Source organism: Aquarana catesbeiana, linkage group LG03, assembly GCF_042186555.1.
Source record: "Aquarana catesbeiana isolate 2022-GZ linkage group LG03, ASM4218655v1, whole genome shotgun sequence".
Taxonomy (NCBI): Eukaryota; Metazoa; Chordata; class Amphibia; order Anura; family Ranidae; genus Aquarana; species Aquarana catesbeiana.
Genome location: NC_133326.1, coordinates 539728478 through 539872656, shown reverse-complemented (window position 1 = coordinate 539872656; position 144179 = coordinate 539728478). Strand labels below are relative to the sequence as shown.

Here is a 144179-nt window from a genome sequence, read left to right as displayed (position 1 = left end):
CCCAAATTACCCCATTTTGGAAAGTAGACACCCCAAGCTATTTGCTGAGAGGCATGGTGAGTCCATGGAATATTTTATTTTTTGACACAAGTTGCGGGAAAGTGACTTTTTTTTTTTTTGGCACAAAATTGTCACTAAATGATATATTGCTCACACATGCCATGGGCATATGTGGAATTACACCCCAAAATACATTTTGCTGCTTCTCCTGAGTACGGGGATACCACATGTTTAGGACTTTTTGGGAGCCTAGCCGCGTACAGGGCCCCGAAAACCAAGCACCGCCTCAGGATTTCTAAGGGCGTAAATTTTTGATTTCACTCCTCACTACCTATCACAGTTTTGAAGTGCATAAAATGCCAAGATGGCACAACCCCCCCCAAATGACCCCATTTTGGAAAGTAGACACCCCAAGCTATTTGCTGAGAAGCATGTTGAGTCCATGGAATATTTTATTTTTTGACACAAGTTGCGGGAAAGTGACAATTTTTTTTTTGCACAAAGTTGTCACTAAATGATATATTGCTCACACAGGCCATGGGCATATGTGGAATTGCACCCCAAAATACATTTAGCTGCTTCTCCTGAGTATGGGGATACCACATGTGTGGGACTTTTTGGGAGCCTAGCCGCGTACGGGGCCCCGAAAACCAAGCACCGCCTGCAGGATTTCTAAGGGCGTAAAGTTGTGATTTCACTCCTCACTACCTATCACAGTTTTGAAGGCCATAAAATGCCCAGATGACCCCATTTTGGAAAGTAGACACCCCAAGCTATTTGCTGAGAGGCATGTTGAGTCCATGGAATATTTTATATTGTGACACAAGTTGCGGGAAAGTGACAATTTTTTTTTTTTTTTTTTGCACAAAGTTGTCACTAAATGATATATTGCTCAAACATGCCATGGGCATATGTGGAATTGGACCCCAAAATACATTTAGCTGCTTCTGAGTATGGGGATACCACATGTGTGGGACTTTTTGGGAGCCTAGCTTCATACGGGGCCCCGAAATCCAATCACCGCCTTCAGGATTTCTAAGGGCGTAAATTTTTGATTTCACTCCTCACTACCTATCACAGTTTCAAAGGCCATAAAATGCCAAGATAGCACAAAACCCCCCAAAATGACCCCATTTTGGAAAGAAGACACCCCAAGCTATTTGCTGAGAGGCATGGTGAGTATTTTGCAGCTCTCATTTGTTTTTGAAAATGAAGAAAGACAAGAAAAATGTTTTTTTTTTTTCTTTTTTCAATTTTCAAAAGTTTGTGACAAAAAGTGGGGTCTGCAAAATACTCACTATACCTCTCAGCAAATAGCTTGGGGTGTCTATTTTCCAAAATGGGGTCATTTGGGGGGGGGGTGTGCCATCTTGGCATTCCATGGCCTCCAAAACTGTGAAAGGCAGTGAAGAGTGAAATCAAAAATTTACGCCCTTAGAAATCCTGAAGGCGGTGATTGGATTTCGGGGCCCCGTATGAAGCTAGGCTCCCAAAAAGTCCCACACATGTGGTATCCCCGTACTCAGGAGAAGCAACATAATTTATTTTGGGGTGTAATTCCACATATTCCCATGGCATGTTTGCGCAATATATCATTTAGTGACAACTTTGTGCAAAAAAAAAAAAAAAATTGTCTTTTTCCCGCAACTTGTGTCACAATATAAAATATTCTATGGACTCGACATGCCTCTCAGCAAATAGCTCGGGGTGTCTACTTTCCAAAATGGGGTCATTTTGGGGGGTTTTGAACTGTCCTGGCATTTTATGCACAACATTTAGAAGCTTATGTCACACATCACCCACTCTTCTAACCACTTGAAAACAAAGCCCTTTCTGACACTTTTTGTTTACATGAAAAAATTATTATTTTTTTGCAAGAAAATTACTTTGAACCCCCAAACGTTATATATTTTTTTAAAGCAAATGCCCTACAGATTAAAATGGTGGGTGTTTTTTAAATTTTAATGCACTAAAACACACTATATTGCCCAAATGTTTGATGAAATAAAAAAGATGATCTTAGGCCGAGTACATGGATACCAAACATGACATGCTTTAAAAATTGCGCACAAACGTGCAGTGGCGACAACCTAAATACATTTTTAAAAGCCTTTAAAGCCTTTACAGGTTACCACTTTAGATTTACAGAGGAGGTCTACTGCAAAAATTACTGCCCTCGATCTGACCTTCGTGGTGATACCTCACATACATGGCGCAATTGCTGTTTACATTTGACGCCAGACCGACGCTTGCGTTCGCCTTTGTGCGAGAGCAGGGGGGGACAGGGGTGCTTTTTTTTTTTTTTTTTTTCTTTATTATTTTTTTGCATTTTATTTTATTTTTAAACTGTTCCTTTCATTTTTATTTTTTTTAATCATTTTTATTGTTATCTCAGGGAATGTAAATATCCCCTATGATAGCAATAGGTCTATTAGACCCTAGATCTCTCCTCTGCCCTCAAAGCATCTGACCACACCAAGATCAGTGTGATAAAATGCTTTCCCAATTTCCCAATGGCGCTGTTTACATCCAGCGAAATCTAAGTCATGAAATGCTCGTAGCTTCCGGTTTCTTAGGCCATAGAGGTGTTTGGAGCCATTCTGGTCTCTGATCAGCTCTATGGTCAGCTGGCTGAATCACCGGCTGCATTTTCAGGTTCCCTGTTGGGACAGGAGAGCCAGAGAAAAACATGGAAGATGGTGGGGGGGGCAATCCCTCCCACTGCTTATAAAAGCAGTCTAGAGGCTATTTAGCCGCTAGGATTGCTTTTACATGAAAGCAGACCGCTGGCTGAAAAGAATGATACCAAGATGATACCTAAACCTGCAGGCATCATTCTGGTATAATCACTCAAAGTCCAGCAACATACCAGTACGTTGCTGGTCCTTGTTGGGCATATAATGTAAACTTTTTTTTCATGCAGCCTGTGGGCTGAACGAAAAAAAAATATTGATTGGTGGGTATGCCCACCATTAGAATACCTCCCTTCATCCACCCACTTCTAATGATGGGCATACATGCACCGTTTATATATGCCGAAGCATGGGGGCATCCTCCCGCAAAAGGCAGGAGCAAATCGCTCCTCCACCCACTGCTGCCCCCACACTTCGGCATATATGCTGAAGTATGTAACTGTGGTGGTGAAATCACCTCCGACAGCACTGGAGTCATGGCTTTATGTATCGTGGGAGCAAACGCTGTTGCTGTCAAGATAAATAAATCCGCGCTGCAACTGAATGGCGTACCTGCTAAGCAAATGATGGTTAACAAAAAAACAAAGTAACATTACAGTATAATGCCCCGTACACACGGTCGGATTTTCCGATGGAAAATGTCCGATCGGAGCGTGTTGTCGGAAATTCCGACCGTGTGTGGGCTCCATCGGACATTTTCCATCGGATTTTCCGACACACAAAGTTGGAGAGCAGGAGATAAAATTTTCCGACAACAAAATCCGTTGTCGGAAATTCCGATCGTGTGTACACAAATCCGACGGAAAAAGTGCCACGCATGCTCAGAATAAATAAAGAGATGAAAGCTATTGGCCACTGCCCCGTTTATAGTCCCGACGTACGTGTTTTACGTCACCGCGTTTAGAACGATCGGATTTTCCGACAACTTTGTGTGACCGTGTGTATGCAAGACAAGTTTGAGCCAACATCCGTCGGAAAAAATCCTAGGATTTTGTTGTCGGAATGTCCGAACAAAGTCCGACCGTGTGTACGCCCTATTACAGTAATACTTACCATACCTGCAAAGCAAATACAAAAAAAAACATAGTAAAAAATAAAACATTTAACGCAACCTGTACCTACCTAAAATATATATATGCTGAAGCATGGGGGCATCTTCCCACAAAAGGCAGGAGCAAATCACTCCTCCACCCACTGCTGCCCCCACGCTTCGGCATATATGCTGAAGTATGTAACTGTGGTGGTGAAATCACCTCCGACAGCGCTGGAGTCACGGCTTTATGTATCGCGGGAGCAAATGCTGTTGCTGTCAAGATAAATAAATCCGCTCTGCAGCTGAATGGCGTACCTGAAAACAAGAAAGTGGTTAACAATAAAAAAACAAAGTATAAAAAAATTGCATACCTATAAAGCAAACATGATAAAAACATAACAATAAAACATTGCAGTATAGAATACAATAAAAAAGAGCAGAACAATAGAGAGAGAATAGAGAGAGAACAATAAAACAACAACTATTTTTGTTTTTTTTATTTTATATTTTTTTTGTGTTTTTATTTTATTTTATTTTTTTTTTTACACTTTTTTTAGTAACTTTAACTTTTTTAACTGGTACCAGGTTTGGGTCTCTCAAAATGCGATGGCATCTTGGGAGACCCTGTGAAAGTGTGTCCTAGTCTGTGCAGTGCTGTACCCTACGCTAATACTCAACTAGTGTATGGTAGCGTTCAAAACATTCACCAATGCATAGACCAGGATTGTCAGGAGAGGACGGACAATAATACCGGGTGTCACGCCTAAATCCGCGCTTGCTGCAGACACAACATCTTTTTTGGGGGGCTCATTGGGTAGGGGTACTCGGGAGGACATAAGAAAAATGGCTCTCATGCAGCCGGCTTACTGCATTTGGTTGGGGAAGGTGAGGTGGAGCACCGTCTGGATACAGAAGGGCTCTGACGATCTCTTCCTGGAATTTAAGGAAGGATCCAGTCCGTCCTGAAGCTCTGTAAAGCACATGAGCATTCAGCAAAGCCAATTGAAATAAATAAACAGACACTTTTTTGTACCAGCGTCTAGCCTTACGAGCAAATAGGTACGGCGCCAACAACTGGTCGTTGAGGTCCACCCCTCCCATATTTTGGTTATATTCGTGGACACAGAGTGGTTTCTCCACAACACCAGTCGCCGTAGTAATTTGGACCGTCGTGTCTGCATGAAGGGAGGTAAGAACGAAAACATTCTTATTGTCCCTCCACTTCATAGCGAGCAAGTTATTACACTTCAAGCAGGCTCTCTCCCCCAGCCTAAGACGGGAATCTACAAGCCGCTGGGGAAAGCCCCGGTGATTAGATCGCACGGTGCCACATGCTCCAATCTATTGATCAAAAAGGTGACTAAAAAGTGGCACGCTCGTGTAATAATTGTCCACGTACAAGTGGTACCCCTTTCCGAATAAGGGTGACACCAAGTCCCACACTATCTTGCCAGCGCTTCCTATGTAGTCAGGGCAGTTTGTCGGCTCTACGTGACTATCTTTGCCCTCGTAAACCATAAAACTACATGTAGGGGAATTGGCGCTGTTCAAAAAATCTGTATATACTAAAAATAAAAGGTGTATGTGCATGAAGGTGCGTCAACAGAATAGATTAAAATCCTATAAAGGTGCTGGAACCTTATGAAATGTGTGTGCCACATAAGCTATAATCATACAAAACACCACAAAAAATTGTGAAGATTAAACATCAATTGCATCCACTGTAAAAGTCCAAATAATAAATGTTCAAAACAGTGTGACACCGTATATCAAATTGGCATCTATTGATCCTCTAGTAATGGCAAAAAATCCCAAAAGTGAAAAAAAGAGTGTAAAATGAAAAACAAAAAAAATGTGTTTAAATATGAAAAATATTTCCTATGAAAAAGAAGATCTGTAATAAAATAATGATGTGCGCATCCAAATAATCCAATAAAAAATTGTCCTATGAATGTGAAAAAAGTCTATGATAAAATAACGGTGTGTGCATCCAAATAATCCCATAAAGGTCTTGATTACTGCTGTGACTGGTGCTCCCCGTCATCTGTTGTACCCCCACTTGTGCCCTCACTCATCGGAGCGCCCAACCCCTGCAAGGGTAATAGGCATGTGAATGTGAATCCAGTAGTGATGTTCCTTAACGATCGGTGTTCCTCTCTGCGATTTCCTGGTCTCCTTTCCCCGTATGTTACCGTTGTCCTCTTAGTGGACTCCACCGGAATATATTCATCTTCTTTTCATGATACTGATGTGCAGATCTTCTTCCAGCTTTAACGTCTGGATCTCTCCATTTCCCTTAGGGCTCTCTTCACCCGTGGAAAAGATAGAACAGGGTTCCTTTTTAGGTATTCAGCTAGGGGGAAGCGGGATGGTTCTTTTCTCTGCCAGATGACCCCGATTTTGAATCCTGATATGCTTTGGGTAGGACTCCAGATCTGTGCAGTAATCCAGTGTGAAGCTTTTCCTGTGCAGAAGAGGTGAACCCCTCACGATTGCCGCTATATGATGTTTGAGCTGTTTCTGATCTTCTAATATGTGAGTTTGTTTTTAATTATTTTAATAAATCAGTGTTTTAAACATTATCACGCTATGTGAGTTTTCTTACTCCTCGCATGGCATACGAATTACTCGTTTGGCCTATGTCGGATTGCCTATGGATGTGGAAGCCATGCTGTTATCCCTCTTCCTACTGTATGCTGACGACATTTGACAAGATACATTGCTCAGACCGGTTGGTCAATAAGCCTTTTTGACTTGTATGACGTATGTCATTTCAAGTCATTAAGTTCCGGTAAGCCTCTTGATGTTCCTGGTGATGGCCCCGGCACCGATCTAGACCCTCTGTTCACTCGTGGTTCACTCACTGTCTACTTACCTGCCAGATTTGGTGAAATTTATCCATTTGCGAACCTGGGAGTTATATTTCCATCATTTTTAACGTGCAACCTCCATAGACTTTTGGTAGACTTTTCTTTCACAATTTTTCTACAAACTTATATTATGGACTGTTATGTTTCAAGATTTTCTCTGCAATATTTTAGGTGTTAGATTTATGGAACCGTCACTGTTTTCTAAATATTAGTTATTGTTTATATTTGCCAATAAGGTTTATTATTCATTGTTTCACCTAATTGTTTTGCTGAATAACACAGTATAACTTTATTGTGCAATCCATATTTATGGTCATACATGATGATGTGTGATAAGGTTTTTACTTACTGTGTGTATGCACTTTTAGGGCCGATCCTAAGATCACAGACGCCTGGGTGCAGAAATATTTCTGGCGCCCCCACATGGGCGTGGTCATCTTACCAACTCCTCCCCTTTACAAATGATTCTATGGCAACGACTCTAACACAGAGCTGCTCCCCTAAGAAGTCTTTGTTACCCTAGGATCCTCCCACGATATCTTAACAATAAAGAAAATACAGGAAGAGAGTACACTAATGAGACCTGGAGGGGAGTCTCTCTGATGCACACAGAGAGGGCTGTCTGTTAGAAAGCGTCCCCAGACATAATACAGGATGCGGTCAAAGACTGCAGACATGATACAAGAGACAGTCAGAGACTGCAGACATAATACAGGAGATGGTCAGAGACTGCAGACATACTACAGGAGACGGTCAGAGACTACAGACATGATACAGGAGATGGTCAGAGACTGCAGACATGATACAAGAGATGGTCAGAGACTGCAGACATACTACAGGAGACGGTCAGAGACTACAGACATGATACAGGAGATGGTCAGAGACTGCAGACATAGTGCAGGAGATGGTCAGAGACTGCAGACATAATACAGGAGATGGTCAGAGACTGCAGACATGATACAAGAGATGGTCAGAGACTCCAGACATGGTAGAGGAGATGATCAGGGACTGCAGACATGGTACAAGAGGTGAACAGAGACTTCAGACATGGTAAAGGAGATGGTCAGAGACTGCAGACATGTTACAGGAGATGGTCAGAGTCTGTAGACATAGTACAGGAGATGGTCAGAGACTGCAGACATAGTACAGGAGATGGTCAGAGACTGCAGACATGATACAAGAGATGGTCAGAGACTGCAGACATGATACAGGAGATGGTCAGAGACTGCAGACATAGTACAGGAGACTGCAGACATAATACAGGAGATGGTCAGAGACTGCAGACATAGTGCACGAGATGGTCAGAGACTGCAGACATGATACAGGAGATGGTCAGAGACTGCAGACATAGTGCAGGAGATGGTCAGAGACTGCAGACATGATACAGGAGATGATCAGAGACTGCAGACATAGTACAGGAGATGGTCAGAGACTGCAGACATGATACAGGAGATGGTCAGAGACTGCAGACATAGTACAGGAGATGGTCAGAGACTGCAGACATGACACAGGGGATGGTCAGAGACTGCAGACATGATACAGGAGATGGTCAGAGACTGCAGACATGATACAAGAGATGGTCAGAGACTCCAGACATGGTACAGGAGATGATCAGAGACTGCAGACATGGTACAGGAGATGATCATAGACTGCAGACATGGTACAGGAGATGGTCAGAGTCTGTAGACATAGTACAAGAGATGGTCAGAGACTACAGACATAGTACAGGAGATGGTCAGAGACTGCAGACATAGTACAGGAGATGGTCAGAGACTGCAGACATGATACAAGAGATGGTCAGAGACTGCAGACATAGTACAGGAGATGGTCAGAGACTGAAGACATGATACAGGAAATGGTCAGAGACTGCAGACATAGTGCAGGAGATGGTCAGAGACTGCAGACATGATACAGGAGATGGTCAGAGACTGCAGACATGATACAGGAGATGGTCAGAGACTGCAGACATGATACAGGAGATGGTCAGAGACTGCAGACATGATACAGGAGATGATCAGAGACTGCAGACATAGTGCAGGAGATGGTCAGAGACTGCAGACATGATACAGGAGATGATCAGAGACTGCAGACATAGTACAGGAGATGGTCAGAGACTGCAGACATGATACAGGAGATGGTCAGAGACTGCAGACATAATACAGGAGATGGTCAGAGACTGCAGACATGATACAGGAGCAGGTCAGAGACTGCAGACATAGTGCAGGAGATGGTCAGAGACTGCAGACATAATACAGGAGATGGTCAGAGACTGCAGACATAATACAGGAGATGGTCAGAGACTGCAGACATAATACAGGAGATGGTCAGAGACTGCAGACAAGATAGAATAGATGGTCAGAGACTGTAGACATGATACAAGAGACAGTCAGACACTGCAGACATGGTACAGAAGCTGGTCAGAGATTGCAGACATGATACAAGAGATGGTCAGAGACTGCAGATATACTACAAGAGATGGTCAGAGACTGCAGACATGATACAGGAGATGGTCAGAGACTGCAGACATAATACAAGAGATGGTCAGAGACTGCAGACATGATACAAGAGATGGTCAGAGACTGAAGACATGATACAAGAGATGGTCAGAGACTGCAGACATGATACAAGAGATGGTCAGAGACTGCAGACATGATACAGGAGATGGTCAGAGACTGCAGACATAGTGCAGGAGATGGTCAGAGACTGTGGACATAATACAGGAAATGGTCAGAGACTGCAGACATTATACAAGAGATGGTCAGAACAAGAAGATGGTCAGAGACTGCAGTTCCTATGGACGTTAGTAGATAATGGCCGATCGGCCCTCTCACCTGACCCAGTGATACAGCAACGGTTCCTCTGATCAGGAGTCAGCTCACTCTGAATTGCCCGTGGCGACTCCGCTGGGTAGCACCCAGATCTGTATACCGGCAATGACTCCATTCCTTTCTCCACCAGGGATGGCGCTAGGCTGTGTGTCTTTCCCTCTGGTGGTGCAGGGCAGTGGGGTTCCCTCTCTGATGGTGTTCCCTCAGCACTGCCCTCTCCCTCTGGAGTCCAGGGTGTACTTCCCTGAAAGCTTTTCCAGACTCCTGTCTCTCTCTCTCCCATTCAGCTGAGCATGCTGTGTGGGCTGCAGTTTCCATGTTACAGTGGGGCTGTCAGTCCTCGGGACTACATGTCCCACAATCCTCTTCTATGCTCCTTTTTCTATTCTATTTTTTCCCTGGCTGATATGAAGGCAGGGGAAGAAACATAGTGGGAGGCTGTGCCGGCCAGCACCGCTCACTAGTATAGCAGTGCACGTGCGGAGGAGAGGGAGGGGAAGGGGCAAAAGAAGAGCCCGCAGCTGCAGTGACGTCACTAAACCCCCTCCATTAGTACAGACCCCCCTGGAGAACCCCCCCTCCACTAGTACAGACCCCCACAGGACAAACCCCCCTCCATTAGTACAGACCCCCCACCAGGACAAACCCCCCTCCATTAGTACAGACCCCCCAGGACAAACCCCCCTCCATTAGTACAGACCCCCCGGACAAACACCCCCCTTCCATTAGTACAGACCCCCAGGACAAACCCCCTCCATTAGTACAGACCCCCCCCAGGACAAATCCCCCCTCCATTAGTACAGACCACCCCCCAGAAGAAACCCCCCTGCATTAGTACAGACCCCCCAGGACAAATCCCCCATTCATTAGTACAGACCCCCCCAGGACAACCGACTTCATTAGTACAGACCCCCCCCAGAAGAAACCCCCCTCCATTAGCACAGACCCCCCTAGGACAAATCCCCGCCATTAGTACAGACCCCCACCAGGACAAAGCCCCCTCCATTAGTACAGACCCCCCCAGGAGAACCCCCTCCATTAGTACAGACCCCCCACCAGGACAATCCCCCCTCCATTAGTACAGACCCCCCCCCAGGACAACCCCCCCATTAGTGCAGACCCCCCCAGGACAAGATCCCTCCATTAGTACAGCCACCCCCAGGACAAATCCCCCCTTCATTAGTACAGACCCCCCCAGGACAACCCCCCTCTATTAGTACAGACCCCAACAGGACAAGCCCCCCCCATTAGTACAGACCCCCTCAGGACAACCCCCCCATTAGTACAGACTCCCCCAGGACAAACCCCCTCCATTAGTACAGACCCCCCACCAGGACAACCCCCCCTCCTTTAGTACAGACCCCCCAGGACAACCCCCCCATTAGTACAGACCCCCCCAGGACAAATCCCCCCTTCATTAGTACAGACCCCCCCAGGACAACCCCCCTCCATTAGTACAGACCCCAACAGGACAAGCCCCCCCTATTAGTACAGACCCCCCCTGGACAACCCCCCCATTAGTACAGACTCCCCCAGGACAAACCCCCCTCCTTTAGTACAGACCCCCCCCAGGACAACCCCCCATTAGTAAAGACCCCCCCTAGGACAAATCCCCCCCTCCATTAGTACAGACCCCCCACCAGGACAAACCCCCTCCATTAGTACAGACCCCCCCAGGACAATGCCCCCCTCTATTGGTACAGACCCCCCACCAGGACAACCCCCCCATTAGTACAGACCCTGCCAGGACAACCCCCCCATTAGTACAGACCCCTCCAGAGACAAACCCCCCTCGATTAGTACAGACCGCCCCAGAGACAAACCTCCCTCTATTAGTACTCTAGAGACCCATTAAAACTCGGGCGGCAGCTAGAGAGGACAGTGTGCAGCCACGCCGCCCGGGTGAAGAGCAGTTGTCTAGACAGGCTTGGGCGGGCCGCGGGAGTGAGAGACAGAAGAGGAGAACCTGTGTCAGCCTGTCAGGCTGCAGGCACGGACCGCTCTCCCCCTCAGCGAAGTCACTGAGCGGCTGGTCTCTCTCCACACAGAGACCAGCCGCTCCGATCTCCGGCGGCTGCTCTCCTTCTCTGACAGGAGAAGGAGGGAGGGGGGACGGGCTCTAGCAGCAGCGAAAAACACAACGCCGCTCCGCAGCCGTGACCTGTGGAGAGAGCCTGCTCTGGACACTGAGAGGAGGAGGAGGAGGGAGGGGAGCACTCTGGCGCTTCAGTTGCCTCACAACGGCATGTGGGAGACTCCCAAAATGTATGGGGGAAGATGCTCTGGTCTGATGAGACTAAAATTGAACTTTTTGGCCAACAAAGAAAACGCTATGTCTGGCGCAAACCCAACACATCACATTACTTAAAGAACACCATCTCCACAGTGAAACATGGTGGTGGCAGCATCACTCTGGGGGAATGTTTTTCAGCAGTCGGGACTGGGAAACTGGTCGAAGTCGAGGGAAAGATAGATGGTGCTAAATACAGGGATATTCTTGAGCAAAACTTGTACCACTCTGTGTGTGATTTGAGGCTGGGACGGAGGTTCACCTTCCAGCAGGACAATGACCCCAAACACACTGCTAAAGCAACACTTGAGTGGTTTAAGGGGAAACATGTAAATGTGTTGGAATGGCCAGTTAAAGCCCAGGCCTCAATTCAATAGAAAACCTGTGGTCAGACTTAAAGATTGCTGTTCACAAGCACAAACCATCCAACTTAAAGGTTCTGGAGCAGTTTTGCAAGGAGGAATGGGCAAAAATCCCAGTGGTAAGATGTGGCAAGCTCATAGAGACTTATTCAAAGCAACTTGTTGCTGTGATACTTGTAGCCGCAAAAGGTGGCTCTACAAAGTATTGACTTTAGGGGGGTAAATAGTTATGCACATTGACTTTTTCTGTTATTTTGTCCTATTTGTTGTTTGCTTCACAATAAAAAAAAAAAACATCTTCAAAGTTGTGGGCATGTTCTGTAAATTAAATGATGCAAATCCTCAAACAATCCATGGTAATTCCAGGTTGTGAGGCAAGTAAACACGAAAAATGCCAAGGGGGCGAGAATACTTTTGCAAGGCACTGTATTTCCTCCTTCCCGGTCCACCCCCATGACTTTACCATTAAGATCAACAGCACAGCCATTGGCCCCTCCACACATGCCAGGGTGCTGGGTGTAATCCTTGACTCTGATCTCTCCTTTAGCCCCCACATCCAATCACTGGCTAAATCCTGCTGCCTTAACCTTTGCAACATCTCCAGAATTCGACCCTTCCTGACTAATGACACCACAAAGCAACTTATTCACTCCTTAATTATTTCCCGCCTTCACTACCGCAACTCTCTCCTTAATGGCCTACCCTTAAGCAGGCTATCTCCCCTTCAGTCTATTATGAATGCTGCTGCTAGACTAATACACCTCACTAACTGATCTGTGACTGCTGCCCCTCTCTGCCAATCCCTTCACTGGCTTCCCCTACCCCACCATATAAAAATTCTAAAAGCTAACCACAACATACAAGGCCATCCACAACATTGCCCCCAGCTACATTACCAACCTCATCTGCAGATATCGCCCTAATCGTCCCCTTCGCTCCTTCCAGGACCTCCTGTTCTATAGCTCCCTTGTTACCTCCTCTCATGCTCGCGTTCAGGACTTCTCCTGAGCCTCTCCCATCCTCTGGAACTCCCTGCCCGGTATATCCGATCAGCCCCTAACTTGTCCACCTTTAGGAGATCCCTGAAAACTCACTTATTCAGGGAAGCCTATCCCACACCCACCTAACAACTGTCCCCGAGCCACCCTCATCATATCATTCCCCGCATTACCTTTTGTACCACCACCCCCTCCTTTTAGAATATAAGCTCTACGAGCAGGACCCTTCTGTATTGAACTGTACTGTAATTGTGCTGTCCCCCTCTACATTGTAAAGCACTGCGTAAACTTTTGGCTCTATATAAATCATGTATAATAATAAAATAATATTTGGGGGCTGTGTGCAGAGGATGGGGGTACTTTGAGGAGGAGGCTCTGTATATTGGAGGGCTCTATGCAGAGGATGGGTGTCCTTTGAGGAGGTGGCTCTGTATATTGGGGGGCTGTGTGCAGAGGATGGGGGTACTTTTAGGAGGAAGCTCTGTATATTGGGGCTCTATGCAGAGGATTGGGGTCATTTGAGGAGTGGGCTCTGTATATTGGGGGCTCTATGCAGAGGATGGGGGTCCTTTGAGGAGTGGGCTCTGTATATTGGGGGGCTCTATGCAGAGGATGGGGGTCATTTGAAGAGGAGGCTCTGTATATTGGGGGCTCTATGCAGAGGATGGGGGTCCTTTGAGGAATGGGTCCTGTATAACGGGGGGCTCTATGCAGAGGATAGGGGTCCTTTGAGGAGTGGGCTCTGTATATTGGGGAGCTCTATACAGAAGATGAGGGTCCATTGAGGAGGAGGCTCTGTATATTAGGGGCTCTATGCAGAGGATGGGGATCCTTTGAGTGGGCTCTGTATAATGGGGGGCTCTATGCAGAGGGTGGGGGTCTATTGAGGAGGAGGCTCTGTATATTGGGGGGCTCTATGCAGAGGATGGGGGTCCTTTGAGGAGGAGGCTTTGTATATTGGGGGCTCTATGCAGAGGATGGGGGTCCTTGAGGGGGAGGCTCTGTATATCGGGGGGCTCTATGCAGAGGATGGGGGTCCTTTGAGGAATGGGCTCTGTGTAGTGAGTGCTCTATGCAGAGGATGGGGGTCTTTTGAGGCGTGGACTCTGTATATTGGGGGACACTAGCAGAGGATGGGGGTCCATTGAGGAGGAGGTTCTGTATATTGGGGGGGCTCTATGCAGAGGATGGGGGTCCTTTGTGGAGGAGGCTCTGTATATGGGGGGCTCTATGCAGAGGATGGGGGTGCATTGAGGAGGAGGCTCTGTATATTGGGCGGCTCTATGCAGAGGATGGGGGTCCATTGAGGAGGAGGCTCTGTATATTGGGGGGCTCTATGCAGAGGATGGGGGTCCTTTGAGGAGGAGACTCTGTATTAAGATCCATCTCCCTGCTCCCATTTGCCTCCAAGCTCATCGAACGCCTTGTCCATGACCGAATGAGTCGCTACCTCACGGACAACGACCTTCTCAACCCCCTGCAATCCAGCTTCCGTCCACAACATTCCACTGAAACTGCCCTACTAAAACTCACCAATGACCTACTAACTGCTAAAACCAATGCCCATTACTCCATACTCATACTCTTATGGGGCGTAGACACGGTCGGACTTTTCGGCTACAAAAGTCCGACAGCCCGTCCGACAAATTTTCGACGGACTTTTGGCGGACTTGCGGCGGACTTTCTAACGAACGAACTTGCCTACATACGATCACACAAAAGTCAGACGGATTCATACGTGATGACGTACACCAGACTAAAATAAGGAAGTTGATAGCCAGTAGCCAATAGCTGCCCTAGCGTGGGTTTTTGTCAGTCGGACTAGCATACAGACGAGCAGATTTCTGGGTCCGGCGGAGTTACGACGTAAAGATTTGAAGCATGTTCCAAATCTAAAGTCGGTCAGATTTGCGACTGGAAAAGTCCGCTGAAAGTCCGGGGAAGCCCACACACGATCGGATTGTCCGCCGGATTTGGTCCGTCGCATCTGTCGGACTTTTGTAGCCGAAAAGTCCGACCGTGTGTACGCCCCATTAGACCTCTCTGCTGCCTTCAACACAGTTGACCCATCTGCTGCTCCTCAGCAAACTATACACTCCCTTGGCCTCTGTGATTCTGCTTTATCGTGGTTCTCCTCCTGCCTATCTCACTCACTTTCAGTGTCACAACTCCATCTCCTCTGCTCCTCTTCTTCTCTCTGTTGGGGTACCCCAAGGCTCCGTCCTTGGGCCCCTCCTATTCCTGTCTATACCTCTTCCCTGGGCCAGTTGATAACCTCCCATGGCTTCCAATACCACCTCTATGCCGATGACACCCAGATCTATCTCTCCACTCCTCAACTCACCCTCTCGATCTCCTCACGGATCTCAAACTTACTGAATGACACATCGGTATGGATGTCAGACCACTCTCTCAAACTCAATCTTTCTAAAACTGAACTTGTTATACAGTATTTCCTCCTTCCTGCCCCCCCCCCCCCCATGACTTTACCATTAAGATCAACAGCACAATCATTGGTCCCTCCACACATGCCTGTGCTGGATTTATTTCTTGATTCTGACCTCTCCTTCAGCCCCCACATCCAATCACTGGCTAAATCCTGCTGCCTTAACCTCCACAATATCTCCAGAATTCGACCCTTCCTGACTAATGACACCACAAAGCAACTTATTCACTCCTTGATTATTTCCCGCCTTGACTACTGCAATTCTATCCTTAATGGCCTACGCTTACGCAGGCTATCCCCCCTTCAGTCTATTATAAATGCTGCTGCTAGACTAATACACGTCACTAACCGATCCATGACTGCTACCCCTCTCTGCCAATCCCTTCAATGGCTTCCCCTACCCCACTGTATAAAATTCTAAATGCTAACCACAACATACAAGGCCATTCACAACATCGCCCCCAGCTACATCACCAACCTCATCTGCAGATATCGCCCTAATTGTCCCCTCTGCTCCTCCGAGGATCTCCTGCTCTCTAGCTCCCTTGTTGCCTCCTCTCATGCTTGCCTTCAGGACTTCTCCAGAGCCTCTCCCATCCTCTGGAACTCCCTGCCCTGGTATATCCGATCAGCCTCTAACCTGTCCACTTTTAGGAGATCCCTGAAAACTCACTTATTCAGGGAAGCCTATCCCACACCCACCTAACAACTGTCCCCCATCAAATCATTCCCCGCATTTATTACCTTTTGTAAAACCACCCCCTCCCTATGGAATGGGGGCTCTACGAGCAGGGCCCCCCTGGCCCTTCTGTATTGAACTGTACTGTAATTGTGCTGTCCCCACTCTACATTGTAAAGCGCTGCTTAAACTGTTGGTGCTATATAAATTTTGTATAGTAATAATAATATTTGGGGGCTGTGTGCAGCGGATGGGGGTACTTTGAGGAGGAGGCTCTGTATATTGGGGGGCTCTATGCAGAGGATGGGGGTCCTTTGAGGAGGTGGCTCTGTATTTTGGGGGGGCTATGTGCAGAGGATGGGGGTCCATTGAGGAGGAGGCTCTGTATATTGGGGGGGCTCTATGCAGAGGATGGGGGTCCTTTGAGGAGGAGGCTCTGTATATTATTATTATTTAGGATTTATATAGCCCCGACAGTTTACGCAGAGCTACAAAAGGGTAATAGCTGTGGGGGATGAGCTAATGGAGAAAATAGTGCAGTTGTTAGATGGAGGCAGGATAGGCTTCTCTGAAGAGGAAAGTTTTCAGGGATCGCCTAAAAGTGGATAAATTGGAGACAGTGTGACAGATTGGGGTAGCAAATTCCAGAGGATGGGCGAGGCTTGGGAGAAGTCCTGGAGGTGGATATGGGAGGAGGTGATGAGGGAGCTAGAGAGCAGTAGGTCTTGGGAGGACTGAAGAGGGTGATTAGGTTGGTGTTTTGAGACTAGGCTAGTGATGTAGCTGGGGGCAGAGTTGTGGATGGCTTTGTAACTTAATGTTAGTATTTTGAATTTAATTTGTTGGGCAAGTGGCAGCCAATGGAGGGATTGGCAGAGAGGGGCAGGGCTGGACTGGGACAAAAATTTGGCCCTGGACTTCATCCAGACCGGCCCATTTCACTCTAAACACCTGGTGTTGGCGCTTCAATCTTCTCGGCACCATGGTTGCTATGGTGTCAGGATGATTGAAGCGCATTATTTCTATTATTACATTGTAATATAACATGAAATAATTCAACTCACCATAATGCAGAATCAGTGGGAGCCCTGAGTGTGTCACCTGACACGTCACTTGCCGCATCGCCTGCCACCAGATGCAGTGTGTCACTTGCCACGGCACTTGTCAGCAGAGGCAGCTTGTCACTTGCCACATCGCCTCCCACCAGATGCTGCATGTCACTTGCTACGTTGCCTGCCACCAGGTGCCGCATGTCACTTGCCACCATCACCTGCCACCAGATGCAGCGTGTCACTTGCCACGTCGCCTGCCACCAGATGCCACATGTCACTTGCCACGTTACCTGCCACCAGATGCAAAACGTCACTTGCCACGTTGCTTGTCAGCAGAGGCAGCTTGTCACTTGCCACGTCACCTGCCACCAGGTGCCGCATGTCAATTGTCACCATCGCCTGCCACCAGATGCCGCATATCACTTGCCCCATCGCCTGTCACCCGCCAAGTCATTTGTCACCAGATGCAGTGCTACTACAGGACTCGATGGGCACCTCCAACCCAGCTCTGTACCCCCCCCAACACACAACATGACAGGGGAGGAGAGAGAGATACACAGCGCCAAATGTAGCATTAAAACAACTTGTATTCCACTTAAAGAACGTTACTGACAAAGTTAGTAGGGTGAAAGGCATTGAGACACTGTGCAAGAGTCCAGGCTTGTCATCAGTCTAAATTAGGAGCTTGCACCGGGAACCGATTGGGCCAGTAGATGCAGAGCATCGGTGTGTACTACTACTTCCTGGTAGCGGTGGAACGCATGATGGGGCGGACATGATGTCATCATCCGGAAATGATGCAAGATGTTGGAGGTGACACATCCTTCAGGCCATCATTCATACACCAGGAAGTAGTAGTACACACCGATGCTCTGCATCTACTGGCCCGATCGGTTCCCGGTGGCGGCTCCTAATTCAGAACGATGACAAGCCTGGACTCTTGCACAGCGTTTCAATGCCCTTCACCCTAATAACTTTGTCAGTAACGTTCTTTAAGTGGAATAAAAGTTGTTTTAATGCTACATTTGGCACTGTGTATCTCTCTCTCCTCCCCTGTCTCTGAAACTGGCCCACTGAGCCATCGGCCCACCGGGAATCTCCCGGTAGTCTCGATGGCCAGTCCATCCCTGGAGAGGGGTAGCAGACACTGTGCAGTTTGTAAGGTGGATGAGTCTGGCAGCAGCATTCATGATGGACTGAAGGGGGGGTAGTCTTTTTAAAGGTAAGCTAATGAGGAGGGAGTTGCAATAATCAAGGCGAGAGATAACCAGGGAGTGAATCAGGAGCTTTGTGGTTTCATTGGTTAGAAAGGGACATAGTTTGGAGATGTTGCGGAGGTTGAGGCGGCAAGCTTTGGAAAGTGATTGGATGTGGGGCCGAAAGGAGATTTAAGAGTCCAGGATAACACCTAGCACGCTGACATGTGGGGACGGGTGGATGGTTGGGCCATTGCTCTTGACAGATAAGTCAGGGGAAGAGGCACGTGGGGGAGGAAATATTATAAGCTCTGTTTTGGACAAGTTGAGTTTGAGGAAGTAATGTGACATCCATACAGATATGTCTGTTAGTAAGTTAGTGATGCGTGAGGAGACTGATGGAGTGAGTTGAGGGGTGGAGAGATAGATTTTTGTGTCATCAGCGTAGAAATTATATTGAAAGCCGTGAGAGGCTATTAGCTGACCCAGGGAAGAGGTGTATATTGAAAATAAAAGAGGTGCAAGAACAGAACCTTGGGGGACCCCGATGGAGAAGGGAAGAGGAGTGGAGGAAGTAGAATTGTAAGTGACACTGAAGGTGCGTTGGGATAGGTAGGATGAGAGCCACTGAAGAGCACAGTCACGGAGACCAAGGGAGTAAAGTTTTTTGAGGAGGAGAGGGTGGTCAACCGTATCAAAGGCAGCTGAAAGGTCCAGAAGTAGGAGTACAGAATAGTGTCCGTTGGTTTTTGCAGTTAGTAGGTCATTTGTGAGTTTTAAAAGAGCAGTTTCTGTGGAGTGTTGAGAGCAAAATCCAGATTGAAGGGGATCAAGAAGGTTATTCTTAATGAGGTGGTCACTCAGTTGGTAAACCAGGCGTTCAAGGAGTTTAGAGGAAAAGGGGAGCAAGGAGGTAGGGCGTAGGTTGTTAAGATTGGTAGGGTCCAAGGACGGCTTTTTAAGTATGGGGGTGACCAGTGCATATTTTAGAGCACTGGGGAAAATGCCAGAGGTGAGGGAGAGAATGAAGATGTGGGTTAGAGAGTGTAGGATAGAGTCAAAGGGCGACCGTAGTGTTTGAGAGGGAATAGAGTCCAGGGGGCGGGTGGGCGTTAGGAAGGAGTTTAGCAACTTCGTCTGTAGCAGCAGATTTGAATAAGGGGAGTGTCAATTGTACCTGCTGATATGGGGTCTTAACTGGGGGAGATACCTGTAGAATGGAGATTTCATCACGGATTGTATCAAACTTGTTTTTGAAGTGATTAGCAATCTCCTGGGCAGTGAGTGAGTCAGTGGGTGAAGGCTGTGGAGGATGAAGTAGAGAGTTGAAGGTAGAGAAAAGTTTACTTAGACTGGATGAGAAGGTGTTAATAAGAGTTGTAAAATAGGTCTGCTTGGCAGTGTGGAGGAAAGAATAGTATTTTTGGAGGAAAGATTTGTATTGGTTGAAGTCTTTGAGAGACTTAAGCAGGCCATATATAGTCGAATTTCGAACAAATTTTCTTTTCAAAATCAGAAAGTTCTTTTTTTTGTGATCCGATGATGCCACCATTGATTTTCGAAATTCGGCCGACCAAGCCTTCAGTTTCACCTCCTGTTGCTACAGAAAAGAATTTTCGTGGCCGGGAATCTTCTTTTCTCTCCGTAAATTTTCTTTTCTTATTACATTTCTCGCACGATTCTCCCATCATTGATTAGAAGATCATTCGTTTTTCAAAACATTTCCAACATGTCCGATTCCTCAAATTTGATTGCCGCACGAAAATCGGCCATTGTTGCAGCCCACTAATGGTGCGAAATTTGTACGAAAATTCTTTGATATGATTTTTTAAAGAAAATTCTTTTGAAATTCAAACCGTGTATGGCTGGCATTTGTCTTGTACCACAGATGCTCAAGAGTGCGACTACGTTTTTTGAGAACTTTGGTGTCATCTATTTGCCAGGGTTGTAGGGGTCAAGACCTGATTCTGCGTGTAGTGAGGGGAGTGAGCTTGTCCAGGGTGAAGGACAGGGATTTATTGTAGATGGAAGTGGCTTGGTTGGGGCAGGACAGGGGAGAGATTTTGTCATAGAGGTGGTCAGTAGCAGAATAGAGGAGAGAAGAGTTGAAGTTGTGAAAGTTTCTACGGTGATGGTTAGGCGATTGGAGGGAAAGGTGGTGGAAGACAGGGAGAGAGAGAAACTAATAAGGTGATGGTCGGAGAGAGGAAAAGGATTGTTTGAAAAGTTGCATGGAGCGCATAGGTAAGAGAATACAAGGTCAAGGGTGTTGCCATCAGAGTGAGTAGAAGCCTGCACCCTTTGCTTCAGGTCAAATGAAGAGGTTAGACTAATGCCGCGTACACACAAACGGACTTTCCGTCAGAATAGACTCCGACGGTCTTTCCGACGGAGTTCCGCTGAAATGGACTTGCCTAAGCACGATCACACCAAAGTCCGATCGTTTAGAACACAATAACGTACGACAGGACTAGAAAAAAGAAGTTCAATAGCCAGTAGCCAATAGCTGCCCTTGCGTTGCTTTTGGTCCGTCGGAATAGCATACAGACGAACAGTTTTCCCGATAGGAACTGATTCCGTCGGAAAGATTTGAAACATGTTCTATTTCTAGGTTAGAACTTCCATCAGAATTTTAGAAAGAAAAAGTCAGATGAAGCCCACACACGATCGGAATGTCCGACGAAATAATTCCGTCTGACCTTTTCTGCCAGAAAGTTTGGTTATGTGTATGCGGCATAAGAAGTTTAGAAGTAGCAGGAGTGTTTGTATTAGCAGGGATGTTGAAATCACCGAGAAGGATTGTGGGAATTTCAGAAGAGAGAAAGTAGGGTAGCCAGGCAGAAAACTCATCAAGGAAAGTCAATAATGGTCTAGGGGGCCGGTAGATCACAGCAATTCTTAGGGAAGTTGGAGAGAATAGACATATACAGTGAGCTTCAAATGATGACAGGGAAAGAGAGGGAGGAGAGTTAATAACCTGCAAGGTGCATTGGGGGATAGGAGGAATCCCACTCCACCTCCCTTGCGTCCATTAGGCCTAGGGGAGTGAGTCCAGTGAAGGCCACCCTGGGAGAGGGAACCAGGAGAAGGAGTGTCAGAATCGTGGAGCCAGGTTTCGGTGAGAGCAAGTAGATTAAAGGAATTAGTGACAAAGAGGTCATGAACAGCGGTGAGTTTGTTGCAGACAGAGCGAGCGTTCCAGAGGGCGCAGGAGAGAGGGAGGCTGGCGTTGGGAAGAAGAGGAACAGAGACTAAATTTCGTAGATTGCGACTACTGCCAGAGGGTGTAGGGTGATGGGTGTGTTGTGTACAGTTAAATAAGGGTTTGGGGAAATATCTCCAGTGGTTAGGAGAAGCAGAAAAGTAAGGGAGGTAATATGAGAATACGATTTATATATGCTTCAGTATCCTGGGGGGTTTGTTAGCAAGTGGGTTTATGCCGCGTACACACGGTCGGACTTTTCGTCTACAAAAGTCCGACGGACGCCGACGGACTAAAGCTGGCTAACAATCCGATCGTGTGTGGGCTTCCCCGGACTTTCAGCGGACTTTCAGCGGACTTTTCCATCCTCAAATCTGACGGACTTTAGATTTGAAACATGCTTCAAATCTTTACGTCGTAACTACGCCGGACCCAGAAATCCGCTCGTCTGTGTGCTAGTCCGACGGACAAAAACCCACGCTAGGGCAGCTATTGGCTACTGGCTATCAACTTCCTTATTTTAGTCCGGTGTACGTCATCACGTACGAATCCGTCGGACTTTTGTGTGATCATATGTAGGCAAGTCCGTTCGTAAGAAAGTCTGCCGCAAGTTCACCGTAAGTCCGCCAAAAGTCCGTCGAAAGTCTGTCGGACAGGCTGTCGGACTTTTGTAGACGAAAAGTCCGACCGTGTGTACGCGGCATTAGAGTTAGAAAGAGGTGATGAGTGCAGTAATAGGGAGAGGGGAGAAGTGAGGGTGATATGTACAGATTGTGGGGTGGAGAAGAGGGGTGAAGAAAAGGGAGTTTGAGGAGAGAGCCTGCAATTGTGAAAAGGAGAGGTAAAGAGTGCATGTTTCAGAGAGGAAGGTGAGATAATTTGGAAATGAGGTCACCTGCAGTGGTTTGCTTTGTGTAAATCGCTGAAGTGCAGGAGCGGAAGTGCCATTTATTTAACGAACCCCACTACTTTGGAAGAACCCCCTGTATGTGCAGCCCCCTGTATATTGAGGGGCTCTATGCAGAGGATGGGGGTCCTTTGAGGAGGAGGCTCTGTATATTGGGGGGCTCTATGCAGAGTATAGGGGTCCTTTGAGGAGTGGGCTCTGTATATTCGTGGGCTCTATGTAGAGGATGGGGGTCCTTTGAGGCGGAGGCTCTCTATATTGTGGGTCTCTATGCAGAGGATGGGGGTCCATTGAGGAGGAGGCTCTGTGTATTGTAGGGCTCTATGCAGAGGATGGGGGTCCTTTGAGACAGAGGCTCTGCATATTGGGGGTCCCTATGCAGAGGATGTGGGGTCCATTGAGGAGAAGGCTGTGTATATTGAGGAGCTCTATGCAGAGGATGGGGGGTCCATTGAGCAATGGGCTCTGTATATTGGGGGCTGTATGCAGAGAATGGGAGTACTTTGAGGAGTGGGCTCTGTGTATTTCGGGGCTCTAGGCAGATGATGGGGGTCCTTTGAGGAGTGGGCTCTGTATATTGGGGGGGGGCTCTATGCAGAGGATGGGTGTCCTTTGAGGAGTGGGCTCTGTATATTGGGGAGGCCTCTATGCAGAGGATGGGGGTCCTTTGAGGAGTGGGCTCTGTATATTGGGGAGGCCTCTATGCAGAGGATGGGGGGTCCATTGCGGAGGAGGCTCTGTATATTGGGGGCTCTATGCAGAGGATGGTGGTCCTTTGAGGAGTGGGCTCTGTATATTGCGGGGCTCTATGCAGTTGATGGGGGTCCTTTGAGGAGTCGGCTCTGTATATTGGGGGGCTCTATGCAGAGGATGGGGGTCCTTTGAGGAGGAGGCTCTGTATATTGGGGAGCTCTATGCAGAGGATAGGGGTCCTTTGAGGAGTGGGCTCTGTATATTCGGGGGCTCTATGCAGAGGGTGGGGGTCCTTTGAAACGGAGGCTCTGTGTATTGGGGGTCCCTATGCAGAGGATGGGGGGTCCATTGAGGAGGAGGCTCTGTATATTGGGGAGCTCTATGCAGAGGATGGGGGGGTCCATTGAGCAGTGGGCTCTGTATATTGGGGGCTGTGTGCAGAGAATGGGAGTACTTTGAGGAGTGGGCTCTGTGTATTGCGGGGCTCTAGGCAGATGATGGGGGTCCTTTGAGGAGTGGGCTCTGTATATTGGGGGGGGGGGCTCTATGCAGAGGATGGGGGTCCTTTGAGGAGTGGGCTCTGTATATTGGAGAGGCCTCTATGCAGATGATGGGGGTCCTTTGAGGAGCGGGCTCTGTATATTGGGGGGGGCTCTATGCAGAGGATGGGGGTCCTTTCAGGAGGAGGCTCTGTATATTAGGGAGGCCTCTATGCAGAGGATGGGGGGTCCATTGCGGAGGAGGCTCTGTATATTGGGGGCTCTATGCAGAGGATGGGGGTCCATTGCGGAGGAGGCTCTGTATATTGGGGGCTCTATGCAGAGGATGGGGGTCCATTGCGGAGGAGGCTCTGTATTTTGGGGGCTCTATGCAGAGGATGAGGGTCCTTTTAGGAGTGGGCTCTGTATATTTCGGGGCTCTATGCAGAGGATGGGGGTCCTTGGAGAAGTGGGCTCTGTATATTGGGGGGGGGCTCTATGCAGAGGATGGGGGTCCATTGTGGAGGAGGCTCTGTATTTTGGGGGCTCTATGCAGAGGATGGGGTTCCTTTTAGGAGTGGGCTTTGTATATTTCGGGCTCTATGCAGAGGATGGGGGTCCTTGGAGAAGTGGGCTCTGTATATTGGGGGGGGCTCTATGCAGAGGATGGGGGTCCATTGCGGAGGAGGCTCTGTATATTGGGGGCTCTATGCAGATGATGGGGGTCCTTTGAGGAGTGGGCTCTGTATATTGGGGGGAGGGGGACTGTGTATATACAGAGGGAGTTGGTGGTTAGCGGAGGAGGGGTCTGTAATCAGTGGCGGTAATAATGAAGGCATCCCGGGGGTGATCGGTCGGGGATCCTCCTCTCTCCCCCTCTCATTCAGCACAATAGGAAGCTGCTGACAGACAGCAGGACGGACGGACAGACGAGGTGGGAGGCGGCGCTGCAGCGGGAGGAGGGGGACTCTCGGAGGAGGATGGAGAGGATGGAGAAGCTGCAGAGCCGGCAGCACACAGCACATTGTTAGGGCCCTAGGGGCCCCCGGCTCCGGCCATGTGAAGGACGATGCTGTACTGGAAATGCCCTCGGAGCCGCTGCCCGCTGGGCGCCTCTGCCCTCACCGTGTCCGTCCTGTGCTGGATCTTCATCTACCCGACCGAGCGCAGCCCCGACCACAAGACCGTCCTACGGGAGGTTCTGCGGGAACCCCGGGGATGGCGGAGGAACGGTACCGAGACCGCAAGCTTCAGGTAACCCCCTCCCCCATATCATGTATACCCCCCATTACTGCTACCTAATATATATATACCCTCATCATTATATCTACTATACCCCCCCCCCATATCATGTATACCCCCCATTACTGTCACCTCCACTATATATACCCTCATCCTTATACCTACTATTTCCCCCCCCCCCCATATCATATATACCGCCCATTACTGCCACCGACACTATATATACCCTCATCCTGATATCTCCTATAACCCCATCTCCTTATATCATATATACCCATCCTTGCCACCTCCAGTATATATCTCCATCATATATACCCTATCACCTCTAATATATTTACCCCTGAAGTTCATCTATACCCCATTGTCTCCATACCTGCTACCTCCATCCTATTTACCCTCCATGGCCTCTGTACCAAAAATATATACCCATCTTTGGCCCACACTCCACTACCCCTCACTGTCCCTTACACCACATATACTGAAAGCCCATCATATGTCATATATATTCTTGTCACTATATATCCCTTTATATCACATATACTCTCGCACATTGAGGTAAAAAAAACCTCAACGTCCCCCCAATAAATGTGTACTTTAAATCAATCACAAAACATACTCATTTGCAAATCTAGAGAAAAAAAAATCATAAAACCTGGTTTTGACTCTATACTCCACTGTGCAACTCATATGTCAACCTATCAAACAAGGGAGCACAAAAACAAAAGAAGAGAATAAAGTAAAGAAAAATACCACCGCCAATTCGAAATGGATTTTTGTTTACTTAATTCTCTTCTATGTTTTATTCTCCCTTGTTTCTTATGTTTACATTAGGAGATGAACAGCGGAGTATAGAGTCAAAACTGGATTTTTATGAGTTTTTTTTTCCTAGATCCCCCACATTGAGGTAATTCCAAGGATGGTAGAGCAACAGGACCAATAGTGCCAGTGTCAGGTACCCCCCATAGTAAATACTGCCCTCTTTTTATATACTTCCCAACAATATGTACCCCATCATTGCACCCACTACCATATAAACCCCAAAAAATACTCCAAACACTGAACCAACCCATGTCAAAGGAGAACCAGAGGAGGCCTGATATGCATTATTTCTTATCTCTATACTGCCCTCTACATACTGTACTTCCACTGTAAATACTCCCATCATACCCCCCCAACATTATAAATACCCCCAATTATACCGAGCCAGCTATGGGTATGGAGGAGGTGCTGAATCAAGACTGTCTATTTCAGGTACTCCTGTATATAATATATACACATTTTACCCTATATAACAGTGAAGTATAGAGTAGAAGCCAGGTTTTTATGAGTTTTTTCTACATCCACCACACTGAGCCAATCCCAAGGATGGTAGAACAACAGGGCCAAGAGTGCCTGCCTCAGTTATTGCCATGTAGTGAATATCCCCCTCTTTTTATATACTTTCCCACAATATGTATCCCTTCATTGCACCCACTACCATAAACACCCCAATATATACCCCCAACACTGAATCAACCCATGTCAAAGGAGATGAACCAGGGGAGTCCTGATATGCATTATATACCCCCTCTAACCTATATACTTCTGCTACTATATACTGCCCTTTACATACTCTACTTCCACTGTATATACTCCCGTCATACCCCCACCATTATATACTGTATACCTGCAATTATACTGAGCCAGCTGTGGGTATGGAGGAGGAGCTGAATCAAAGCTGCCTATTTCAGGCACTCCTGTATATAATATATACCCATTTTACCCTATTTAACAGTGCAGTATAAAGTGGAAACCAGGTTTTTATGAGCTTTTGCTAGGTTCCCCACATTGAGCCATTTCAAAGGATGGTAGAACAACAGGGCCAAGAGTGCCTGCCTTAGTTACCCCATAGTAGTAAATACGCACCTCTTTTATATACTTCTCCACATCATGTACCCCATCATTGAACCTACTGCCATATACTATCCAATATATACCCCCAACACTGAACCCATGTCAAAGATGAGGAACCTGGGGAGGCCTGATATGCATTATATACCTCCTCTAACCTATATATCTCTGCTACTCTATATACTCTACTTCCACTGTATAGTCCCATCATAACCACCATCCATTATAAATACCTCCAATTATACTGAGCCAGCTGTGGTAATGGAGAAAGAGCTGAATCAAGACTGCCTACTTCAGGTACTCCTGAATATAATATATACCCATTTTACCCTGTGTATAACCCAAATATACCATTTATAAGCCCTAATATACTTTAATTTTGTATATGAATGATATACCCCCTCTTCCGTATATACCCCTCTATTCTACATATCCCCACGCCAGACGTACAGTGGAGAGAAATACTTTAAGCAACAGACATTCATGGGTTAATTCAGACAAAAGTTGTCAGACAAACCTGTTTTCTTTTTAAGGCCCCTTTCACACATGCGGACCGTATGTCCGTATTTCATCCATCTGTTTTTGGATGAAATACGGACATACATGCATCCCTATGGGATAGCGGGTGTCAGCGGATGTACATCCGCTGACACCCGATGTTGTCCGCCTCCGCTCTCGTCCGATTCTGCGGACGGAAGAAAATCCTATTTTTCTATCCGTCTGCAGAGCGGATGGGAGGAACACGGACAGACGGTCCGTGTTCCTCCGATCCCCCATAGGGGAGAGCGGAGATCTGACAGGGCGGTCCCTGCACAGTGTGCGGGTCCCGCCCTGTCATCTGCCTGCTCAGCTGGGGAAAGCCGAGCGATCCCCGCTGAGCAGCGGATAAACACGGGGCGGATCAACACGGATCCGTCCCGTGTGAAAGGGGCCTAAGAAGAAGTAATTAAAACCTTAAACAAATGAGTGGCTGTGGATGTGGTATACTTGGATTTTGCCAAAGCATTTGGCACAGTTCCCCACACATGGATAATGTGTAAGGTAAAGTCTACAGGCTTGGAAAAATCAGCTTGTAAATGGATATACGACCGAATTCAGAGAGTAGTGGTTAATGATTCCTACTCTGAATGGTCTAAGGTTATCAGTGGTGTACCCCAAGGTTCAGTGTTGGGACCATTACTTTTTAGTATATTTATAAATGATATAAGGTCAGGGATTAAAAGTACCATTTCAGTGTTTGCAGATGACACCAAGCTATGGAGTGGAATAACGTCTTTACAGGATGTCTACAATTTACAAGCCAGCCTCAATGCACAGTTTAATCGGGCAACTTTGTTGCAAATGAGGTTTAATGTTGATAAATGTAATTTTTTGCACTTGGGGGCTAAGAATATGCAGGCATCATACATACTAGGCAGAGTACAACTGGGAGAATCAATTGTGGAGAAAGATCTGGGTGTTCTGGTAGACCATAAGCTTAATAATAGCATGCAATTATCAGGAACCATGAATCAGACAGAGACAGAAGTATAGTTAAATCACACTTGTTTAATAATAATAAGGTAAACAGAGTAAGCATAGTCAAAACAAGCCAGAGTTCAGTAACCAGATCAAGTAGTCAGCCAAGCAAATGTCAGAGAGCCAGAGATAAACATAGTAGTACAGCAAGCAGGATCAGGAGCCAGAAGGAACGTCAGCCGAGCAAGTCCTCAACAGGAACGCCAGAGAAAGTCTCTGTGATGTTGACAAAGGCGAAGGCAGAGATGAAGTGAGCTGGACGACTTTAAGTAGGCAGGACTGACGAGCAGAATCAACAACAGCTACTGTGGAGACAGATGGGAGCTGGCAATTAGCCGACAGCTGAGCGGCCAGCTCAGAGAAGGAAGGGCTGAGCCCAGCCCTGCTAGCGATGCCAGGCTGTGGTTTCCAAAGTGAGCAAGGTCCTTTCTTGTATTAAGATAGGCATGGACTTCAGATAGAGAGACATAATTTTACCCCTGTACAAATCATTAGTGAGACCTCATCTGGAATATGCAGTTCAGTTTTGGGCACCAGTTCACAAAAAAGGATATCAGGGAACTGGAGAAAGTGCAGAGAAGGTCAACCAAACTGATTACAGATATGGAGGAGCTCAGCTATGAGCAAGGATTAGAGGAACTGAATTTATTCTCTCTTGAGAAGAGGAGATCAAGGGGGGATATGATCAACCTATATAAATACATAAGTGGTCCATATACTGAACTTGGTGTTTAACTATTCATGTTAAGGTCATCACAGAGGACAAGTGGCCACTCTACGTCTGGAGGAAAGGAGATTTAATTTCCAAATACGAAAACGCTTCTTCACAGTTTGAGCTGTGAAAATGTGGCATATACTTCCTCAAGAGCTGGTTCTGACCAGCTCAGTAAACTGCTTTTAAAAAAGTCCTGGATTCTTTCCTAAATGTGCATAATATAACTGGATACTAACATTTATAGGTAGTGTTGATCCAGGGAATATCCGATTGCCTCTTGGGGGATCAGGAAGGAATTTTTCCCCATGATGGAGTAAATTGAATCATGCTTTGTTGTTTGTTTTTTGCCTTCCTCAGTCTAGATCAACTGTGGACATAGGACCATGAATATAGGATTGCATGATTTTTTTTTTTATTTCCTTTTATTGGCTGAACTGGATGGACTTGAGTCTTTTTTCAACCAGACTAACTATGTAACGTTTTACACTATAAGTGCCCCCTTGCACCCCATCACACGACGCCACCCCAGCAATGGAAGAAAAACTGTTAGATTACCAGACTCAAGTACCCCCATATGTATTATATATCCTCCTCTCTGCTGTATACCCAGCCCTTTACTGAATATAAACCCATCACTACGCACTCTTTGTGTAATATTTTCTTCCTCTGTATGGATCCCTTTCACTGTTATATATACCCCTGCTACTGTCACCATCTACCACTATTCCCCATCATACCTCCAACTACATCCTCCACACCGGTCAACTTTGGGACCACCCATAGTCAGGGGACAAGAGCAATAAGTCAACTTCAGGTACCTACTTATATATAGTTACCCCCTATTTCCTCATGCCTTCTGTAATGTTCTCAGTTATATCCTTCCTGGAGAAGCTGCCACCACTGCTGGCCAAGGTACACATAAAATGCTACCTACAATGCAACCATTGTCAAGGTCCTGGCAGACTAGCGTAAGCACATCATCTGGTGGCGTCTTTTGTGTTCCACAGCGGCAGTTCACCTCCTGTCTATAGTGCCTGGCTGCAGTGGCTCTGGCAAAGCAGTCATGGAGGGAGCTGTGCTCTGATCTTCCATCCACACAGATGTCCGAACTGCACATTGAGTTAAGAGACACGCTTTTACCTACTTTTGTTTGTGAGTGTAACTTTTATATATTTTTTGATCTCTACAATAAACTTGCTTACTACACTATGGTCGGCTTGGCGCCTCTCTCTCTTTTTTTTTTTTCCTGTTCATTGCCAATGCCATATATAGTGTAACACCCCTTTACTAATATCAATTCTCCACCATTCATTCCTCCTGACCATGGTCCTGAATCAGGAGTTACAGTGCCACTGCATATGCCCCCAGCTCCCCTCCCCCTGCATGCTCACATCTGATGGACAAGCTGGACACTTTGTCAACATAAGAAAAAAGTTCTCCAAACATAATTCATAGTTAACTTATAAGACCAGGGAGAAATAGTATGCATGAAACCCTCGCAAATGTAGTTCTTTTATATGAAAATATACAAAAGCTTACTCACTGTAAAGTTTGCATTAAGGTGAACTTTTTTTCCTGGTGGAAAGATCCACAGCTCTGCTTGTTTTGCTGACCACACACAGGAAGACAAATTCAAACTCCTGCACATAAGCCCACAGATGGAAACAGCATGGGAAAAGCAATTGTGTTCAAGAAAGGCTTGTATGTTTTCTATAATGCCAATGACATTGTACGATTTACATCCAGATACTGTCTGGGTGGTCTATAGGGTTTTTATATCTAGATACCTCCTGGGTGGTCTACAGATCTAGGGTACACATACTACAGACAGGTTTAAAGGGTCATTCTGCCTTTCAAGTTAAAATGGAAACAATGTTATTTGTTTTTACAAGTCTTTCCAAATTGTTTCTCAATATTTGGATTTGTTTACTTTTTAATATTAATCATCAGAGGTTTATTAGGCCTACATCTCAAACGTTCATTTGTAGGGGTACGGCGCCTACCAATGGGGTCCTTGTGACACTCTGATCATCTGGAACAGGAGTCTTCAAACTTTCTAAACAAAGGACCGATTAACTGTCTTTCAGGCTTTAGGGGGGCAGACAGTGGGATTAAAAGTCATGGAAATAAACCATGTCCCATCATTAGTCTTAGTGGGAGGAAAAGTGCCCAATTGTTGGGATTTCGGGGGAGGAATAATGCTCCATTGTTGGTGTAAGTTGGAGGAATAGCGCCCCATCATTGGTATTAGTGGGAAGAATAGTGCCCCATTGTTGGTGTCAGTGGGAGAAATAGTGCCCCATCATTGGTTCAGTGGAGGAATAGTGCCCCATCATTGGTATCAGTGAGAGCAATAGTGTTCCATCATTGGTGTCAGTGGGAAGACAAGTGCCCTATCTATGGTATCAATGGAAGGAATAGTGCCTCATCATCGGTGTCAGTGGGAGGACTAGTGCCCCATCATTGGTATCAGTGGGAGGAATAGTGCCCCATCATTGGTATCAGTGGGAGGAATAGTGCCAATCATTTATGTCAGTGGGAGGAATAGTGCCCATCATTGGTGTCAGTGGGAGGAATAGTGCCCATCATTGGTATCAGTGGGAGAAATAGTGCCCATCATTGGTGTCAGTGGGAGGAATAGTGCCTCAAGGGCCAGATAAAGGCAAGCAAAGTTCACATCTGGCCCACAGGCCGCAGTTTGGCGACCACTGATCTGGAATTATCAGCTCCTGGTACTGTATATACTGTTCTATCCATTCCAGGGACCCAGATCACTCTGGTGCCCCTGAACGTGAAAGCTTTATTACCCAGAGTGCCCCAGCTATTCCTGTTCTGATGGGTCTGGTTAATGCAATGTTTTCAGCACACTATACTGACTATGGACCAGCCCATATGAACCCTTTTAATACTGAATCTCTCTACCTCAGACCTAGCATTCCCTGTCCATTACATCTTTCTCTTTCATAAAAAGCACAACTACAGATTGTCCACTAAGGGTCGGTTCACACTAGGACGACTTGGGATCCGACTTGTAAGCCCTCAAGTCGCCCCAAGTCGCCCCAAGAAGAGATTTGCATTACAGTGAATGAGAGCGTCTTAATTGACACTACTGAAGTTGCTCCGACTTCAGAGCGTACTACTTGTACTACTTGGATCCGACTTCTAGGCGACCTGTACCCATAGAATTCAATGGAAGTCGCCTCCAAGTCGGATCTCCATCTATATTGAAGCGACTTTACAGGAAAAAAAATTAGTTTGCCCAGGCAAACCCCTCCCTCCCATAGAGCTGATTATTCTGTGATTGGCCACAGCCAAAGTCGGCTGTCCTGGAGGCGACTTGAAGTCGCGTTGTAAATTGCTTAAAGTCGCGCTGAAGTCGCGTTGAAGCCGCGTTGAAGTCGCCTTGCAAAGTCGCGCTGAAGTCGTGTTGCCCCTGTGTGAATCGAGCCTTAGGGAGACTGCCATACTGTATATCGTTACATAGTTTAGAAAAGATACATATCCATTGAGTGTAACCAAAAGATTAAAATATATAAATGAAATGCCTTGCCCAATCTTCAGAGCCCTAAACCTGCAGTTGGTCCTGAGGAAGGTTGGAAATTATAAATGATAATCCAAGTTGTTCTAACAGGAAAATTCCTTCCTGATCCACTAAGGGTGGCCATATACAGAACCATAGTGTATGTGATCGTATTGTTGATAGATTTACTGTCTTATTGGAAATACAATTGGAGTATCAAAAAGATTGGTTGATGCCCAATACACATACTGATCATATTGAAATATTTGCTTTCCTAGGATCAGATTTTCAACCTAGATCCATCTGAATAACTTCAATTTGATAGGTTTTACTCAAATCAATCAATGACACAGTGGGGCCAATTTAACTGGAGTGTGCAAAATCTGGTGCAGCTCTGGTTGAACCCAATCAGTTTTCTGTTTCTGTTTTTGTCAAAGCTTAAAGTGATTGTAAAGGTTTTTTTTATTTTATTTTTAAAAAACATGTCATACTTACCTGCTCTGTGCGCTCCTCCTCATCGGGTGCCCCCACGGAGAGCCGCTTTCCATGGGGGCACTTGTGACACAGACAGCAGGACTTGGCTCCGCCCCCTGGCTCCGTGTCACTGGGTTTGATTGACAGCAGTGGGGGCCAATGGCTCCCGCTGCTATCAATCTGTCCAAAGAGGACCTGAGACAGCGGCTGGAGCTGCTGGGCTCCTTCTCGTCGCTGGAACTATCGGGGTCAGGTAAGAAAAAGGGGGGCTCTGGAGGGCAACTGCAGGACAGAAGGTTTTTCACCTTAATGCCTAGAATGCATTAAGGTGAAAAACGCTGAGACTTTACAACTCCTTTAATTGAACAAGTTGAAGTTAGAAGCTGATTGGCTACCATGCACAGCTGCACTAGACTTTGCATTTTCTAGTTTTAGTAAATCTACCCCAGTATGTGTCTTTTTAATAATTTATAGATCTGATCATAATATTTTATTTGTTCGATCACAAGCGTGTTAGTTAGTTACTCCCTGCTTCAATAACCTGCAATGTTATTTGTTACACATTTTAGCCGGTTATATTTTGTACATTTCAAAACAAATCCTGCATTTTGTTAAAGAATATTACTAGTTAGCTAAAACTAGCCTTTGAAACAGTATATTCTCCATTATTACAGCTCTTACTGTAAAAAAGGCTTTCTGTATATGGAGGTTAAACTTCTAACAGGAACAAAGAGTGCCCCCTTGACTTTTATGATGACCTGAAAGCGAACAGTGTTGAACGACTATGTGGACCATTTATACATTTGTATGAATCAACTCCTATAGCAATTGTACTTACCTACTGTTACCTAGACCTCCGTCATTGTTGCTTTCAGGCTGTGAATCTCCCCCAACTGCACATAGACAAGTCCACACTGTCTGAATAGTATTTTTGTAGCTCTTCTGTATTCTGGCCAGGTTCACACATATGGGAATTGGATGCGGTTTTACCTGCATCCGATTCGCATGACAGGAGAGTGTGACCGGCTCTCAATGGAGCCGGTCGACACAGCTCCGCGGCAGCTGCGGCCCGCACTTAAAAAGGGTCCCGTGGGTCTTTGGTTCCGATTCAGGTCTGAATTCTGGCAAAAATTCAGACCTGATTCGCACCTGAATCGGTGAACAGGGACGCACTGGACCCCATGCTGTGAGCCGCGGCCGCAGCATATGTGAAAGGAGCCTCTCAGGTAAGTTCACTGGCTGCGTACAGTACAAAGCTTCAGGCTTCATTCACACTATAGTGTTTCATAAACGTGTACTAAAATCATGGCAGACATATGCACGTCTTTGCGCTTTGTCGAGCATACGCATAGGGCAGCCCATTAAATTCATTGGGTTGTCCTATGTGTGGCATCCACCTTTATGAGCTTTGAGCGTCGCACGTTTTTTTTTTTTTAACTTGCAGTTGTTTTCATATGAAAAAAGTGCATCTGTTTTACCACATTAGGGGTTCCATTACAATGAGTTGCATTGCAAGCGGAGACAAATGCTTTTGTGTGCGTTTATGTAAGTCGACCATTTCAGGTAACAAGCAATTTTTTGCCATTTTTTTCACCAATGTTATTATAATAATTGGTGAAAACATTTTTTTTTAATTATCCTGGGAAATTTCTGCACTGTATCTTAACAGAGGTGAAAATATTTTAGTTAAATCTGATTTGCGTAGAGATATATGGCCAATTTGTAAGGAAGCTCAGCCTGCTGTTTAATGAATAATGTAGCTAATAATTTCATTCATCATATTCTGCCGTGGGGCTCTTTCAGAATGGCCGCCATGAAAACAGGTGACTAAGTCATAGTTTTACCACCCCCCTGGCCACCCGCCTGAATTGTTACAATACAGCCGGGCAGGGCTGTACGCATGCCATGTCTGCAATACTTTGGTTCGTAACCACGGCATTTGTAACTTGAGGTACAATGTTTGACAGACAGTACTGCCCTCATTGAGGTCAACAGGAGCAGGCCGCGGCCTGGAGTCAAATGCTCAATTTGAAATTGCAGTGTGGTCCTGTAGGGTAAAATTATAAAGTAAAAAAAAAAAGGTGTCAGTTGGTGGCAGTAGTGCCTCTTGAACACCTGCCAGCTAATAGTATTCCGCCCACTGAAAAATGATCTACAGAAGTTTGCGTTTCAAAGGGCAGTAAGCAATACCGCAAGTATGAAATAAACCTATCCTGAAATTGGAAAACTCGAGTTTTGTGCGTTTTACCACGTTCAAAACACATTGGGTCTGCGATCTGCTGCGTGTGTCACTCTAAACCTAATGACATTCCAAAAGCATTTGCGTTTGCCTGCACCAGATTGCATGGTACCGCAGGACCAAGCGATCCAGTGCAGTGCGTATTTGAAAAGTAGTGCATGCTCTACTTTTGGTGCGATCCAGTGAGATTTCAGCCTGTTCAAATTAATGGGCTGAAAATTGGAAAAAAGTCGCACAGGAATTACACAGGAATTCAGACCTTGTTCTTGCGCGATTCGGGTGTGAATCGGCTCATGCACACTGCAGCTAAAAAAAAGCTGCTTTTACGGGCATTTAAGCTTTTATTTCTCTGCCTAAAACCTTGAAGAGGCTTGTGCTTTTTGGCGCTCTTTTGCGTGTTTTTATTGAGTGTCTTCATGCTTTTTTGAGCATAAGCGTTTTTTTGGGCACTTATGCGTCATTTCTGTTCGAAATTGTCTCTCAAAAACGCGAGTTTGGTGGGGGGTTTTTTCAGCCATAGTGTGCATGGACACAGAGGGGTTTATTTACTAAAGCTGGAAAGTGCAAAATCTGGCTCACCTCTACATAGAACCCAATCAGCTTCTAATCTCAGCTTGTTCATTTAAGTTTTGGCAATAAAACCTGGAAGCTGTTTGGTTTCTATGCATAAGTGAGCCTGAATATGCACGCCCCAGCTTTAGTAAATAAACTCCATTGACAAACATGGAGGGGAGTTTCCAGGCAGAAAAAAATGAGAGCTCAAAAGCCTGTAGGAGCTGCTTCTTTGAGCTTCTTTGAGCTGCAGTGTACATGAGCCCTTACAAGTATTTTACAGTGGGGCAAAAAAGTATTTAGTCAGCCACCAATTGTGCAAGTTCTCCCACTTAAAAAGATGAGAGAGGCCAACTATGAGAGACAAAATGTGGAAACAAATCCAGACAATCACATTGTCTGATTTTTGAAAGAATTTATTTGCAAATTATGGTGGAAAATAAGTATTTGGTCACCTACAAACAAGCAAGATTTCTGGCTCTCACAGACCTGTATCTTCTTCTTTAAGGCTCGATACACATCTATGCAGTTTTAGTGCTTTTTGAATTTTGCAGATTTGCACTACAGAACGTGTTCCATAGGAAACCATGTTAGATGGACTGTAGTGCAAATCTGCAAAAAGCACTAAAACTGCATAGGTGTGAACCCAGCCTAAGAGGCTCCTCTGTCCTCCACTCATTACCTGTATTAATGGCTTCTGTTTGAACTTGTTATCAGTATAAAAGACACCTGTCCACAACCTCAGTCACACTCCAAACTCCACTATGGTGAAGACCAAAGAGCTGTCGAAGGACGCCAGAAACAAAATTGTAGACCTGCACCAGGCTGGGAAGACTGAATCTGCAATAGGCAAGCAGCTTGGTGTGCAGAAATCAACTGTGGGAACAATAATTAGAAAATGGAAGACATACAAGACCACTGATAATCTCCCTCGATCTGGGGCTCCACGCAAGATCTTACCCTGTGGGGTCACAATGATCACAAGAACGGTGAGCAAAAATCCGAGAACCACACGTGGGGAACTAGTGAATGACCTGCAGAGAGCTGGGACCAACATAACAAAGGCTACCAGCAGTAACACACTACGCCGCCAGGGACTCAGATCCTGCAGTGCCAGACGTGTCCTCCTGCTTAAGTCAGTACATGTCTGGGCCCGTCTGAGGTTTGCTAGAGAGCATTTGGATGATCCAGAAGAGGATTGGGAGAATGTCATATGGTCAGATGAAACCAAAGTAGAACTGTTTGGTAGAAACACAACTCGTCGTGTTTGGAGGAGAGAAAATGCTGAGTTGCAACCAAAGAACACCATACCTACTGTGAAGCATGGGGGTGGCAACATCATGCTTTGGGGCACAGAACGACTGATCCGTGTACATAAAAGAATGAATGGGATGTATCGTGAGATTTTGAGTGCAAACGTCCTCCCATCAGCAAGGGAATTGAAGATGAAACGTGGCTGGGTCTTTCAGCATGACAATGATCCCAAACACACTGCCCGGGCAACGAAGGAGTGGCTTCGTAAGTAGCATTTCAAGGTCCTGGAGTGGCCTAGCCAGTCTCCAGAACTCAACCCCATAGAAAACCTTTGGAAGGAGTTGAAAGTCCGTGTTGCCCAATGACAGCCCCAAAACGTCACTGCTTTAGAGGAGATCTGCATGGAGGAATGGGCCAACATACCAGCAACAGTGTGTGACAACCTTGTGAAGACTTATGCCGCGTACACACGGTCGGACTTTACGGCAGACTTTGCCCGGCGGACTTTTCGGCGGACCTTACGATGGACTTTCTGAATGAACGGACTTGCCTACACACAATCCATCAAAGTCTGTCGAATTCGTACGTGATGACGTACGACCAGACTAAAACAAGGAAGTTCATAGCCAGTAGCCAATAGCTGCCCTAGTGTGGCTTTTTGTCCGTCGAACTAGCATACAGACGAGTGAACTTTTCGACCCGACTCGAGTCCGTCAGATAGATTTGAAACATGTTTCAAATCTAAGTCCGTCCAACTTTTGAGAAAACAAAGTCCGCTGGAGCCCACACACGATCGAATTGTCCGACGAAATCCCGTCCGCCGGGCAAAGTCTGCCGTAAAGTCCGACTGTGTGTACGCAGCATTACAGAAAACGTTTGACCTCTGTCATTGCCAACAAAGGATATATAACAAAGTATTGAGATGAACTTTTGATATTGAAAAAATATTTATTTTCCACCATAATTTGCAAATAAATTCTTTCAAAAATCACACAATGTGATTGTCTGGATTTGTTTCCAGATTTTGTCTCTCATAGTTGAGATGTACCTATGATGACAATTACAGGCCTCTCATCTTTTTAAATGGGAGAACTTGCACAATTGGTGGCTGACTAAATACTTATTTGCCCCACTTTATTTGTTGTTCTTTGTGTTGCATCTTGCCACTTTGTTCTTTGACATCTCTCTTTTTTACTATTAGGGCACTTTCACACTGGCAGCACCCAGCCGTCGGCGGTAAATCGCTGCTATTGTTAGCAGCGCTTTACCGTAGTTTTTGTGGAGCTTTTCAGGGTTTTGCCGGCCCTTCGGCAGCGCTGCCCATTGATTTCAATGGGTAGGGGAGCTATATCACCTCACTGTGAAAGCAGCCTTAGGCTGCATTCACACTTCAGCATTTTGAATCGCGGGCAGATTTGCAGCGATTCTGCCCCCGATTTGAAAGCGTCGATGTGTGAATGACAAATTGTGGGACTCACATTTGTGATGCCATTAATTTGAATGACACCTCAAATCGTAGTGTGGGTCTGCCGCGATTGTTGCGTGATAAATCGCGCTGCAATCGTGGCAACCCGCATCGTGGGAAGCATGTCGCCCAAAAAAAAAGTTCAGGAGTTACTTTTGGGCGACATGCTTCCCGCGACGTGGGTGTCCGAGATTGCAGCGCTATTCATCGCGCGACAATCGATGCAGACCCACACCGTGATTTGAGGTGTAATTCAAATGAATGGCATCTCAGATGCGAGTCCCACGATTTGTCAATTACACATCGACGCTTTCAAATCGCGGGCAGATTCGCGGCAAATCTGCACGCGATTCAAAGCGCTGAAGTGTGAATTCAGCCTTAGTTACATTGTCTTCCATTGATGCAACAAAACTTTTCTAAACAGGAGTTGGATGTGCCTACTAGAAAAAAAATATTATTATTATATTATTTCCTTTTTATTATGTTCCCTGTGAGTGATCACATCTATCATCGTTGTAGGTTGCACAGCATCATGTAGTAAGCTTGTATGTATGTGTTTGGTACCCAGCCTGCATCCTTTCTGCATCCTCCTCCATTTTCCACCCCAAACACAAAGCATCATCCTTATCTCAGGCTGACCCTCCCCATAAACCTCATTCCTCTCCCATTGTCTTATCTTCCCTGTCACTGTAATTCATAGGCCAACCCAATATCCATACAAGGATAAGGGAGATGGCAGTGACATAAACACACACACACAGACACCCACCCAGGTTGAATTGGATGGATTGGTGTCTTTATTCATCCTACCAACTATGTAACCCCCTCCCCCCTCCAGGCCTCCTGCATACTATAAGACAGGACAATTTACAAAGTGATATATGGTGGGATGCAGATGGAGCACACTGTATCTACCAGGGTGGACAGAAGGGAACGGGGAGGTGACAGAAGGGGGTGGGGGGGGGGGGGGGTCGCCCGTCCAGGACCCTGACTCAATTTCCTCTGGCTGCAGTGTACATCTCCCTCCCATGTTATCTGACACTCATCATCTCTATATGTCATCCAGTTCTCATGCACGATGCCAGCCTGTCACTTTGTATGATTGTCGCCGCTGACACACTCACGCGTCTCATGTAGGGACAATGACAGCAAAAATTGTGATTTATTACAATTAATTGGCTTTCCCCTCTCAGGAAGTCCTGGTGATATTTGAAGAGGCTTCCAGCTTTTTATATAATAAGATTAGTGGGGAGGATTCAGCGATCTCGTCTGCAGATGCTTTGTCTCATTCATTGTTTAGGGATTTATAAACAGATTCATGGCTCGGGACAGCATACATGAGCAGTCTATAGGCTCCGTTCACAAAGCTAACACAGTGGGGTGAAGATGCATAGGGGTTGATTTACTAAACCTGGAGAGTGCAAAATTTGGTGCAGCTCCACATAGAAACCAGCTTCCAGGGATTTTGCAAAAGCTTAATTGAACAAGCTGAAGTTAGAAGCTGATTGGCTACCATGCACAGTTGCACCTGATTTTGCACTCTCTAGTTTTAGTAAATCTCCCCATAGTTTCAAAAAGTGACAGTTATTTTTTTGGTGAGTTCGGTGAGATTTGAAAATATCAGCAACACGGACGAAATTAAGATATTTATCTTTTATGATTTGTGTTTTTTGTGTGTGATAATATTTTTCATGTCTCGTTTTCATTAGAGTTGCAGGAAATGATGGTAAGCTCTTGATGTCAGGGCTTTCTTGTCCATAATAATAAAGATGATTTTAGATAAAAAGTGGACTTGGAAATCTGATGCAGATTTTATGAACTGAGCTGGAAATTTCCAATTGACTGATGTGATTAAATGCTGATTTTATAGGTTTGTCTGCCAGTCTCATTCCGTCCATTAGGCTCGATTCACAAAGCGAATACCCCAGGATAAGAATCCTAATTTATAAAAAAAAATGACTTATTTTCAGCAGAGTCCAATGAGATTTGAAAATTATGGGTGAGATGTTTAGTCTCGTGTAAAGCTTTGTGCATTGAGCCTATTGATGCCATATGTATCACAGTGTCTGCTCCAAACGGGGGCTATAAAGAGTCAGCCCAGGTTCACACTGATGCGGTGCGGGACATTGCATGTGATTTGCACAGGAATCGCAGCACATTCCTGTACGAATGACATGTGGTGTCTCTGGTGTGCGATTTGAGCCATGGACTCTATTTTATCCTCACCAGAATCATATTGCATGGGTGTCCACGCCCATGCGATCTGAGTCTGCAAATCGCACTGTGTTTTGAAAACCGGTTTTGGGGTGTCATTAACTTAACATACACTCCACAATCGGTTTGCATGAAAGGGTTGTGATTTTGATACGGTGCGGAATCCGTAGCGGATTCGCTGTGAATTTGCACCACATCTAGTGTGAACCAAGGCTAAACGTCTGGGTAGTCCAGTTCTTCTATTCTTAAAGTGTGTCTAAAGCTTAAACTTTTTCTTTCATTTTGGATATAGTGGGATAATTTTAGAGCTGCTGTTAAAGAGGAAGTAAACTTAACTTGATTGTATGTGCCTATAAGTAAGCCTATAATAAGGCTTACCTATAGGTATTGTAAATATCTCCTAAACTTGAACCGTTTAGGACAGGGGTGTCCAAACTTTTTTGAAAGAGGACCAGATTTGATGAAGTGAACATGCGTGAGGGCCGACCGTTTTGCCTGACATTCTTTGAACCATTAAAATTCGGTCCAAGTGTGTTCGCCCGAGCACTAATACACTGCCCAACAAGAATTCTCTTGCCTTTGTGGCTGTGTGTGGTGAAGAGATGAGCTTGGGCGTGATATTTGGCTATACTTTATTTATCGGTGTTTAACACGCACCTTCACTTTAAGAGGGAAGTTTCAGGAAAAAAATTACATTTTAAATAAAGAACTGTGAAGCAAAATAAGGGTCAGTGCCCATCTGCAGCCCCACCGTTGCCATGAATTTAGCCCCACCGTTGCCATGAATGCAGCCCCACCATTGCCATGAATGCAGTCCCACCATTGTCATGAATGCAGCCCCACCGTTGCCATGAATGTAGCCCCACCGTTGCCATGAATGCAGCCCCACCGTTGCCAGGAATGCAGCCCCACCATTGTCATGAATGCAGCCCCACCGTTGCCATGAATGCAGCCTTACCATTGCCATGTCTTTCCATTGCCAGGAATGCAGCACCCCCATTGCCAGGAAAGCAGACTCACCATTGCCATCAGTGCAGCCTGCTTGATGCCCATCTACAACCTCGGATGGGACAGGAAGGGGGCGGGACGAGCGCCAACAGATTACATACAGGAGAATCTGTTTTCTTGGTGGCCTCTTTAATAGAAAGTCCTGCCTCCTCTGATGGACAGAACAGTCGTCCAATGGCAGCGCAGGAGATGGGACTTCCTATTAGAGAGGCTGCCGTGCAAACAGGAAATTCACCTGTATGTACAGCACTCATCCCACCTCCTCCCCATTACCTCCAAAGCAGCCAGCATGTATATCTTTTGTGGCCACCGGCACTCGGGGATTCATTGGGGGCCACAAAGGATATATATGTCCAAATCACCAGGTGGGCCATTCAAAACCAGAACACGGACCGCAATTGGCCCGCGGGCCGGACATTGGACATGCCTGGTTTAGGACATATTTACTGTATACGCCGCCGATGACATCATCTGCACATGCTCTCTGAAGGAACGACCGCCCGTGCTGTTTCTTTAGATCCCTGTGCCGTGACAAGTGGCTCTTGCCCACATGCGTGGGAGTGACGTCACGCGGCTCTGGCCAGTCACAAAGCCAGAGTCCGCGGACCCAGAAGGAAGACGAGCGAAGATTGATGCCGCCTCCAGAGGGGATGACCAGGGCTTCGTAAGTTTCACATAATGTGCTAGTATGTGATGAGGGAGGGAGGAGCAGGTACCCACTCCCACTTCCGGGTCACTCAGAAGTTCAACCACCCCCCCTCCTTCTTCCCCCGCTACCGGGCCATTCACAAACTGCAGCGCACTTCGCGCATGCACATTAGGGAACCCGAGAACTAATTAAAAAATTGGCTGGGGTGCCGGCATCGTGGGATCCCTGGACAGGTAAGTGTCCTAATATTAAAAGTCAGTAGTTACAGTATTTGTAGCTGTTGACTTTACATTTTTTGGTGTGGGGGGCTGGAGCTTCTCTTTAACCGCTTCAGCCCCGGAAGATATTACCACATTCCTGACCAGAGCACTTTTTGCGATTCGGCACTGTGTCGATTTAACTGACAATTGCGCGGTCGCGCGATGTTGCACCCAAACAAAAATTACGTCCTTTTTTTCCTACACATAGAGCTTTCTTTTGGTGGTATTTGATCACCTCTGCGGTTTTTATTTTTTGTGCTATAAACAAAAAAAGAGCGACAATTTTGGATAAAAAGCAATATTTTTTACTTTTTGCTATAATAAATATCCCCCAAAAATATATAAAAAAACTATTTTTTTTGCTCAGTTTAGGCCGATATGTATTCTTCTACATATTTTTGGTAAAAAAAAGCCTCAATAAGCGTATATTGATTGGTTTGCGCAAAAGTTATAGCGTCTACAAAATAGGGGATAGTTTTATGGCATTTTTATTATTATTTTTTTTTTACTAGTAATGGCAGCGGCGATCTGCGATTTTTATTGACTGCGACATTATGGGGGACACATCAGACACTTTTGACACTATTTTGGGACCATTGTCATTTATACAGTGATCAGGGCTATAAAAATGCATTGATTATTGTGTAAATGACACTGGCAGGGAAGGGGTTAACCACTAGGGGGCGATGAAGGGGTTAAGTGTGTCCTAGGGAGTGATTCTAACTGTGGGGGGGATGGGCTACCACTGACATGACAGCGATCACTGCTCCCGATGACAGGGAACAGTGATCTCTGTCATAGGCACTTCCCCGTTATGTGGCTCAGTGACACGATCACCGGAAGACCGGCGGACATCGAGTCCGCCGGTCCTGCGGGCACGGTCACCCTGTACGCGGCGGGCGCGCCCGCTAGCTCCGCCAATTAAAGGGGACGTACAGGTATGCCCATTTTCCCACCGCTGCCATTGTGCTGACGTATATCGGCATGCAGCGGTCGGCAAGTGGTTAAAGCGTTTTGTTTCCCCAACGTATCATATTCCTGATATGTGCCTGCTATACCACATACAAGTTTCCTGTTCTCCTTGTATTGCTTCCTTTGTGTGAAATCCTTGGTATTCCTGCCAGTCCCTTTGCTTTCCTGTTAAAAACTGACCACACTAAGCAGGAGAGCACACTGTGGTCAGTTCTCTAGCTATGCTGGGAACTCAACCTGCTCTCCTTCAATGATCAGACTTGTCCTGACACGCCCCCGCTGTACAGCCATTCACTGGCAAGCTCAGTGTGCTGCTGCGTCTCTTCCCCCAGCTGAGAACAGAGGGAATATGAGCATTTATAAAAAAGGGAAAAAAGGTATTTATCATTTTTTTTATATCTGTATAAAAATGTTTTGCCTTTCATTTCTGTTTTAAACTGAATGGGTTGTTTTACAATGTGATCATTTACAACCACTTTAAGTGTGCTATGGTATGTACTATTCATTAGATGTAGAATTGTGAATGGGGATTTTCTAAAAAAATCTTTCTGAAAGGTACACTTAAAGTGATACTAAAGCTTTCCTTTTAGTTGTTTTTTTAAATAACAAACATGTTATACTTACCTGCTTTGCGCAGTGGTTTTGCACAGAGCAGCCCCAATCAGTGTTAATTTCGTCGACTAAAGCAACTAAAACATTTTGGTTGACTAAATGAATATTATTTTAGTCGACTAAAATACGACTAAAACATAAACAACTGAGATGACTAAAATATGACTAAAACTAAAATGGCATTTTAGTCAAAAGACTCATGCCCCATACACACGGTCGGACTTTGTTCGGACATTCCGACAACAAAATCCTAGGATTTTTTCCAACGGATGTTGGCTCAAACTTGTCTTGCATACACACGGTCACACAAAGTTGTCGGAAAATCCGATCGTTCTAAATGCGGTGACGTAAAACACGTACGTCGGGACTATAAACGGGGCAGTAGCCAATAGCTTTCATCTCTTTATTTATTCTGAGCATGCGTGGTACTTTGTCCGTCGGATTTGTGTACACACAATCGGAATTTCCGACAACGGATTTTGTTGTCGGAAAATTTTATATCCTGCTCTCAAACTTTGTGTGTCGGAAAATCCGATGGAAAATGTGTGATGGAGCCTACACACGGTCGGAATTTCCGACAACAAGGTCCTATCACACATTTTCCATCGGAAAATCCGACCGTGTGTACGGGGCATAAGACTAAAACTAAATTGAAATTTGACTTAAAAATGAACACTGGTCTGTAGTGCATGTTCATACCTCAATACCATAATAAATAACATATTGGATTTTTCACTCCAGCAGTATATAATGAGTTTGGAAATTGTAGAGAAATGTTAACTAATGCATTACAATTTAATTACACCCATTAGATTTTAGACGACTAAAATGAGTTTTAGTCAACTAAAATCTCCAGTACATTTTAGTCGACTAAAATGTACTGGAGATTTAGTCGACTAAATACGACTAAAACTAAAACAATTGCAGAAGACTAAAATGGAACTAAAACTAAAATGCCATTTTTGTCCTAAGACAAAAACTAAATCGAAATTTGCTGCCAAAATTAACACTGGCTCCAATCCTCTTCTTTTTGAGTCCCCCCCCTCCCCCCTTCCGGTGATTCTGACTCCTCCTCCTCGAGCAGTGTCCCCAGAGAAAGCCACTTGCCCTGGGGGCACCGCTGCGTACTCACCTCTGAGCCGCGGCTCTGTGTATCCATAAGACACATAGAGCCGCAGCTTGCCCCTCCCCCCGCTCTCTCCTTATTGGCTCACTGGCTGTGATTGACAGCAGTGGGAGCCGATGGACTTCCGCTGTCTAAGCCAGTGAGGAGGGAGAGTCCCCATACAACTGAGGCTATCGTGAAGATCGCTGGATTTGAGGGGGCTCAGGTAATTATTAGGGGGGGGGGGGCACTGCACACAGAAGGTTCTTTACCTTAATGCATAGAATGCACAAAAGTAAATAACCTTCAGCCTTTAGAACCACTTTAAGGGCCAGTTCACACAGTGTAAGTATTGATGAGCACTGAGATGCATTAACGTATGTTATTGTAATGAGTTGATGCACATTTCTGATGCAGTTTCAATGCATTTACTTGCGGTTTGAGTGTGTTTTTGTTGCACTAAATCATCTTGCGATGTATCATATGCTTATTTCCTATGACATTACTTCCTGGCATATAAATATCACTGCACACTGTATGCCACTCAGGTGTGAAATAATTGAAAGAGAGGCTTCAGCTCAAATCCCTGTCGATTGGTCACACCCCTCTGACATGTTTTGCCCACATGGGGCTTAATCATATGATATTTGTATGCTATATTGTATCTTAGAGTGAGATGTGCTCTGTCTCTGCCAGCACCGAAAAGTGTAAAAGAGGAGGTCCAGCACCCCCACAAAAAAATTAGGTCAGCAGCTACAAATACTGCAGCTGCTGACTTTTAATATATGAAGGTTGTTTACTTTTGTGCATTCTATGCATTAAGGTAAAGAACCTTCTGTGTGCAGCGCCCTCTCCCCAGCCCCCCAATAATTACCTGTCCAGGGAGCCTGCAACGTCGGCACCCCAGCTGATCTTTAAATTGGCTGTCAGGTGCAGCCGCCACCATTCCTGGTAAGGGAACCCGGCAGTGAAGCCTATCAGCTTCACAGCTGGCTCCCTACTGCGCATACGCCAAGCGCGCTGTGTTTTCTAATTGGCCCGGCGGCGGAGGAGGGGGGCCAAACTTCCGAGAGACAGCGCCGCGGCACCGTCTTCGTAAGTGGGGAACGGTACCTGTCTACACTGAATGGTGCCAAATGTGTCACCGGAGGGGGGGAGGAGATGGATAAGCGGAAGTTCCACTTTTGAGTGGAATTCTACTTTAAGTGTAAACCCAGGAGACTAATACTGTGGGCTTGGAGTGGCTCCGATCTATTATGGTATCACTTCCTTCATGGTTGCTGATTGAGTGTAGTATTGAAAGGCAAGATGGTGGCAGTAAGGGGAAACACTTTTTTAAAAAATGTTATTGCACTGCTACAGCAATGCATGACACAAAAATGATGCATGCATCATTTTATCACAACACTAGGCATTACAGTGCACCAATGTGAACAGCACCAGGTGCCGCCAATGCTATGTCCCTTGATGTTACGTTATGGTTGCGTTGGGCGATGTGGCCCAATGCACCACTACGGCTTTGGTGTGAACCGACCCTAAGTCACTCACTGAAGCCATGTGCAAGTCTTCCATTACTAGTGGAAGAAAGTTAGAAGGATTAAAAGTCGCTTTTTATTTGCTGCATGTGAGAACGAGCCCTTTAGTTCGTCTAATGTTGCTTGCTGGAATGTTAGTGCAGATTGAGAGGATGCGATGTCTGAAAAAAGATTGTGGAACTGATCTTATAGTAACTGTTGAGTAATAATATTTATCTTGTGTCGGTTTACATTTCATTATTTGTAGCCCACATATGATAAGTGGGTCTGGGGCTTCCTGTGGAGTGTATAATAAATGTGTTCAGATCAGAGCATTGTTTTTCATTCCATACCAGATTTCCTACCAGTCTTTGAGTTTCAGATATGCTGACTTTATACTTTCTCTCCAGCTTAGGTAATGCCACATCAGGTGGAATTGTAATTTAGCCGTATATAATAATAGGGGTTGTGGGAGTGGCTTCAAGTCACATGAACTGCCAATCATGCTCATTTGACCTATTTTAGAATTTATCTGAGGATGATGAAGATGAGCTAGAATGAGCAGTGCTCCTTCTTTATTCATGTTCTTATCTGTGAACACAGCTCATATCGCTGACCCTTGCTTCACATTCACTGGTATAAAACATTTAGTGCAGCTCTGCAATCCAAACCACTGATAGGACTTAAAGTGGAACTTTACCCAAAGCAATCTGATAACAATTAATATTTTTTAACAAAAAAACATAGATTCCACATGAATAAATATGCTACCAAAATTAGTGTGTGCTGTAAATTGTCTCCAGCATTGCTCCTGTTTTTTCTTGCTGGAGGCTGCCATTTTGTTGAAGCCCAGAGCAGTCACTTCCTTATTGGTAACTCCCCCCTCTCCTTTGTCTCAAAAACTATATGTCACTTTCTGTAATTAATATATGTATATTTCCAGCCTTGATTGTATGTCTTGACTCAGTTGGAGAGGAAGTCTGACAGAAGTTTTAGGTTTCATGCAAACTGGGCCTTTTGTAAACACTGGAAGGGGGAAAAGCAGCTTCAAAAACGTGCCTAAGCCACTTTTTGGAAAATGCGTTCAGGTGCGTCAAGTATTTGGGTGTTTATATATTTCATTGGCCAGAATATTAATTTATTCTGGCCATTGAAATGAAAACATGCTTAAGTGGTAAACGTACCTAGCTCTTAGGCGTGTTTAGCTATGTTTTGGCATTTTGGCAGCTCAAAATTGACCGTATTACAGGAGTTAGACTTTTTTTTCTGCTTCTAAATGCCCTTGCCACTAAACTCCTGTGTGCATGGACACATAGGCTAACATGGAGGGGCATTTAAAAGCAGAAAAAACTCCTGTAAAACGGTCATTTTTTAGCTCAAGTGTGCACGAGGCCTAGCATAGCTGACGTTCTGCCAATGAAGGAGGATCAGGGAGACAGGATAACACACTATGCTTGTAAGTTTAACTCTTTGTGTCTCCCTGGCAGCAGAGTTTATCCTTTCACCTTTCCTGCTGCCCACCCATATGTCTTTCCTCCACACAGTCTGTGTCATTCCTGTTGCTTTCTCCCCCTTCAGCAACAGTAAATCTTAAAGGAGAAGTATGGCCAAAGCTACTTGGCTGTTCTTCTAGGGATCACAAAAGTGCAGTTCACTCAGCCGGTCCAAGCTCAGGAAAGATCTAGATTTTACAGTCGAGATCCACCCCAAAATCTGGACTGGCAGCTGGCTCAGCCTCTCAGTAAACCACTGGGAGACTGAGCCAGCCGCACCCACCCCCTGCACAGCCTGATGCTCCAGTGAGTGCTGAGGGGCAGAACAGAGAGCCAGTAACTGGCAGTCACTGGCTGCCAGCTCAGTGTAGACTGACAATCGAATGAATGGTGGTTTTTGATCACTCAGTCTTAGAAGTGGCAGGGGACAGATCGATGCTGCATCCACCTAGGTATGTATAAATGTTTATTTAAAAAAAAAAAAAACATACTTCTCTTTTAAATCTGTGAGCTGATCTGCCTCTAGTGGCTCTGATTTTAGGCACAGTGGCAAGAATAGAGAGCAAGTGAGCATGTGCGGAGCAGGGTGAGACAGTGCATTACTGTATTTTTAAACAGTATAGGCATTTATTTTTAAAGGATAGGTCCAGCTTCAGGAACATGTTACATGTTCCACCTGTTTTTAGTGTGGAACATGTAACATGTTCCCACTCCTGCAGTGGCTTAGAGATCTGAGCCCTCTGTGTGACAGCAGTACAGGGAGAATGCCCCATACCAGCTGTCACTTTTTGAAAAGAGCGTGGCCGTATGGGGTTTCCGCCCCATGGCCGCATCATTAATTCACAGAGTTCTGTAAATTAATGAACTACAACTACCGGCATCCTTTGCGGCTCTTGCTTGTAGTTCTCAATGAACTTCCACGGCACTGTTGAGCACTGTGGTAGTTCATTGATTCTTCCTGTCAGTGTGAAACTGCTTACCCATACGATGTACAATGTACGGGCATACTGCACACACTGGCAGTCTGCAGAAGACATGCATGCCACTAGCGATCTGATCATCGCTGGTGCAATGCTTTCCAGGCTCCTAAAAAAAAAAAAGTAAATGCACATTTTTTTTAACTGCAAAAAAATTTGCATTTATTATGGTGAACTTATCCTTTAATGTTTTACATAGCTATACCTGCAAAAGGTGAAGTGATCTATCAAAACTTTATTTTCTGACTTTCTACTTTAATGTTCTTTTTTATTTATTTTACATTTTATTTGACATTAAGTGCCTACCTGTGCACTGCGGTAAAATTTTACATGCCTGCATTTTATTACAGCGCACTGCACCGCACCTTCGGGATGCCATGCAGTGCGAATTGGGCACATAAGAAACAATTGTTTTCCATGTGCCCTAACGGTGACTGATATTTTATCCAGTGCATGCAAAAAAATTCCAGTCACTGCACTATGTGTGAAAAAGCCCTAACTAAACAAGCTGAAGATAGAAGCTGATTGGTTGCCATGCACAGCTACATTCTCACAAATCCTGCATGACTGGAGGTCAGTCAGGAAACAATGTATCTGAATTGTAACAGAAAGTGGAAGAATCTGTACTGTTAATCTGTACTGCAATGTGCTTGTTGCTAAATGCATTGCCATGTAGCAGGTTTTTGCCATTATCATTGGCTGATCTTGGCTGGATGTGTTGCAAATGCAGTAAAATGCTTGATAGTTGGAGATTACGCAGCAGTCAGTGTTGTTCTTTAGGAAAGCCTTAAGCCGGGTACACACTAATGCCCCGTACATATGATAGGATTTTCCGACAACAAAATCCATGTTTTTTTTTCCTACGGATGTTGGCTCAAACTTGTCTTGCATACACACGGTCACACAAATGTTGTCGGAAATTCCGAACGTCGAGAACGCGGTGACGTACAACGCGTACGACGAGCCGAGAAAAATTAAGTTCAATGGCCAGTGCGGCTCTTCTGCTTGATTCTGAGAATGCGTGGAACTTTGTGCATCGGAATTGTGTACACACGATCGGAATTTACGACAACGGAATTTATTGTCGGAAAATTTGAGATCCAGATCTCAAATTTTGTGTGTCAGAAATTACGATGGAAAATGTCCGATGGAGCCTACACACGGTCCGAATTTCCAACAACAAGCTCCCATAGAACATTTTCCATCAGGAAAATCCTATTGTGTGTGTGGGGCATAACGGTTGTTTTTTGTGCAACCCAGCAGGTGCATTTGGAGTCGCTGTACTAACAATGGGAGTTTAGCACAGTGATTTCCCCCACCAAGCTGTTGTGTTTTAACAGGGGGACGCCCCCCCGCCAGAGCACTCTGATCTCTGCTATTGGGCGCTGATCGAGAGTAGGTTGGATGCTGGTTTTCCAGCATGCACATCCAACATACACACGGGCCGAACGTCAGACGTTTTTTTTTTAAATATAATTGGTCGTTGTCTCCTAACATTTGGCCCGTGTGTATCTGACTTTATAAAGCCTGATCCTTGCCTTATGTTCAGGGCAGTGCCCAAAGATCAGTGTAGCGTTAGAATTTGGGTGGGATCAGGGCAGTGCTGGATTTAGGCGTGTTATGTCAGCGCTGGAATCTGGTCGGGGTCATAGAAGTGCTGTAATATGGTCAGGTTCATGTCAGTGCTGGAATCTGCTCATTGTCACAGAAGTTCTGTAATATGGTCCGGATCAGGGCAGTGCTGGAATCAGGTCGGGATCATTTCATTGCTGGAATCAGATCGGGATCAAGTCATTGCTGGAATCAGGTCAGGATCATGTCAGTGCTGGAATCTGGTTGGGATCATGTCATTGCTGGAATCAGGTCGGGATCATGTCGGGATCATGTCAGTGCTGGAATCTGGTTGGGATCATGTCATTACTGGAATCAGGTCGGGATCATTTCAGTGCTGGAATCTGGTCAAAGTCATGGTAGGGCTGAAAACTGGTTGGAGTAACGGTAGTGCTGGAATCAGGTCAGACTCAACAGCAGTGCCGAAATTGGGTCATGACATGGCAATGTTGGAATCTGTTTGGGGTCAGGATAGTGCTGGAATCTTTTTGGGGTCATGATAGTGCTGGAATCTATTTGGGGTCATGATAGTGCTGGAATCTATTTGGGGTCATGGCAATGCTGGATTATAGTCGAGGTCAGGGAAGTGCTGAAGTCTGGTCGAGGTCAGAGCAGTTCTGGAATATGGTCGGGTTCAGAGCACTGAGAGCAGTGCTGGAATCTGGTGGCGGCAGTACAGTGTTTGAATCGTCTCAGGGTCAGGACCGTGATGGCCTGAGGTCTTGACAGTACTGTGATCTGGTTGGTGTCACAACAGTGCAGGAATCTGGTTGGGGTCACTGTAGTGTTGGAAACATGGTCGGTGTCAGGATCAGGGTCAGGGCAGTGCTTAAATATGGTGAATGCAGTGCAATATTGGAATCAGCTCAGTGTCAGAGCTGTGCTGGAATAGGATTGAGGCCTAGGGCATGCTGAAATTGCAGCAGGGTAATGCCTGTCATACATTGATTGAAAATAATTCAATTTCTCAACATTTGTTAAATTTTCTAATAATTAATGGGGTCCAATTGATTGTTTTCAACAGGGCAATGCGTGTGCTCAACTCTACTGAAAATATGGAAACTGCATGTTAGATTAAGGGAATGCAGATAGGCCCGCTAAGGTTTACCATTGGTACATATTTGAGGGGGAAGATGGTCATAAAATGTTTTACGCCATACTTAAAAACATCCTTCATGATCACCCTTTGCATAGCTTTGCCACAAATCACTGTAATCACTCGCAAAATTCTACAAGTCTGGTCATTCAGAAACCATCTAATCTAGCCATTATTATTGGCCTGTTTATGGGCATTTTGTCATGTAAAGAGCCCCATAAATAATTTTTTCTCAATAACATCGAAGGGGCCAATCCATCCACAAGTAATATTTTGGTTCTAAGTAGAGGCTGGTTGGCTACATCTTCTGCCGGCTTCTTGTATGTCTTGGGCACTCTATTGCCAAGATTTCCTGGCCATAATTACAATGCCCACCTAGGAGTTTTGTGGTGTTCCAGTACTCCCTGTTGGATTCTTCCTAAAATGGGCCCGTCAGTAATCTTACTCCATGAATAAATCCCTGGCAGGTCACTCTATAAAATAACAGTATCGCTTCTTCAGAAGAGCTCAACCTTTTATCATGAAAAGCCATACTTGAGATCCAGTCAGTGACTTTGCCTAGGCTGAGATGATGTCATCAGTCTGCCGCAGGCAGGAGGAAGAATTCCCTCAGTTTCTTCTCCCCAGTGATCAGACTGCAACACTGTAACTTTGTAGCAAGTCATTATAGCAGGGACTGATTTGTGTAAGACATTTTTGAGCAAAGATAAGAACTGCACAGGCACCCGCATTTATATGATTGTGTTTTCACTGAGCCAGCATCTTAGCACAAGAAGTAGATGGTGCCCCTGGAAGATGCCTGAACAAAGATGGCACTGCTCTTCTGGGCAGAAAAGCAGATGAAGGCATTGTCAGGGGGGTACTGTGATCACTGTGAGAGGTAATAAATACCTTGAAGTTACACTGATGCATCACTGAGCATGCTGCAACTGTCATGATAGATATTTCTTATGACAGGTTTACTTTGATTTAAAATAGATGAATAGTCTAGTGGGAAGAGCAGCAAGTTTGTGTGTTGACTGCAGCAGGTAACGGAAATATTTGTTTTGGGTGGATGGACTCTTTAGTAAAGTAGTAGTGAGATTCCAGGAGAGTCTGGAGGTCCTCAGAATGAATAAATTCCTGGCTGATTTACGTTACTTCCTGTCCGCATCTGAAACACAATCTGCACCTCCATCCAGAATCTCCATCCTGACCTCAGAATCTTCCTGTCAACAGCCGCCAACAAAGAGCTCTTGTTCTGCCGCACATTCTGTCTCAGATGAGCCGAGAAATTTAAATCTGATGGCGTCTGACCAGTCGGAACTCCCAGTGTCATTTATCAGCAGAGAAGAGGCAGGATGTATTTATAAGGATGGTGTGTTTTATTTCTATATATCCTCATTCCCTTATGTGCAGCACTTACTGGGGCCTGGCCTGCAATGGCTGTGTGCCGTTGACAGATCATGCCTTCCAGAATTCCAGATACCATACTTGCACACGATTCATCACACTTTTAAAGCCAAATTCTAGCTGTGAATTTTGTATAGCCAAAATGTTTTTTCTAGTTTGTGATGGAGTGGGGAAGGGGTCCTTCTCTTTCACTTCCTGTTCTAATTCTCTTTCACCTCTATTTCCAATAGGAAGTGAAAGAAAATCTCTACAAAGTAAGGGACATCCCCTCTTGGACAGTTGTCACTAGAACAGGTGTCTCTATTAGGAGATTCCCCCTCTACTCTTGTTCTGGTGACAATTGTAACATTTTGGATTTCCCAACACTTTCAGGTCTGGAGACATTAGGACAGATAGTGCAAAGGGATTAGAATGCTTGTCAGTTTTTATTGCTGCAAACTGAGGATCTTGCTAGCTACCTGTTTTGAAAGTGACAAAATATATATATATAAAAAACACAATATAATTAACGAGTGTTAATGATCGACAGCTGCTAGCACTGATCATGTCTCATAAAGCTGTGTGTAAACAATATACTGTATTTATCGGCGTATAACACGCGCCCCAAGTTTAGGAGGGAAGTTTAAGGAAAAAACTTACATTTGAACTGTGTATCTGCAGCCTTGCCCAGTGTCCAGCCTTGCCCAGTTTCTAGCCTTGCCCAGTGTCCAGCCTTGCCCAGTGTTCATCTGCAGCCTTGCCCAGTGTCCAGTCTTGCCCAGTGTTCATCTGCAGCCTTGCCCAGTGTTCATCTGCAGCCTTGCCCACTGTCCAGCCTTGCCCAGTGTCCATCCTTGCCCAAAATTGCAGCATTATCGTTTTTTAAATGATTACGCCGCCGAGATTCTTAAAATTATTGCGCCGCTCATCTCGCAGTCCCGCCCCTTGGCCCGGCTCCTATGATGGGCACATCACTGGTCCAATGGCGGGACGTAAAGGCTAGGAGGCGGGACTGTGAGCCGAGCCGAGTACGCAGTACACTCGGCTCAGTCTTTTTCGGCGACGCTCGCTCTCCACTGGTCGGGACGGCATGACTGCGAGCGCAGCGAGAGGAGCCGAGCCGAGTACACAGTACACTCAGCTCAGTTCGGTCTTTTTTGGCGGCGCACGCTCCTCTTCTCCTCACAAACAGCAGGGATCGGCGTATAAGCACCCACGATTTTCACCTGATTTTAAGGGGAAAAAAGTGCATGTTATACGCTGATAAATACAGTAACTAAAACACTACTATGCTGCGCTATCTCCTAATATTAGTTCCAACAATAATTTTAAAGTGCCAACTTTACAATGATGAGAAAAATAATAAAAAAACGTGATAAACTGACAAAAATATATATATATTCCAAAACTGTATATAAAGTCCTTTGATTGCTGTGATGATACATTCTGTGTTAAGTGTCACATTCACAGACTTTTTTTTATTAATAAGCAAACTTATAAAAGTTATATACATGGTGCCACAAACGTGAATCATAAAGTGCTATAGTGCATATAACAGTGACATTCTAATCGAACGCAGGTCAGTTCAACATAAACGGTATATAGTCCTTATTAAAGGTATAATGGTGACTTCATAAAAACACAGGACGGTGCAGGAAGCAGCTGGTCTGCTTCACAGAGAACAGACATACGACCTCAATCGAAACCCAGCGTTTTAAGGCACATTACAGTTTGGTGCACTTAATGCACCTAACCCATGTGAGTACCCTGTACTGGGGCTTTTTGTTTGTACAATAAAATTGTGTTAAAACGGTATCACGCTATGGAGTCTCTTTCTACTGTTTGTTTATGAGGACATAGCACCAATGAGCAGTTTGGATCCATACAGCTAACTTAGAATCCCCAAGGTGATTCACATGCGTGTTTGACCAAATTTAATTGCAAGGTCACACACTCTAAGGTGGGCGGCCATTGCCTGAGGGTGGGGAGCACCTGAGTGTGGACACTGTTTTCATGTTTTTTTGAAGTCACCATTATACTTTAATAAAGACTATATACCGTTTATGTTGGATTGATCTGTGTTCGATTAGAATGTCGCTGTTCTATAGCACTTTATGATTCACGTTTGTGGCACCATATATATAACTTTTATAGGTTTGCCTATTAATTAACCCCCCTAGCGGTATTCCCGAGTCTGGCTCGGGGTGGATTTTCAGTACCAAAAGCGGCAACCCCGAGCCAAACTCAGGATCGTATCGCAGGATCCATGTAGAGGTTACTTACCTTGTCCCCTGGATCCTGCGATGTCTCCCCGCTGTGATCCGTGAGCCGCCGTGTCTTGCTCGATTCACAGTGCCGAGCTCCGTTCCCTGTGAGCGTTGCGACGCACGGGGACAGAGTTCGGCGCCAAATTCAAAAAGTAAAATACACAGTATGATACAGTATACTGTAATCTTACAGATTACAGTACTGTATCAAATAATTACACATCCCCTTTGTCCCTAGTGGTTTGTCCAATGCCCTGCATTCAGTTTTATATTATAAAAACTGTTCTTTCTGCCTGGAAACTGGAGATTGTCCATAGCAACCTTTACATCAAAAGTGGTTTTAGACCAGCTAGAAAACAGCGATAATAAATTAGAATCACTCGCAGAATTGAGCGATATTGATTTGTGGGGAGATCCGTCATCAAACACTGAAAGTAATGACAGTGACAATTCTGCAACTGAGCAAATTTCAGTGTTTTTGATTTGATTACATTATTGAATCATTTTTATTATTATTGTATTATTATTTGGTATAATAATTTATAGTTATTTATTATATTATGATTTAGTTTTTCAAACTTTATCATACCTGGGATGTCTACTAGACTCTGGTTTGGACAGATTTAAGTGAATTATTCCTAAGAATTACAGGCCTACAATATAAAACGCCAAATTTCCAAGCAAAATAATTGTACCGCTTTCAGCACCTAAAATCTGAAATAATCATACCACCAGGGAGGTTAAAAAAAAAATTTGTCAGTGAAATGTGACACTTAACACACAATTTATCATCACAGCAATCAAAGGACTTTATATACAGTTTTGGAATATATATATTTTTGTCAGTTTATCACAGTTTTTTATTATTTTTCTCATCATTGTAAAGTTGCCACTTTAAAATTATTGTTGGAACTAATATTAGGAGATAGCGCAACATAGTAGTTATTTAGTTATATAGTTTTCATTGCTGGCTGTACCCTCGTTGGGGAGATTCATCCTCTCTATTTGATCTGTTTACCATCATCAATGAAAGTGACAGTAAAAGAAAATCCCACATTTAGGTTGTCCCCAGAAAAGTAATAGAGGGGAATTTCCTCTCACTTCCTGTTTGGCTATGGGACAGGAAGTGAAGGGAAATCTCTGCAATGGGACACAGATGGTGAAAACAAATCTGACGGGGGTTATTGCCCTCCCCTACTCTATTCAAAATGAAAAAAATGGAAAATTGTATCAAATACTTACCATAATTTTCCTTTCCTGACGCCAATCCATGGCAGCATACTAGTGATAGGCTCCACCTTTCTTCCACTCCCTCAGGACCAATGAATAGCATAAATAAAAGCTTAGTTAGGCCCCGCCCCATTCTTCGTAATTAGCTAGATACCAAAACGCACAAGGGTGGGTCTGTATGCTGCCATGGATTGCGCCAGGAATGGAAAATTACGGTAAGTATTTGATACAATTTTCTTGACGCCACCATTGCAGCATATTAGTGATACATAACTAGCTGACAGGGTGGGTTCTACTTGACAAACCACATTTTTTAAAATTAAAATGGGACAGAAGACTGAACAGTCATTCCCCTGGAGCCCACTGATGACAAGGCACCCAGATCTCCTCTGTAAAGGTTGAAAAGGTATGCTGGGAAGACCATGACACCTTCCTGTAGATTGATTCCATAGATGCTTTCAACTGGGCTGCCTATGAGGCCACAACCATTCTGGAAGAGTATGCATCCTGCCACTGATGGAGGCTCAGGATCCATTGCCCATCTGCACAACCAAGCCTGCTAGAGTGCAGGAGGTAACCTCTCTTGCCTGATGAATTCCAGCTGGAACAATGAAAGACTTATCATATGATCTGAAAAGAGCAGTTGTGGATAGAAAACTCTTTCAAGTTCTGGGAACGACCAATTTGTGTGATTTTCTTGCATGATTGTCTGGAAAGGTAGGCAATGGACAAATGATAGTTAGATGGAGGGCTGTCACTACCTCTGATATAAGATGATCTACAAGATCGCAACTCTTTTCCTTCTGTAACGAAAGTAATATGCTTTCCTGAAGCTCTAAGAGCTTGAAACTCAAACAGCCTTCTATCTGCTTTCGGTCGGACTGATATAAACACCAGCAACATCGATAGACTTTACTGTGAAAAATTCTCTTTCGCAGTTGACGAATCCTCATGACTGTCTCCAAAATTTCTGCAAACTAAAGGACTTTCGGCCAAAAGTTAGTAGAGTGCCTTTTCGCACTCCACAAAGTAGAGATCAATCTGGAGCAACTCTGGAGCAAGCTAGGTTCTCCGGCTTCCCCTTCCAGACGCCATACTTGCATCTCTGGTCTGCACATGTGCGAAGGGGAATTGGCTTCTGTATCCTGAAGTGAATGGCTAGGAAGAACCAAAACTCCCATGGTCAGAATGGAGAAGTGGTTGTGACTACCATGTTCATTCTTGACAGCTTTAAGAGGAATTTCATTACTAGAGAAGTTGGGGGAATGTATATACTGTAGGCTTGATTGCAGTTTCATGAAAAAAATCAGCCCCTGTCCTTAATGCCTTGAAGTGCGGATACCGAGTCAGACATCTTCTTAAGTTGGTAATTGCTGTGAGAAACAAAGAAGTCTGTCTGTGGCAGGTCACCTGTGGACCAGCTTCCCACTCGTGCTCTGGAAAATTTGCACGATGGACAGTCTGTCCCTGTATTCAAGTCCCCTAGGAGGTAAACTGTTTCCGGAATTTGCTGGTGATCTTCCGACCCAGACGTTATGGGTTTTACATCTCTCAATAGCATATTGTCTCGAGTTCCTCCCTGGAGCCTGTGACGAAACGTCCCACACTCAACTTGAGTGCTTTCATCATATACCGCTTCCCCCCAGTCTGAATATAGATATCAGATATTCCAACCGTTGATAACAACAAACAAGACAATACTCGTTTGGTTGCTGAACATGGACTGTTAGAACAAGAATACAGTCTTATATACAGTTGAAGAGGAGGTTCCCCCCTCCTGCTCATATTAATCTAACCGTACACCTGTACCCAGAAACCTAATTAACATGAGCTAGTTTATTAATCATTTACCCAGATTTAGTGACTCAGAGATATGACCTTTCAGGGTAGACTTACCATCTCCTCACTTACAACTTACAATACACATAAGTATAAACACATCCCCCAATAGTTTGGTAGGAGACAAAGGTGTGTTAACGAGCACAATAAACTATTGGGTGAAAGACCCGGGCTTTCCAGATCTCATTAATCAGCATGCCTTTCACATACTTCTGTCCACTGAGTCCCAAGCTGGCAGAGACCAGCATGGCCTCCTTAATAATGTCCTTTTGCATTACATAACAGAATATCTTCCTAAATGCTTGTAGCTTCCTCAAATGCCAGGGCCCATAGTTGGTAGGCAAGAGGCTAGCATTTAGTCCCCTCCAAAATCCTCTGTCCCGGGTGAGTCTGTCACAGAGCCGAATATACGCAATTGCTTTCCTGTTGCTCAACACCAAGATGACTGGTCTTCCCTTGATTCTGTGTAGCAAGGCCAAAGTGATAAAAAAGGCTATTCAAACTTCCAGCGCTTTTGAGACTACCCTCCTTGGCTGGGAATCTCTGCTTGCCTTGACCGACAGTCCCTCGCAGTGCGCCTTCTAGGCTGTCTTGCCGATATGATTCATAACAATGATCCAGTCCAACGGTTCTAATGGTTCGTGACATCCTCAAGGTCTTTCCATCACCGCGGACTGCTATACATACTGCGTGACACTGTTAATAACTGTGCCAGATCCTGTTTTCTCTGTTGTAGTTGAAACTGGCACAGGTGCCCATGCACCCAAGGAATCATCAATATGTATGACAACATTGCGCCCAGAAGACTGAGACACAGAGAAGTCGTCCAAGAAGTAGAGGTATCTGTCCTCAGAATTCTCTTCCTGACTGTCACCGCCCTTCTCTGATGGAAGCAAAATAGAGGAACTAATAGAGCCCCCAAAGGCACTTTAACTTTTGGATTGCAAAAAGCTTTTCTTCCTCTTTCTCTTTTTCTTTTTTTTGAAAGCTGATAACTCAGTCATATCTCTGGGGGGTATATATGAGGACCTGTTGGTGTGGCAGCAATTGTTCCAGTCCCCTAGATAGAAGAGGAATGACGCCCAGGTAGTGGTGAACCTGGAGACCCTGTTCTGGAACTGACATGGCACTGGGACCTTTGTGAACATTCTTTGAGTTACTTATAGGTAGACTGATAAAATGGAGATGGGTCTAACCGATCACCAAACTTACTCATTTTGGAAAGAAAAGGAAAAGAAAAAACTTTTGGATGTAAGGATAGGAATCCTGACGATCTAGCGATAGCCTCCAGCCGTCTGCTGCAAGTGGATGCTAACCCCTGACCCCTGCGAACTATCAACAGGGCTGGGTAGGAAAGCTGCAGCCTGCCCGTTGTAGCGGTGGATTTGGCAGCTCCATGGGGGGAGAAAATGGTCCGGAGAAGGAATAGTGAGGAATCCACCGAAGTGACCATGAGTGCCTATCCTCCAAGGATCTGTACAATACGCTGTCCAACAACCCGTGAAGTGCAGTCACTAGCTCTTACCTCAAAAGTCTGGGCATGCGCTTGGCAAAAGGGTTTTGTGGTTATCTGTGTTATACGCAAGGATTTTCATTTATGGACCTTATGAAAGGTTGCCCATCGAGAAGCGGAACCTAGCGGGAGAAACACATTTCTTTTTTTTTCTTTTACTTTTCTGCTTTCGGTGTTATGGGAGAAGATCTGACCTACCTCCTGTCACTTCCGAAATGGCTGTCTCTGGTTTCTTATCAAACAGAGATCTTGTGCTATAAAGTGATTATCCCAATTTTGTTTCCAGGAAGCAGAGGAATGACGCCCAGGTAGTGGTGAACCTGGAGACCGATCCGGAGGGCCCCTCTCCCGTCGCCGATGAAAGTGATCTTGCTGCGAATCCGCCGCAGAGACCACTTTTATCTTAAACTGGACCGCTCACTGAAGAAGAGGATACCGGGGTTATGGCAGCTAGCTGCTGCAATAACAACGATAACCTCCTTCAAAGTACCGACGTATAATGACGGTGGGTGGTCCGGAAGTGGTTAAGAGGAAACATCGCAGAACTGCTTACTCTTCACTGGTGTGTGGCAGTATGAGGAAAAAAAGAAGAATGGGGCAGGGCCTAACTAAGCTTTTTTAGTTATGCTATTCATTGGTCCTGAGGGAGTGGAAGAAAGGCGGAGCCTATCACTAGTATGCTGCCATGGTGGCGTCAGGAAAACGTTTTACCTATAGTTTTACTTTAAGGGCTCTTTCACATGGGGCGGATCAGTGATGATCCGCCCCGTGAACATCCGCTTGCTCAGCGGGGATCACTCCGCAGGAAAATGACAGGTCCGTCGCTGCACACTGCGACGGACCTGTCAGAGCGCCGCTCTCCCCTATGGGGGATCGGGTGATGATGGACTGTAGAGTCCGTCGTCACCCGATCCGATCCAAAAACGGATGGAAAAGTAGGTTTTTCCTCCGTTACACTTTTTCAGATCGGAGCAGGTCGGATGTCAGCGGACATGTCACCGTTGACATCCGACGCTCCATAGAGGACTATGGAGGGTCCGTTCAGGTCCGCCTAAAAAACTGACAGGCGGACCTGAACGGACAGTCCATGTGAAAGAGGCCTTAGTGTAAACCAGGCAAATTACTTGTTATGGGTATTGTCAGTGTTTCCATATTGTTTAAATATCGGTTGTCTTCGTTTTTTAATAGGAATTCTGTCATTTGTCACTAAAAAAAAAATGCAGTAAATTTCCAATGTTTTATCAGTAAAAAATGCTGCAGGAGGTTGGCAACACTCTGTCAGGTGGTTATTGCCGCTGTAGGTCAGAGGTACTGGATTGCAGAAGTAAGGGTTAGGATTTATGTTTTGAAGTGAAATAACTCTGGCACAGTTCAGTAGCATATCCACTCTGGAGGCTGGTTCACACCAGATTCAGTGTTTAACATGGATTCCAATGGCCCTAGTTCACACCAGTACAGTGCATTCCAGTGCAGTCAAAAAAAGTAGAACGTGTTATATTTTTTCTGTGTAGAATGCATCTGGAACACACCAAAATGTACGTATCCTCAATTGAGATGAACAAAAAAAAAAAAGAGGAAAAAACAAAATAGAACGCAACAAAAACACATGCAAAAATTGTGGTGTGAACTGGCCCTCTTTGGTCATAGACTATCCTCCAGCTGGAACTCACTGAATCAAATCACAGATGGTACAGAGTCAAGGGCTGGGGAACTACAAGTTTCAGTTGCTCACATTGGGATCCGAAAGGGATATATAGATTAATTCCCCAAACTTGAAAAAAAGAGGCTTCAGATATACTTTAAATACTACAATTTTATCATATGTATTTACTGAGCAGGTCTTTGTGGCCCTGGTGAAGATCATCTGAAATGTGTTGGCTTGTTTCCTATGGAAATTTTGTTATGATGAAGATAAAGCTGAATTTAGGTGTGGGAATTTTTGCACGGTTGGAAGCTGGAAATCACTATAGTAGATACAGGTAATACAGTGAACACTGCTAGCTTCCAGGTCAGGCTGCCAAGCAGCTGCCCTACTGCTCAGTGAACACAGGAGGTTGCTCGCTCAGCATGAGCTTGGGGTCCAGAGAATACTTCACATTTTATTTAATCAATGCAAAATGATGTCACCGCTCCACCTCTTCCAATCAAAGAATGCTTTGCATTCATTGAGAAAATGGAAAGTGTTCCCTGAATGACAACCATACTGAGTGAGTAACCTCCTGTGTTTACTAAGCAGCAGTGTAGCTGCTTGGCATAGGACCTGGAAGACAGTGTGATCACATTGATTTCTTCTACAGTGATTTCCAGCTTCCATGGGATGCCACAGGGCTGGCACATACAGTAGCTATAGAAAAGAATCACCCGCCTTTAAAATAATAACATTTTGTTGTTTTGCATCCTGAAATGAAGACAGACATCATTTTTGTTTTATCCAGCTGTAGTTAGTAGTGCAACTTATAACGCCCAAGTGAAAGATATAACACCAACATGGCAGGAAAAAAAAAACAGAATCACTGAGTTGGATAAAGGATCACCCCCTTGTGTCAGTATTTTATTGGACCACCTTTTGCTTTAATTACAGCCTTTAGTCTGTTGGGCTATGTCTCTACTAACTTTGCACATCTAGACTTTGCAATTAGGGTTGCACCGATACCACTTTTTCAAGACCGATACCGATTACGATACTTTTTTTTTAATGTCAAGTGATAGTTTTTAAAATACAATACAGACTAACGATATCTTCTTTATAATTATGAAGAACTGTAACTCAAGAGATTATAAAAGAATAAAACATATGTGGCACTTACTGATGGGCACTGAATTGCAGCACTGATAGGTTGCACTGACTGATGGGGCACTGATATGCGGCACTGATGAGTGGCACTGATAGGTGGCACTGTTATGTGGCACTGACTGACGGCACTGATTTGCAGCACTGATAGGTGGCACTGACTGATGGCCACTGCTTTGCGGCACTGATAGGTGGCACCGATATGTGGCACTTATTGATGGGCCCTGATTTGCAGCACAGATAGGTGGCACTGACTGATGGGGCATTGATGGCTGGCACTGATGGGCACTGATAGGTGGCACTGATAGGTGGCACTTATGGGCACTAATAGGTGGAACTTATGGGCAGTGATAGGTGGAACTGATTGGTGGGCACTGCAGTGGCACTGAAATGCAGCACTGATAATTGCTGGCAGCCTGGCATTATAAAATTAAATCGACAAAGATAGAGTAGAGTATACAAGAGCCCATCTTGATACACCCTGCACTCAGCTTCAGTAAGCCTAGTCAGAATGCAGCAGCGGACATCTTGTTACACCCAGCCCATAAAGTTAGTGAACAGGGTGTAACAAGATGTCCGCTGCTGCCTTGTGACTGCATGCTTACTGAAGCCGAGTGTAGGGTGTACCAAGATGAACGTCTCTGACGGAGACACGGGTCGTCACTTCCGTTAACGATTCTGACAGCCCGGGTTACCGATTCTGACTGGCGAGTGCGACCCACACCCCTGCCCCAGCAATCTTACCTTCCGCTGCAAAGACTCGCTCTCCACTGTGCTGGGACTCGCGCTCCGCCCTCTCCGCCCACTGACTTCTGAGAGCCTCTTCATCTAAAGGTATCAGGTGAAGCATCGGGAGCATTCGCCCGAGTACAAGTGCTCGGGCAAATACTCGGTATAGGCACCGATACTAGTATCGGTATTGGTGCAATCCTATTTGCAATATTTGAATTCTCTTCTTTGCAGAACTGCTCAAGTTCAGTTAAATTTGATGGTGACCTTTTGTAAACTGCAGTCTTCAAGTCATTCCACAGATTTTCATTGGGGTTAAGTCTGGGCTCTGACTAGTCCATGCAAGGGCATTCACCTTTTTCTCCTTCAACCACTGCATGGTCATTTTTGCTGTGTGCTTTGGGTCATTGTCTTGTTGGAAGGAAGGTAAACCTTCTTCCCATTGACAACTTTTTGGCAGCAGATTTTCCTCAAGTATTTGATGGTATTTTCCCTCATCCATTTTTCTTCTATCCTGACAAATGCTCCAGTCCCTGCTGCAGAGAAACACCCCCATAAAGGATATTACCACTTCCATGCCATTGGATTTCTGCCAGACATCATTTGGTGTTGAGGCCAAATAATTAAATTTTAGTCTCATCTGACCATAACACTTTTTTCCATGTGTCCTCAGAATCTTCAAGATGTGGTTTGGCAAAGCTCAGTCGTGACTGCATGTGGCCTTTTTGAGGAGTGCCTTTTTTTCTTACAACCATCCCATACAAGCCACATTTGTGGAGAATTTGTGATATTATTGTCACATGCACACAATAACCACTCTTTTGCCGCGTACACACGAGCGGACTTTCTATCCTACTTGGTCCGGCACACTTTCCGACGGACTTTGTCCGCCAGGTGCGCCGGACTTTAAAACGAACGGACTTGCCCACACACGCCGGGATTTTCCGGCGGGCTAAGTCCGCCCGTCTTTCCGACGGACTTTCGCCGGAGTTCCGGCGGACTTTCAGAATGAACGGACTTGCCCACACACGGACAAGTCCGTTCATTTTGAACGTGACTCAGGTGCGACGGGACTAGAAAAGGATGTCAATCTTGCCGCTTTTATCGGCGAGATTGACACCTTGCTAGCCCCGTCGCGGGGCATACCAGGCCCTTAGGTCTGGTATGGATTATAAAGGGGAACCCCGCTACGCCGAAAAAACGGCGTGGGGTCCCCCTAAAATCCATACCAGACCCCGATCCGAGCACGCAGCCTGGCCGGTCAGGAAAGGGGGTGGGGACGAGCGAGCGCCCCCCCCCCTCCTGAACCGTACCAGGCCGCATGCCCTCAACATGGGGGGTGGGTGCTTTGGGGGAGGGGGGCGCCCTGTGCCCCCCCCCCCAAAGCACCTTGTCCCCATGTTGATGAGGACAAGGGCCTCTTCCCGACAACCCTGGCCGTTGGTTGTCGGGGTCTGCGGGCGGGGGCTTATCGGAATCTGGGAGCCCCCTTTAATAAGGGGGCCCCCAGATCCCGGCCCCCCACCCTATGTAAATGAGTATGGGGTACATGGTACCCCTACCCATTTACCTAGGAAAAAAGTGTAAGTAATAAAACACACTACACAGGTTTTTAAAATATTTTATTAAACAGCTCCGGGGGGGGATCTTCCTCCGGCTTCGGGGGTCTTCTTCCGGCTTCGGGGGTCCCTCCGCTTCATCTTCTCCCGGCGTCCGGTTGGTTCTTCTCCGCTCTCCGGCCTCTTCTCCCGGTGTCGCAGGTCTTCGGCCGGCCCCTCCGCTCTCTTCATGTAGCTCTATTGCGAGCGGAGGTCCGGACTTCTGGGCTTCTTGGCTTCTCTTCTCTTCTCTTCCCCCAGATGTTGACACGACGCTCTCTCCGGCTGGACTGGTCTCTGAGGGCTGCGTTGTGACTTATATAGGCGGAGACCCCGCCCCCATATGATGTCACAGTCCCTGGGCATGCTGGGACTGTGACGTTTTAGGGGGCGTGGTCGACCACGCCCCCTAAAACGTCACAGTCCCAGCATGCCCAAGGACTGTGACATCATATGGGGGCGGGGTCTCCGCCTATATAAGTCACAACGCAGCCCTCAGAGACCAGTCCAGCCGGAGAGAGCGTCGTGTCAACATCTGGGGGAAGAGAAGAGAAGAGAAGCCAAGAAGCCCAGAAGTCCGGACCTCCGCTCGCAATAGAGCTACATGAAGAGAGCGGAGGGGCCGGCCGAAGACCTGCGACACCGGGAGAAGAGGCCGGAGAGCGGAGAAGAACCAACCGGACGCCGGGAGAAGATGAAGCGGAGGGACCCCCGAAGCCGGAAGAAGACCCCCGAAGCCGGAGGAAGATCCCCCCCGGAGCTGTTTAATAAAATATTTTAAAAACCTGTGTAGTGTGTTTTATTACTTACACTTTTTTCCTAGGTAAATGGGTAGGGGTACCATGTACCCCATACTCATTTACATAGGGTGGGGGGCCGGGATCTGGGGGCCCCCTTATTAAAGGGGGCTCCCAGATTCCGATAAGCCCCCGCCCGCAGACCCCGACAACCAACGGCCAGGGTTGTCGGGAAGAGGCCCTTGTCCTCATCAACATGGGGACAAGGTGCTTTGGGGGGGGGGCGCAGGGCGCCCCCCTCCCCCAAAGCACCCACCCCCCATGTTGAGGGCATGCGGCCTGGTACGGTTCAGGAGGGGGGGGGGCGCTCGCTCGTCCCCACCCCCTTTCCTGACCGGCCAGGCTGCGTGCTCGGATCGGGGTCTGGTATGGATTTTAGGGGGACCCCACGCCGTTTTTTCGGCGTAGCGGGGTTCCCCTTTATAATCCATACCAGACCTAAGGGCCTGGTATGCCCCGCGCTCGCCGCAATAGGAAGATTTGTTTTTCCTATTGCAGCGAGCGCGAGATGCAATACCATCCCCTCGTGTCGTATTTGGTCTGTCGGACCAGCCTACACACGAGCGGGCTTTCCGTCGGACCAGCACACACACGAGCGGACTTTCCGCCCGAAACTGAGTCCGACGGAAAGATTTCAAACATGTTTAAAATCTAGGTCCGGCGGGCTTTTGGGAAGAAGTCCGCCGGAAAAGTCCGCCGCCGCCCACACACGGGCGGATTGTCCGGCACACTCTGGTCCGCCGGACCAAGTATGCCGGAAAGTCCGCTCGTGTGTACGCGGCATTTGTCATAAATTTCTGCAACTGCTTCAGAGTTGCTGTAAGCCTCTTGGTAGCCTGTCTGACCAGTTTCCTCCTGGCTCTTGTATCCAGTTTGGAGCGACATCCTGATTTAGGGAGGGTCTGTGTTGTATCAAATACCAAATACATTTCATAATAATAGACTTCACCATGCTTCTAGGCATTGATAAAGCCTTTGAATTTTTTTTGTATCCATCTCCTGACTTGTACCTGTCCACAAATTTATCCCAGAGATCATATGACAGTGCCTTGCCAACCATAGTTGATTGTTTGCTTCAGTTTCACTACCAGGGACTAAAAGACTCCAGGAAAGCTCTTTTCATGCTGAGCTATTCTAAATGACCACAGTTGAAAGTCAAATGGCTTTGTGTGCCATTGAGAAGGTGATTAGCTACACCTGATTGAGGTTACAAGTGATTGTAGAAGGGGGGTGCTCCTTTTTCCAACTCAGTGATTCTGTTTTTGAATTTGTTTTATTTTTTTTTTTTTTTTACATGTCAATGTTATATCTTTCACTTGGATGTTATAAGTTGCACTGAGTAAATACAACTTGATAAAACAAAAACTATGTTTGTCTTAATTTCAGACTGCAAAGCAACAAAATTTAGTTTAAAGGGGGGTGATTCTTTTCTATACCCACTACATACTTGCATTGGTCCCAGCTGTACCAATTCAGAATAATGCAGAAAGTTTTGCATATACATTGGGGTTGGGATCCTTTCAGAATGCAGGGCAGAACATTTGAAAAAATCTAGTGACCAGTGGTGGCTCATCTATATGGGGCACAGGGGCGCTGTCCCTATAATCCATGCACCCGGCCCCTAATCAACATGCAGGGCGCCAGACGCATGGATTCCAATGGGGTTTTTTTTTTTTTTTTTTTTTAAGAAGCACATGATTAGAGCCCGAGGCTCTAATTGGCTTCAAAAAAGGTTGTGTAACAATAACAAATTAATATTCGCTATTGTCTTCCTGATTCTCCTCACGGGCCAATCAGGAAGTGGGTCCTGAGACTCCTCACCCGATTGGCCGGGAGGAGAAGCAATCCTATTGGCCGCCTAGGAGGAGGAGAGAGGAGACACACGGCAGAAGCCGCCGTGATGCTGAGGATGAGGAGACGCAGGGGAAGCCCACCGCCAGATGTGCATGTGACCCGACCGGCCACCACTGCTAGTGACACATATTTTATGTTATGAATGAGCCCTCTGGGTCCTGGAACATGGTGATCACAGAGGCAGCCTCGGCCGGCTGTTCCACCACCCTGATGGATTTATATTTTATGTTATGAAGAATATGGCAGGAACAGTGAGAACCCCCCAGGGTTAGCGAGAACCTAGGATTATGGCAGGGGGGAATCTCACCACTGAAACCCTCAAGATGGGCAGTTTAGCCCATCAGACTACACCTACAACTGAGTTATTATTATTATTGAAATAATTATGACTATTACTATTATTTAGGTTTAGTGAACTGTCCCTTTATCATTCTTCCTTTGTGATCATTGAGGGATAACCAGCCGTTGGGCAGAATAAATAAGCTCTGAGCAGTTGAATTAGTAATAATTTCTATTGCACAAAGTTCGGTGAAGTTGGGATTTATGTGCGTATTGTAAGTGTGACTTTTAAGTTATTGCTTAGTGTGGAGTATTGCGCATCGCTGACCTGTTGCCTAGTTTTTAGTTTGTTGTTTCCAGTTGTTGCCATGCCGGCTTCTTCCCTTGTTTTGTAGGTGGACTCAAGCAAACGCATTTAACCCCTTAAAGTTCATGTAAACCCAGTCACTAAAATCTCATGCAATCTTTTAGTTATCAATGTATTTCCAAAATTAATTTTAATTTTTTTTTATTTAATCTGAAGCTTTCATTAAAATAATCCCTGGTGATTCTGCCATGCAGGTCATAGCACAAGCACTTCCTGTTGAAGAGTGACAACTCTCTGTCCCTTTCTCCCAACTGTGCTGCTCTGCTATCACCTTATTACTCCTTATTCCGATGGAGACTACAAGTGGCATGGTCCACTGCAGCATCAGAAAACCCGTCCTGAGACATTGCATGCAGCCAACCATCATGGCATGCAGCCAATCATCATTGGAGTAAATGTAGACAGGCAATGCATGCAAAGAGGCTGCAGGAAATTATCAACACTGATATGGAACCAGAGAGTTCGAAAGGAGAAAACAAGAAAATTAATAACAAAAATATGGCAGTTGGTTTTAATGCACAGTGCACAGAGGAAGTAAAATGTAATTGAGCTAGGGCCCATTCAGGCACTGCAATAGCAATGCGAGGTGAAGCACGTTAATTGCACTGGTGTGCTGTGATGTCTTTGGCACCATAAGGCAGTTTTACATTACATTTGAACTGCAGAGAACTGCATCATGTGGTAATGCACTACCTTGCATCAAATTGTTGGTCCATTGCGGTCAAATGAATAGGCTGCCTTAAAGCATGGCACGTTAACAAAGCCTTAAAACGCAATGGACCTGACTGGTGTGAATAGGCCTGTAAAACAAAGCTCTAGACCTTTTTTTCTACAGTCATTAAACTCTTCATCATGTTATCCTATGTGTCCATGCAAACATAGGCTGTTATCAGCAGTTTTGGGCAGTGGCGTTTTTGAGCAGTAAAAAAAAAACCAAAACTAGTGGGTTCTGAGAGAGGTTTTCAGCTGTAAAACGCTCTAACGCTGATAAAAATCGACATGTGCTCAAAAACGTTGCTCACCGTCGTTTTTTAACGTTTTTGATCCATTGAAAAACGCTATTGCAAAAAAGTTGAAAAAAGTTGAAAAACTCACTGCAAAGCTACTGACGTTTTTATAATTTTATTTTAACATCCAGTGTGGCATGAGGCCTAAATATTAGGACACGTACCTGTCCAGGGATCCCACAATGTCAGCACTTCAGCCGATTTTCAATTGGCTCTCAGGTGCTGCCGCTGACGTTCTTTCGAAGGGAAACCGGCCGTGAAGCCTTGCAGCTTCACAGTTGGTTCCCTATTGCGAATGCGTGAAGCGAGCTGCACTTTGTGAATGGAAGGGGTCGGAAGTTCCGGACAGCCTCACCGTGGTGAGGTCTCCCAGAGGTTGGGACAGGTAACTGTCAAAAACAGGCACCCCCCCGAAAGGGGCCAAATGGGGCAGTGGAGCAGTGTTGCCAACCGTCAGTATTTTTACTGGCAGCCAGTAAAAAACGGGCACTTTTCTCCTGCCAGTAAATGCCAGTAAGAGGAAAAGGTTGCCAGTAAAAAATAGGGCTGTGACGCTTGGCTCGGAACTGGGCAGAGATGGTGTCTGCGCGTGTTGTGTGATGTCATGGTGCAAGGGAGCCGAGCTGAGTGACCAGAGCCTCATGTGCGGGTCTGCGGGACGGGAGGAAGGCAAGCCAGGAGCGGGACTGTCAGTGCTGTTTGGAATGGAGGGGACTGAGAGGACCACCTGGCATGGAGAGAGACTGTCACTGTGACTCAGGATGGGACATGTCAGTGATCTATGCTGCTGCACACTGCTGTGAGTGACACTGTGAGAGTTCATTTCATGTGTGTGTGTCGCCCATTTGAATTTCCTGCCCTTGAGTCCTGTCCCTGAGCCATTTACTTACTATATTGAGAATAAAATTAGGAATATGCTTTTTGCCTTAATATCTACCTTAATTCACATTGCTAATTGCATATTGTACTTATTTGTAGCCTAAATACTGAAATTTGCACTTACAACTGTAATTTTGTAACTTTTGAAAATGCCAGTAAAAATGTGGCTTTGCCAGTAAATTTTGGGTGTCGTGTCAGTAAATTTCAATCTGGTAGGTTGGCAACACTGCAGTGGAGGGGGGGAGGAAGCAAACAAGCGGAGCTTCCCCTTTTGGGTGGAGCTCCACTTTAACGTTTACATCTACTCTAATTTATTCATCATAGGTGTCCTAGTCTGTTTGCTAGATTTTTACAATGCACCCTTTTATAAAGGTCCATTCACAGCAATTCATTATGGTAATGCATGCGTGTTGCATTAAGCAGCCCATTCATTTTAAATCTACTCTAAGCAGTCTATTCGTTTTACATTCATTTACATCTACTCTAATCTATTTACCATAGGTGTTCTAGTCCGCTTGCTAAATTCTTTACAATGCACCCTTTTATAAAGGCCCATTCATTTGAAGCTGTACAACGCAGTGAAACATGACATGCAGATTTTTTATTTTAATGCAATGCATTTCTATGTAGTGATCATTCTTATTTGTGCATTTGTTGTTTTTTTAAAATAACAACAGCACATGAAACACCTTTTGGTGCAGTAATGCGCATTTTACTGTGTGTTACTCTAATGCATTCAGTGTGAATGGCCCAGTTTATGCACTAATGTGCGTTAATGTGCGCTAGAATGAGAAGAGGGCATGTAAATGGGCCCTCGGGGGGGCCCCTTAATTAACTATTACAGTAGCAGGCAGTACACCCACACTGCAGCATATCACAATGCACATGCTGTGTCCCATGGTGCACTGCACCAAAACAAAAACAGGTTGTGTCTGTTTTATTGAGCATTAATATGCTCTGTCAGCCTGAACAAAATTAATGGGCTGCCTTAATCTGCATGCCTTAATGTACATTAAAACATAAGGGTAAAGCAATCTATAGTGTGTGAAGGGGGTCACAAGTCAAAGCAGCCCTGAGCATAGGCCCAGTATTTGCAGAAATGTGACGTTGGTAAACAGATTGGTATAATTCCTGAACTTCGGGTCCCAAAGTATGGCGTGGATTGTAGATGATGAACAGATTGAGAGCGAAGCATCAGAGTGACATGATTAAACTGAAGACCTCAGAACATTTAATTAGACAAACAGAATTTTCAGCCGCTTCCTAATCTGAAGATCGCCCACACATTGATCTGTAATTAATGTCCGCTGTCCCTCTAGGCTGCCAAGACTTTTTTTTTTCTTGGCCACGTCCTTGCCTCTCTTGCGAATTCCGATAACTGGAACCTCGTACCAATGCTGGATGCCTGTAGGGATTGCATGGCCAACAAGCTCAGTAATCCTGAACCAGATAAAATGGACAAATTGGGTCAGGAGCAGTTTGTAGCTGCTGGGCCTCTTCATTCAGGAAACGTTAGCTAAGGTTTTGAACAAGTGATGAGCAAAAATACGAGATGGCTCCCTGAAATGTTTTTGGCAAAAAAACATTGGAGTCAATAGGGATGGCAGAATTAAAGTTAATTTGGTAGTTGTGAAGGGAAAATAGGCTTCAAATATCTCCTGAGGGTTATGGAAGCTCTTTTCACCTATACTGGACCTGTTCTTGCTCAGAGAAATTACCCTCCCCCTCCTGTTAGCTGGGAACATGGCATTGGATACTGAGGAACACAGAAGCCCCCATGCTAACCCTGATACAGACCCTTTGTTTATAAAGAAAGTTTCCTTAGGGTTATAGAAGCTCTTTTCACCTATACTGGACCTGTTCTTGCTCAAAGAAATTACCCCAACTAGCTACAGACATGGCATTGAATGTGCTGAGGAACACAAATGCCCCAATGCTAATCCTGATACAAACCATTTGTTTATAAACAAAGTTTCCTTAGGGTTATGGAAGTGCTTTTCACCTATACTGAACCTTTTCATGTTGAAAGAAATGCCCAACCCCCCACCCCCCTTTATCTGGGGGCATGACATTGGATGCTGAGGAACACAGAAGCCCCCGTGCTACCCCTGATACAAACCCTTTGTTTAAAAACAAAGGCTCTGTAGGCTTATGGAAGCCCTTGTCACCTATACTGGACCTTTTCTCAAAGAAATGCCCAACAGCACCCCCCCCCCCGCCCCCATTATTTGGGGACATGACATTGGATGCTGAGTAAAAGAGGAGCGCCCATACTAACCTTGATTCAAATGATTTGTTTATAAAAAAAAGCAATGCGATTACAATATCTTTGATAGAAAACAAAGCCATGTAATTTTTACAGCCTGTGTGGCAAAATTTCAGGCTAATATTGATGACATTTCCAATCGCCTTTATTTTGTGTCCTCACTGATAGTAACATGTGAGAGATGGAGACTGTTAAAGCGGGGGTCCACCCACACCGCCAAAAAAAAAAATATTAAAAACCAGCAGCTACAAATACTGCAGCTGCTGACTTTTAATACATGGCCACTTACCTGTCCCTGGGTCCAGCGATGTCGGCAGGCGACGCCGAGAACCCGCTCGGTTCTCGGCAGCTGCCGCCGCCATCCTAGGTGAGGGAATCAGGAAGTGAAGCGTTGCGGCTTCACTTCCCGGTTCTCTACTGCGCATGCGCGAGTCGCGCTGCGCGTCCCAAGTGGTCCCCACTCTCTCCTGGGAGCTGTGTGTTTCCCAGGAGACAGCGCAGTGGGGACGGGAAGAGGCGTAGACTCCCATGGGAGTCTATGCCGGAAGTGGGTGCAAATACCTGTCTTAGACAGGTATCTGCACCCCCCTCCCCCCTGAAAGGTGCCAAATGTGACACCGGAAAGGGGGGGGGGGGGGTTCCGAAAAGCGGAAGTTCCATTTTTGTGTGGAACTCTGCTTTAATACTGAGCTGAGGGCCGATGTAACACACTTATGCCCTGTACACACGATCGCACATTCCGACAACAAAATCCATGTTTTTTTTCCGAAGGATGTTGGCTCGAACTTGTCTTGCATACACACGGTCACACGAAGTTGGTCGGAAATTGCAAACGTCAAGAACGCGGTGATGTACAACACGTACGACGAGCCGAGAAAAATGAAGTTCAATAGCCAGTGCGGTTCTTCTGCTTGATTCCCAGCATGCGTGGAACTTGCGCTGGAATTGTGTACACACGATCGGAATTTCCGACAACGGATTTTTGTGTGACCGAAATTCCAATAGAAAATGTCCGATGGAGCCTACACATGGTCGGAATTTCCGACAAGAAGCTCCCATCGAACACTTTCCATCAGAAAATCCAACCATGTGTGTGGAGCATTAGAAATCCGCCTTTTCATAAGAGCATTTTTAGGCATGCAATACATTTTCTGTGTACTGTTTGGGGCTTTTATTAGGCCTCCTTTTACCAACAGGTTAATATTGGTACTGTCTCCAGGCATCTCCCACAATTTTATTACTAATAGAAAATTGCTACACAGGCAGGGTTTTATTATCTAATTATCATGTAAAGGAATAATCTGCCAGGCTAGGAATGGTTATATTTATTGCTTTATTATTTTATTTCAGTGAGATTTTGATAAAGACATCATGTATGTGACGGCCAGATTGCCCTGTGTGTTATGGTTAGTTGGTGTTGCATCCTGAAACAGCCGACAATGTAATTGTGAATCTCATTCTGGGGTGTCTGGGTTGAGGCAGAGATCCAGCAGCCACCACCAGAAGCTGCGCCATCCGCTGAAACCCACGGGGGGGGGGGGGGGTTCTGGGTCAGATCGGTGAGTGCAGCATCTGCTTCCCTCCTCTCCATCTGCTCTTCGTATATGAGACCCGTCCCTATACACAGTGGGCTGACTGCACTGCCGCTTTCTCTCTGCCAGGCAGGATGGCAAGCCCATAGATGTGAGAGCTGGGATTTCACATGATTGCTAATCACAGAAAATCCATTTACAGTGTAATATTTACCAAGTGGCAGAAAATTCAGATTCTTAATCTCCATGTTCGTTTTTTTGCTTTTTACTGTACACAAAACAAATGCTTTAGTGGCTTTGTGAATATGAACACTCTGTTATATAGCATGTAATGAGAGTTTTTCATAGTCTGGGTTTAATGACACTTTTAAAATAATTAATGTTATAACTTGTAAATAAATATTAAAGACAAAAAACTTACCTTGTAATGTCCACGCCCCCTTTTAGGCTCCGTTCACATCTAGGCGTATGGGGACCACACTCGCGCAAATAGAATCATGGGATGCCTGTCACCCAAAAGAAGCTCATGTACTTCTTTTGGGCGACAGGCATTCCACGGTTCTGTTCGCACGTTTTTACCGCGATTTTCAACCGACGAATCGTGGGAAAATCGCACTGCGTTTGGGGAGCTATTGAAATTGACGGGCAATGCCACGGGAATGCACAGCGTCCCGCGATTTGCCTCTATTGTGATTGCCGCTATTGCGAATCGCAACGATTCTCCCCGCGATTTGGAATGCGGAAATGTGAACGGAGCCTCAGGGTTTAAGGCTCCACATTAGCACTCCTTTGATGTGACTTTGATCCGACTTTACATTCTCTGGACCAAAGCCGCATCAAAAGTCACACCAAAGTAGTGTAGGAACCTTTTCAATATTGCTGCGAGTGGCCCAGATAACACATGATCACTGTGCAATCACATGACACCTAGTAAGCAATAGCCGTGAATGGAAGCCATTCATGGCATCATTGTTTACTAATGTGTGTGATCTCTGATTGGTCACCAGTTATCACACGGTACATGGGCCAATCACAGCACCCTGTACCATGTGATGGCTGTGGGCCAATCACAGCATCACAATGGTAAACAATGAGTCATGAATGAAAGCCCTTCATGACAGATCAAATGATTGCTGTTACTGTGATCATCACTGTAACAAGCAATCACAGTGTAAAAAAGAAAATCATGGATCACCCCCTAGAGTAGTGCAATGAACTACTGATGAGAGAGTTTTAAAAATTGCAAAAAGAGAAACAAAAAATGTAAATGAAAAAATGTTAAAAAAAATGAATAAAAATTATTTAATTTTATTTTTTTAGAATACTGTCACCAGTCAGTATCCCTGATCACCACCACACCAGTCATATGACCCTGTACTGCACTGATGACAGTATGTAAAAAAAAAAAAAAATGTAATTACATTTCTTTATTTTCCAAAAATAGTGACAAAAATTACAACTTAAAAAAACTTGCCATGTTCTTACTAAATACCTCAGACTGCCTACTTTTCAAAAGGGGGGATATTTGAACTGCCCTGGCATTTCTGGGCCTCAAGAAATTAGGCCGTCAGTACATCAGAACTGATCAATTTTCAAATATACAGAATATTACCAAAAGTACCTGCCTTTACATGCACATGAACTTTAATGGCATCCCAGTCTTAGTCCGTAGGTTCAAAATTGAGTTAACCCACACTTTGCAGCTTTATAACAGCTTAAACTCCTCTGGGAAGGCTGTCCACAAGGTTTAGGAGTGTGTCTATTGGAATGTTTGACCATTTCTCCAGAAGCGCATTTGTGAGGTCAGGCACTGATGTTGGACGAGAAGGCCTGGCCTGCAGTCTCCGCTCTAATTCATCCCAAAGGTGTTCTATTGGGTTGAGGTCAAGCCAGTCAAGTTCCTCCCCCCAAACTCGCTCATCCCTGTCTTTATGGACCTTGTTAGTGCACTGGTGCTCAGTCATGCTGAAACAGGAAAAGGGAAACTGTTCCCACAAAGTTGGGAGAATTAAATTGCCCAAAATGTCTTGGTATGCTGACGCCTTAAGAGTTCCTTTCACTGGAACTAAGGAGCCAAGCCCAACCCCTGAAAAACAGACCCACACCATAATCCTTCCTCCACCAAATGATTTGGACAAGTACACAAAGGCCCATAAAGAGAAGACTGCATATAAACAGGTACAACTTCAACAGGTTTCAGCTCTGTGTATCACCTGAGGCTAGTCACTTCAGTGAGCTTACCTTACCTTATGAATCAGACTTCCCTGTGGTGCCCTGAACTTTGCATGCCAACTCACAAGTCCCAGGATCTTTGCAGTGCAAAATGCTGACAGAGGTTCCCCATACCAGAACAGAACCGATCTATTGGATCATTTATCATTTACAAGCACTGTTTTAGCTCACGGTCAGGAAACAAAACATAACACAAAGTTATCCTGTGTTTACTATCCAAAATGCAGTTCACCTTTAAATCCTTTGGACGTTTTTCCTCATGATTTTTTTTTTGTGAATCATAATAATTAGTAAAATTCAGTGCCAGTGAAAATGTGCAGCAAGTTAACAGTCAATACAACACTGCCACAAATTTGTGGCAAGTTATCCTTGCTTTCTGGGCCTCTGCTTCCCCCTGATGATCATCAGAGGCTTTCGGAGAGAGAGACCAAGGGGTCCCCCCTTTTACAGTGAGAGGTCACTGAAGCATCCTGGGGACTGGTGAGAGGGCTATTCACCCATGAGTGACAATGCTTGCAGGGACTGAGCCACTGAGAGCAGGTCACCAAGTATACCCAACCCATACTGCACCCATACTGCACTCTATACCGCTCTTATTCCAAACCTTGACAGCACCTATACCAACCCTATACCACTTTATATCAAACCTTTAACGCATCTGAACCACCTTGCACCTGAGCCGAGACTATAATGTGCCTATACTGCATGCAGGTTACTGGGACTGTCATTAAGTGCGCCAGCACTCTTAAAGGGCCCCAGCGATAGCCGGCAGAAGAGCATCTCAAAGGACAGCCTCTCCAGCAGTGTTGCCAACCGTCAGTATTTTTACTGGCAGCCAGTAAAAAATAGGCACTTTTCTCCTGCCAGTAAATGGCAGTGACAGGAAAAGGTTGCCAGCAAAAAATATGGCTGTCACGCTCAGCTCAGAACTGCGCATGCATGCAACTGCGTGTTGTGTAATGTCATGGTGCAAGGGAGCCGAGTGGAGCGGCCGGAGCTTTGTGTGTGGGTCTGCGGGATGGGAGCAAGGCAAGCCGGGAGCAGAACTGTCAGTGCTGCTTGGACTGGAGTGGACTGAAGGGACCACCTGGCTTGGGGAGAGACTGTCACTGTGACTCAGGAGGGGACATGTTGTGTCATGAGATCATCATCTGTGCTGCTGTATACTACTATCAGTATCCCTGAGAGAGTCCATTTCATGTGTGTGTGCCACCCATTCTAATTTCTTGCCTTCCTGAGCCCTGTCCCTGAGCTGCTTACTTACTATTACGAAAACAAAATAAGAAATAAAGTATTTTTTTTGCCTTAGCCAGTGCTAATTACAGGCAGTGAAACTTTCCTCGATCTCTGCAGCCTCGCATCGGGAAAATCGGTCTGGTGCCCCCATAAAGCGGCCGCACTGCTGTCAGTATGATAATACTGGCCAGCGGCCGGTGACTGGGCTGAAGTTCCGACAGACCGGCAGCCACACTTAATAAAACCGGCGGCTGCCAATACTAGTAAGTGCAGCACTGGCAGCAGCCTAATGCTCGGTCTGCCCTCCTCCTCCGCATCCTTGGAAGTAAGTTACGATAGGTAATGTAACTTCCTCCCAGGGCTCTCTGTGTCAATAGCGTGGAGAAGCGAGGAGGGAAACCCCCAGGTATAAGAGAGTTTTTTTTCTTTGCATTCCCACTGACAACTCGTAAGAGGGCATTTAGGTGGTTTCCTTCCTGCTTGATAACGTTGAAGAGATTTACAGTATCTCACAAAAGTGAGTACACCCCTCAGATTTTTGTAAATATTTTATCATATCTTTTCATGTGACAACACTGAAGAAATGACACTTTGCTAGAATGTAAAGTAGTGAGTGTACAGCTTGTAAAACAGTGTAAATTGGCTGTCCCCTCAAAATAACTCAACACAGAGCCATTAATGGCTAAACCGCTAGCAACAAAAGTGAGTACACCCCTAAGTTAAAATGTCTAAATTGGGCCCAATGAGCAATTCTCCCTCCCCGGTGTCGTGTGACTTGTTAGTGTTACAAGGTCTGAGGTACGAATGGGGAGCAGGTGTGTTAAATTTGGTGTTATCGCTCTCACTCTCTCATACTGGTCACTGAAAGTTCAATATGGCAGCTCATGGTAAAGAACTCTGAGGATCTGTGAAAAAGAATTGTTGCTCTTCATAAAGATGGTCTAGGCTATAAGAAGATTGCCAAGACCCTGAAACTGAGCTGCAGCGCGGTGGCCAAGACCATAAAGCGGTTTAACAGGACAGGTTCCACTCAGAACAGGCCTCGCCATGGTCGAACAAAGAAGTTGAGTGCACGTGCTCAGCATCATATCCAGAGGTTGTCTTAGAAATAGACGTATAAGCGCTGCCAACATTGCTACAGAGGTTGAAGTGGTGGGGGGTCAGCCTGTCAGTGCTCAGACCATACACCTCACACTTCATCAAATTGGTCTGCATGGCTGTTGTCCCAGAAGGAAGCCTCTTCTAAAGATGATGCACAAAAAAGCCTACAAACAGTTTGCTGAAGACAAGCAGACTAAGGACATGGATTACTGGAACTATGTCCTGTAGTCTGATGAAACTAAGATAAACTTATTTGGTTTAGGTGGTGTCAAGCGTCAGTGGCGGCAACCAGGTGAGGAATACAACGACAACAAGTGTGTCTTGCCTACAGTCAAGCATGGTGGTGGGAGTTTCATGTTCTGGGGCTGCATGAGTGCTGCTGGAACTGGAGAGCTACAGTTCATTGAAGGAACCATGAATGCCAATCTCCTCCCTTTGGAGATTGGGCCTCATTCCAACAGGATAACGACCCCCAAACACACCTCCAAGACGACCACTGCCTCGCTAAAGAAGCTGAGGGTAAAGGCGATGGACTGGCCAAGCATGTCTCCAGACCTAAACCCTATTAAGCATCTGTGGGGCATCCTCAAAATGGAAGGTGGAGAAGCTCAAGGTCTCTAACATCCACTAGCTCTTTGATGTTGTCATGGAGGAATGGAAGAGGATTCCAGTGGCAACCTGTAAAGCTCTGGTGAACGCCATGCCCAAGAGGGTGAAGGCAGTGCTGGAAAATAATAGTGGCCACACAAAATATTGACACTTTGGGCCCAATTTGGACATTTTCACTTGTGGGCGTACTCACTTTTGTTGCCAGCGGTTTAGACATTAATGGCTGTGTGTTGAGTTATTTTGAGGACAGCAAATTTACACTGTTATACAAGATGTACACTCACTACTTTACATTGTAGCAAAGTGTAATTTCTTCAGTATGTCCAGTAATCCACAAATATGTATGTAGCCCAACCCTATCTGCTAAATGTGATGTCATTTAGGGATATTTTAGCAGGTGAATATAAGCACTTCCACCACTGGAAGTGCCTTTTTTATCACTTAGCACTGGTATTTGTTCTGACATCAGTTTGAGGTGTTTCAGTGATCATTAAGAATTCATCGACAGGTGCACTTGACCTCCTTCTGAGCTGCATTTACCTGTGCTTCATGCAGATTTTGCATTCCAATAGACTTGCACATTTATGGAAAACCTATTTGAAGCACGTAAAAGCCTCTCAACACAGGAGCTTCACACCAGCCGCTGCATTGGTGGAGCTTAAAGAGCAAAAGGTGTGGTTTACAGATGAAAGGGCCAGTCTTAAACAGGAAGGGGTGTGACCTTGACAGGAAGGGGTGGGTCGTATTTAAATTAGAGGTTGCACGAGTTTAGTCAGGCCTAGGGCAGCACAAAACCTAAATACACCACTGGCCCCAGCCCAATACCAGTGCAGCTTCGGCATCGCCACAGTTGATGAATGAGGTCTTCACGATCTCCTCTACACTTGCAGCACAAAGGGTCAGGGAGCACCCCCATTTTGGGAAGTTTATGTGGGGTTTAGTGAGCTCTTAGAAAGATATACAATTGAGACAATCTCTGAGAAACATTACGGGAACTAGTAACTACAGATTGAAGTGCCTCATCCCACTGATCCCCAGAAAACTGGCCTATATCTTCTTCCCAACATGTGATCGCCTGGCATGATCTTTCAGGAAGGCATTCAATAACATTATACCATTGAGAAATAAAACCCTTCGCAGACTCTGCTGATTGAATCAGATTAAACACTGGAGTTGGCTATTGAACCCAGCTTGGGCTCCAACAGTGTGCCTCAGTTGTAGTAGTAATGCACGTTGGAGGGTAGGGAAAATTTTTCCCGTAAGATAGAAAAAGGGATATGTGATAGGTGCATCACCCCAAAGGCTTTCCACCTGGCACTGTGTTGTAGTTTCACCAGCTCTGCATAAGAATTGTAATGCCATATGGGATTATAGTTGGTGAACCCCATCACCTGCTGCAACTGTTTCGACTTGTTCCAAATTTTTTGAACAAGGTTATATGGCGGAAATTGTGAGGATTACTGAATGCCTAGGATTCAAAGCCCTCCAGAACAGAGTCCACTTGCATATGCTAACATAAGGAAGGTGTTGGAATCAGGAGTGGCTGGTTGTATATTTAAACGCACAGAAAATAGATTTTTTTTTCTGTTAGAGCAGATTAGAGCACACTTTATAATGGTATTTTGCCTTCTGCGGTTCAGCTGCACACCACATATAGCTTCTCACACAAAACAGTAATCCACTCTGAAGAGCTGTAGATTTGATTGTACACACCATATGTCTACATGTAACAACAAAAGTGGCAGCGGTCTGCAGTAACCTGTAGCAATGAAATATCACCTCAGGGAAGTAGTCGGTGTCCATTAAACATTTCTGTGACATCAGACCCAGTGCTGCAGATTTGGCCACACACCAACCCTGACCCTGATGTCCAGATTTGTGGACCGTCATTCCCATGAACAGGGAGCCTTTTATTTCATTAAGGATCAGCAGAGCATAATCATCTCAGAGACTGAGCACAATGAGCCCCATTCATCCCCTATTATCACTTCCTAGCCAGATTTACTAACTTCTCTGAAACAACAGAAATAGACTTCTAAAAAGACATACAGACATACAATGATGGACAGATAAATAGAAAAGCAGATAATGATAAGCATATACAGTGCCTTGAAAAAGTATTCATACCCCTTGAAATTTTCCACATTTTGTAATGTTACAACCAAAAACATAAATTTATTTTATTGGGAGTGTATGTGATGGACCAGCACAAAGTGGCACATAATTGTGAGGTGGAAAGAAAATGATAAATGGTTTGCAACGTTTGTATTCAACCCCCTGAATCAATACTTTGTAAAACCATTTTTTTCGCTGCAATTACTGTTGCAAGTCTTTTTGGGTGGGTCTCTACCAGCTTTTCACTACTGATGGCAAAAACCATCAGTAGATCAGCTAGTTGAAGTATATATGGAACAAAAGACTCCACGTGGTGTGATACTGTATCAGCTTCAAATTTAATAAAAAGTAATGCACTTACATCAGATTAGTAGAATGCAAGCAGATAGATACATAAATCAAAACAAATCCCTTGTAAATGGACAGATAGTAATCGCACATCATAATTAGCCATCAGCCTTTCAGTGCTCATCAGTGTTGGTTATCAGTGCCCACCAGTGCCACCTATGAGTGCCCATCAGTGCTGCATATCAGTGCCACCTATCAAGGCCATTGCCAGTGCCACCTCATTGGTGCAACCTCATCGATGTTGCCTTATCAGTTCCCATCAGTGAAGCCTCATCAGTGCCCATCAGTGAAGGAGAAAACTTACTTATTTACAAAATTTTATAACAGAAACTAAGGATGAGCTCAGGCATGTTCGCAACTAGCACGTGCAGAGCCCGCCAGGAAGTTGGCACTGCACAGCTCTAACAACAGGCAGTGAGACATTTTCCCGATGCTCGGCTGCAGAGATTGAGGAATGTTTCACTGACTGTGATTAGCGCTGGCTAAGGCAAAAAACATATTTCTTATTTTGTTTTCGTAATAGTAAGTAAGCAGCTCAGGGACAGGGCTCAGAAAGGCAAGAAATTAGAATGGGTGGCACACACACATGAAATTGACTCTCACAGGGATACTGATAGTAGTATACAGCAGCACAGATGATGATCTCACGACACAACACGTCCCCTCCTGAGTCACAGTGACAGTCTCTCCCCACGCCAGGTGGTCCCTTCAGTCCACTCCAGTCCAAGCAGCACAGACAGTTCCACTCCCGGCTTGCCTTGCTCCCATCCCGCAGACCCACACACAAAGCTCCAGCCACTCCACTCGGCTCCCTTGCACCATGACATCACACAACACGCTCAGGCACCACCTCTGCCAGACCTTGGATGGTCTCGGCTGGCTCCAGAACAGAACTGCGCATGCGCAGTTCTGAACCGAGCGTGACAGCCATATTTTCTACTGGCAACCTTTTCCTATCACTGCTATTTACTGGCAGGAGAAAAGTGCCTATTTTTTACTGGCTGCCAGTAAAAATACTGACGGTTGGCAACACTGCTGGAGAGGCTGTCCTTTGAGATGTTCTTCTGCCGGCTATTGTTGGGGCCCTTTAAGAGTGTTGGCGCACTTAATGACAGTCCCAGTAACCTGCATGCAGTATAGGCACATTATAGTCTCGGCTCAGGTGCAAGTGTTTCAGATGTGTTAAAGGTCTGATATAATGTGGTATAGGGTTGGTATAGGTGCCGTCAAGGTTTGGAATAAGAGTGGTATAGAGTGCAGTATGGGTGCAGTATGGGTTGGGTATACTTGGTGACCTGCTCTCAGTGGCTCAGTCCCTGCAAGCATTGTCACTCATGGGTGAATAGCTCTCTCACCAGTTCCCAGGATGCTGCAGTGACCTCTCACTGTAAAAGGGGGGACCCCTTGGTCTCTCCAAAAGCCTCTGATGATCATCAAGGAGAAGAAGCAGAGGCCCAGAAAGCAAGGATAACTTGCCACAAATTTGTGGCAGTGTTGAATTGTCTGTTAACTTGCTGCACGTTTTCACTGGTAAGTTGTACACTTGCAGAGCACTTGAAGCACATGTTCTAGTTGACACTTTTTCAATTTGTAGCAGATTTGCCAGGCAAGTCTCTAGCAAGAGCAAAGTTACAGTGGTGTGTCTACAGCAAGAGCTCTGCAAGTCCACAGCATGAAAATTCAGCCACAGTGACCCATGTGGTGGGAAGACTATTGCACAACATAACTGAACCAGAACTTGCAGCAGACTTGCTAAATGTTTGCAAAGAAAGTTGATCTGGAGTTATGCAGTGCGGACTTGCTGCAATTGTGCAACAAACTTGTGAAGCCTGACAAGTCTATCAATATCTTAACAAGTAATTTTCAACCTGCAGCACAATTACTTGCTATCTGGGGGTGAGTGGAAGCTCCAGTCTTCCTGCGGCAATGGTGCAGGTGCTGTGGGGGTGTCCTAACTCCCAGTCTCAGGCTCAGATTTCTGCCAATATAGTCTCCCACTGGTTCACACATGCCTGACTCTGGTTTTCAGTCTGGAGTCCAGTGCGGTTTTGTTCACCGGTTCAGGTGCAAATTTTACTTGAATTCACACCTAAACTGGACCCAAAATCACACAGGACCCTTTTTAGAAATGGACCGTGGCCATCGCGGACATGTGTGAACCAGCTCCAAAAACGCTTAACTCTTAAAAACACATCCGATTTGCATATATGTGAACCGAGCCGAAGAGCTTTTCCTGGGCAGTTTAATAAAAAATCATCTCTCCACTCTCCTCCTACAGCACATTGCCTTTTGAGATCTGTAGTGTAAGGAGTCCATTTGCCCCCATTATATGGCTGCCATCTCAAACTACAACTCGTAGGAATCTCAACGGCCTGCATAGAAGTATATGTGTTTCCTTGGCTTTAGTTCTCCTCCTGCTGGCCGAAGGAGAATGGTGTGTATAGCATCTGTATCTCAGTAGAGGGAGAGAAGAATACAAAGCAATGGGGTGATTTACTAAAGCTGAAGAGTGAAAAATCGTGTGCACCTGTGCATGGTAGCTTCTATCTTCAGCTTGTTCAATTAAGCTTTGAGAATGTCAGGAGATTCGCATGTCAGGATATTGTAACCGACTCTATGGAGCCGGTTCACACATCTCCAAAGCGGCTCCCGTGCGAATTGCACAGGAGTTCTGTGCATCTTTTGGTCCGTTTCAGGTCTGAATTTAACCAAAAATTCAGGTTGAAATCGAACTTGAAATGGTGAACGGGGACTCCCTGGGCCCCTGCTGTGAGCCACTTTGTGCTGCAGTGTGAATCCAACCTAAGGGAGGATATGCTCAACATTTACAAATACATATGGGGTCCATATAGTGAACTTGGTGTTGAGTTACTCACTTTAAGGTCATCACAGAAGACAAGGGGACAGCCTTTACGTTTAGATGAAAAGAGCTTTCATCTCCAAATACGGAAAGGTTACTTAACAGTAAGAGCTGTGAAAATGTGGTCTAGACTCTCTCCAGGCCAGCTCAGTAGATTGTTTTTAAAAAGACCTGGATTCTTTTCATAGGTGTACATAATATAACTGGATACTAACATTTATAGGTAAAGTTGATCCAGGGAATATCCTCTTGCCTCTCGGGGGATCAGGAAGGAATTTTTTCCCCTGCTGTAGCAAATTGGATCGTGCTTTGTTGAGGTTTTTCGCCTTCCTCTGGATCAACTCTGGGTATAGGATTGTGTATATGGGATTGTATGGGGTTTTTTTGTTTTGTTTTTTTGGTTGAACTAGATGGACTTGTGTCTTTTTTCAACCTGACTATGTAGTAAATAAAACCCAATGTCTCCTTCATATTACTGTAGCCCAGCACCTGGCTAAAGATAGATAGATAGATAGATAGATAGATAGATAGATAGATAGATAGATAGATAGATAGATAGATAGATAGATAGATAGATAAGATAGATAAATAGACCCCTAGACCAGGGTTTCTCAACTCCAGTCCTCAAGACGCCCCAAAAGGTCGTGTTTTTAGGCTTTCCATTATCTTGCACAGGTGATTTGATCCGTTTCACTGACTTAGTAATCCCACAGCCACTTCATCTGAGGGAAATCCTGAAAACATGAACTATTGGCGCGCCTTGAGGATTGGAGTTGAGAAACACTGCCCTAGACCATAGGGTCTTATTTATGCACCCAGAGAAAGACAGGAGTTCAGTGCATCCTTGTGCAGCCAGCCTATAAGAATCAAAGGCAGCATGAGAGACACAACAGCTATACAGATCTTTCTGCATATGTCAGTGTTCACTTATGTACATGGACAGATGCACAGCTCAGGACACACAGCTCTGGAAGCAGATATTGTACATGTGGGATGATTTGTACAGCCACTGCATCTCTCAGCCTATAATAGATTTTGACAGGCTGGCTGCACAGAACACCTATTATTCTTCAGGTGTAGAAACACAACTCTCTACACAGGGTCTGTGTGCCTATGTCGATAAAGCCTAAATCTCAGTTCTGTATGTGGCCAGGGTTTGGGGTTGATTTATTAAAACTGAGTGTGCAAAATCTGGTGCAGCTGTGCATGGTAGCCAATCAGCTTCTAACTTCAACTAGTTCAATTAAGCTTTGACAAAAAAAACTGAAAGCTGAGTGGTTTCTATGCAGAGTTGCACTGGATTTTGCACTCTTCAGTAAATTAACCCCTTTGTCTCTTTGTGTTCTTTCATAGAATTCTACTCTACCATCAACTGCTATTCTTCAGGAGTTGGATAGTCTCTGTTCCTAGGACATTTTGTATTACTTCTTTGGATAGAACTGTCTCTATAATGGCCTTGTTGTCTCTTCCAGGAAGCTGTTAAATGACTGCTGTGACCCCAGCCATCTCTTCTCCATGACAAAGGTGAACACCCCACTGGGCGAGAATCTCTGGTTTGATGGAGAGCTCCTGTATTCACTGACCATAGATAACTCCACCTACAATCTCTTCCCACAGGTCAGTCTACCTTTTCTCTTCCTCATTCGTTGTCCAAGAGCAGAATCTGAATTGTTACATGCTATCACAGTGGATATCTCAGTGGATATCTAGTGAAATTCTTGGTTCTCCCCAACATCTCAGACACTTTTGTTTTTGTGTTATTTTAAAGGTATGCTCTAATCAGAACCGAAAATGGTACCTTTGTGAGTGTTTCTTCCACAAAGCAACAATGAAGGTGTCCCTCTCTCGTTGCTTGACTCAACCGTTATTTTGCCTTTCAGAATTCCACTGGGGGCGGTTAAACTATTATTATGTTGGCAGAACTAGAAATGTTGGTGGGGTCAGGGATATCTTCCCATTGGAATTCATAAGAGATGAGATTCTGTTGGTTGATTTGGCTCACAAACAACTGAGTGAAATTAGATTTTTGGATGTCTTCTAATACATTAAAAAATAAACAAGGATTCGATTTCTCTACATTAGTATTAAGACTTTTTAAGAATAAATAAAATGCAACATAAAACAGAAGTGTTGTCACTCCACTGTCACACTCATACTTTTTTCATTATCAGCTGGCCGCTCATGCAGTAGCTTTTGCTACTGCATGAGCAGTGTTGCCTCCAGTCATAATTCAGTGCTCTGCAATCTTTCGTTTGGCCACCTAGTACATCCTTTGTCAGTGCTATCTTTCCAATGCTTTGCTCTACCTGCCCCTGCATTGCCTGTAGGGGGTGCCATGACACACTACCTGTAATGTTAGGGGGTTTGCTTGGGATTGGCTGTGCTTGGAGAAAATGATATTTAGTTCTTAGACCACGTAACATTAGGAGAGAATGATTCATATTCTACATTGTAATTTGTAATGTGCAATGACAATTATCAGCCAATCAGTGTTTGTCCCACTAAAATAATAATACTATAGTAGGGAAATCTTATTGGTCCCTGTGAGTTATTGCACACTCCTATTGCTCCTTGGTTTAATTAAAAAAAAAAAAAAGTATAGATAAAAGAAAACCACCTATGGGTATAATGCTGGAAACCTTTGCCACATCCCAGTACAAAAGAGAAAATTGAAAAAGGGGGTGCCCCGGGGGATTTTATGGGCAAAGGATGTTAACCAGGAAAAGAAGTAACAAGCGTATAAAAATATACAAAATGTATTAAATACAAAAGAGTAGTAAAGTAGGTATATCGGGTATATAAACCTAAAACAAATTTAGTCAGACTGGATAGTTATATAACAGCTATATGCCAAAACACACAGTTGATCTCATGGTAGGAGGTCAAATGGAGTGCGCGTGCATAGCTTCTGTGCATAGCTTCTATACACACGCACTCCATTTGACCTCCTACCATGAGATCAACTGTGTGTTTTGGCATATAGCTGTTATGTAACTATCCAGTCTGACTAAATTTGTTTTTAGATTTATATACCCTATGTACCTAATTTGCTACTGTTTTGTATTTAATACATTTTATATATTTTTTTACGCTTGTTACTCCTTTTTCTAGTTAACATCCTTTGCCCATAAAATCCCCAGGGGCACCCCCTTTTGCAATTTTCTCTTGGTTTATTTAAAGGGAATCTGCCAGGATGGCTTTTATCCATGACAGCCAGAGCTGCCATCCAGCACTGGAGATTAGCACTGGCTGACTCCTGGAGGTGGTGTTAGTTCCAGGGCAGGGCTTATCTCTGCAGCAGGAGCTTACTCCTAAAGCCTTGTACATAGCTGTTTGGCCAACCTACAACTAGCACTGCTTGTGTGAATCAGGTATTTACCTGCTTCATCGATGGATGAGAGCCCCAGGAATGCCGAGTAATAGCCATCATCACAAATTTCCTTTAAATAAGGATATTTCACTAAATCTTCTGGTTTATATGTGCAGTCTTGCCTATTATGCAGATCATTTCATTGTAACAAAATCCCAGAGACAGAGGAAGATGATACAGTTCAATTCATTATGCTGTTTCAATGGTTTTATATATGAATACCCTAGTTTGATTTGCATACTATGCAAATAAGCTTGTTAACATGCATATGTAAATAGAAATAATTTGCATGTGCTCCATATGCCTTATAATGACTTACAACAATAGGCATTATTGCAAGCTCCAAACAAATGCTGAAATTCTGTTATTTATAGTATCGCTTTATATTTATCAGTAAAGTATGTGGAGGACATAAAATTGGGAAGAAGAAAAGGGTTTCGGGGGTGGGTTCAACATTTAAATCAGAACGGCAGGTAGACTGATACATTCAAACAGTTTTGAGATCAAGGCACCCCTAGGTCAAAGCACCGCAAATGTAGGCAAACTCCCCTTTTTTAAGCAGTACAACCTGGTCCAGGACCTGTCCCCAGGTTATGATTGGACAATGGAACCTCTTTACACTGATGAGGCCATCACACTGGTGGCAGTTACCATGCTTGCAGGAGAGTCCTGCCCCCCTACTCTTCTTATAGTGCTGTTCAAGGGATTACAGAACGCTAATATAAAGATTGTTATCAGTATTTATGCTGCTATAACCTCCAATTATCCAAAAAAACATATTGAGCATCTGTGGGGCAACCTCAAATGGATGGAGGAGCGCAAGGTCTCTAACATCCACCAGCTCCGTGATGTCATCATAGAGGAGTGGAAGAGGACTCCAGTGGCAACCTGTGAAGCTCTGGTGAACTCCATGCCCAAGAGGGTTAAGGCAGTGCTGGAAAATAACGGTGGCCACACAAAATATTGACACTTTTGGCCCAATTTGGACATTTTCACTTAGGGGTGTACTCACTTTTGTTGCCAGCGGTTTAGACATTAATGGCTGTGTGTTGAGTTATTTTGAGGGGACAGCAAATTTACACTGTTATACAATTAAATTAGTTATGTCACCATGGCATGGCTACCATGGACATAAATATAATACACTGTGCCTCGTCCCTATGAAATATAGAAGAGAAATAGAAATCAGAAAATGTGGGACTTTATGGGCACCGTATGATACGGTGCCCATAAAGTCCCACATTTTGTGGTTTTCTGTTTCTCTTCTACTGTTATACAAGGTTTACACTCACTACTTTATATTGTAGCAAAGTGTCATTTCTTCAGTGTTGTCACTGGAAAGGATATAATAAAATATTTACAAAAATGTAAGGTGTGTACTCACTTTTGTGAGATATTGTAGCAACTTACTATACGTGCTCTTTTATGAAGTCCTGAATCAGGAGCTAAAATGCAACTGGAGTCCTTGCTTTGCTACTGCATTAGCAGTGCTGACATTATATAGTGGACCATACCAGATAGGTGTTTGTGGCCTCATATACTTAGGTTGCAATCTCATTCTCCAAGCCTTGTATTAAAGCTGGACTCCAGTCAGATATAAAAGAGACATGCATTGTGTCTTTTTTTTTTTTTTTAATGCAGTGTAATTAATGAAATTGACCTAATATCTGCCTCTTGCAGTCCCTGTACAGCAAAGCTCTCACTGGGGAGGGAGAAGCAGCACAAAGAGCCAATCAGTTGTGCTGCAGTGCTCATGTACTAACAAGTGACATTCCAATAGGAGAAGAGAGTAACAGAGAAATCAGCTCATCAGTCTGCTGCTTCTCCCTTCACTGTCCAGGCACAGGCTGGAGGAGGGACAAGATCTGAAAGTGATGCTGAACTGTGTATATTTTACTTCACCTCCTGACCTGATAACAGAGTTGTCACTGTCGCAGGAAGTGAGAGGATATCTGCAATGGAGACACCATCCTACTAAGCACTGGTTTGCAGCAAAACGCACTGCGCTGCAATACATACCTTTTATGTGTTGAGGCATGTTGCATTGGGCAGCCCCTTTCAAAATAAATGATACAAAAGCAACAGTGCACCAAAATAATGCAATTAATCACTTTATCAAAAATAGAAATCACTAATTAGATGCACTCACAAGAATAAGAGTTAAAGATCACTTATCTGTAACCAAGATACAATCCTCAAGCCTGACTATTTCTGGCTCTATGAGGTTCCTGGACATTGAACTTAGGATTTTTCTTCTTTTTTTTTTCTTTTTTTTAATTGTAAGTACATCTATTTAGTGATTTTTGTATTTATTAAAGTTATTTACTATGCTCACTGAGAATTTTTACCTTTCCAGGGCATCTCTAGAGTAACCCTTTTCAACCAGGGTGCCTTGAGGTTTCTTCAGGGGTGCCATGGAAAAATGCCTATAAATTGCCCAAAAATTGTATACAAAGCCACAGGTTTTCATTGTGCAACATTACAACCGTCTAGTTGCCGGTGTCCTAACAACCAATGGCATTATCAGTTGATAGATAGGATGTCAGTTGCCTGCATAGCATCCTTGTTTGACCCTCCCCTGCCCCTCTCCATCAGCATTGGGGTCACCTTAGCTGAGTGATGGAGAACGGGAGAAGAGAAACATTGGAATACTAGTCAGTACCAGTTTCCAAAATGGATTTGCTTTGGAAGAATAAATCGCCTCTAATGTTGGGTGTCCGACTTGTGTGGATGTTGCTGCATTATGTAAAACTATTAGAATCATGTTTACATTTTATAATGGGGTGCCTCGAGGCAGCCCATCATTTTTAAATGGTGCCTTGAGACTGTGCATAATTTTTAAAGGGTGCCTTGACTGAAAAAAGGTTGAAAAACTCTGCTCTAGAGAGCTACAAGATTTTCCTTGGACCCATATCTGCCACTTTGACTGTTTCTTTTCAACTAAGAATGGCATTCTCTTTGCACACTTGACACTCTATTTTGGATCATTCAGAATCAATGGACTGTAACGCAGTTTAGTGCATGAAAATGTACTGCATGCTACATTTTTTTTAGTGTGGTGCACCACAATGCATATTGTTTTTGCGTTGCAGTGCAGGTGAGTTTGGATGTCATTCAGAATGAATGGCACTGCAATGCATAGATGACTATATAGTGCACTACCATGCATTGCATTAACGTGCATGTTACTGCAACACATTTGTGTAAATGAGACCTAATAAAAGATGTAAATATTGCCATCTTGTCCTTGTTGTCACAGGGATAGGAAGGAAAAATACAGATAGCTGTAGAGTTTTCAATTTTCAATTCTCTATTCAAAACAAGAAAAAAAGTTTTGCTAAACATGCATTTTAAGGTGGACATAAATGGCTCAGTTATACCATGCAACAGATTTCAGCAGCGCCATTGCAAATTTCCTTCTGGGTATTTTAATTACGGCAGATCTACATTTTCATGATACAATCCTTGAAGAGGTCGTTTTGTTTGCAGCACTTTTTGTATAAGTGTATGTCTGCCCTCGATGAAATGCCCACATCTAATACACTCCTTAATAAGGGCAATCTAAGCTATAACAGGCCCCACCACAGCGGAGGTCCTCCAGCTCTCCTCCAGCCCTCCCCCTCTCCCCTGTGGTGATATTGTATCAGCGACAATGGTGGTGCCCGCTGGTAATCTCTCTCTTGTCTCTGTTGCCAGGAGATCCCCTTTAAGCTTCCATTGAAGAAATGCTCGGTGGTGGGAAATGGCGGCATTCTGAAAGGTAGCAGATGTGGCAAGCAAATCGATGAAGCTGACTTTGTTATACGGTAAGGTGGCTCCCCCAGGGCGTAATTTGTGACTGTTGGTTCTTCTGGATGAACTTTTTTCAGACCCCCCTTCGCCATGTCCTTCAGACTGACACAGAGTGATTGTGTAACTATCTGCACCACACTGTGACACCTGCAGACCACAGGAAACTGGGGACAGAGTTGATACAGTGTATTGGCTAACTGAATGTTTGTCAGCACAGATTTTATATATAATCTCCAGTTCTCCTCTTCAGACATAGTTCTTACAAACAACTATAAAGAAGGAAACATTTGTGTGTGTGTGTATGTATGTATGCATATGTATGCATATGTGTGTGTGTATATGTGTGTATGTATATGTGTGTATATATATATATATATATATATATATATATATATATATATATATACATAATACATATATATATATATATATATATATATATATATATATATATATATATACATCAGTGCATAAAGCAGAATTGTATATATAGCTTTGACCTGGCCATTTTATAGATAGGCAACTCCTATCCTCATATTGATTAGTGGTTCCAAATTAATAATAACTACTGCAGTAGGGAACAGACACAAAAGATACACTCCGCATCTTTCCAAATAACTGTTCTGCTTTATTATGACGCAATTGCAGGTGTTTATACACATGATTACGTAGGTATTACATTAATATTACAATTGTATGTTTATGGTAACAAGGGGCGTAACATAGGCAGACTCATTCTAATCAGGACTCGAAAGAATGTAATCATGTACTGAAAACATTATTAGTGCCGTGTGCACAGTGAGGGCAGTGTGCAATACATACAAAATAGAATACAATTATATACAGAACTTACAAATTTCCTTTACTGCATATAAATGCTTACAGCTAAACTAAACTCACATGCAAAGTCTCTTCTGACAGAAATAACTTCTTTCTCTTTCACCTAGCGATTTTTTAATTTCTTTTTATACTGTATGGTACATGCACTGTGTACTATCTCAGCTCATTTGGAAACTGGGGACTGTGTACATGCACAAGAGTTATGCTGTCAGTTGATGCCCAATGGCTGAAAAGGATAGCAGCAGGAAACACAGCATGCATATTATAGTAAGTGCACCATAATGTGCATGTGTACTGTGCATACTTGCACATTATAGCAAAAGCCGACCCAGCACACAGTGGTTTAATCACTATTTAATTTTTAAAATTTACGGGTGGCAAACTCAAGGCAAACAGTAGCTTTTTTTAATAGAGTCCAACATGCTTTAAAAACAAGTTGGTTGATTTACTAAAGGCAAATATACTGTGCGCTTTGCAAAGTACAGTACTCTGCAATCACAGTTACCCCATAGCTTAGTAAAGGAGGTAAAGCGTCACTTTGCAAAGAATAGCCAATCACATGCCAGGGAAAAAAAAAAGAAAAAAACACAGGCATTTTTGCTTGCACATGATTGGGTGATAGAAGTCAGCAGAGCTCTCCCTCATTTACTAATCTCTGGAGCAACTGCACTTGTAGAGTGCACAGTCTATTTTTCTTTAGTAAATCAACCCCATTGTGCTCCTCAGCCTGCATGTATTCTGTGAGCAGAGGCGGCTCTAGGCTTTGTGAGGCCTTAGGCAAAACCTAGACATGAGGCCCAAACACGCCCATAATGGGAAAAATAATTCAAGCGATAAAAAAATTAACTATAAATTGCATTAATCCAGGTAGATAGGCAGAGGGAAGGAGATGCCGCTCACAGCGCTTCCAGACCTGTGGCTGTACCGCCCTAGTGTGAACTCGTTCCAGGTGCTGGCTTTGCGTAGACTGAGATGAAGTAAGGAAATTCCTGGATAGCCGCACACTGAACTGGTGTCAGTGCTCTCTATCTCGGTGCTGGTGTCAGTGCTCTCTATCTCAGTGCTGGTGTTAGTGTTCTCTATCTCGGTGCTGGTGTCAGTGTTCTCTATATCTGTACTGGTGTCAGTGTTCTCTATATCTGTGCTGGTGTTAATGTTCTCTATATCTGTGCTGGTGTCGGGTGTTCTCTATCTCAGTGCTGGTGTCAGTGTTCTCTATGTCAGTGCTGGTGTCAGTGCTCTCTATCTCGGTGCTGGTGTTAGTGTTCTCCATGTCAGTGCTGGTGTCAGTGCTCTCTATCTCAGTGCTGGTGTCAGTGTTCTCTATGTCAGTGCTGGTGTCAGTGCTCTCTATCTCGGTGCTGGTGTCAGTGTTCTCTGTCAGTGCTGGTGTCAGTGCTGGTGTCAGTGCTCTCTGTCAGTGCTGGTGTCAGTGCTCTCTATTTCGGTGCTGGTGTCAGTGTTCTCTGTCAGTGCTGGTGTCAGTGCTCTCTATCTCGGTGCTGGTGTCAGTGTTCTCTATGTAAGTGCTGGTGTCAGTGCTCTCTATGTCAGTGCTGGTGTCAGTGTTCTCTATGTCAGTGCTGATGTCAGTGTTCTCTATGTCAGTGCTGGTGTCAGTGTTCTCTATGTCAGTGCTTGTGTCAGTGCTCTCTATCTCAGTGCTGGTGTTACTGTTCTCTATGTCAGTGCTGGTGTCAGTGCTCTCTATCTCGGTGCTGGTGTCAGTGTTCTCTATGTAAGTGCTGGTGTCAGTGCTCTCTATGTCCGTGCTGGTGTCAGTGCTCTCTGTCTCGGTTCTGGTGTCAGTGCTCTCTATCTCAGTGCTGGTGTTAGTGTTCTCTATCTCGGTGCTGGTGTGAGTGTTCTCTATATCTGTGCTGGTGTCAGTGTTCTCTATATCTGTGCTGGTGATAATGTTCTCTATATCTGTGCTGTTGTCAGTGTTCTCTATCTCAGTGCTGGTGTCAGTGTTCTCTATGTCAGTGCTGGTGTCAGTGCTCTCTATCTCGGTGCTGGTGTCAGTGAAGGAGGTAGCAGTGGTGAAGCCAATCAGCAGGCAGTGCCAGCGCAGGATGAAGAGCACCCGGCCCACCATGGCTGAGGATCAGCACTGGACTGGGCTGGGATGTCCCGACCCCACAGTGGAGCCCTGCATAGGTGGGGGTAATGTCAGGGAGGGGTCAGGGGCTGTCAATCATAGGTTGGCACACTGGCACAGGACTAAGCTGCCTTGACTGTGGCACTGATTATCAGGAGTAAGGGAGTGGAGGGGATGGGACAGGGGGTAGAAATAAAGGCAAGTGGCTGTGGCTGAGGGATACTAGAGGAGCAGGGGTGAGGGGCTGGCTCTCTCTGATGATAGTGGTGGTGGCTGGCTGCAGAAGGGGTTGTGGCATGGTAGATGTGCGATGTGCCTCTCCCTGCAGCTGGAGCACCGAACCCCCCCCCCCCCCGCACTGATTGACAGCCGCAGAGAGGGGCAGCACGGACACCTCGTCTCTCCTCCATCCCCTTTCTATCAGCTCCAATACAGCCCTGGCGAGGCTTCCTCCCCGGCGGGACCCTCCTCTTCCCCTCTGCTTACCAGTCAGGCGCCGGATGACTCCTCCGGTTGTGTTGGGAATCTTGGGATCACTCAGTGGAGCACTTCAGTGGGGGGTGAAGAAGGGCGATCTGCGGCTCCGGAGCAGTAGGAATATTTGTATTGTCCGGCTGCTGTAATGAGTCGCCTCCCTTTCTTCTCCCCCGGACAACACAGTGCTGGCCCCGCCTTCTCCCCAAGACACAGCCGCGGCTACGTCTTCTCTCTCCACGGAGCTCACAGGCAGCTGTGCTGGCAGAGTGGCCGGAGCGCAGCGCCACCGCAGCGGCATTGTCAGCAGAGGTGGCTCTGCAATTAGGCAAGTTAGGCGATTGCGAGGCCCCTGTGAGTGCGGGGCCTTAGGCCACTGCCTAATTTGCCTAATTAGAGAGCCGCCTCTGTCTGTGAGCTATGTGCGCTCTGACAGTGTGTGTTCTGTGTATGCTCCATCTGTGCTTGTGTGCTTTACTTGGATGTACTCTGACATTGTATTCTGTATGCTCTGATTGTATATGTGCACTCTTGTGCTGTCTGTTTTGACTTTGTGTGCTCTGTGTGTGCACTGAATGTGTACATGTGTACACAGTAAATGTGTATGTGTGGCTAGGTGTGTGTTCTGTAAGTGCAGGGCCGTCTTTAAGGCAGGGCAAAAGGGGCAGCTGCCCTGGGACCAATAATTGTTGTGGGGCCCAAAGTATCTGCCTCATGCAGGCGAACCCCGGGTTACGAACAAGATAGGGAGTGTAGGTTTATTCTTACATCAAATTTGTTTGTAAGTCGGAACAGTACATTTCTAAGTCTAACTCCAGCCTGTGCTGTGATGTGGGATGTTCCGAGTGCTTCTGCGCATGCAGTCATGCTATTTGGGGCTCATGTGGCCATGTAGTACTGCAGTGTGGGATGTGTCCAGGGCTGCAAAATGATTGCTTAGTGGTATCCGAGACCAGTGTGGAGCAGCCGACAGTGATGTCACATCACCTCCGTTCGTAAGTAGGAGTCATTTGTAACTCGGATGTTCGTAACTCGGGGACTGCCTGTATTTGGCAACTATCCCAGTTTAAATTCCCTTGTCCCTTGAAGTTTTAGTCCCATGCTGTGTCCCAATATCGCAGTGTGAAGTTCTGTTACTAATGCTGTCCAGCTCTGCCCTATTGCTGTGTAAAGATGACTTACCTGCAGACCCTGTTTTTACATATAAATAACCTGCATTGTTATGTAAATAGCAGCAGCATTAATATTTAAATACTGTAGCCGTGGATCAGCGACATTAATATGTAAATAGAGACGGCATTCGTATGTATATCGTGCCCCCCCTGAGGTCATATCCACCATAACTTATGCTGAATGCTCGCCACTGGGGTGGTAAAGGGGCATGCTTGAAAGTCCTGCCTACAGCTATAGTCATTAAGCCTAACATCAGCCTATTCTGCAAAGGTAAGCAAATTGGAGGTGGAACCCTTTTTCAAAAAAACATGGTGCCACAGCAGTGTAAATCCCCCCTAATAATGATGGTCGGTGTAGAAGTGTCACCTTAAATTGGTGGTCAGTACAAATCTCCTCAAAAATGGTTGTCAGTGTAAATTCCCCCTTACATGGAGGTCATTGTATATTCCCCCTTACACTAGTGGTTGGTGTAAATGCTCCTATTACATTGGTGTCAGTGTAGAAATCCTTCTTTATATTGGTGGGTGGCGTAAAATCCCCCATTACATGGTGATCAGTGCAAATGCCCCCTCACAATGGCAGTCATTATAAATGCCCCCTCACATTGGTGGTCATTGTAAATTCCCCATTACATTGGTGGTCAGTGTATAATATACTTGCCAAAGATTCCCTGCTTTGCTGTACATGATTCAGAATTTGCCACAGTGTACTGCCTCCTAACTAATCCCATCCCCCTTACCACTACCCCCCAGCATTGCCACTGGTCACACCCCCCTCCCTGGCATTGTCCAGTACTGCTGACAGGAAACAAAAAATGCCCTCCTCTCTTTATACAGTGTCTTCAAAAAGTATTCATACCCCTTGATATTTTCCACATTTTGTCAAGTTATAACCAAAAACTTAAATGTATTTTATTGGAATTTTATGTGATAAACCAACACAAAGTGGTACATAATTGTGAAGTGGAAGGAAAATTATAAATGGTTTTCAATTTTTTTTTTTCCATATAAATATGTGAAAAGTGTGGGGTGCATTTGTACTCAGCCGCCCTAAGTCAATATTTTGTAGAACCACCTTTCGATTTGCACATCTAGAGAGTGACATTTTTGCCCATTCTTCTTTGCAAAATAGCTCAAGCTCTGTCTGATTGGATGGAGAGCATCTGTGAACAGCAGTTTTCAAGTCTTGCCACAGATTCTCATTTGGATTTAGGTCTGGACTTTGACGGGCCATTCTAACACATGAATATGCTTTGATCTAAACCATTTTATTGTAGCTCTGGCTGTATGTTTAGGGTCGTTGTCCTGCTGGAAGGTGAACCTCCGCCCCAGCCCCAGATTTCCCTGTATTTGGTTTCATCCAACTTCCCGTCAACTCTAACCAGCTTCCCTGTCCCAGCTAAAAAAAAAGCATCCCTATAACATGATGCTGCCACCACCATGTTTCACGGTAGAGAGGGTGTGTTCAGGGTGATGTGCAGTGTTAGTTTTCCGCCACCCAGAGCATTTTGCTTTTAGGCCAAAAAGTTCAATTTTGGTCTCATTTTGGTCTCATCTGTCCAAAGAACCTTCTTTCACATGTTTGCTGTGTCCCCCACCTGGCTTCTCGCAAACTGCAAACAGGACTTCTTATGGCTTTCTTTCATCAATGGCTTTCTTCTTGCCAGTCTTCCATAAAGACCAGATTTGTTGGGTGCATGACTAATAGTTGTCCTGTGGACAGATTCTCCCACCTGAGCTGTGGATCTCTGCAGCTCCTTCAGAGTTACCATGGGCCTCTTGGCTGCTTCTCTGATTAATGCTCTCCTTGCCTGGCCTGTCAGTTTAGGTGGACGGCCATGTCTTGGTAGGTTTGCAGTTGTGCCATACTCTTTCCATTTTCAGATGATGGATTGAACAGTGCTTTGTGAGATGTTCAAAGCTTGGGATATTTTATAATAACCTAACCCTGCTTTAAACTTCTTTACAACTTTATTCCTGACCTGTCTGGTGTGTTCTTTGGCCTTCATGATGCTGTTTGTTCACTAGGGTTCTCTGACACACCTCCGAGGGATTCACAGGACAGCTGTATTTATACCGAGATTAAATTACACACAGGTGGACTCTATTTACTAATTAGGTGACTTTCTGAAGGCAATTGGTTCCACTAGATATTAGTTAGGAATATCAGCAAGCGCCCGCTGGCCAGACTGGGGTGACCACTGGATCGAATGTCCAGCCTGTCGCCCAGCCCGGTAGTTGATTGTAGATCTCACCTGGAAAAATCCAGGAAAAAATCAAGCTAAAAAATAAAAATTGCCAGGACAAGAGATCCCAGCAGGGAACTAGGTCCTCACTCCTGACTAGGCAGAAAAAAACTGAAGGCCTATAGCAGAGAGGGGGATGTATATCACCTAGGACTGCCCATGGGCGTAGCCAAGTCTTTTTTCTGCCTAGTGTCCTACTCCTGTAGGGGGCGATATAACCCTATTGTTCTGAATAAAGAAGGCTGTGCCTGTCAATGAACGAATGAGAAAAAGGGATGGATCAATAAAAAATCAATAAATATACCCCCTAAAAACAAAATTATGCTAAACCTGGACTAATTATTACATTTTCCATCAAAAAGATCAATAAATATACCCCCTGAAAAACTAAATTATGCTAAACCTTGACTAAGTACTACATTTTTCCATTAAAGCCAATTGTGGAAACATTGGCACTGATTAACAGAGGATCCAGTACTGTTAAACATAGTTTCTCAAGCCCAGAAATTACTTTCAAAAGAACAAAGCCTTTAAGAGATCATTTAATAAAAAGGCATTTTACTAGACTAAACGGAAAATACTTCAAAAATAGAGGCACATGATTCTTGATCTATGTGTCAATATATAATAAGAGGTAATAATATACATAAAATTACCTAATGGAGGACTTTTGTAGGCGACACCCTTGTTAAAGAGGAAGTAAATCCTGGTGGGCTTTACTTCCTCTTTATTTCCCTGCAAAGGTAAAGCATAATGGGCTACTATGCATCGCATAGTAGCCCATTATATGTCACTTACCTGACACCGAAGCCCGCAATGTCTCCGTTGTCCCCACTAGCAGGGAGCGTCCATCTTCGCCCCTCTTCCTTCTGGGGCAGCGAACTCTGGCTCTGTGACTGGCTGGAAGTGCGTGACGTCACTCCCGCGCATGCGCGTGGGAGCAGCCAGTCACGGCATGACCCCTATTAGAAACAGCACGATGTACCCTTTGTAATCGGCGCATGCGCCGTAGTCATCTGCGCTCGGGTCTTTCGGAAATATCCCGTAAACCGTGGAGGTTTAGGAGATATTTCAAGCACCTACAGGTAAGTCTTAACCTGTAGGTAAAAGTGGTTGTACAGGTTGTACAACCACTTTAACTGCAATACAGTAGGAGACATTTACCTTTTGTTTTGAATGCAACTGTTTTTATGTTGGAAAGACAAAAGGTAAAGTATGTTTAACCACCTGCCGACCATCCACCGCAGTTGTATTGCGGCAGAATAGCACAGCTTGGCGAAACAACGTTATGTAACGTTGCCTCACCCTGTGGCCACTAGGGGGCGTGCGCGCGCCGCGGGGGGGTGGCGATCACCGCCGGGCTCCCGCGATCGCTTGGGGCACACAGAGAACCGGGAGCTGTGTGTGTAAACACAGTTTCCGGTTCTCTGAGGGGAGAACAGACAGATCGTCTGTTCATACAGAGTATGAACAGCAATCTGTCATCTCCCCTGCACAGTCCTCTCTCCACTTCAGTTAGAACACTAACTAGGGAACACATTAACCCCTTGATTGCCCCCTAGTGTTAACCCCTTCATTGCCAGTGACATTTTTACAGTAATCAATGCATTGTCTAAAGCATTGATCGCTGTATTAATACCAATGGTACCAAAAATGTGACAAAATTGTCCGATGTGTCTGCCATAATGTCACAGTCCCGTTAAATTCACAGATCGCCGCCATTACTAGTAGGAAAAAAAAAAAATAATAAAAATGCCATAAAACTATCCCCTATTTTGTAAACGATATAACTTTTGCGCAAACCAATCAATATACACTTATTGCGATTTTTTTTTTACCAAAAATATGTAGAAGAATACATATCGGGCCAAACTAAGAAAAAAAATAGTTTTTTTTATATATTTTTGGGGGATATTTATTATAGCAAAAAGTAAAAAATAATGCGTTTTTTTTTTAAAAATTGTTGCTCTTTTTTGTTTATAGCACAAAAAATAAAAACCACAGAGATGATCAAATACCACCAAAAGAAAGCTCTATTTGTGGGAAAAAAAGGACATCAATTTTGTTTGGGTGCACCGTCGCAAGGCCGCGCAATTGTCAGTTAATGCGACGCAGTGCCGAATCGCAAAAAGTGCTCTGGTCAGGAAGGGGGTAAAATCTTCCGGAGCTGAAGTGGTTAAAGTACACATTTCAGATGACATTTCCAATATAATATATAAGGTAATTTGAGATTCCCCATCACTAGACGTGTATTGAAACATCCTCATGGTAAAAAAACGGATGTGAGACTTTAGTCTTTAGATAAAGTACATGTAAAATGATAAAGGGGTGACTTTGATAAAAACTTCCTACAAAGAAACAAATGCTAGATACTGTAAATCATATGTAAATCATTAAAGAGGATCTTTACCCTAGAAAGAAAAAATGAAAAGGCAGCAGCTACAAATACTGTGACATGTTCCAGAAGGCTGCGGACAAGGGGGGGGGGGGGTGGTGGGGGTTCCAGTGCAAGTGGAAGCGGGTACCTATCAAAGCTATGTGTTAGAGGAGTACATAAAACTTCCCCTTTAGGGTGAATGTGATGCATACTAGCACATTGTGCCATTAACTTGCGGGGGGGGGGGGGGGGCGGATTTTTTTTTTTTGGATAGTGTGGAGAGGGATTAGAACACCTGTGAGTTTTTATTGTTTCTATTGCTGCCTGTGCCCCCATTAGGGAGATTTACCCTCTTTTTTTTGTCCTGTTTACCATTATCATTGAAAATAAAAGAAAATCCAAAATTTTGGGTTGTCCACAGAAAAGTGTACTATGTTGAAAAATCTAAATCTTCCCATGGGGACACTAGTTCTGGTGACCAGGGGGTCCTAGAGGAATTCCCTTAATTTGCATTTCCTCTCACTTCCTGTTTGGTTATGGGACAGGAAGTGAAGGCAAATCTCCGCAATGGGACACACATGGTGAGAAAAAAATCTGACAGGGATATAATCCTCACTTGCTCTATCCAAAATAAAAAAATTGCCTTTAGTTCTACTTTAACTACTGCTTTAACTAGACAGGGGTTTTTAACTATTCCATACTCTATCCAGAATGAGAAATCATACATTTTTAGCTATAGAGATATTTTAATTTGAAGATAATCAAAGGGTACCTAGGGATCAATTATGAACCAGAACAGAAAATTTATTTTAAAGGCTGAAAGAAAACTTTTTTTTTTTTTAAATGCAGTTGAAATTATAATCAGAGTACAAAACAAGCCTATGATCTTCATTGACAGGCTGCAATATTGTAACGCACGATCACCGAAATACTGAAGGAGGGGACATTCATTTTAGAGGTTTTTTATTTTATTTATTTGATAGACTTATGCTTTAACTATAGTAGTCTTGGTACAGTAAGGCAATAAATATGCACAAAGTTTAGTAACCTAGCCAATCAGGATTCAACTCTTGAGTGACTACAGTAAACTAAAATATATCTGCCCGTGATTGAGTTATCGGATAATCACATTTTGTATTGTATCTCTAATATGACACCTTGTCTTTCTGCAGGTGTAATCTTCCCCCGCTGACCAGTGATTTTATCCCGGATGTGGGAACAAAGACCCAACTGGTGACGGTGAATCCCTCAATAATAGATAAAAGGTAACAATAAATATTAAATTCCTATACTGTTTGTAAACCACATTAAAGTGGACTTGACAGCAGAAGGCATATATACTTATCCCCATTACCACATGTTATAAGGAGCCATGGTTGGAACAATAGCAGGAAAGGTAGGGTACTTAAAGTGTTTCTAAATCCAGGACCCTGCAGTCACCATATCTGATATACCACAGTACACAGAGCATGGAAATACAATTATTTTAGTAAATATAAACTTTTAAATACCTTTTTTCATCAACGGTATAGGCTTGTGACTTCTTTCAGTGTCTGGCCGAGCATTGGTTAAAGCTTGTAGGAGGAGTTTTCATTCACCTCTGAATGTCCTATAAGGCTGCATGACCCCTGACTTTCTGTCTAGACAGTGCTGATTGGCCCTGTGCTGATCGCATGCATCTTCCCAAAAAAAAAAAAAAAACTCTCTAGAAATACACACCAAACTGAGCATGTGCAGAGCGCACCCACGGCTCTATTCTATCAGCAGATGGATTGGGGACAGTAAAAGAAGGGGAGGGTCAGAAAAGACAGGGTCAAACAGTTACACAATGCAGAGGATTAACCCCTTAGGTTTCACAGGGAGTATAAAAAGCATGCTTCACTGTATATACAGACTGATTTTACTGTTGTAGGTTTAGTAACACTTTAGCAATAGCAAGTTCTGACTAAATATACCTGAAGAATATACCTATATACAGGTGTCTCAGTGTGATTTTACATGCCTGCCATCCACCCATTGGGTATGGCTTAGTTTACCAAGTCAACGTGTCATTTATAAGGTGGCTTGTTGACAATGTATGCAGATCCAGCCTTTTAACACTCTATGGTTATAAGCTATCCGGTGTTATTGATTGTTATCTTTTTTACTCTGTATTTTGTACTATGTTGAAAAATCTAATGAAAAACTTTATGAAACTAAAGTGGACTGGTTATTAAAATTCACTCTATATATATATCTCAATAAATGGAAGAGTTTCCCCAAGGGTTTTTTTAGCAGCAGGATATTTATAAAGCGATAATTAGTTAAAATCTTTTATTAAGTCAAAAAATAAATTTAAATGTACAATGAGTTTAAAATATAGGCTCTGGTTAGCGACACATAAACAACAGCATGAACCATCACTCATGGCAAACAATGCGCCAAGGAGACCATGGTTTGCAAAATACATTACAACACTGCTAACCACATGAATACCCCAATGCATTTCGACTCTTTCATTCGTGGTCTTCTTCAGGGGGATTTATTATTCTAGGGAAATATATCAAGAAAAAAATCTTATTTAGACAACATTATTGACATTTTGCAGTATACAAAGCATTATTGGACATTTAATATTGTGCAAAAATACATCTCCATATGTGTGGTGATATATTTACCATTCAGATGATGGAAAGGTGAGAATGTATCACACAACCAGAATTTCTAAAAACGGTTGCGTTCAGTGAGATCTCCGCATGTCCCCTCTGCACCCTCCAGAGGAGTCCATAGTCCACAGGGCTTACAAGGAGCCACGCTCTTGGACCTTAGGAGGAAAAGGGGAGACAAGGCACCTGCAATTTGGTATTCAAAAATCTCAATGAGTAAACAGCAGTTATTCTGTGACGGTTCAGTACTGCTTTGCGACACCAGACTAGTAGATACTCAGTCAAGTACTAAAATTATATAGATGGATATTATTAATTTATTTAATTTTATCATTTGTTCATTTATTTGTTGCTGGTTTATTAATGAAATAAATTGTATTGCCATTAGTGTGATGAGGTGAAAAATAAGTGTGCTGTGTGTTGTGACCTAATTAGTGAAATTATTATGGTGAATATGCTATGAAATGAGGTGGCGTGTGTGAGAATGAAAAAAGTAATAAAATTGGGAAAATATAGGACTGTAATCTGATGTGATAAGTGACACTGAGGAGCTGGTGTGTGAAAATCGATAATACTGAAGGTGCAAAAACGTGTACAAAAACATAATAGTGAACACTTGTTACCTTTGCTGATGAAAAGAACCCCATATTGGGTGACCAAAGGTGAGATATGAAGTGCCAGACAAACAAGGATGTATGACACTAAAACGGATGTTCAAAGTGTTGTAGATGAAGCCATATCTATATTAAATTGTAATATCAATATATTAATTGATTTATAAAAAGCCTAAATGATAAAAAATGTAAGTGAATAACATATTCAGTATAGTACAAATATCGGCCAGTCTGGTATGTCCAACAGCAGCGCTTACTTGGTACTCCAACCTTCCTGTATATGTTAGCAGCATTCCAGCGATCACCTCAAGATCCACTGGAAGCTGCAAGTTTGAATCGTATCCAAATTTTGTGCCGATTAGTTGCAGGTGTTCACTTCCTGCACATCCCTTCCCCTGCAGTCCCCGCTGTCATGATTGCAACATTCGCGCGGCCCCCTTGGCATTCCGGAAGGCCTTGAGCCCCGACATTCGCCGTCACCTCCGATGTAGCTCGCTCACGCCTGCGCATGACGTCACTGACCATCCAGTGGTGATCAAGGGACGCCGCTTACACGAAAAATGCTCCCTCCAGTGGCCAAAAGGGGAGGCTCAACTGTGGGAACATAAACTGAGGAGAATCATGAAAGTGTTTATGTTTCCCCACCATTCCGGGAAGCCGAATGGAAAAGAGGCACCCACCCAGTGCTACAAGGAGACACACAGCGGTGCATTCAGGATAATCACTGAAAAGCAAAACATTTATGTTGCAGAGCATATAAAATTAAATACAAAATCATTTTTCGTGGGGGCGTGACCGGGATATGAGAGCGACGAGACGTGCCCTGCTGTAGCTCCCGCCATCCGTCCGGATAATCCGTCCGAATCCTGGGCTTTCCATAGCCATCCTGCTCAGCAAACATCTTCATACCGCTTGGGGGGCTGCTCCGGTTCTTCCCATGACAGTAAGCGTAAATCCAGCAAGAAATCAGCCTCCCACAGCTCCCGGCCCGCGCCTCCGATAACTCGTGTGGTGGCCATCTTGTCTGTCCCTTCCTCCTCTCCAGCTTCAGTGGCAGTGCAGGCGGACGCCTGGATGGCGGCGGCCCTGACTTCCGATCCAGATGGCGATTCACCCTCCACAACCCTGGAGCCCAAAACAGACCAGTCCACTGCTGCAATCCTGATGGCCATCGCAGAAAGTAAGTCCTCCATGGAGGGGAAGATAGAGAAGGTGGCATTAAAATGTGGGCTTATACGGCAGGATATGGACAGGTTTAGAGGCTGCCTTACAGATGCAAAGCATCGCATCTTGGCAGTGGAGGATACCCCAGCCTCCACTGTCCAAACACTGGCTGATATGCCACAAAAGGTTAAAGTCCTCATGGCTCCCTCAGAGGATGCTGAGAATCGCCTCAGACACAACAATGTACGGGTGGTCGGGCTCCCGGAGGATGCAGAAGGCTCTAACCCTGCAGTGTTTGCTGAGGCCTTCTTCAAGCAACTTTTGGGCTTGCAACAACTGTTTCCTATGTATACAGTCGAACGGGCGCATAGTGTGCCTACTGGCCCGAGACCTGCTGGTTTGATGCCGCGTGCCTTCTTGGTCCATCTGCTTAACTTCAGAGACATAAATCAGATACTAGGGGAGGCCCATAAACACCCTGAATTGCGACATGAAAATGCAGTAATCCATCTGTGCCCTGATTTCTCCCCTGATCTACAAAAGAAAAGGTGCTCTTTCAGGGATGTTCGCAGATGTCTAGAGAAAAGCCTGATATATAACACGCTGTATCCTAGTCGCCTGAAAGTCATACACCATGGTTCTGCTACGTTCTTAGAATCACCTGCGGAGGCTGCTGACTGGCTGGATTCTATTGCCTAACAGCCGTGGGGTGCCTGGCCCCCCTGGTTATGTGCCCACAACCGTGAGCACTTCTACTCACCCTGTTCCAAGATGGTGCTGAGAGTTGCTCCACATGTTCCTTGCTTCTGAAGTTGTTCTCCTCTTCAAATTGTCTGCAAGAGATTCTTATTGGAAAGCTCGGGATTGCATGTCCGTTTATTATCTCCTCCGTCCCTCTACAAGTAGATGATCCCCTGGCAGCAGTCTGCTGCTGTTTTTTCTAGTTTTGGGACTGAAGTTTCTCCGGAACTTTAACTGTTTTTTTTTGGTTTGTTCCGCTGGAGTAAACAGGGCGTTGAGATTATAGCCTATTTATTTTTATTTTTTTCTACTCTGTTTGTTTTTTCTTTTTTATGTTTGCCCCAAAAGTTCAGACCAATGGGTTTAACCATCCCTGGTCTGTCTATGGGCCTTCCATTTGCTTTGCACAATCTGTACTGATGTTACATTGCTGTCTGGTGGGATGTGGTTCCCTGTATCCAGGCTCCTACCCCCTAGCTTCCCCTCTAGTCACACACATCCTGTCTCACTAACATAGGTTATTGCTGTATGAGTAATATCAAAATTCTCTCATGAAATGTTCATGGGCTAAACTCAAAGTTTAAGAGATCTCTAGTTCTTCAACATCTCAAATCCCAGAATCCACATATAGTTCTCCTACAAGAGACTACAATTTGATGGGTAGTAAAACACTCTCCCTTACCAGGAACTGGATGCAGAGAACTGTACCCATTCTTCATATGCTAGGGGTGTTGCCATTTTAATACATAAAAAACTGTCCTGTACAATTGAACATGTGTTCACGGATCCCCAAGGTCGCTTTGCAATTGTGGTTCTGCAAATAGAGTCCCAGATGCTGGCAATAGTAAATATCTATGTCCCACCCCCCTTCCGAAATGAGGTTTTGTTCACTGTTTTGGAGAAAGTCGCCACCTTTGGTCCATTGAAGCTGTTTGTGGCTGGTGACCTCAATAACATTTTAGACTATGTTCTAGACACCTCTAACCCAACCCGGGTACAAAACCTTGACCTCCAGCACTGGGCTGACTTAGCGGCGTTGGTGGAATTATGGCATTGGAAACACCCCATGGAGCGGGGTTATTCCTATCTATCCCATGTAACAGCTTCCTCTTCCTGCATTGATTTAACCTTTGCCAACTCTGTTCTGTTGCCCCTGGTTACGGATGTCTGTTATTTAGTGGGTGGAATCTCTGACCACACCCCTCTACAGGTCATGCTGGATCTGGTGCCTGGGAGATACAGGGGTGTTTGGCGGTGCATGCGGGTTGGGCGGCGGAGCCCTCGGTGGAGTCCACAGTGTCTCCTCATTTTAAGGCGTTCTGGGAGCTCAACGAGGGCACTGCAGCTCTACCAGTCGTATGGGATGCCTTCAAGGCATCGGCACAGGGGGGTCTATGTGTCGGCTATTAAAGCAGCCAGGGTGGAACAAAATTCTAAATCTGAGGAGCTTCAGGCTCATGAACTGAGCTGTGCCCAAACCCATGCTGCCTCACCTTCTCCCACTTCCTTAACTGAGCTGCAGATGGCAAGGAGGGCACTGTTGGTGCATTTCCAGAACCTCACACAGAGTTTTTTTTAAGGGTCGGGCAGAAGAATGGTTTGAGAAAGGTGACTAAACTGGGAAACTGATGGCCTTCCTGACAGCTGACAATCGTGCTAACATGGTGGTCCCTTGCATTTACTCCCCAGAAGGTACTCTAGTGAAGGATAGTGAGGGTATTCTGCAGGCGTTTGTGACCTATTATTTTAGGTTATACTCACCAAATCCTACGTATGAGACACAGCTCTTAACGGACCTGCAGGATTCCCTTCAAATCCCGGTATTACCTGATGAGGCTGTAGCAAGCCTGGATGACCTTTTTACCGAAAAAGAGCTGGCGACTGAAGCGGGCTTGCCTCCTTTCACAGTAACAAATCACTGGGCCCGGATGGGATCCCTGCCGAATGGTATAACAATACCTAGACCATTTATCCCCTAGGCTCCTGCAGCTATATGGGAAATGTTTTGACTCAGGGACTCTACCAGCATCCTTTTATGAAGCTCAGGTTGTGTTGCTGCCCAAGCCAGATAAAGACCCTCTATACTGTTCCTCCTACCGACCCATAGCATTACTCAACATGGACCTGAAAATACTCACCAAAATCATTGCCAATAGGTTGACCAACGCATTACTCCACCTGATAGCTCCAACTCCACCTGATAGCTCCAGATCAGACTGGGTTCATGCCAAAAAAGGCCACAGACATTAACCTCCGAAGGGTGTATACACATACTCAGTTAGCTCCTGAGGTATCAGGGGGGCTCTGGTGTTTTTCAACCTGGAAAAGGCCTTTGACTCCATTGATTGGACGTATATGATGCAGGTATTGCAAAGCATGGGGTTCAGCCCTACGTTCCTTAAGTAGATTTCACTACTATACGAGCATCCGGTGGCTGCTCTCCATGTAAATCGCAGAGTATCAGACATCTTTCCAGTGTCCAGAGGCACCAGGCAGGGGTGCCCCCTTTCACCAGGGCTATTCATGCTGGTTATGGAGCCTCTGGCTTTAGCGTTATGCTCACCCCCCCCAAATACAGGGGACTGGTGTGGGTAATCTGGTTGAGACAACGGCCCTCTAGGCGGATGACCTGGTACTTTTTATTAGGGACACAGGACTCTCCCTATAGGCGGCACTCTCGTTTTTGGACAGGTTTTCAGTGGTCTCTGGTCCCAAGGTTAATTGGTCCAAATTTAAAATCCTTCCTTTCGATCACATCCCATGCCTGGACCAGCTACCCCTACTATTCCCCTTCAGTGGATTACACAAATTAAATATTTGGGATTAGTAATAACAAACTCAGTGGCAGACTACATTGGCCTTAACATTTCCCCGCTACTTGCTATTTAAAACCGGAAGTGAAATACCTGGAAAAATCTTCCACTGTCGCTCATTAGTAAGATAAATTTGACTAAGATGAACATTTTGCCCCTATTTTTGTATGTCCTTAAAAACTCCCCGGTATGGATCCCTAAATCAATTTTTAAATCAATAGACAGTGTACTCCTGTCCTTTTTATGGCACGGAGGGACTCCTTATCTTAAATTATCCATACTACAGCAGCCATGGGGAGAAGGGGGCCTAGCGGTCCCTAATTTCTTTAAATATTTCCTGGCTGGCCAGTTGACAGTTGCTCACCGCTGGCTGACAGCTCCCTGGGATAATGCCTCTATATCCTAGGAGGCTGCCTGTGTGGGATCATATGAGGCCCTCTCTCACTTAGTGTACAGAGGTTTGAAAACCCCTTACCCTCTTACTTCTTCTATGCGGTCGGTTATAAAGGCATTGTCTATGGTGCAAGGGTTTAGGCCAACTAGTCCTGGGCAGCTATCTCCCAGCTTACCACTGTGGAGAAATCCAAACTTAACCCATTTTTTTGACTATCCCGATCCGGTATTTTGGACCAAATATGATATAAAGACTCTACAACATATAGGGGGTTATTTACTAAAGGAAAATACACTTTGCACTGCAAGTGCACTTGGAAGTAAATGCGCTGTAGATCCGAGGGGGACATGCAAGGAAAATAAAAAAACAGCATTTTAGCTTGCTCATGACTGGATGATAAAATCAGCAGAGCTTCCACTCATTTCAGATCTACCCCTTAGATTCAGAGATACTGCACTTTCAAGTGCACTTGCAGTGCAAAGTGGATTTGCCTTTCGTAAATAACCCCCATAGTGTCTAATGGTGTCCTAATGACCTTTAATGATGTTAGAGAGCGTTACGGATTGCCAAACTCACAATTTTTTAGGTATATCCAACTGAGACACGCTTTTTGCTCTCAATTTGGAAAGGACCCTCTTGATCTTGAAGCCCAGTGACCTAGAACTACTGACACGCAGTGACTCATTATCCAAACCAGTATCCATTCTATACAAGGACCTCTTTCAGAGACAGTTCAATTGATGGAACCTTGCAGACTAGCCTGGGAGGCCGCAGCTCCTGGACTAGACCAGGACCATTGGGATGACATTTGGGAGGCTCCCTTTAAGTGCATAGTATCAGCTAGAGACCGTTTGATCGATCACACATTTTTACACAGAATCTACCTTACTCCTGCTAGGCTAGCCAGGATGTTTAGCGGCCATCCTTCCCTGTGCTGGGTATGCTCCGCACTTCTTGCACATTTTATGCACATCTTTTGGGAATGTCCTAACAAGCCCCTTTGGCAAGAAATTGCGACATGCATTAGGTCAGTCACCTCCATCTCAATACCCTTTTCGGTTGAGGTATGCTTGTTACACATAGTTGAACCTTTGGCTACCACTAGGGCTATACGCACTCTTCTCACTATCTTATTGTTCTACGCCAAGAAACTGATTATTCTGTCATGGAAGAGGTCACATGCTCCAACTTTGGTATCCTGGAAATCACTGGTTAACAAAGTGGTTCCGCTTTACAAAGTCACGTATTTGAATAGAGGGGCCCTTGCCAAATTTGATAAGGTATGGGGAGGGGGCTGGATGGCTTCTGCAGGCACAGTTTCTGATTGAATTCATATGTATGCTTTATATGGTTCGTGATGTCGGCTGAATAGCTGAGGGGAGTGTACCTCGGGGAGGGGAGGTTGATTGACCTAGATATTATGATGTTATATTGTGCTGAGTGTTTTTAGGGGGAGAGAGGAGAGGGAGATGAGGGACTGCTCACTCACCTGGCTGGTATCTGTAGGATCACACAGGAGAATCAGTGTAGCAGCCCCCATGGATCTGCCAGCTGCTGTACATAAACTCTGCCGCCCACATATCTCCTTTCTCAGACACAGGCTGCACACAAGGATTGCAGTGTGGGCGGGGCAGACACAGGGGATGGGGGCTGGAGGAGCCAGAGAGGATCGAGCCCTCTCTCCTCTCCTGTTCGTGCAGTGTGGAGGGGGGAGGAAGGGAGATTTCTGCTGGCAAGAGCATTGTAAATTAAGTGAAATCTACCCTCTTAGATTCAGCCATGCTCCCCACTAGATGTTACTTACCTCCGATCCTATGACAGCAGAAGAGGTACTGGAGGGCAGGCGGAGTGCAGCTGTATCACTCCATCGCCTCCAGTAAGAGATCTGCTGCCGGAACTATAGAGGGAGCATCGGGAAATGTGGCCAGCTGTCGGCTTACTCTGTGGCTGCAGTTCTCATAGGGTGAGTCTAGGAGTATACATACCAAAATATCAAAATTGTCTCACTGGCAGATCTGTCACTGCCAGTGAGTGTCTATTAGCAAACCAAGCAGTTTCACCAGAACAAAAGCCCTGGCTGGCACAGGGGGGATTAGGGTGTGCCCAGGCACACCCGGCACACCCCGTGCACATGGCTATGTCTGTGACCTATAGCCTAAGCAGCCTAGATCGCATGGTCTCTAGCTAGCAGGCACATTGTGGGTGTTTCATATTATTAGAGACTGCAAAGAGACTATTGTTTAAAGCCAGACAGGTTGTGTTTGGTAGAGGGGGGATTAAAGGATTTCTGCTGTTGGATGTGCTCATTATAGTGCAATAAAGCCAAACCTTCCCACATCTAAAATTTGAAATAAAGGAAGCCTATAAAGCTATTATCCACATACTGACTTCATGCGGTCATTGTATGAATTAACGGAGGATCACAAAGTGTCAGGGAGGCAGGTGTGTTCGTGCTCATAGCTCATGATTGGAAGGTTCTTCTATTTTATCTTCTGATGGCCAGATACAGACAAGGAATGTACATGTTATTCTTTAGCCTCCTCTTTCTCCCATCAATACAATTGTCATTGGCCAAGGCACATTCTGTAATGCTCAGGTATCCACTCTCTGTCCAATTATTCTTCCAAAACTCTGGAGCTGTTCCTCCTGCTGTTATTTATGAACCTGGGATTCGGATTAGGGATCCCTGCCAGCTAGACAAGAGCTACTAAGTGCAATAGTATTACCAGCTAGTGACAGCAATGTGCAAAATACAAAGTGATCTGAAAGAACATGATACAACATGATAGCGAAACGCGCACCTACACTAGGTGACGCACTTGTTCATAGCGAGTACACTCGCAAGACAAAAACAATAATAACAAATCAATCTCTTTTGCCCTTTGCTCCACAAGTGGAGGGGATGTACCCCTGTGGACATTGCTCTGTAAGTAGATTTGTTATGAGGATAAATACATTTAGGGATTCCACTGGTAGAATAACATATAGGCTAAAATCATTTGCAAATTGTTCAACCACCTATGTCATATACCAGATTACTTGTCCGTGTGGAAAAATTTACATAGGAAAAACCATCAGAGAATTTCACAGAAGGGTGAGTGAACAACATCTCCAGTATAATTACTGAGGATGACACATCACCTGTGGAAATCCCCTTTAGAGACAGCCATGGAGCTAAACCTGATGGTCTGAAATGCATGGTTCTTTACAAATTGATTGAATGTGGATTGACGTGGATGGACAATGAAGGTTCCTGACCCATCGCATACAATCAGTGGGAATTGTCTGGTGCATGGGGGCTTAGTTTGCAAATACACCCCGCACATCAGAATACTGTATTTTCCCTAGGTATGATGCATATCAATAAATGGACGAGGAGTACTTGTAGATAGACACGAGTATACTAAGGTGTTCCAAATGTGAGTTCGTACAGTGATGGTAAAATGACAGGATGATTGAACTCAATGTATCTAATAGATGACAATATTGTTCCTTTTTCCAATACTGGACACCCGTTGGTCTCTAGTATTGAAGCCCGCTCTATATACGGTAGAACATTGATATGCAAATATATTGATTCATTTACACACACACATATATATATATATATATATATATATATATATATATATATATATATATATATGATATTAACCCATAGGAATATCTATTTGATGTAGGAATGATCTGTTTCCAGTGTGCTTATCGCAACATAGAAAATGTAGCAACAAGCAGTGATGACTGTGATACAATGAGCATTGCTATATGACAATGTATCAATATGAGCACAGGCGAAGCAATGTTTTGTTAGTGATAACAGGGCGGATAGTCTTGTAGCCCAAAACAATCAATCAATGTGTTTGTCTGAGGTGAATATCACTTTGGAATAGTTTATTGTAACTGCATATTTCTGTGTATGGGAATCAATATATGAAAAGATTAATGTAGACGTGCGGGGTAACACATCACACACACTTTTTAAAGTTTTGAGCACTTGTGGATTTAATATATTGATTATTAGAAATAATGGGTGGGTGGCACCTGTGTTTGATTTTTAAGTAATTAAAGGTGGGGTAAGGCCCTAGATTTAAGCAAGGGACAGCTGACCATCCCTTAGTTCTGACGAAGTTCCGGTATCAGAGGAACGAAACATGTAAACTACGCTGGGATAGCACCCCTGTCTTATACCAACCCCCGCCTACACCCTGCTTTCATGCGAAAGCTGTTTTTTTTTTTTAAAGCAAATGATGCACTATCTGAAGCAACTATTCTGAATAACTTGCCGGGGGTGTATCCTATGTACCAGAATCCTGGACTTTGATTTCATTGTCCATTGGGCTTTTATCAACCTGCTCTTGATGGTATTGAAATACTGCACAAATTGAAGATCCACAGAAAAATTTCCTGCTGAGGAATTGTATGCATTGCATACACTGACAGATTGATCTCCACATAGGACTAGTGGAGAACTCTGTGCCACCAGCTGGATCTGTGAGTAACCATCATTGAATTATCACATCATTGTATCAACCGCCTATGGGAGTTTACCTGCATGTTGCGGGAAACATAGCATGTGGTCATATTGAACTCACCTGTGAATATATCTGTGGCTTTGGAAAAAGGTAAAATATCGGTTGTAATTTCAGCATCTAGGGACTCATACCATCTCCCCGGTACGTGGATACATATCTCTGTGTTTATTATTGCACTTTATACATCAGGATGAGAACTATGGGGACTTATTGCTTTTTGGAGGATTAATACATCTACCCATGAAAGAGTTTTTTACCATATATATCTCTTGGACTTTTTTTCTCTTTTTTCTCTTTCATAGCAACTATAGCAACTATTTTTTCTCTTTCATAGCAACTATATAATTCATGCCTTTGATGTAGCCCCATGTGATGGACCGACTAACAATATATATGAAATACATGAGTATATCTGAATAGTGTTGATTGTGCATCATTCCATTGTGGAACAGTGTGTTTTATACCTGTATTTTTGGAGACACACTGCACCCTTTATGAATTTTATGCTATTCATTTGTTTACAGCTTGGAGGATTTTCCCCTTATTTGGGAGATAGTTTTGCAGTGGGGTATCTGTTTCTATTAATGTAGGGTAATATAGAACATTGGGGAAGTTTTTGTACTTCCTCCCTGTTCTATATATAGGGAAGAAGCAGGAAGTACTTGCTTGCTGTGATTTTTTGTACCTTGCTCTTTTTAAGCAATAAATTATACTGTAGTTAACTCTTTAGGGTGTGTATACATCTCTTTATTTTTTCTCTTGGTTCAGTATTAATATTTATTACACCCTCCAATACTAATCGGTGAGTACTACTAGTTAATGAACTTAGGTGGGAATCCCATATCTCTCCATTTGTGCATGATCTGAAAGAAGATTAAATTATTAGTGAGAGGAGACGAGGTTGAGAAGGGGAAGGATGAGAAGAAACCCATGCAGATATTGGGGATGATTTACCAAAACTGGAGAGTGCAAAATCTGGTGCAGCTCTGCATAGCGCCAAGGTTTTATTGTCAGCTTAATTGAACAAGCTGAAGTTAGAAGCTGAGTGACTATCAGGGACAGCTGCACCAGATTTTGCACTCTGCAGTTTTGTAAATCAACCCTGTTGCATAATGCTTCTTTGTTCTTCACCGTTACTTTAAGACAGGCATGTCCAAAGTCCAGCCCGCAGGCCAATCGCGGCCTGCGTTCCGGTTTTGCCTGGTTATTTGGACATATATATTTTTTGTGGCCCCCAACAATCTCCCAGCGCCCGGGCCACAAAATATATATTACCTGTCTACATGGCAGCCTTTGTAATAGGAAGTCTGTCTCCTGAGCTACCAATGGACGACTGTTCTGTCTTTCAAACGAGGCAGGACTTTGTATTAAAGAGTCCACCGAGAAAACAGAGTTCTTCCTGTATGTAATCTTTTGGCGCTCATTCCGCCCCCACCCTGTCCCATCCAAGGCTGCAGATGGGTGGGCATCAATCAGGCTGCACTGATGGCAATGGTGAGTCTGCATTCCTGGCAATGGGGGTGTTGTATTCCTGGCAATGGGCGTGCTGTATTCATGGCAATGTTGGGTGCTGCATTCCTGGCAATGTTGGGTGCTGCATTCCTGGCAATGGTGGGTGCTGCATTCCTGGCAATGGTGGGTGCTGCATTCCTGGCAATGGTGGGTGCTACATTCATGGCAATGGGGGTGCTGTATTCATGGCAATGGGAGTGCTGCACTGATGGCAATGGGGGTGCTGCATTCAGGGCAATGGTGGGACTGCATTCATGGCACTTGTGAGGCTGCAGATGGGCACTGACCCTTATTTTGTTTCACAGTCCTTTATTTAAAATTTAAGTTTTTTTCCTGAAACTTCCCTCTTAAAGTGAAGGTGCATGTTATGTGCCAATAAATATCACGCCCAAGCTCATCTCTTTACTCACACACAGCCACAAAGGCAAGAGAATTCTTGTTGGGAAGTGTATTAATGCTTGAATGAACACACTTAGACCGAATTTTAATGGTTCAAAGAATATCAGGAAAAATGGTCGGCCCTCACGCATGTTCACTTCATCAAATCTGGCCCTCTTTGAAAAAAGTTTGGACACCCCTGCTTTAATATCAACCACAAGCAAACTCTCACATCAGGATGACTGATGGAGGGAGAGCACAGTGCTGAAGCATCTTCTCACAATTCTCTCCAGATCTCTGGGAGTGAATAGAGGGGTCATAGCAAGGACAGAACAGATAAACATTGTATACATTTATCATGAGCAACTGACACCAAGCGGTGCTGAAAAATAACATAGCGTAACATGGGTTTAAGGATTAATGTACACGGGACATTTTACAACCTCTCCTGAATGATATAACTTGACAGATAGTAACCGACGTTTAAAAATGTCTGTTTTTCCAGGTTGACATGCCGCATTTGCGTTTAGAAGCATTTTTTTTTTCATATAGTAAAAAATGTAAAACGCCTGTAAACAAAATGCGGCTTAGCGCGAGTTACCCTGTTTACAAGCTGTTACAGGCGTTTGGCATTTTAAATGCATCTGAACATTCGTCCTGAACGCATTTTTATGCTTTCCAAAAAAATGCTTCTAAACTCAACTGCCTAGAAACAACTATAAACAACCCTGTGTACATGTACTGATAAGATAACATAGAGGAGAGTTCAGGGGCAGCTGAAAAAAATGCCCAACTGCTCCTAAATGTTCGTTTACCAGCAGCAGTGTACATTAAGCCAGTGTGAGAATACAGAAAAATAATATCTATCTATCTATCTATCTATCTATCTATCTATCTATCTATCTATCTATCTATCTATCTATCTATCTATCTATCTATCTATCTATCTATCTATCTATCTATTCTATCTATCTATCTATCTATTCTATCTATCTATCTATTCTATCTATCTATCTATTCTATCTATCTAATCTATCTTTCTATCCAGGGCAACTGTTAGGCTCTGTACAGCCTATTTGACAGGGCTGCCCCCCACCCCGAAAATATCAACATTACATTTTCGCTAAAGATTCACAGGCTCAGATTTTATCTGAAAATAAGCAAAACAAAAATTCCCACCTCACTTTCCAGCCAGCCTGCAAAAAATTGAATTACCCTGTCTAACAGTTCATTTTAAAAACTAAGGGTTTACTTTGCACAAATTTGTGCACGGATACCTTTGCTGCCATTGTGGTATTGCTGGGTGTCCAATGCATCCCTGTAACTTTAAGGAGGAGTGGGCTACCTGCCCGTAATCTATCCATTACTATAAGTTCTCCAACTTTGGGGACTTTGAATTTTTAGAGTTAGGACTGCAGTGCACTGGGGTGCCATGATGTGGCCTCTGCAGTTCATGCATGTATTTGCAAATGTGTGCAAACTAAACCCCTTGTTTTTAACATCAACTGTTAGACAGGGTCAATTCAGGTTGTTGCAGGCTGGCTGGTAAGTGAGCTGGAAATCTTTGGGGTTTTTTTTTACATGCATCACCCTTCCATGTGATCCTTGCTGTAAAGGCCAGTTAGGTTGGGGGGGGTTCTATTTGTTTGTATAGTTGGTGAATTGGTGTGTGTGTGTGTGTGGGGGGGGGGTGGGCACTGGATACCTTTGCTGCCATTGTGATATTGCTGGGTGTCCAGTTTGTTACTGTACATTTAAAGACGGATGGGCTCCCTCCAGGCATACCTGCCCTTAATCTATTCATTATCATATATGTGCTCCAGCTATGGACACTCTAGCTGGTAAAAGAGCTGGGAATATTTGTTTGTTTTTTTACATGCATCACCCTTCCATGTGCTCCTTGCTGTAAAGACCCGTTATAGATTGGATTGGTTGCCATTTGTTTGTATACTCAGATTTTATCTGCACTGCCATGGTGGTGAAAAATAGTATTGCAGCTTGACTTTTTACAGGTCATGATGCATTAGCCTTACCAGCCAGACAAACAAATGTCTATCTCTATCCATCTGCATCTACTTCTAGAAAGTCCATGATCAGTATAATGAGGGTGTATTAATAATTTGTCTTTTTTCAGATTCCAGAACTTGTTGTGGTCGAGGAAATCATTTGTGGAAAGTGTGAAGGTATACAAGTCCAGCTACGTCTACATGCCAGCCTTCTCCATGAAACATGGAACGGATCCCTCGCTTCGTGTGTACTACACCTTGGCCGACTTCAGCACCAACCAGACTGTTCTCTTCGCCAACCCCAACTTCCTGCGTAATGTTGGAAAGTTCTGGAAATCTAAGGGTGTTCACTCTAAGCGTTTGTCTACAGGCCTTTTCATGGTCAGCGCTGCCTTAAGCCTGTGTGAGGAAGTGACCGTTTACGGATTCTGGCCCTTTCAAAACGACCTGAAAGGGAGGCCCATTAGCCACCATTACTACGATGACGTGCCTCCTATGACGGGGTTCCACTCCATGCCTGAAGAATTCCTACAGCTCTGGTTACTTCACAAGACAGGAATTTTACGAGTTCAGTTAGAACAATGTGACACAGCATCTTCCAATCGGAAACCTCACTGAGATCCACTGCAGATTTTTTGGGGGTGGGGAATCTTTTTACTCTTTGACATTCACACAGCGAACTCTCCTTTTTCCTTTGCAGACTTGCTTTTTGTACTGTGCAGATACTGGATACTGAAGGGCAACTGTGAAATGAGCCCGCTAAATTTAGAACCGCGTTTTACGAAAGTGCCAAAATTCTGTCTTTCCGTCCCTGGGTTTTCTGTGGAACTTGCTGATGTACAGAATTTTAGTGAACTTTTTTTAAAATATTTTTTGGCTGCCGACTAGATTCTTTAGAAAATGAATGTAGTATTTTTAATGCAAAAACACCATGTCCAAAAAAACCAGCTTTTTACAGACTTTTTTTTACAGACTCTTCAGAACGTTTGATCCGAGACACCTCCAGCAAGCCGCTGACAAAAACCAGCTGAGGTTATAAGGGAATGGACGAATGCCTTGCATGGGGCAACTTTTTTTTTTTTTTTTTTTTTTAGTATATATATATATATATATATATATATATCATTTTTATGTTTTTGTTCAGTGTCAGTTTTGTGCCTTGGATGTTTATTTATAAGGAATGCAGGAATGCATCTGTGTTAAAAGCATGTATGTGATAGTTTGCTTTGCATATGCCAGCAGTGAATGAAGATAATATTTTTCTTTCTCTTGTTGGAGGGTTAAATTTGGAGTTTGGATAATCTGCATCATTGCAATATATTTCCTGCAGATTTGATTAATACAGCGCTTTGTGAGGGCCTGTCTCTTGTCATTGAAAGGAAACCAATATTTGTCATAGACGACACAGCAAAGAGTGGCCCCCCTAGTCCTGGTTAACAAACTGCAGCCCAAAATTGAGAAGGGCTAGGGGAACATTGATCTGTAAGGAACCTATAACTGCAGTTATTTCTAGCAAGTCTCATATAACTTGTCCCTAGTCTCTGACTGCTTCCTACCACATGCCCTCAGTGTCCAATCACACCTGTAGTATGTTCACAGTCTCAAACCATCTTTGTTACATGTCTGCTGTCTCTAACAGTCTTCTGTAGCATGGTTTATACTGAAAATTATGCGTGGCCCCTTGGTGATGTCAGGAGCCATATTTAAGACCCCCTGTTCCACTTAATTTAACCACCTGTGCCCTAGTCCTACAGGCTTATTTTCCAAGTTTTAAGAATCATATGCTTAGATTTCATCTGTATTCCCATGGTGGTAAAAAAATGGTATTGCAGCTCGACTGTTCACAGGTCATGGTTCATTAGCCTTGCTGCTTAGACAGACAGATGACCATAAAGATGAGTAAATTGGCTCATTGATCTAACCCAGATCAAGCATTGTATGGGAACCAATATTTGTCATGAATGCCACAGCAAAGAATGGTCCTCTGGTTACCAAACTGCGGCCCAAAATTACATTGATCTGTAAAGAACCTATAACTGCAGTGATCTCTAGCAAGTCTCATATAACTTGTCACCAGTCTCTGACTACTTCCTGCAACATGCTCTCAGTGCCCAATCACTCCTAAAGCATGTCTATCATCTTTGTTACTTGTCTTCTGTCTCTAACAGTCTTCTGCAGCATGGTTTATACTGAAAACTATGTGTGCCTCTTGGTGATGTCAGGAGCCAGTGCCCTAGTTCTACAGGCTTATTTTCCAATTTTTAAGAGTCACATGCTTGGATTCAATCTGCATTCCCATGGTGGTGAAAAATGGCAACAGCTCAACTGTTCACAGGTCATGGATAATTAGCCTTGCTGCCTAGACAGACAGATGTCTCAATGACCATGAAGATGAGTAAATTGGCTCATTGATCTGACGCAGAACAAGCAGATTTGTGGTTATCTAGTTATGTATGAGTCTTTGTTCAAACCACTAGGTGATTTGATTGGTTCCCTTTCAATGGGGGTCCCTTGGGCATCTTATTGGGTAATTTCCTACCTAGGGAGCATGCTGTCTAGGCTGGTCAGTTGGAGGTAGAGCCAGTGGAGCTTCTTTTCTAATGATTAACCTATTGCTGATTGAGTAACAGTAAGAAAAATTGGGGGTTCAGCCGCTGCACATAAATCCACGGTGGCCTGAGGCTGTGTGCTTCCAGCGCACTGACTTAGCTGCCACCAGCAGCTATCGGTCTTGGCTTCCATTGTGAGAGACAATCACATTGGTCACATGATAGAGAAAGCATGCCACCTCCTGGGCATTACATCCCACCTAAAGGAACAACAGAAGAAGGGTCGCCTTCAAGAATTAGGGGACCTTTTAGCCCACTTAATGCAGGGCCTAATGTGTTGAATAATGTAATGTGTTTTCCAAGTAAGGAATTCTAGTAAGTTCTTATTGAGCATGTGCTGAGCAAAACAGAAGTGGCCTGGTTAGAAGACCATAAAAAAAAAAAAAAAAAAAAAATTAGCAGAACGTGGCTGTATTTTTTTATTTGCTCACCTCAATTGATAAACATTCGCACATCCTCAAAATTTTTGACTAAGCTCACCTTTTGCGATCTATACAAACAAAACCATAGAAGTGCACACTCCTCCATTGTTTCCATACAAAAAGGGAGGTAGGGAATGTAAATCTCTTCTCATTGTACTTGCCATCACCCCATATGGAGCCCCTACACAGTCTGATCCTTGTCTGATCTCTGCTAGTAATTGGGTGGGTTGGGGGCATCACTTTCCAATATAGAGCCACATATACTGTAATATACTGTACGTCAGTGAGGTCGATGTTTCTTCATCTAGAAAAAATAATTAGTACACAACAATGTTCCTAAATAAGCACCACAAGAAAAATCTGTCCCTAGAACTGAAAAAACTTCAGCCATTGGCTAGTGATAGTGCTATCTTTTCCCAATGTCATTTCTCATCTAGAAGCATCGCTAGGTCATCGTTTGGCACAGTTCCACTTTTTTTTTTTCCTGGCAATGAAAGTTGTTACAACATATAGAATGATCTTTAGAACAAGGGATTGTTAGAAGTTTCAGTTGCGATTCTGTCTTGCCTTATGTCAGTCCTTAACCAGAGTCCACCAAGTCAGTGTAAGGCAACTAAAACTGTCCCCAATATTTTTCGTAGCAATAACATTACAAAATAAAAAAAATATATCGTTTTACCATTCTTGTCCCCACACAAAAATGTTAAAAAAATGTTGGACACATTTTGTAAAAAAAATGTGTAAAGGACTGGACACACCCACGTTCTGTCATCTGCATATGTTATAATATAGATTCCGAAATAAAGTTAAAATTGCAGTTGCAAAATTTGTCTCATAAGGTTTTAAAGGTCTCATTTTCCCACTATGCAGTTTTTTTTAACGCCCACCTCCCCAAATAGGTCAGTTTACCCAAACCCCAAATTAATGTTTTAGTTATAGCTGGAGTATTGTAGACTGGATCACCCTCTGACTTAAATCTCTTAAGACTCCACTTGTGAGATTTGCTTTTTTCTGACCACCACAAGGTCTCACTTTGTTGCATACTTCATAATGTAAAATAAAATTTATAGGGGGGGCTTTATTCTTGATGCATATTCTAACAGTGAGACCATGACATATAGGCCATGGTTGGGTTGATTGAGTTGGAGGGGATGGGAACTGTACTACTGAGATTTCACAGCAGAAGTCTTTAAGAGAATAAATTAATAAATAAATTGTAATAAATTCATTTTGGACATAAACGCCAAAAATACACAACTGAAATAACCACAAGAGTGGTGGATAGAGGTGAGTCAAGTGTGGAAAACCCACTTACATAAACGTGTTCTGCTAAAAGACTTTGTGGCATCTTGTACCAACAAGATGAATGGCCATGGTGAACACAATCACCCAATGGATTGGCTGAAAGGCAACCAATCCAAATACTGACTTATGTCTAACGTAGAGTGTCGGGGGTCCCAGGGAACGTTGTGCATGGTCTTGATTGTGTTAGGCGTGAGTGTGCCGCCGTCAACGGTGGTTGTATTTCATGTTCGATGTTGCACGACAGCGATTTTATGATGTCTGCTTTTATGTCTTTTGAATGCACTGATGCAATAAAACTATCTGGCCGTTGGAGTAATGTTCCCCTGTCACTGGGAACTGAGCTCCGTCTTTCTGGATCAGCACCCCACCAATGGGAAAACGTTGTGTAATACTCTGGCTCTGTGGCAGTACAGCTGCACAAGACTCATAAAACTATTAAACAGCATGACAGTAAACTGCCTTTATCATCAAAAGTAGATAAAGCACAACCAACACAAGAAGTAACACCGTATTTTCTCAGCTGGATTTTGGGATAACAAAATCTTTTTTTTTTTGGAATTATGTAACCTAAAATGTGAATTATCCATCAATCTTGCAATGTATAGTAACAGTTAATAAACACATAAAATTTGTTTGCCAAGAACTCTGGTGCAGTAAATGAAAAGTCAGCTCTAGACATAACAGAACATTCAGTAAGAAATATCCTGTGTCTATTTCTGCTCCACCCATAACAGTACCTATAGCAGTGATGGCGAACCTTGGCACCCCAGATGTTTTGGAACTACATTTCCCATGATGCTCATGCACTCTGCAGTCTAGTTGAGCATTGTGGGAAATGAAGTTCCAAAACATCTTGGGTGCCAAGGTTTGCCATCACTGACCTATAGTCTATCTGTGAGCCAGTTTAGCCATGTGTTTTCTGTACACAATTAGCTCCAGCATACATGTTGTTAAAAGTGTCTCCCTGTTGCCTGTGGATACTAACATCGACACACTAAAGCTATTCTGAAAAAGATCACCCGCTAAAGGGTGGACCAATGGGCATGTTGTTAATGTCATACGTGACCTTTTCTTGTTCAATTCATGAGCAAATACACTCCTGTAGAACAGATACTATCTAAAGTATAAGTACTTATTGGTGTGTCAATTTGTATATGTCACCAATCTGCATGCTGCACTGTCAGTCCCCTATCCTATTATCCTATTATGCATTACTAACTACTCTTGGGGTGTTTGTATATTCCACTCCTGTCTATCCTTTTCACTTACACTTGCCATGTCCTTCCCTGAGTCCCTATATTTATAGTATAGAGGCCTACACTATGTGCTAGGACATATTCTAATTACTAACGATCTAGCTGGTTTATGAGTTAACACAACAACAATGGCTATACTCACTGATAGGCCGTATGGACAAACTAGTCACACTGATTGGACCATGTCCCTTCGAATTCTGTTAAAGATTTCTCATTGGCGGTGACCACCAGCAAAACACACTATAAGAAGGGTGTGTGGTTAACTGACCAATGAACGTCCAAGATGAAGCTACGTCAGTGAACCACGGCGAAACGCGTTGATGTCACAACGCTGCCCAGTCTACGGGCGTCACGGGCACGGAGGAGAGTGTAAGGCGGTCTATGACAACAGGGAGCTTATGATCGGGGCGACGGATACTATACAGATACTATACAGCTACAGGAATCCCTGATCTGCCGGATCGCCACAGCCAAACCAATTCGGAGCCACCTTCTTAGCATTGACTGCTTCTCCCTGCAGTCTTCAGACGTGCACTTCAGACGTGACATGGACCTATTGGCTCACAAGCTTTGAGGATCACAGCACTCTCAAGCAGCGCAGCTACTGGTGTAGATGGTAATGTACAGCCACAGCAAATTTTCCCAAGTACCCATGCCCTTTTCTTGCATGCAACAATATTAATACATGTAGCGTTACCACTACTATACAAATCTACCAGTATGTTTTGATTGAGCATTCATGATCCAGTCTTCCGTATCTAAATAGTCTGAACTGGGAACTTTTATACTATCAATAAGGATTGAACTAATGATTCACCAACCATCGATTTGTTATCAATATATCTACTGGACTAGTAGTACTATCTCCTTCTATTAGATAATATTGGATCCATCTATTGGATTGAGTTAACCTCAATCCAATAGAAATTGCAATATAGTTCTGGTTCAGCACAGGTGCGTTTCCTCCCTTGCACTCTCCATCCCTTTATTGCATTGCGCCATAGGTGACCGCATACTAATTCCAAATAGAATATTTATTTCTGTGGACCCTAATATTGAGTACCACTATTTGGCCAATTGACAGCCTCCCATGGCCACCGAGGCATAATGCAGTACGTCCCGACCGGGTTAGCCACATGTTTTTCATGTACTGTTTGTCCTGTCTGTCTTGTTGTCCGCGGTCTTTTTTGCACCATTGTTGTGATAACTATAGTATTATGTTTCAAATATGCGATTTTAAATGTTAATGATGATTGAATAAAACTGATTTTATATAACGACAAATCCAATGACTATACTGTTGCTTATGGTAACCCCTTTCTAAACCCATTTCTATTGGGCTTACCCCCCTCCCCTAACCCCCATTTTCTTTTGCATATATATTAAGGTTACAGCAACAGTACCCCAACGGGTTAAGTATCAATTACGGGCAACAGCATTTCTTTGACCCAGTACAGGCGGTACTCGCGCCTTTCCTTTTCCCTATCCCCTTTTCCCTTCCCTCTCCCTATTTAGTTTAATGCCTGTGGAAACAACTTTAGTGGACTCTCAGAATAGCATTACATTGTACCCAGAAAACAGCTTTGTGCCCTATCCCTGGACAGTGGAAACAAATTATGAGGGAGGTTGGAGAGACATGGCTGAAAAGCACTGCCTGAAACTGCAGCGAGTGCATGTTTAATATATATACAGTAAGATGCTAAACAGTTCTGGAAAATTTTCCCCGAACAGTGAGATCACTGACCCAAGTTATAAATTATTCACTGCAGATTTTTCATATCAGACAATTTATTTCAGCTTTCCCACTCTACTAAACATGCAGTTCTGTAACATGATACGAGAACAAGCTGAACGGGTCTGTGACTTGCCGAGGATGCGCAGAGTCAGGCGCTTAGTACCAAGAATAGCCAAAATTAAAGAGGAAGTAAACACTGTTTTTTTTTTTTCTTTTGTGACCTGCAAAGTAAAGGCATACTAGCACATTATGTGAAACTTACCTGCAAAACGAATCCCTTGTCGTCCCTGCTGGTGGCCGCATCCATCAGCATCCGTCGTCCTTCTGGGTTCGCGGACTCCGGCTGTGTGACAGGCCGAAGCTGCGTGACGTCACTCCTGCGCGCTGGCGGCTGCCGTTCCTTTAGAGCGCATGCGCCGATGACATCAACGGCAGCGTATACAGTAAATATCTCCTAAACAGTACAAGTTTAGGAGATATTTACAGTACCTATAGGTAAGCCTTATTATCGGCTGTTGGCAAGTGGTTAAACTGCTCCCACCTCCCTTCGAACTCTATACTAACTACCCTGTAAAAGGAAGATGCTTATACCTACCTATTCTCAGAGCTTTCCAATCCAGTCAAATGATCTCCAAAGTGGAGAGGAAAGATGTAGAGCCTGGATGATGACATCACCCATAGGCTTACTATGAAGCATCTGTTGTCAACTGTCCCTTCTCTCCCAAGAAGCGGCCCTGGGAGCCGATCATGTGACCAGACTGGAGTGCCCAGGGAATAGGTAATTATAAGCCTCTTCCTTCTACAGGGTAGTTCGTATAGATGTTAGAAGGGTGGGAGCAGTTTTTAGATTAGTTACTTCCAGACTTGAATTCCACTTTAATATTGGATGTACTGGGGAGGGATTATTGATGCCTGTGTCTCCACTGCAAATTTCCCCCTTATTTTTGGTTCCAATGAACACACAGGAAGTTTAATCTCTCCCATATTTGCTCTATGTATGCCATTGTTTTCACTTCCTGTCCTGGTGATCACATAGAAAGGAAACATTTTCCTACTGCTGTCACGGTCAGAAAAAAACCCGGTGAAGTTTCTGACACCGCATCCAATTCGCAGGTCATTTTAAAATACATTCATTTGAATGCATCTGGTTCACATATGTGCGTTGCATTCGCACTGCGCATTGCACAAAAAACATGTGCATTTTCTGGGCATTGCGGTGCAAATTACAAGCCCATTATCTTCTATGGGAACGCATCTGATCCGCAGATGCATTCCGTTCTGAACACAAGTTCTCTCCTTCTCCTCACTACACCTCCCCCCTCTCCCTGCTCACTGATCTGCAGCTAAAATGCAGAGGAACCTCTGGACAACTGATTTTTATCTTCGCAGTGAAACTGGAGCTTCAATTCGCAACGCACATGTGTGAACCCGGGCTAATAGCAGCCATTCACATTTCAAATTTCTTATCCAATCCATGTGAGACTTAAAGTGGTTCTAAAGCTTAAACATTTTTTACCTTAATACATTTCTTGCATTAAAGCGGTGTTCCACCCAGAAATGGAACTTCTGCTTTTCGGAATCCTCTCCCCCTCCGGTGTCACATTTGGTACCTTTCAGGGGGGAGCAGATACCTGTCTAATACAGGTATTTTGCTCCCACTTCCGGGCATAGATAGCCAAGCCACCTGCAGGTATCTACGCCACTTCCAGCGCCACGCAGGTCCCAGAAGACAGCAGGGACCAGTGGGATCGCGCAGAGCGAGTCGCGCATGCGCATTAGGGAACCAGATTCCCTTACCGAAGATGGCAGCGCCTCCATTCGAAAGCCGAGGGACGGGTTGGCTTCGGGTGCCGACATCGCAGGTGCCCTGGACAGGTAAGTGTCCATATTTTAAAAGTCAGCAGCAGCAGTATTTGTAGCTGCTGACTTTAAAAAAAAAAATATGTTTAGGCATTCATTTTGGCCCTTCACCCCCCAAGGCTGGATTCACACCTATGTATTTTTAGTGCTTTTTGCATTTTGCAGATTTGCACTACAGAACGTGTCCCATAGGAAATCATGGTGAATGGACTGTATTGCAAATCTGCAAAAAGCACTAAAAATGCATTAGGTGTGAATCCAGCCTAATACTTACCTGAGCCCTCATTCGATCTAGCGCTCTGCACGTCTGCATCTCTTCTCTCCCCTCACTTCTGTGCAATTCCATTGAACGGAGCAGGTACTGTAAGTATAGAGATGTTTGTTATTTTAAAAGAAAAAAAAAACAAAACATCCTTTACAAACACATTTAAAACAATCGAATATGCAAACAATTGTACAGGCATAACTTCCCTTTTTATATTCTTTTTATTTTATATTTATATTTAGATTGGATTTGATCGAACTGAGTCGATCGGTCAGGGCAAAAAGTTATTGATTGGCTTGCATGTGTTTGGAAGCACCTAAGTTGTTGATGAATCTGATCGTATTTTGATTGATAACATTATGAGATTACATGATGGAAGCAGAGATGCGATCAATAACTTATGATCATATTTTAACCATCAACTTTCCAAAGTGTAACATATCAATTGAATAGGTTGTGGCCTATAGGAATATTTATCTATCAGAAGAGATCGATCAGAAATTAGAATGAGATTAGAAATTAAACTGATCATTTATTGAATCGTATATGGCCACCACACCATATATGTCCATAGTCAGATTGCCTTTATGTTCTACATAATGTGACTGATAGAGGGGCTATGATGGGCCCCCCCGCTTGGTGCAGAGAAGACGGGCTCTCATCACCCAGCTATGTGTGTGCAGAGAGTGGAGGACATTGAAGGGAAATCGGTGGAGGTCACAGAATCCTCAGCAGACAATACCAAGTTTTGCGGAGCCAGCACTGAGTGCCTGGCCTAAAAATCAAACAGGAACTGGCTGAAATAGGATCCGAGCAGAATGTACCGCACTCAGTAAATTTGTGTCTTTCACCACTTTTGGCAGAATTACAAGAATAAAGTGAAATGAGGAAGGGAGGAAATGAAAAACCTCCATCTAACCCAAATATATTCGAATGTAAATTTCAAGTGTATATAGCTCTGTGTAACGTGACCACATTCTGCTTTATATGAGAAGTCTGAGAAAAGAGTTCTTAGATATGCAGCAATACAAAATAGAACAAATTCCTCTGTGGGACTTTAAAAGGCAGAAACCTCCTTGACAAAAAAGTATTTAGAAAATATATTTGTATTTTATTAGAAAAGTTAAAAATGTATATATGACTTATTGAAAAGTCACAGTAGGATGCATATGTGTGTCAAACAGGTACAATATCAAGAGACATATAGATGTATATACAAACAACCACTTGAATGTGGCCAGTAGTGAACTGGGTCAGAGGATGTCCGAATCGTTTCAAGGTTTGTAGCGATTAAACCTCTTCTTCAGGGGATAGTGGTTCAGTGATTGATTGTCTTAGATAACGATGGGGGCATGGCATTCAGATTACGTCATCCGGAGGCCCTGCCCCTTGTGACATTACGGACCCATCATGGCCCGGGCAGTGACATCACAAGGAGACAAGGCCTCCGGATGACGTAATCCAATGGCCACGCCGCCATCGTTATCTAAGAAATGCTTGACATCGGCGCAGACAGATCAGAGAGATGCAGCATCGGAGGAGGGTCGGCAGGCGGGAGCGGCAGCAGAGGAAGAAGAACACTGGACAAAGAAGACAGAAGAAAGAAGAAGCAGCGGGAGAAGGAGAAGCCCAGAGGGGGAAGATGCGGGAGAAGATTGAAGAAGACGAAGGAAGGAGGAAGAAGCGGGGAAGAAGAAGAAGATATTTTTAATAAAAGATTTGTCAAAAACTGTCTACTGTATTTTTTCACACTACACTACTTTTTTTTTTGGTGAATGGGTAGGGGTACCAATTACTCATTCACATTCTTCCAGATTCCGATAAGCCATCAACATGGGGGCAAGTAGCTTTGGTGTGGGGGGCGCAGAGCCATCCCCCCATGTTGAGGGCATGCGGTCTGGTATGGTTCAGGAGGGAGGGGGGGTGCTCGCTCGTCCCCTATCTTTCCTGACCTGCCGGGCTGCATGCTCAGATAAGGGTCTGGTATGGATTTTGGGGGGACCCCCCACAAAATTTTTTAAAATTTTGGCCTGGGGGTGGGGTCCCCTCCAAATCCATAATGTTTTTTTTCATGATTTTTTTTTTTACATTTAGCGGTAGGACAGCTGATGACTCATCGGTTTTTAGGCTTCCTGGCCCCCTCCTTAGCAACCAGCTATATACAGTGTGAAACAAACTGCAGTAAAAACGCGTGTCCAAAACCGTGGCAATCACCGCAAAAAGCACTGCAGAAATGCTTAAAAGCAACATGCATAGATGTGAATCGAGCCTTATGCCCCGTACACACGACCGGACTTTACAGCATACTTGGTTCGGTGCACCGGAGTCCGTCGGACAATTCGATCGTGTGTGGGCTCCAGCTGACTTTTTTTTCCCCCAAAAGTTCGACGGACCTAGAAATGAAACATGTTTCAAATCTTTTCGATGGACTCAAGTCCGGTCGAAAAGTCCGATCATCTGTATGCTAGTCCGACGGACAAAAACCAACGCTAGGGCAGCTATTGGCTACTGACTATGAACTTCCTTGTTTTAGTCTGGTCGTACGTCATCACGTACAAATCCGTCGGACTTTGGTTGATCGTGTGTAGGCAAGTCTGTTCATTCGGAAAGTCCATTGAAAAGTCCGCCGGACAAAGTCTGCCGTAAAGTCCGCTCGTGTGTACGCGGCATTAGAATTTAATTATCCCCCGAAGAACAGCTGCAACTTAATATCAGGCTATCAGAAGATCGCCTGCAGTAACTGTTGTATTAAGGGAGAAAATAGAGAGCACCACTTCATGCTAAAAATGTAAATATAATGTCTGGGTATTCTGGGAAGTTCTGTCAGTCTCATTTTTCAGACTCTAGTGGAAGGTGGGTGACATTTTACAGGTAGGCATCAGAAATTTTGGACTTTTTTTTTTTATTACTTTCAATATCCGTGATTATGACACAGTGTAACCAAAATGTCATGTTTATTATTTCCCTGGTTAGAATTTTTCCTTCCTGACTGAGCTACATTTCTGGGCTCTGAATTCTCCAATATGCTAAGAAGAAAATCTCATTAGAATTTGCACATTCACAGCAGAAGTGGCTCAGCAGCGCTGCGTTCAGCGGGATTCTGACCTCATTTTGTCTCCGGCTTACTGTCAGCTATAGGCAGATATATTGTTGCAGGAATTCTATATATACATGGGGAATGAGGTTAGGCAGCATTAGGCTCATTTCCTATATTACAGCAGATATAAATTAAAGGGGTTTGCCACTTTATACACCAAAACAAGCTTATTACCTTTAGACAGAGCTGACTTCACCCAAAAAAGGATATTCCAATTTTTGAAAGGTTGTTGAAACCTCTTCCACTATTTTAACCACCTTAATACAAGGCAGTTACACCCCCTTCCTGCTCAAGCCAATCTTCAGCTTTCAGCGCTGTCGCTGTTTAAATGACAATTGCGCTGTCATGCTACACTGTACCCAAACAGAATTTTTATCATTTTGTTCCCACAAATAGAGCTTTCTTTTGGTGGTATTTGATCACCTCTGCGTTTTTTATATTTTGCTAAACAAATAAAAAGACCTAAAATTAAAAAAAAAAAAATGTTTTTCTTTTGTTTCTGTTATAAACTTTTGTAAATAAGTAAGTTTTCTCCACTGATTGGCACTGATAAGGCGGCACTGATAAGGCAGCACCAATGAGGTGGTACTGGTAGGTGGCACTGATATGCAGCACTGATCGGCATTGATAGGCAGCACTGATGGGCACTCATGGGTGGCACTGATGGGCAGTGATAGGCAACACTGATGGGCAGTGATAGGTGACACTGATGGGCACTGAAAGGCTGCACTGATGGGTGGCACTGATAGGCGGCACTGCTGGGCACTGATAGGCGGCACTGATACGTGACACTGATGGGCACTCATATGCGGCACTGATAGATGGCATTGTTAGGCATCACTGATGGCACTGGCAGGCATTGGGGATGGGCACTGATTGGCATTTTCCTGGTGGTCTAGGGTGGCATACCTGGTGGTCCAGTGTGGTGGCCATCCCTGGTGGGCCTGGGTGGGCATCCGAGGGGTGGCTGCGCTGATAAACAATCAGCACAGACCCCCCTGTCAGGAGAGCAGCCGATCGGCTCTCCTCTACTCACATCTGTGAGACGCGAGTGAGGAAAAGCCGATCTTCCTGTTTACATCGTGATCAGCCATTGAATGGACACGGCTGATCACATGGTAAAGCGCCTCTGTCAGAGGCTCTTTACCGAGATCGGTGTAGCGGTGTGTCAGCCTGGCATTTAAACAATATTCAATTGGTACTAAGTGGCTCAAAGTGTGCCAAGGAAATATCCCCCACACCATTACACCACCACTACCAGTCTGAACTATTGATACAAAGCAGGATGGATCCATGCTTTCATGTTGTTTTGCCAAATTCTGACCCTACCATCTAAATGTCGCAGCTGAAATTGAGACTCATCAGACCAGGCAACTTTTTTCCAATCTTCTATTGTCCAATTTTGGTGAGCCTGTGCGAATTGTAGTCTCAGTTTCAAGTTCTTAGTTGACAGCAGTGGCACCGGTGTGGTTTTCTGCTGCTGTAGTCTATCTGCTTCAAAGTTCCATGTGTTGTGCATTCAGAGATGATATTCTGCATACCTCGGTTGTAACGAGTGGTTATTTGAGTTACTGTTGCCTTTCTATCATCTCAAACCAGTCTGCCCATTCACCTCTGACCTCTGGCATCAACAAGTCATTTTCGTCCACACAACTGCCGCTCACTGGATATTTTCTCTTTTTTGGACCATTCTCTGTAAACCCTAGAGATGGTTGTTGTCCAGTAGATCAGCAGTTTTTTAAATACCCAGACCAGCCCATCTGGCACCAACAACCATGCCATGTTCAACGTCACTTAAATCCCCTTTCTTCCCCATTCTGATGCTCAGTTTAGAACTTCAGCAGGTTGTCTTCACCACGTCTAGATGCCTAAATGCATTGAGTTGCTGCCATGTGATTGGCTGATTAGCAATTTGTGTTACCAAGCAATTGAACAGGGGTAGCTAATAAAGTGGCCGGTGAGTGTATATTCCATATAACAATTGGCTTATTTCTCATTAACGGTCAGTGGACAGCAACATGCTAATCCATTTTTATGGCTTGGTGGTCTTTGACTTCCACTTGGGTCTCCTCCTATAATGATATAGGGCATGTCACAATATACAGCAACAGGATAATTTTTTTGAAAAAGTGCCACCTTTTATAATTACAAGCCATCCTTGAACTCCAGTCAGTGACTTTGCATAGGCTGAGAAGATGTCATCAGTCTGCTGTAGGCAAGAGGAAGCATTTCTTCAGTCTCCTCTCCCCCAGTGGGCATACTGCAACATTGTATGTTTGAGAGGCTGCAACAAAAACTGATCTATATCATTTGTGAACACAGCCAAGAACTGCACAGGCACCAGGATTCGGTGGGGGGACTACCAGGGTCGCAAAGGTCACATTTGCGACCGGGCCCTGGTCTTCCGCCACTGTCGGCGGGCCCCAGGCTCTGAGCTGTATGAGAGAGACACTCTCAGATCAGAGTCCTCCTGAGGAGGCACTGATGGGCACTGATAGGCAGCATGGATGAGAACTGATAGGCGGCACTGACGGGCACTGATAGGCAGCATTGATGAGCACTGATAGGTGGCACTGAAAGGCAGCATTGATAGACGGTATTGATGGGCACTGATAGGCAGCACTGATAGGCTGCAATGATGGACACTGATAGGCGGCATTGATGACCACTGATAAGTACCACTGATAGGTGGTATTGATGAGCACTGATAGGTGGCACAGATAGGCAGCACTCATAGGCGGCCCTAATGGGCACTGTTAAGTGGCATTGATGAGCAATGATAGGTGGCACTGAAAGGCAGCATTGATAGAAGGCATTGATGGGCACTAATAGGCTGCAGTGATGGACACTGATAGGCGGCATTGTTGAGCACTGATAGGTAGCACTGATAGACGGCATTGATGAGCACTGATAGGTGACACCGATAGGCAGCACTCATAGGTGGCCCTGATGGGCACTGTTAGGTGGCATTGATGAGCAATGATAGGTGGCACTAATGAGCACTCATAGGCAACACCGATGGGGCTGCACTGATAATTAGGGCACTGATGATCAGTGCCCTGATTATCAGTGTAAACAATGTACTAACAGTCTTGCCGGTTACCGGCTCTCCTTTCCTCACACAGATACAGCATGGGAGGAAAGGACTGCTGATAACTGGCAAGTCTGTGTACATGTGATCAGCTTATCACATGGTAAAAGAAGGGCTGCTGTGATTGGCCCTTTTCTGTGATCTGTGATCAGCTGTGTCCAAAGGAGACAGCAGTCAGAAAATGCGCTGGATCCTGGAGGCATGCAGGAGGTAGGGTTCTGGGAGGATGTTCATGGATGCCCTCCCAGAACTGGAAGCCCAGGGCTCAGATGGAAGGGGGAGGGGGGGTCAGGGGGGCCCTTCATGGTTGATTGCACCGGGGCGCTAAAGGTTCTAGTTGCACCTCTGCCATGATTTACATGATTGTGTCATCTCTGAGCTGGTATCTCAGTCCAGAAAGTAGATGGTAAGCCTGGATGATGGCTGAACAACAATGGTGCCATCCTTCTGGAGAGAAAAGGAGATGAAGGCATTGTTAGGGGGAGTACTGTGATCTCTGCGAGAGGTAATATATACTTGGAAGAGTACTCTGACACATTACATGCAGTTAATATAAAAATTATATGCAATGACAGGTCCACTTTAATTAAACAAGAATGCAGCACTTGGCAATGTAATAGCATACAGTATACTGGAAAAAATCAGGTGGAATAAAAACACATTTACATAACAGCCTCTCCAGGAGAATAGTTATAGCTCTAACGGCGACACAAAGTGGGGAGGGCAGTGCAGACTGTACACGGCTCCCAAACTCACCCATAATTTATCCGCCATCTCTGCGATTCTTTACTGCAGCCATATAACTGCCTCTGTGACGGCCTCATTTTTTTCTTGAGTGGGTTACATTTCTCTGCCCGGCACAGATCTAATTAGAGGAGGGAACACAGATGGCCCGAGGGGCACACTGCCACCATAAAGACACGCCAACATCAATCCTTGTCCTGGGAACTGGCGATGGCGCCACAGAAATCTTCCACCCACCTACCTGTCCGGCAAACCCAGACATTTCCTGCCAGAGAGGAGAGACACAAACCTTTCATGACACCACTGTATTTAAAATGGGTGACATTACTGACATTAATGTGCATGCCGTGCACGGTCTTTCAGGCAGTCTGGGATGAGTCGCAGCACCCGCCAACTCAGGATGCCATTATTGGTGCCCTATTAGAGCCCATGAAAACAGCTTGGCAGTGGATTTATCTAACAGGCAGACCTCCCACACACACAGCTGCTGATGTACAATACGATGGATGACAAAGATGCCACTCGTTGCCATACATGCTCATAGTCTGGCTGTGGGGAACATAACCCATGGCAGAGCTTATATGCTGTGTGATATTCCTCAATGACAGGCCTAGATTTCTGCACACAGACATCAGTTGGGCCTGTAGGACATTCTGTGGTTACCACAGAGTGCCCACATACCTATGGGCATCCTGAGAATCAGTCTGTCGGATATTCCAGGATTGGGCGACTACTGTCATTTCATATCTATGAGTAGATTTACAGTATCTCACAAAAGTATGTACACCCCCACATTTTTGTAAATATTTTATTCTATTTTTTCATGTGACAACACTGAAGAAATAACACTTTGCTACAATGTAAAGTAGTGAGTGTACAGCTTGTATAACAGTGTAAATTTGCTGTCCCCTCAAAATAACTCAACACACAGCCATTAATGTCTAAACCACTAGCAACAAAAGTGAGTACACCCCTAAGTGAAAATGTCCAAATTGGGCCCAAAGTGTCAATATTTTGTGTGGCCACCATTATTTTCCAGCACTGCCTTAACCCTCTTGGGCATGGAGTTCACCAGAGCTTCACAGGTTGCCACTGGAGTCCTCTTCCACTCCTCCATGACAACATCACGGAGCTGGTGGATGTTAGAGACCTTGCGCTCCTCCATCCATTTGTGGTTGCCCCACAGATGCTCAATAGGGTTTAGGTCTGGAGACATGCTTGGCCAGTCCATCACCTTTAACGTCAGCTTCTTTAACAAGGCAGTAGTCATCTTGGAGGTGTGTTTGGGGTCGTTATCATGTTGGAATACTGCCCTGCGGCCCAGTCTCCAAAGGGAAGGAATCATGCTCTGCTTCAGTATGTCACAGTACGTGTTGGCATTCATGGTTCCCTCAATGAACTGAAGCTACCCAGTGCCGGCAGCACTCATGCAGCCCCAGACCATGACACTCCCACCACCATGCTTGACTGTAGGCGAGACACACTTGTCTTTGCACTCCTCACCTGGTTGCCACCACACACGCTTGACACCATCTGAACTGAATACGTTTATCTTGGTCTCATCAGACCACAGGACATGGTTCCAGTAATCCATGTCCTTAGTCTGCTTGTTTTCAGCAAACTGTTTGTGGGCTTTCTTGTGCACCATCTTTAGAAGAGGCTTCCTTCTGGGACGACAGCCATGCAGACCAATTTGATGCAGTGTGCGGTGTATGGTCTGAGCACTGACAGGCTGACCCCCCACCCCTTCAACTTCTGCAGCAATGCTTGCAGCACTCATACTCATATATTTCCCAAAGACAACCTCTGGATATGACACTGAGCATGTGCACTCAACTTCTTTGGTCAACCATGGTGAGGTCTGTTCTGATTGGAACCTGTCCTGTTAAACTGCTATATGGTCTTGGCCATCGTGCTGCAGCTCAGTTTCAGGGTCTTGGCAATCTTCTTATAGCCTAGGCCATCTTTATGTAGAACAACAATTCTTTTTTCAGATCCTCAGAGAGTTCTTTGCCATGAGGTGCCATGTTGAACTTCCAGTGACCAGTATGGGAGAGTGAGAGCGATAACACCAAAATTAACACACCTGCTCCCCATTCACACCTGGGCCCAATTTGGACATTTTCACTTAGGGGTGTACTCACTTTTGTTGCCAGCGGTTTAGACATTAATGGCTGTGTGTTGAGTTATTTTGAGGGGACAGCAAATTTACACTGTTATACAAGCTGTACAATCACTATTTTACATTGTAGCAAAGTGTCATTTCTTCAGTGTTGTCGCATGAAAAGACAGAATAAAATATTTACAAAAATGTGAGGGGTGTATTACTTTTGTGAGATACTGTATATATAGCGTGGGAGGGGCAGAAATGATACACAGAAGCCTTGTATGTGCCATGACCATTGTGAACATCTCTCATTAATAGACGTTTAGCCTAATGCCATCCTATAGGAAACCATCTACTTTATTGCAGTCCCTTTAAAGAACAAAGTACAAAGATCACCAGAATCTTTATATTATGTTTCAAAGGTTATCTTTTAGAGGAGTTGTAATGAAGAAGCTTCAATAGAAGGGTCTGAATTTCTGCTCACAGGGGGTTTAAGACTTAGGGCTGGTTCACACCTGAATCGCAGAGGAACACGGTCCTACTGGGAGAGGAAGTTGAGCTGCTGAGTCACTACTGAGAAGGGGAGCAGGGCGAGCTGAGCTGCTGAGTCAATGCTGGCTGTGGGGAACACTGGGAGCTGAGTGTCTGAGTAACTACTGAGAGGAGAAGCAGGTGGAGCAAAGCTGCTGAGTCTCTTCTTGCGAGAGGGGAGCAGGGAAACTGAGCTGCTGAGTTGGTGCTGGGAGAGAGAGCAGGTTGAGCTAAGCTGCTGAGTTACTTCTTGAGAGAGGGGAGCAGGGGAACTGAGCCGCTGAGTTGGTGTTGAGAAAGAGAGCATGTTGAGTTAAAGAGGAACTGCAGTTTTCTCACATAGTTTGTAATAAAAACATTTTTGCCATTCTGAAGCTTCCCTCCAACCACTTTGCATATTATTATATATATACTGTGATTCTGTACTTGCCAAATATGCTTCAGAAATCTCCCTCCACTAAGTCTGGCTGCAGCCATTTTAACTGTGGGCAGCTGAAGCTGCTGCCTGTTCACTTCCTGGATTTACACAGACACACACCTCCAGTTCTGCAGCTCTCATTGGCCCTCTTATGACTCACCTCCCTTCCCCTTCTGGCAAACTCTCTGTCACGTACCTTAGGTGTGAGCCCAACGTGCAGATGGAGACCTCTCCTACAACCCAGCTCGGAGACCACTGCAGTTAATTCAGTGGTGGTAAGAGCACGGTGGGTAAGTGTGCCTGGAGAGTTCTCTTGGCTGGAAGTGGTGGTGCCAGGTGATAAGCCAGAACAGCTGGTGCAGGAGTGCTGCAGATGCAGGGCAGCGGATGCAGGTCAGCAGATGCAGGTATGCTGCGGATGCAGGTATGCTGCGGATGCAGAGCAGCGGATACAGGACAGCAGGCTGGAGCAGGGTCAGACAAGCCAGGTCATACACAGAAGAGCAATCAGCATAAACAGCACGTAGAGAGTAGTCAGAGTCCAGGCTGGGTCTTGGCAACAGGTGATCAGGCCAGCAGACAGGAGAAAGCAGGCTCAAACAAACCAAGGTCAGGACTGGCAATAGAAGCATGGTCAGGAAGCCGGGTCAAACACTGGAACAGGATATAAGCACAGAGTCAGGTTTCAGGGAACAGATGCAGATCAAACCACAAGGACCTAGTGCCCCTGGAGCGTCTTTTATAGGCCACAAAGCGCGTCTAACGCGTGCACCTGCGCACATTCGTGCGCAATGGCTGTAATTCACGCATGCGCATTGGCACACGTCTTCTGATGTGGGCAGCATGTCCCTGACATTCACCCCCCCCCTAAGGGCAACCTCCAGGTGCCCAGGAGAACCTTCTTTTGAGGATGGCTGTGAAAGAAGACCTGGATCAACTCATGAGCGTGGATGTTCTGCTTGGGTTCCCAGGAGTTCTCTTCTGGACCATACCCCTTCCACTTTATCAGGTATTGAAGCTGGTTTTCTCTTCTTCTACAATCCAAGACAGCTTCCACCTCAAACTCCTCATCCTCATTGATAATTAGTGGTTCAGGTGGTCCCGATCCCCTGTTTGGGAAGGGATCCGGCACTGCAGGCTTTAGTAGTGACACATGAAATACTGGGTGGATTTTCAGTGAATCGGGTAAGGAAAGTTCATATGAAACTTCATTTAATTTCCTCTTCACCAGGAAGGGACCAATGAATTTGGGTGCCAGATTCCTTGCTGGGCAAGTCATTCTGAGAGATTGGCGGTAGACAGCCATACTTGATCGCCCTGCTGAAGGCACAATTCCCCTTTCCTCTTCCTGTCAAACATACTTTTAGTTGCCTGTGCTTTTATCATGGCTTCCTGTAATAATTTATTATGGTTTAGGAAATCAACAGTGTTCTGAACTGCTGGAACCGTGGAATTGGGAATAAGATCAGATAGGAAGGTTGGGTGGAATCCATAGTTTGAGAAGAATGGAGACTGACCTGTAGCCAAGTGACTGGCATTGTTGAAGGCGAACTCCGCCAAGGGCAGTAATGTTACCCAGTCATCTTGGACAAAAGTGGTGAAGCCCCGGAGATATTGCTCAAGTGTTTGGTTCGTCCTCTCAGTTTGCCCATTAGTCTGAGGGTGATAGACAGAGGACATAGACAGTTCGATCTTTAGGACCTTGCACAATGCCCTCCAGAAGCGAGAGGTGAACTGCACCACTCTATCCGAAACAATGTTCATTGGGACCCCCCAGGGGATGGCCATGGCACAGACTTAACACGGTTACCTGGATATCTTCTAGCACAAAGATCTTATTACCCTTCCATAGTAACCCATCCTTGGGTAACAGGGTAGTTCCAGGAGGACCGGGCTTACTTGCTGAAGCTTGTTTCAAGCCAAACATCAGGCTTGTTTGTAAGAGTAGGAAGATGGTATCTGGAGCTGACACTTCTTTTGGATCATCAAACATGCGCGACAGGGCGTCTGGTTTGATGTTCTTCGAGCCCAGCCGATAGGTAATGTGAAATGAGAATCTGGAAAAAAACAATGCCCACTGTGCCTGGTGTGGTCTCAGACACTTGGCAGGTCTCAGGTACTTCATATTCTTTTGGTCTGTATAAATAAGTACGGGATGCGCCGCTCCTTCTAACAGATACCTCTATTCCTCAAGTGCAGCCTTGATGGCCAGGAGCTCTCGGTCCCCCACGTCGTAATTCTTCTCGGCCGGAGAGAGTTTACGAGAGAAGAAGGCTATTGGGTGCATTAAGTCTTGGAGACCCTGGCATTGGGAGATAATTGCCCCTACTGCTGTCTCTGAGGCATCTACCTTGAGTAGGTAAGGCAAAGCAGGATCAGGATGACTCAGGATAGGAGCTGACGTGAAAAGTCCCTTTAAAGTTGTAAAAGGCAGCCTGTGCCTCGGGAGTCCAGTGAAACCGAATATTCTGTCTTGTTAGCTGCGTAATCGGGGAGATAATGGCGGAGAACCCCTTCATGAATCTCCTGTAGAAGTTTGCAAAGCCGACAAAATGCTGCACCCCCTTCTTGTATGAGGGTGCAGGCCAGTCCAGAATGGCTGCAACTTTTTGTGGATCCATCTTGAATTCCTCCGTGGATATTACTAGGCTGAGGAACTAAATACTCTGCCGCTCAAACTCACATTTCTCTGGCTTGGCATATATCCCATGCTGACGGAGCCGTCAGAGTACGTTATTGACATGTTCCCGGTGCTGCTCTAGAGATGTGGAAAAAAATCGAAATGTCATCTAGATAGACAATTATGTAGATATCCAAACAGTCTCTGAAAATGTCATTGACTAGATGTTGGAAGGTGGCAAGGGCATTACATAGGCCATAGGGCATTACCAGATATTCGCAATGGCCAAACCTGGTACGGAAAGCTGTTTTCCATTCATCCCCTGCGAGTATGCGGACCAGGTTGTAAGCCCCCCGCAGGTCTAGCTTGGTAAATACACTTCTCCTTAGTCTCTGAAAAAGTTCAGGCACCAGGGGCAGAGGATACCTGTTCTTGGCAGTGATCTTATTTAATTCACGGTAGTCGACACAGGGCCGAAGAGAGTGGTCTTTCTTTTCCACAAAAAATATTCCTGCCCCTGCTGGAGAAGTGGAAGGTCGGATGAACCCCCTCTTGAGGATTTCATCTACATACTCCCTTAGCACCTCTAGTTCCCATTCAGATAAAGGGAAGATTCGACCAAAGGGGATCTCAGCCCCTGGAAGTAGCTCGATTGGACAATCATATGAACGATGGGGAGGAAGAGTTTCAGCCCCCCGTTTGCTGAAGACATCCAAAAATCCATGGTATGGCTCCGGCATTGATGCACGTATCTCTAAATCAGATTCCAGGCATAATAGAGGACCAGAGGTGCTTGGACGTGAAGGCAGGCAGTAATGCTGGCAGTAAGATGACTGGAACTTAATATCCCCGGACCCCCAATCAATCTGCAGATTGTGGGCCTGTAACCAGGGTAGGCCCAGGATGACTGGAAACAGAGGGGACGCAATAGCATACAAGCTTACCAGTTCCTTATGATCTGTGGAGGTAGTTACAAGAGGGGTTTCCTGGGTCACTACTCCAGATTTGATACGAGACCCATCTGCCAAAAAGATAGAAAGTCCTTGAGTCTTTGGCTGGAGAGGGATGTGTTGTTGAGCTGCAAAGTTCAGATCAATGAAACAACTACATGCCCCAGAGTTAATTATTTGGTATTGTTCTTCCTGGAAATTGGAACGAGATAGGTAAGGCCAGATGAGTGACGTTGGCAGAAGGAGAAATAGACAGGACCTTACGCAGCTTTGCAGGACATGAGCAAACATAGTGGCCAGCTTCCCCAAAATACAGGCATAAATTATTCTGTCGCTGGTGAAGTCGTTCCTCAGCCGACAGAGAATGTCTCTTCAATCCTAGCTGCATCGGTTCGGAGGTATCAGACATCTGGTTAACAGGTATGGGATTAGCTGGAACTGGACTGGCGGTGGCAGAGTACACAGGAGCTGGTACACAGGGTAACATCCAAGCTGGACGAGGCTGCTGGGTGGCTTTTTCTGTTCTGCGCTCCCGCAGTCGTCGGCCTATCTGGATAGACAAGGTGACTAAATTCTCTCTGACCCGGGCTAGCTCGTCCTTTAACCCTTCGGATAGACCAGGGCGGAATTGGTGTACATGGCTGCATCGTTCCACAGAATATCCGCACTCCAGCGTCTGAAGTCAGTCACATAGTCCTCGACCGCTCAACGGCCTTGCTGGAGCGCGTGGAGGGCAGCCTCTGCGGTGGAAGTCCGTTGGGGGTCATCGTAAAGTTGGACCTCTAATGATAAAGTCCGAGGTTGTAATGAGAAGTATAGTTCACATGCGTTGCGAAACACCCAAAATTTGCTTCAATCCCCAGAGAACCTCTCTGGGATGGGGACCCTTGGTTCAGGAGGTAGCATCATCACAGTGGGTGCGGTAGTAGTTTGCAAATGGTGCCCCCCCAATGGAAGAGGTTGAGACTGAAGAAGGGTTCGCAGCGGTGGCCAGGGTTTGCATTTGTTCTTCCGTTTGGACGTAGTCGTCCTAAAGAGACTTTACGGCCTGGGTGAGTGCTGTGAGGTGCTGGCAGATGTCATCCATAGGCGAGGTCCCTCTTGCAGGCTCAGACATGGAAGTTTGATACTGTCACATACCTTACATGTGAGCCTGAGGTGCAGAGGGAGACCTCTCGTACACCCTGGCACGGAGACCACTGGAGTTGAGACAGTGGTGGTAAGAGCACGGTGGGGTAAGAGTGCCTGCAGAGTCCTCTTGGCTGGAAGTGGTGGTGCTAGATGAGAAGCCGGAACAGCAGGTGCAGGAGTTCTGTGGATGCAGAGCAGCAGATGCAGGTCAGCAGATGCAGGTATGCTGCGGATGCAGAGCAGCAGATGCAGCTCAGCAGATGCTGGTATGCTGTGGATGCAGATCAGCAAATGCAGGACAGCAGGCTGGAGCAGGGTCAGACAAGCCAGGTCATACACAGAAGAGCAATCAGCATAAACAGCAGGTAGAGTGTAGTCAGAGTCCAGGCTGGGTCTTGGCAACAGGTGATCAGGCCAGCAGACAGGAGAAAGCAGGGTCAAACAAACCAAGGTCAGGACTGGAGATAGAAGCGTGATCAGGAAGCCGGGTCAAACACTGGAACAGGTTACAAGCACAGAGTCAGGTTTCAGGGAACAGATGCAGATCAAACCGCAAGGACCTAGTGCCCCTGGAGCGTCTTTTATAGGCCACTAGGCGCCAAAGCGTGTCTAACGTGTGCACATGCGCACATTTGTCCATAATGTCCATAATACACGCATGCGCGTTGGCACACGTCTTCTGATGCAGGCTTGACACTCTCATGAGAGTGAGAGAGAGAGTTGTGCATGATGTCATAAGCCTAGGCTTTTTACCAGACAAAGAACAGGAAGTGGGCTGTATAAGGTATTTACTGGCAGAAAAAAATGTTTTACTATCCAAAGGTAAAACAACAAGCGCAGAAGATTTAATAGATGGAAAGATGAAAAAATTACACTTTAAGCTGGCTGAGTAGCTGCTGGGAATAGGAAGCAAAGGAACTGAGATGCCGAGTCACTACTGGGAAAAATGGAGGGTAGCTAAGCTGTTGTGTCATTACTAAAAGGAAGTGGAACTGAGCTGGTAAATCACTGCTGGGAGGGGGGTGCAAGTGGAGATGTTGAGTTCTTAAGTCCTAAAGTCCATTTAGCAGTGGCATACGTCCATACCCCTGGAACCTCAACTGGGCTCCCACGTGAGGTGGTTGAATGCACAAATAGTTCACTTCTTTAGCAGCATTCTGTTCTTTAAAGTAATACTAAAGGCTCATTTTTTTTTAATAACAAACATGTTATACTTACCTGCCCTGTGCAATGGTTTTGCCCAGAGCAGTCCTGATGATTCTCCTCTTCTCATATCCCCAGCCGTGTGCCCCATAGCAAGCTGCTTGCTATGGGGGCACTCATGCGTTCTCGCTCCCGACACACAGAGCGGGACTTGGGACTTTTCTTCTAATTTTATTGAGTGGCCATGTGTGATCTACCCGACAAACACTAACCTACCCAACATACACTGACCTACCTAACATACACTGACCTACCTGACATACACTGACCTACCTGACATTATTATTATTATACAGGATTTATATAGCGCCGACAGTTTACGCAACGCTTTACAATATAAAAGGGAGACAATACAGTTATAATACAATAAGATACAGGAGGATTAAGAGGGCCCTGCTGAGAAGAGCTTACAATCTAATAGAAGAGCTTACAATCTAATAGGCATACACTGACCTACACGACATACACTGACCTGCCTGACATACACTGACCTACCTGACCAGACTTCAGGCGTTACTATGTAACTATGTCCTCCTGCAGCTCAGCGGCGCGTCCAACACACAGTAGAGTAGACTCCAGAGTCCAGGCAGCCAGAGAGAGCCATGATGAGGAGAGGAGAGCCAGCCGCCCACCCGAGCGCCGAGCGGGGCCACATTGTAATTCCCGCCTTCTGAAGCCTGCAGCGCCTATGATGGGCGTCCCGGCATTGGACCAGTCATCAGTGGGACGTCCATTA

General features: G+C 44.8%; 1 protein-coding gene across 1 annotated transcript; it reads left to right on the top strand.

Moving 5' to 3' along the window:
• Window positions 1-24490: 24490 nt before the first annotated feature.
• On the top strand, window positions 24491-123078 carry ST8SIA1 (ST8 alpha-N-acetyl-neuraminide alpha-2,8-sialyltransferase 1). Its single transcript, XM_073621434.1, has 5 exons — window positions 24491-24982; window positions 86401-86545; window positions 91995-92104; window positions 102473-102565; window positions 118228-123078. The coding sequence occupies exons 1-5, from the start codon at window positions 24798-24800 to the stop codon at window positions 118715-118717; spliced, it is 1023 nt and encodes a 340-aa protein (XP_073477535.1). The 5' UTR covers window positions 24491-24797; the 3' UTR covers window positions 118718-123078.
• The last annotated feature ends 21101 nt before the right edge of the window (window positions 123079-144179 follow it).

What these genes read in the sequence shown, in the direction of transcription:
- ST8SIA1 (XM_073621434.1), top strand. Translation starts at nt 24,798, where the DNA reads ATGCTGTACTGGAAATGCCCTCGGAGCCGCTGCCCGCTGGGCGCCTCT. An exon ending in CCTACAATCTCTTCCCACAG is followed by an intron (nt 86,546 to 91,994) that starts GTCAGTCTACCT and finishes CTCTGTTGCCAG; the next exon opens with GAGATCCCCTTTAAGCTTCC. An exon ending in GAAGCTGACTTTGTTATACG is followed by an intron (nt 92,105 to 102,472) that starts GTAAGGTGGCTC and finishes GTCTTTCTGCAG; the next exon opens with GTGTAATCTTCCCCCGCTGA.